This window comes from Lactuca virosa, chromosome 3 (genome assembly GCF_052849685.1).
Source record: "Lactuca virosa cultivar CGN04683 chromosome 3, Lactuca_virosa_CGN04683_v6, whole genome shotgun sequence".
Taxonomy (NCBI): domain Eukaryota; kingdom Viridiplantae; phylum Streptophyta; class Magnoliopsida; order Asterales; family Asteraceae; genus Lactuca; species Lactuca virosa.
In genome coordinates, this window is record NC_136428.1 from 220,764,696 (window position 1) to 220,908,874 (window position 144,179).

The 144,179-nt window shown below is 37.1% G+C and overlaps 1 protein-coding gene across 1 annotated transcript; it reads left to right on the forward strand.

Annotated features, from left to right (window-relative positions):
* The first annotated feature begins 66,336 nt into the window (after positions 1-66,336).
* Positions 66,337-67,126, forward strand: LOC145162842 (uncharacterized). The gene has a single exon (XM_079081852.1). The coding sequence runs from the start codon at positions 66,368-66,370 to the stop codon at positions 66,854-66,856; it is 489 nt and encodes a 162-aa protein (XP_078937978.1). The 5' UTR covers positions 66,337-66,367; the 3' UTR covers positions 66,857-67,126.
* The last annotated feature ends 77,053 nt before the right edge of the window (positions 67,127-144,179 follow it).

Here is a 144,179-nt window from a genome sequence, read left to right on the forward strand (position 1 = left end):
AGAATCAATATACAACACATTATTTCCTAGATTGTCTACAACATTCACAACTTCATATACACCATCACAAGGTAATGCTTTAAAGTAAAATACATCATTGTAGTAAACATTAATAGCACCATTATTATTATCAAATGAAAATGTAAACCCTTGTTTGTACAAGCCATGAAAGGAAATAATATTTCTCGCCATTTCAAGCGAGTAACAACATTTATTCAAATCTAACATTAACCCATTATTAAGCAATAAAGAATAAACTCCTATCTTGGTGACAGGTGATACTTTCCTGTTGCCCATGACTAAGTTTATCTTACCGTGCTCCACTTGCTCACTTCTTCTTAGGCCCTGCAAATCGATACAAATGTGAATACCACAACCTGTATCAAGCACCCAAGAATTAGCATTAGATGAGTTATTAGAAAATATTGTATAAATACCTGCATGGGTGGGTTTAACTTTCCCATCCTTTACATCTTGCAAGTATTTGGGGCAGCTTCGCTTCCAGTGCCCCTTTTCCTGGCAATAGAAGCATTGTGCTTCCTTTGGGTTTGAGGAAGGAGTAATGGGACCTTTCTTTGTTCCACTTGAAGAGGAACCATCAAGGGGCTTACCCTTGGTACCCTTCGAAGGGGTTTTCCTCTTCTTACTCTTTCCCTGCCCAATTGCAAGAACAGGGGTTGCTGAAGGAGTAGAAGTAGAAGTAACAACCAGTTTACCCTTAAGGCCATTTTCAGCTGTCCTTAAGAGTCCCTGAAGTTTACTTAGTGTGACTTCCTCCTTGTTCATATGATAAGTCATACGAAACTGATCATAACTTGGAGGTAAGGAATGGAGAATGATGTCAATCGCCATTTCTTCAGGAAAGTCCACATTAAGCTTCAATAATCGGTAAACGAACCTTTGCATTTTCTGCATGTGAGCAGTGATGGGTTCACCATCTTTCATCCTGGTTGTTATCATGGAGGAGATGATTTCGTACCTCTCCTGAAGCGTGCTCTGATGGTACCTTTCCATCAGATCTTGGTGCATCTCATAGGGGTAGAAATCTTCATAGGATTTTTGAAGTTCAGGAGTCATGGTGGCCATCATGATGCATGCTACTTTAGTAGCATCCTTTTCATGTGCAACAAACTCCGCAAACTCTTCAGGAGTAGCAGTGGCTTCATTCACAACCTTAAGCTCCCTATCGAGGACATAATCCTTGTCCTCATAGTGGGTAATCATCTTGATGTTTCTGATCCATTCATTGAAGTTGGATCCATCAAAAGTGACTTTCCCACACAAGTTCATAAGGGAAAAGGAGCCTGTTGGGTTTGAGCCAGAAGCATTGTTGGAAGACATCTGAAAGAAAAGAAAAACAAGTTTCATTAGATTAAGAGTCCTTAATAAGTTACCCAAATGAGATATTAAGGCTAGGATCCAACAAACTATTTATAGTTGGAAGAGGGATGCTGTAATCCAAGCTGTAAAATATTTGAAGGTAGGTAAATGACGATTTACCAATTTCCACCATAATAACGAAATATTTTATTATTAGGTTTTATTGGATTTGAAACTCCTAGATCTTTTGAGATACATTGAACTTTTCAATGGCATGTTTGAATCTCGATTGTGCCCTCTCAAGTTTGTGACTGGGATGTCGAGGATCACAAACAAGGTGTGAATAACCATACAAATTGACTTGTTACCCTTAACTATATTACCTAATCGATGTGTCGGTTAACCACACACGCTCCACCGATATATAATAAGGCCAAGTTACCCTTTGCCACACTTACTAGTCCTTGTTAGTGTGTCGGTTAACCACACACGCTCCACGAACGACTTGGTAAGGTACAAAGTGTAATTTTATGGGCTAGCACCTATTTCACATTTTTCTAAAGTAACTAAGATTGGGAATTAATAATGTATAGTTACTTTATAATTCATTATACTTTTAATGAGAGTTGAAGTCTTATCCAACCCGTTCGGCTAACGACCCTCCACCAGTCAAGGAAGCGGTGGGTGAGAGTTGACACCCATTAAGCTGCCATTTTATAGGCAACAACCTTATACCCCCATTATAGACCGGCTTCGTGAATGAGGCCGACTTGCGGTAAGATTGACTTATTCTTATACATATCTATATAAATAAGATTATAATAATAGTATAAGTGTTGATTTTTAAACTTTTAAAAATCAAAGGTTTAATTTGGAATTAAAGTATTAAAGTGTAAGACTTTACAAATTCCAAAACTTGAGGGCAAGTTTTGAAACTATTTCAAGACTCTTCAATTTGTAACTTATGAGTTTTAATGGTTCATAAAGTTGAAGACTCTTCATTATGAAACCTCCTATTCTTTAATGACAACTTTTAAAGAAGTGACTTTTGGTTATCCATAACTTGAGGACAAGTTATGGACACCATCATTAGCATTAAGATCATGAATTAAAGAAGCATGTAGGTTACACACAATTCCTATGTTCTTCTAAAACTCATAAGAACAAATATTCATATCAAACAATTTCAAGAAATCATATTAACACATATAAAACTTGAAAATTGATAATAATCATTTGAAATGGGTTAACATAATTATTACCACTATGAAAAACAGATTTTACAAGTCCAAAACAGTTTGGAATAATGATTCTAGCCCATTTCCAGCAACAAAACTCGGAAAACTGCCCAGCACGCACCTACTCGTCGAGTGCATGATCCTACTCGGCGAGTAGGATGAATTTTGCCTTGGACTCGTCGAGTTCTCCCCTTGCACTCGGCGAGTCTAGTCGAACAGTGAGCAGTTTTTCGATTTTTTCAAGCAGTTTGCATCAAATATACAGAAAACAAACCTGGCTCTGATACCACTGATGGGTTTTGAGCATTCTAACACTCCTATGGTGTACATCCAACCCTATAAACGTTGAATCTATGTTTTCTCTAATATACATGCAAATTTGATTTTTCAAGGTTTACTTCCTAACTAGCATGGCATGGGGAATATGTAATATAAAACTAGTAGAAGTACATACCTTTCTTGTTGCTTGGATTCCTTGAAGACATTGTGAGCCTAGCACCCCAAATGTTGTGCCTCAAATGCTTCACACAAAACTACAAGACTTGGAATAACTTGAGAGAATACACTTTCACTCAAAATCGGTTATGCCCTCTTAAAACTTAATAGTAGTCCGATTTTGCTAGTTATAGGGCTCCTTTTATAGTGTTGTCACAATTAGGGTTTACACATGAATGCCCTTAATTGTCATGACTCTTGATTTCTAATGATCCATGGGTTTGTAACTCCCATGAACTATCCATGGAGCTCCAAATGGTTATAACCCAACTCCATAAACCATGGATCATAAATCCACCATAAAAGATTAGATGATTGTCATAATCAACCCTACATATTTAATTAGTCTCATTTTGATCACCAAATTAATTATAAATTAATACTTGATCAACACTAATTAAATAATACTATTATTAATATATTAGAACTTATAATATATTAATAATCACAAGTGTCCTTTCTCTCATTTAGTCTATCCAAGTATTGCAATGCCATGCAACCCAAATGGACCATGCCGGGTCGGGTCAAGTACATACCAAATAAAGTTATGGACTTAGACATTATATCCAACAGTCTCCCACTTGGATAAGTCTAATAACTATATTTGCAGATATGACTTTAGGATGCGAGTAGCAATCGAAGCTCTTAAACTTCAAGACTTCAAGCTTCATTAAAAGGTATGTATTCTAACTTGTTATATTACCCAAGTATCAAGGATTGTATGCTAGATAGGGTAATACCTTGGAATGTTCATATTTGCATGTATAATAGAGAAAACATAGATCCAAGGTATTTAGGGTTGCATGTACACTTAGGAGTGTTAGAATGCTCAAAACCCAACAGTGGTATCAGAGCCTAGGCTTGTTTTCTTGTTATACTTGCTTAAATTGCTGAAAAATCGAAGATTTGTGCTGTCTGGGCAGGGGACTCGACGAGTCCATGAAGGGACTCAACGAGTCCAAGTGCAAACTCATCCAACTCGCCAAGTTGGTTCATGCACTTGACGAGTTGGACCCCCTGACAGCATATCTTCGAGTTTTAAAGCTGGAATTGGTCTAGAATCATTACCTTAAGCTGTTTTGGACTTATAAAACCTGTTTTTAAAGTGGTAATGATTATAGCAAACCAATTTCAAGGTTAAAATAAAAAAAATTCAAGTTTTATTTATGTTGATGTAATTCTTGAAATTGTTGATATGGATTGTTCATGCTTATGAGTTTTGGTAGATCATAAGAATTATTTACAAAAGCGTTTGTTAGTTAATTCTTCATCTAAATGTTTTTTAATGGAGTCCATAATTTGTCCTCAAGTTATGGATTACCAAAAGTTTTTTGTGTTACCTTGTTTTATGAGTTATTTTAGATTAATGAAAAATTTGTGTTAGTTGTTTTCAATCCAAATTAATCTAAAAGTTGTCCTCAAGTTATATGAAAAGTCATATTTATGAATCTTAAAACTCATAAAAATGCCTTAGGTTACAAAAAATGAAGAGTCTTTTCTTATAAATTGTTTTTATGGCTCCATAACTTGTCCTCAAGTTATGGATGTCCAAAAGGCTCTTCATTAAAAGTTTTAAAGCTTTAATTAAAACTCATAAGTTATGAAAATCCAAGAGTGTTGAATAGTTTCAAAACTTGCCCTCAAGTTTTGGAATTTGAAAAGTTTTCTCTAATGAATACTTTAATTGCAAGTTAAGCCCTTATAATTTTAAAAGATAAAATTCAACCCTTATACTGTATAATATTATAAGTTGATAATATATATATATATATATATATATATATATATATATATATATATATATATATATATATATATATATATATATATATATATATATATATATATATATATATATATGTATAAGAGCAAGTCGTCTTTCCATTAGTAGGCCTCATTCACGAAGCCGGTCTATAAGGGGGGTATAAGGTTACTGCCTATAAAATGGCAGTTTAATGGGTTTCCACTCTCACCCACCGCTTCCTTGACCGGTGGAAGGTCGTTAGCTGAACCGGTGGAGCGTGTGTGGTTAACCGGCATACTAACCTGGACTTAACAAGGTAGGAAAAGGGTAACTTAATGTTTATCATAGTATCGGTGGAGCGTGTGTGGTTAACCGGCACATCGATTGAGGGGTAAATATTAAGGGTACCAAGTATATTTGTATGGTTATTCACACCTTGTTTTGTGATCCTCGGCATCCCAGTCACAAAACGTGAAGGGCACACTCGAGATTGAAACATGCCTTTGAAAAGTTCAATGAATCTCAAACGAATCTAGGAGTTTCAAAACCAATTAAAACCTAATAATACATTTCGTTTATCTTGGTCGAAATTGGTGAATCGTCATTCACCAGCTTCAAATATTTTATAGCTTGGATTACGACATCCCTCTTCCAAGTTATAAAACAGTTTGCTGGGTCCTAGCCTTAATATTTCATATTGGGTGTTATATTAAGGACTTTAAATCAACTATCTTGAATATCTCCCAAAAGATGTCTAGCTCAGACATCTATGATCTTTCCAAATCTCTTAGAACTTTACTTCCTCCACCTCCTCCAATTATTCTCCCTAACCCACAAGTTCAAGGTCACTCAAGCCCTAATGGAAAGCAAGGTCTATGTGTGATCACATCTTGGAGATGAAGTCACATATTGACAAGCCGGGAGAGTTGGGTGTCAAAGTCTTGAGAAAGTTGGTGGTTCAATCACTTTCTAAGTCACATAGTGAGTTCCTTTGGGACTCCTATGATACAGACTATGACATGAACCCTAATGATCATATCTATTTGCTTGGTGCTACTGAATCAACAATGATTTGGAGGACTAGTAAAGCGAATTTGATTAGAAGATCGACTTCCCAAAACTTTTTGGACATTGACAATGAAGGGGCACTGTTTGCGAAGCTGCCAAAATTACCTAAGGATGTTAAAGTCAATAAGTTTGACTCTACTTCAGGTAAAGTACACTATCTAACTCTGTTAAGTTTCTATTCTGAGATTCTTGTTACATGATGTGACTGGGTCATATGTTGATGTTTTAAGAATCAAAGAAATGTGAAGAAACTTAAAGGAAGTATATGCTGATTCTGATCGCGAAGATAGATTTCGATCGCATGGTTAGGTGATCAGAATTTTTGAGCTACTGCTTAAGAGTTGTGATAGATTGCTTAGGAATAGATAACAACATAGTTTTCATATGCATTTGCATTGTAAGGATAAGTTTTTCCGCAAGTTTTAAATAAAAGAAAATTTTGTTTTATTTATTTTTATATATATCCTTACAGTGGCATTTGTGGAAAATTGTTGTTTATATGATTCCATTGATAGCAATATCGAAATATGAAATTGATTCTTTCATTTGTGGTAGTGTCTAAATTTACCAAATAAGGAAAGATTCTCATCACCCAAGTTCTCAATTGGACCGAAACTTGGAATCATGCAAGTTGTATAGTATGATGAATGAGAACTATCATCTTTGGAAAATTAAGACTAATTCCTTGTTCACATGTATATGTGAGTCAAGTAAAGTACTAAAGGGATCGAGTACACATTCTTGTGCACTGGTCAAGTGCACCACAAAGATCGATAAGACTATTCGTCATGATTTACTAAAGTTTAGTAAATATGGTTATACTTATAAGTTTAAGTATAATTCTGAAGCATTGGAAAAGTCTCGATGTATGGCAGAACGAATGAGAAGAATCAAATTAGGCAGAAAGATAAAAGTTTCTCAAATCTGAAAAGATGGGAGAGCACTTTAGTATCATGTTTTGTGATCATCTTAATGATTAAAGAAACATATCACAATTAGTCTTCTAAGGACATCTTAGTGCATTTTTTATGTCTAAGAAGAGGAGTCATGAATTGTTGAAATAGTTAAATCAAGAAGATGAGTCATACCTCGCTCCAAAAACAAATCTTAGAGTCATACTCCAAGATTGTAACTTGAGTGATACGTCTTAAAGAAGGTTTAAAACACTTGTCAAATGTAAGAGTAAAAGTTTTCTACTCTTGTACATTTGAAATTGGTAAGTTGTGATGATTTGGATAAAATAAATACCAACTATGGCCAATTGTGTGAAGTGTTTGTCTTGATTAAGAATCCACACTACTTCTTGAATATTTGGCAAGAAAGTCTTATTGGTCAAGAAGACAGTGGGAGTCTAAAAGATCTTGAAATGGTTTCAATAACTAATCAAGAATAAAACCTGTCTTACATCACTAGCACACAACTAGAGGTTTATAACCTATCGTGTTAACATTTCTGTGCCCATTCTAGTTAAGTTGGCTATAACATTTGAGTTCTACAAGTTCTCAATTGTTTGCATAACTACTTGGAAGCAATGGCAGGCCCTTGTGCTGCCAGGTGGCAAGAGGTTAAGATTGCACAAGTTCAATCCATATGAGTTAGGATTTGTCACTAACCTAGTCTTGTGATTATGGTTTTGACAAATTCACGTGGATAAGAACACATACACCATAAAATCTAAGGGTCATAAGGTTTCTCTCCGATTCATGAAAATGAGGGTGAGGAAACACTTCCACCAAGTAGATTTTATGTAAGATAGCAATTGTAATCTTTGCATTCTCAAAGTCGTTAGTGGAGCGTGCGTGGTTAACCGGCACACAAAAAGAGACTTATGAGAAATAGCAAAGATCTAAACAATTGAGACTATGATTACGACATCCCTTTTCATCGTTCTGAAATTGTTTAGACACACCTGTAAGCTATCTAAGAGAAGGTGTATGATTTTGATAAAGTCTTATCAAAGCAATCTAGTATCAGAATTCTGAACTTTGGTAAGGGAGTCAATACAGTGTTGCCTTCTAGAAGTCCAGCTGATTTCTGACTACGTGTCAAAGCTAGTGGGAGCATAAGTGTTATGCTAATAATCATCATGTTAGTGGGAGCATGATAATTATGATAAGTATTGCAAGTTAGCAATGTTAATTATAGAAAACAAAAGTTTCAATTCGTGAGGTTGCAGGGATTGAAAAAGTTGTTTTGCTATAATTAAGGGAGAGGAAATTATACTTCATTTCAATTCTAAAAGGCTTAGATTGAGATTTTAATCATCTTAGTCAAGAATATATATATATATATATATATATATATATATATATATATATATATATGAATTTATGTTGGTTTGGTTTAACTTAAGAAAATTCTATATATTGCGTTCTCAAAATTCGATTATGATTACGGCATCCCTCTTCATAGTCAAATTTTGAGAACATGGAAAATAAAAATATTGTAGCAAAAGACTGGTCTAGAATCATGTCTTTATGTGAAACATCATGAATCATGTCCCATTTGCTTTGGGTACAGGATCGATTGCATGTGCTATAATATTTATCCTTTCTAAAATTTTCCAAATGCCTGGGGCATTAAGGAGGGAAAAGGTCTAGAATTGGATATGACTAAAGTGATTAAGCAATTGTCGAGGACAATCTAAGGTTTACCAAAGATTGGTTGCTCAGGGACGGTTGGAAGTATACTGTTAATATTGGAAGGACCATATTGACATAGTCTGAAAAGAGGCAACTCTTGTTCAGAAGTGGTAGTCAAAATGGGAATATAGAGTTGTCTTCATAGGTGGAAGCAATCTGTGTAAGGTTAAAGAAACTTAATGCAAGAAGCATGTTCAAAGCAATGCGCTTTGAATTTGAGACATCGTTTCCATGGAATTTCTCTCCATTGTAATACTCTGTAATGATTGTTGCCAAGTCTTTGTGGCTTTGTGCATAATCATTACAAGAGGAACAGTGCATATAAATTTAAAATCTAAACAGATTTCGATAAATAATAGGAATTTGGAATTCTTACATTTAAGACAAGGATTTGGGAGTGTGAAAAGAGAATCATTGAAATTATGTTCAATTGATCTAGTTCACAAAGAAAAGGATCATAGACAAACATAGAGTGCATAGTTGGTGTATGGCAAAGCTATTGTTTAGAAAACATAGTGTACATGCTTGGAGCATGGGACACGTAGTGTTTTAATTCAAGTATAAAGTTGATAAAACCGAAACAATGAATAATGAGTAATCAGTATGGTGATAAATAAAAGTGGTCTATTTATATTCATAGGGTTTGATACCATATTTGATTCATTTATTCTTGTGTTTCACTTTGCATGTTTTGACTTCCATAATAACTAGGTTATTCTTCCGGAATGACTGAGTTATTCAACCCATCCACAGTCGGTCATATGTTGGAAGTAGATATGAATCAGGACTGTCATGGGTTGGCTTGTAGAGGTCCAAGTTGGTGGAAAAAGTTTTGCTACAACACTCATGAGTGCTCATAAGTTCTGAGTATTGGATTCAACCCGCGCTCATTTGAATCACTTCATGGATTTTATCACGAGTGATCATGAGATGATAATATCGTATATTCTTCAAACCTAGAGATATGAGTTGTTACTATGAGTTGGTTATACATTGATTGCACGAAACCGCATTCGGTAACTCGATGTTATAAAACGTTCCTTTGTGTATGATTCAACAAGTAGTAGGACAAGCCATATGAGTCGAAGTTTATCCATTCCTTTTACCTTCAGGATAAAAAGCGATATATGTGGGCCCCTCGATGATTTAGTGATGACACATGTGAGTGCTTGGCCAACTGATTTGATTTGTTTAATTAGTCAGTCGTCATAAATCAGAAATCGGGAAACAACAAATGGACTGCGAGAATGATTATAATCCATGTCTCAGTCTATATGATATCTAGAATGGAGGAATATATGATCCCTTATCTAATGGACAAGTCGTTGACAAGGTCAGAGTTAGATAGCGGATTTAAGAGCTATGATTGCCAGTTGGTTTTTGAAGTCATACTCAATAATAGTTTTGGACTTATCCAAGTGGGAGACTGTTGGATTAATGTCTAAGTCCATAACTATATTTGGTATGTACTTGACCCGACCCGGCATGGTCCATTTGGGTTGCACTTCACCGGCACAATTTATATGGATAGTCTTTTGAGAATAGTATATTTATGATTTATATTAATATATTATAAGTTCTAATATATTAATATATATAATCATATTATTTAATTAGTATTGATCAAGAATTAATTTATAATTAATTAAGTGATCAAAAGGAACTAATTAAATATGGACTCTTAGATATATATGTGTAGTGGGCCAAGTTCATTTAGGTTGGGCTAAGTCTTCATGGATAGTCCATGGAGCTTTAACCTATGGATCCTAGGAAATGAAAGGCCATGGGTATTAGGGTTTAACCCTAATCATCCACACTATATAAAGGGTCTTATGGTTCATGAAATGAGGAAGTGGCTAGTGTGGATACACTAAAGAGGGCAATAACCGATTTCATAAGTGTGAGCCAAGTATCCATATTCTCTAAAGTCTTCCAAGGTGTTTTGGTGATTTTTGATTCCATTTGAGGCTTCCACACTATTGGGTCTAAGCTCTTAAAGTTCAAGACTTCAAGCTTCATTAAAAGGTATGTATTCTAACTTGTTATATTACCCAAGTATCAAGGATTGTATGCCAGATAGGGTAATACCTTGGAATATTCATATTTGCATGTATAATAGAGAAAACATAGATCCAAGGTATTTAGGGTTGCATGTACACTTAGGAGTGTTAGAATGCTCAAAACCCAATAGTAGAATGGTTAATTGATGGATTAGAATGTCGTTTTCCAGGGAAAGGATTGTGCCCTTTCATTTTACGAGCTCGAACGATTGAGCACGCTTGTGACCCAGGATCAGGTTGTATTCCAGCTTGGGGTTAGTTGGTCACCGGGATTGGCGAAGGAAGTTTAGCTCTAGCAAGCGCTGGTGGGTCGATGTGGCATAATTATTTTGGACGGCCATTTCTCCTTGGATCTCTCATATCGGATGGTAAGGATTGATTGTGCGATCTATTACACTTTCGAGATTGTAGACTATGTCTTGGGAGTGGTTGTAGCCTGGTTCAGGGAAAAGGTTTTTTTAGCTACTACAGTTCAGCTGTGGATGATTGAGCTAGTGAGTGAGTCAGGGTTCGAGTTCCTGAATGATATGATTTTTTTAGAGACGAGAGCAGGAGGATTGTTGGAACACTTTGGGAAAAGGGGTATCAGGTAGTATGGAAAGTGTTGTAAGACTACGGGGGTAGCTGTAGCATTCACTAGCAGCAGATAGTGCTAGGAGAGATGTAAGTCTGTGGGTGTAGCCGCAACATTCGCTAGGTTGGTAGGTAATATGAGCGCATTGTTAGGACGCAGAAGGGACAGTAGTACCCACCAGTTCGGGTGTAGCAGTGAGGATATGGAAATCCACGGATGGATTTATGAGTTTCCCCAGAGGGATTAGACCTGGTTAAGCCAGTGATAAGACTGTAGGAACGTCACTACAGTTATGAGGTTAAGGAAGCAATGGATTGCTTAAGGTTTCTTGTGATGCAAGGCTACCATTGGTTAGGTAGCAGTCGCTTTTAGCCGTGGATTCGTTAACCTTGGGGATAATCATGGAAGTCTTCTCAGACTAGTTTTGTATTAGTAGAATCGGATCGGTCTCGATCGAGTATGGGCTTTGTGTTGGGTGAATATGGAGTCATGCATTCCCAAGTATGTGTGTGGTAGTGATTCTTCGCGTGCATCTGTGGGTATTCAAGGTGGCAATAAGGTTTGTTCGGCTTTCGTGCTTGATTCGATATGAGTTATTGTTGCAGTCGGATCTAGATTTCGACCATCATTCTATTCTATGGTCATGTGCGACCAAGGGTTGTAGGATTTTCCTTGGATAGCAACGTGTTCTATAGGTGAATCATTCATGGTGGGGGTTTAGCATCATGGCGCTGGTGGATGTTGTGAAAGATGTTGGTTAGGCATTTTCTGTTGGACAAGGTTGATAGTTTATCAGGAGCATTCCAGTTATAGGCTATGGGCCTAGTGATCTTAGTAGTTCATTCTTCTGTTGGAGCGCTTTCATAATGGACACATTGTTGAGGTTCAGATGAGTGTTACTCGGTTGTGGTGAATCAGAGGATTTTCGATGAGATGAAAGGATAGGTCCTTGTATTTCAAGTTATAGGTTACCCCCGAGTTATGTATATAGTGGTATTCCAATCTAGGGTATTCCATCGTGAGGATGACCGGACCCTACGATTGAGTGGACCTGACGTGTTTGGTATTCCAACCCGATGGTTGATTGGGCCAAACATGTGCGTGATACGAAGGTATTCCATCCTAGGGATGACTGGACCCGTTGTAGGCATGCTTGGCATTCTAGCCCGAGGCTGATTGGGCCAGGTATGAGTGTTCGTGCTTGTGAGATGATTGTTATCTGTGTGATGGTTCGGGAGTTAAAGGAAGCACTGTCTTATCGGCACTTAAGGGTTCACCTCTCAGTTTGTCTCCCATTGTTCATCATATCCTTGGAAATTTTTGTTGGATTAGTGTCTAAGTCCATAACTATTTTGGTATGTACTTGACCCGATTGTGAGCATGGTCCTTTTGGGTTGCCTTCACAAGGGTGACTAGACAGGATGACAGTTGAGGAGAGAGGTTGATTAGGGCATAAATATGATTTATTTATTATATTATATGAATAATATATTAATTTGGAATCATATTATTAATTAGTATTTAATCAGAAATTAATTAGGAATTAATTTTGGGATTAAAGGAACTAATTAAAAGTACAGGGGCTGTTTTGTAATTATTTGATAGTTGAGACTTTGGGCTATTGGATCACCTTTATTAAGGCTTGAATGAAAATCCTAGAAGGATCTAGGAGTTTTCGTCCAAGGGCTTAAGGAAAGGAGTCCATGGACTTGCTTAGGCCCTAAGCTAAGGGATTAGGGTTTCCACCTTGAAACCCTAGCTAGCCTCCAGTATAAATAGCACCCTAAGGCACTAGAATTCGTCCAAGCCTTGGGAAACCCTAAAAGGGACGAATTTTAGGGCAAGATACCCTTCTCTCATCTCTCCCATATTCATCCTTTCACCTAGTGTGTTTGTGAGCCATTTGAGGTACTACACTTGTGGTACTTGCTTTCAAGAGCTAAGGAAATTCAAGGAACTAGTTGTTATTACTATATAACAACAAAAGGTATGTATTCTATTCTTCTATGTGGTTTTCGAAAATAGTACTAGCATGCCAGGTTTCTTTTTGTGTTCATAAAGTTGTATAACTAATAGTGAAAACATAGATCCAACTCTAGGGTTGCATGCACACATAGGATTGTTTGTATAAAACCCATCAGTGGTATCAGAGCCATTCGTTTTTGTTTTCAATTAGCTTTATTCAAATGTATGAACTTGACATACTAGGGTTTATAGCCAATAAACCCTAGGAGGCTAGAGATTTCGAGATTAGGGTTTCTATACCCTAATTTGCGAAATTTTGAAAGGGTTTTCAAATCCTTTCCTTAAGCCTCAAGATTTCGAAATCTAGGGTTTGTAAAACCCCATGATTTTCGAAATTAGCCTCCTCCCCAAGATAAGATCCTAAATTTTAGGTATTTGGATTACCCCATATCTTGTAATTATCCTTTAATGGTTATATATGGTAATTAAAGATTTTGAATTATCCTATCCCATGATTTTCGAAATTTAGAGGGATTAAAAGGATTAGGATAAATTAATTGTTTAATTGGTAATTATCCTTTATGATCTAGATAATCCCTTATGATTTAATAATTTAAATTAATAGTTTAATTCAAGATAATTATTAAATCAAGAGTTTTAATATTTAAAATTTTAATTTAAATAGTCTTAAATTTCGAAAATTTTAAAGTGAGATTAAAACCTAATTGTTTTGAAAAGTTTCAAAACTTGCCCTCAAGTTTTGGAATTTAAAAGTTGATTAAAAGTTTAATTTTGAAATGTTAAATTCTAAAACCCTCGTATTTTGAATAAGTTCAAATTACACCCTTATGGTTTTGGAAAGTTAATAAAACCACCTAGTATTTTAAAAGTGTAAAATACACCCTATACTATATATATATGACATTAAAAGTCTAATATTATATATGTATAAGTAAACAGTCAGTCTTACTGTTAATAGGCCTCATTCACGAAGCTGGTCTATAAGGGGTGTTTAAGGAAATTACCTATAAAATGGCGATTGAATGGGTATCCACTCTTACCCACCGCACTCTTGACTAGTGGAGGGTCGTTAGCCGAACGGGTAGGATAGGACGAAACCTTCCATTATAAGTATAATGAAGTACAAAGTAACTACATGCTTTTACAAATTCCCAAATTCTAGTTACTTTAGGGCAAAATGTGAATTTGTATGCTAATCCATGGAATTACACTTCGTACCCTTGTCAAACGTTAGTGGAGCGTGTGTGGCTAACCGGCACACTAATTTGGGATTGACATTGGTGGCGAAGGGTGGCTCGATGTTTATCATAGATCAATGGAGCGTGTGTGGCTAACCGGCACATTGATTAGGTGATAGTAGCAATTGGGTGCACCACGTCATTCGTATGGTTATTCACACCTTGTTTGTGATCCTCGGCATCCCAGTCACAAATAGAAGGGCATAATCGAGATTAAACATGCCATTGAAAAGTTCAATGAATCTCAAAAGATCTAGGAGTTTCAATTCATTTAAAACTTAAATTTCTTTTTCGTTTTTCATGGTGGGAATTGGTAAATCGTCATTTACCTACCTTCAAATATTCTGCAACTAGATTACGGCATCCCTCTTCTAGGTTGTAGAATGTTGTGTTGGATCCTAGCCTTGATGTTTCATTTGGGTGTTACATCAAGGATTCTTATCAACTAACTTGAATTTTCTCCCGTTTTGTAGATGTCTAAATCTTACAATGGTCTTCCCAAGTCCCTTGGAACAAGCTTTCCAAATGAAGATGACGTTCCACGATACGATCAAGGAAATGAGAGTCATGCTTCACTTCCTCCACCTCCTCCAATTATTCTCCCTAACCCACAAGTTCAAAGGCTTGAAAAGTTCAAGCTCACTCAAGCCCTATTGGCAAGTAAACACGAAGATGGGAAACCTGTGTGTGCACACATCTTAGAGATGAAGTCACACATTGATAGGTTAAGGATGATGGGTGTCGATATCTCAGAAATGTTGGCTGTTGACTGGGTTCTTCAGTCACTTCCTGAATCATATAGTGAGTTCGTTAGAGAGTACTATATGATGGACCATGACGTGACCCTCATTGATTTGACCTATTTGCTTATAGCTGCTGAATCAGAAATGATTTGGCGTGCTAATCGAGCAAATTTGTCTGGCAAATCAAACTCCCAAACTTCAATGGACATTGAAAATAGTGACATATGAAATCCAGAAAAGATAAATTCTGAGATAGTTCCTTGTGCCATTCCAAAAGAGTCCATCTGCTTCTACTGCCAAGAGAAGGGGCATTGGAGACGAAGCTGCCCTGTTTACCTGAGAGATCTAAGAGATGGGAGAGTCAAGACGTATGGCTCTACTTCAGGTAAAATCCAATAACTAACTCTATAAGTTCCTATTCTTTGATTTTCAATACATGATGTGATAAGATTACATTTTGATGTTTTGTAGGATCGAAGAAAAGAGAGGAAGCTTAAAGGAAGAAGTAAGTTGAATCTGATCGTGAATAAATGGATTTCGATCGCATTGCTTGAAGATCGGATTTTTGAGCTACTACTTTAGAGTTAGAATAAATTGCTTAGAAATTGAAATAGCATAGTTTTCATTTGAATTGCATTGTAAGGATAAGTTTTTCCGCAATAAAATGAATTTTGATTTCGTCCTATTTATTTATCCTTGCAATGGCATATTCGAAAATGGATGTTTATGTATTTCTAATTTTAGCAATGTTGAATTGGATGTGATTCTTGATTATGTTATTTGTGAAATGTCGAGGATTTGCCAAATAAAGGAAGATTCTCATCACCCAAGTTTCAATTGGACATAAACTTGGAATCATACAACTTGGTTGCGTGATGAATGAGAAACTTCATATTTTGGAAATTAGACTAATTTTTTGGCAAAGTGTCAAGAGAAGGACCAGGAGATCGAGTACACTAGGTTGTGCGTTGATTAAGTCCACCACAAGAGTGATAAAGATATTCGTCATGATTTACTAAAGGTTAGTAAATATGATTATACTTATAAGATTAAGTATAATTCTGAGTTGATTGAAAGAGTTTCAATCAATAGCAGAACGAATAAGAAGAATCAAGTAGGCAGAAAGATAAAAGTTTCTCTATTCTAAGAAGAAGGGAGAGTACCTTTTATTGTGTTTTATGATAAGTCTTAATGATTAAGAACCATATCCCAATTGATCCTCTAAGTGAGTCTTAGTGCAATTGCATGTCTAAGAAGAGGAATCAAGAACTGTAGAAATGGTTAAATCAAGAAGTCAATCATACTTCGTTCCAATATCAAGTCTTAGAGTCAAGATTCTGACATGAGTGACAAGTCTTAAGTAGGTTTATAACACTCGACAAATGTGGAATTTGGAAAAGTTTTCTTATTTTTGCACATTTGAAATTGGTAAGTTGTGATGTCTTGGATAAGACAAAGACCAATCAGGACCAATTGTGTGAAGTGTTAAACTTGACAAAAGGCTACACTAATTCTTGAATATTTGTTTGTCAAGAAATGGTTCTTGACAAGAGAATCTTATATGTCAAGGAGTCAGTGGGAGTCTTAATGGTCTTGAAAAGTTTCAAGAACAAATCAAGAGTAAACCTAGTTGATCATCACTAGCACACGAATTGAGGTTTAAAGCCTATCGTGGATGACATACTCTTTTTCTGTGCCATTCCAATTGAGTTAATTATGTGTGTGAGTTCTATGAGTTCTCATTTGAATGCATAAAGACAAAGCACCTTGATCAATGGAAAGTACATTGATATGAAAGGGTGAGTTGCTTGGAAGACATGGTGGGCATTCATGTTACCATGAGGCAATAAATCAAGATTAAACAAGCTCAGTCCATATGGTTTTGGATTTGTCGCAAACTTTCATTTTGACAAATTCACATGGATAGGAACACATACATCATAAAATCTAAGTGTCATAAGGTTTTCCTCCTTCATGAAAATGATTGTGAGGAAATGCTTTCACTAAGAGAGATTTTAAGAAGATAGCAATTGTGAAAATTGTATTCTCAAATTCGATTATGATTACGACATCCCTTTTCGTAGTTCGAATTGTGAGATTTGGAAATTGATCTGAATATTTGGGACTTAGTAACATAAATTTTGAATTGTTTAGACACACATGTGAGCTATCTATGGCAAAGGTGTATGAGCTTAAAAAGCTTAGATAAAGGCTTATCAAAGCATTAGGTATTAGAAATATGAACTTAAGGAATTCAATAAGCATTGTTTTCTAGAAGTTCAATTGTTTTCTAAATACATGTCAAAGCTAGTGGGAGCATAAGTGTTATGCTGGTAAGAAAATAATCGTCATGTTAGTGGGAGCATGATTATTATGGTAAATATTGCAAGTTAGCAATATTAATTATAGAAAACAAAGATTCATTTTGCAAAGTTGCAAGGGTTGAAAAATTGTTTTGCTATAATTAAGGGAGAGAATATTATACTTCGTTTCAAAATTCTAAAGCTTAGATCGAGAAATATTAATAAATTTAGTCAAGGATACATAGTGCATTCTCAAAATTCGATTATGATTACGGCATCCCTCTTCATAGTTCGAATTGTGGGAACAGGGCACATAAAATATTATGGCAGAAGGATGATGAAGTATCATGTCTTTATGTGAGACATTATGCATCGTGTCCAATACGCTTCGGGTATAGGATCGATTGCATATGCTATAATATTTGACCATTCTAAAATTTTCCAAATGCCTAGGGCATTAAGAGGGAAAAGGGACTAGAACTGGTTTTGACTAAAATAATTAAACAACTATCAAAGGACGATCTGAGGTTCACTGAGGATTTGTCGCTTGTGAGTAGTTGGAAGTATAGTACTGGATGGACTATATTGACATTATTATGAATAGATAAGATTCTATTAAGAATGAGTTGTCATATGGAAAATATGGAAATGTTTCCATTAATGGGAGTTGGACATTAAGAAATATGTCTAGATTAGAAACTTTTATGCGAGAAGCATGTTCAAAGGAATGTACTTTGAATGTGAGACTTCACGTCTATGGAATTGTCTTGTAACAATTTCCGATAGAATACCTTGTAATTTCATTAGCATGGTCTTGATGACTTTTGTGCTATGACATTACGAAAGAATCATTGCATAAAATGTTAGAATCTGACATATTCTAAAAGTAGCAAGAATTTGGTATTCTTATACTAATAATAAGGATTGGGGATTGTGAAATGAGTTTCATTGGAAAAGTTTTCAATTGATCTATTTCACAAAGTATGGACCATAGGAAACCAAAGTGTGTATGCTTGGAGCATGGGACAATTGTGGTTATAATTCGAGTAATAAGTTGATTTTCTGAAACAGTAAGCAATGAATAATGAGTAATCAATATGGTGTTTAAATAAAAGTGTTTTTATTTACGCTCAAAAAGTTTTGGGACCATATAGGATTAATATTATTATTGCGTTTCATTTTTCATGTTTTGACTTCCAGAATAACTAGGTTATTCGAAGCTCCACAGTCGGTCATACGTTGGAAGTAGGTATGAAGGAAGACTGTCATGAATCTGTCTGTAGATTGTCTAAAGTGTTTAGACATAGCACAAGTTTGCTGCAGAGTTCATGAGTGCTTTGATAAGATTAAAGTATTGGATTAAACCCACGCTCACTTGAATCACTTCATGGTTTTATCACGAGTGATTGGTGAGACGATAACATTGTATATTCTTGAAACCGAGACATGTGAGTTGTTATTTGCTGGTCGGTTTCACATTGATGATAAGTAAACACACCAGTAACTTCGTGTTATAAAACTTATTGTTGTGTGTGATTCGATTAGTAGGTGCAAGCAAGCATTTGAGTCAAAGTTTATCCATTCCTTTTACCCAAGGTGGGATAAAAGCGATATCTGTGGGCCCCTCGATGATTTAGTGATGACAAAGGAAAGTGCTCGGCCGGGCCAGGACTGATTTGATTTGTTCAATTAGTCAGTCGTCATAAATCAGAAATCGGGAAACGACACATAGACTGAGAGAATGATTTCAATCCATGTCTCATGTCTATATGATATCTTGTAGAATGGAGGAATATATGATCCCTTATCTAAAGGACACGCGTATCTGATAAGATCAGAGTTGACAGCGGCTTTTGGAAGCTACGATTGCTGATCAGGTTCTGAAGTCATACGCAGAATAGTTATTAGACTTATCCAAGTGGGAGACTGTTGGATTAGTGTCTAAGTCCATAACTATTTTGGTATGTACTTGACCCGATTGTGAGCATGGTCCTTTTGGGTTGCCTTCACAAGGGTGACTAGACAGGATGACAGTTGAGGAGAGAGGTTGATTAGGGCATAAATATGATTTATTTATTAGATTATATGAATAATATATTAATTTGGAATCATATTATTAATTAGTATTTAATCAGAAATTAATTAGGAATTAATTTTGGGATTAAAGGAACTAATTAAAAGTACAGGGGCTGTTTTGTAATTATTTGATAGTTGAGACTTTGGGCTATTGGATCACCTTTATTAAGGCTTGAACGAAAATCCTAGAAGGATCTAGGAGTTTTCGTCCAAGGGCTTAAGGAAAGGAGTCCATGGACTTGCTTAGGCCCTAAGCTAAGGGATTAGGGTTTCCACCTTGAAACCCTAGCTAGCCTCCAGTATAAATAGCACCCTAAGGCACTAGAATTCGTCCAAGCCTTGGGAAACCCTAAAAGGGACGAATTTTAGGGCAAGATACCCTTCTCTCATCTCTCCCATATTCATCCTTTCACCTAGTGTGTTTGTGAGCCATTAGAGGTACTACACTTGTGGTACTTGCTTTCAAGAGCTAAGGAAATTCAAGGAACTAGTTGTTATTACTATATAACAACAAAAGGTATGTATTCTATTCTTCTATGTGGTTTTCGGAAATAGTACTAGCATGCCAGGTTTCTTTTTGTGTTCATAAAGTTGTATAACTAATAGTGAAAACATAGATCCAACTCTAGGGTTGCATGCACACATAGGATTGTTTGTATAAAACCCATTAATTTTGTCATCAGAATTAGTTTTCGCCAGAAGGATTATCGAGTCTCTTTTGTCCAGTAAAGAGTTCTTGGCAATAGAGTACGATCCGTGGTTCTGCACTCTGGTAGGGACCTCAGGTTATCAATGGTTGAGTAGCCAGTTGGGAGTTAAGTGTAATGAATTCTGGAATGATCCAGTGGGGGCGGTATGTCAGGGAGCCAGACCCTCTCGAGACTTCAGATTTCGGATTGAGTAAATGTGATCATATTGCAAGCGATTCGTTTATCTTCAGGTTTAGAACCCTGCGAGGATTGGTTACGGTTGGGTTGGAAAGGCTGGGGTTGGAATTTTCTACGGAGTTAGCCTCCGTAGAAGATTGTCATACGTCATGGTTGTGAATGTGCCCCTCGGGATTTCGGGTTGCCAGGATTGGTAAGAAACGATTTCGAGGATGAAATCAATTTAAGTGGGGGAGAATTGTAATGCCCTATTTCGAATAAAGTCCTAAGTCGAGGCTGTGGCCCAAAGAGCAATCATCATAAGGACTACGGCCTTTATAAAGGTAAGATTTAGGCCCATTTGCATGTGGGTAATCTAGGTATGTGACCCAATAGCTCGGTTTGCACTTTGGGATCAAGGGTAAAACAGGAATGTAATATTTCAGACCTCTTTTATGAATTTTGGATTTTAGTTCGGTTGGGTTTCAGGATAAGTAAAGTTTATAGAAGTGTATGGCTTCTCGTTACCTTTCCGTGGATATAAGGATCGTCGAAATTAGATTTATAACGAAGAAGTTATGGCCTTCAGAAGTTTCCTGGTTTTCAGGCTTAGCCGACTACGCGACGCGTACACAAAGCGTACGTGGGGCGTACTAGTGAATAAGGCAGTACGCTGGGCGTACCTTGGAGTACGTTGGGCGTACTGACCAGGATGGTTGCGAATGTTCTTCGGAGTACGCTGGGCATACCAAATGTACGTTGGGCGTACGAGAATCAGATCAGAACCCTATTTTAGGGTCTCAGACCCTATTTAAACACCTTATCTCATAACCTAACCCTAATATCTTCAACCTCCACCCCTCTAAACCCTAGAAATCGCCGTTAGCCCTCATTTGAGTGATTTTGGAGCTTGGAGGGCCATTAGAGGAGTATTTTGGGTGATTTGAAGAAGAAGGTGTCTAGAGAAGAAGCAAGGGACAGAAGAGAGCTTGTAGATCCAGAGGTTTTACATCATTTCCATCCTATTGAAGGTACAAAGTTCTCATCTTGGTGCTTCTACAACATAGATATAGGTTCTCATGGATATTATCCCTTTTTGGTTTCAAGAATGGATTTTTATGGTGCAAATCCGTTTCTGGACTTTGGGTTGCCACCCATAAAGCTATTTGAGTCCCTTAGGCAAAAAAGTTTCCATCTTGGAGGTCTTAATGGGTTCATGCAAGAGTTATGGTCATTTTCATGGTAGTACATTGCTATACTTTGACTTTGGATTCATGTGGGTCATATAAGTCACCAAGTTAGTGACTTTATGGATTAAGATGTTAAGTAGAGCTCAGATCTGTAATTTGGCCCCTTGGTTTAAAGCATTAAGCACTTAATGGATTTTGTGCATAATCTGTTTCTACGTTGGGCGTATAATGTAGTACGCCGCACGTACATCCCTTTTACCCAGTACGCTAAGCGTACAGAAGAGGTACGTTGGGCATACGCTCTGAGGAGGGCTTGGGCCTTTGTGGACTTTGGACCTTTAGGCCCTAACAGTTTTGGGCCTGTATTTATTGGTTGATGGGCCTAAATATATCAATGGGCCAATATTGGAATAGTTGGGTCTATTGGGCATTGTGGCCCAATATAGAAATGGACTTCGCATTTGTAGGCCTCGGTATGGGCCAATTCTTGGACTAGGTTGTTGTGGGCCTTCATGGGCTAATTGGAAAGAGGGTTATGGACTAAGGAAAAATTATTGGGCTTGAGGATAAGGCCCATTAGAGAGGATTGGGCCCAATTTGGAAAACTGGGCCATATGTTGGGCTTTGGCCCATTACTTGACTTTTGGGCTTTAGAGTGTGAGTTGGACTTTGGGCTTGGGACCCAATTATTAATTGGGTATTGTTTGATGTTGACAGTTCAGGAATCTGTCAACCAGCAGTTCGAGTTTTATTCGCGGGACGTCAGCAGTGCCAGGTGAGTTTTCTTCACTATACTCAAGGGTCTAAGGCACCAAGGCCGGCCCTTTGGATTGGTATCTGGTTATGTTATGCTAGTATGATCTGTTAGATTGGTATCCTAGAGGGTAGGATAATATTATATGATATGTGGTATGATCTTTTAGATCGGCATCCTGGTAGATAGGATGGTGTTATGTGCTACGTAGTATGATCCGTTAGATCAAGTATTGTCTATAGACTGTTATGTGATTATATGTTATATGTGCACATGTTTGTTTGGCGGTTGAGGCTTATCTGCTTTTTGCAAAAGCCAATAGACTTGGGCATTCCAACTTGTTGGTTGTGGGCGGTGAGTATTCCATCCCGAGGATGACTGGACTCATAGTATGTGGGCATTCCAACCTGTTGGTTGTGGGCCTGGGGTATTCCATCCCGAGGATGATTGGACCCATAGTATGTTGGCATTCCAACAGGATGGTTGAGGGCCTAGGGTATTCCAACCCGATGGTTGACTGGACCCATAGTATGATGTTTATGATTATATGTGTATTATTTTGGGTATGGGTATTTTGGGGGAACTCACTAACCTTTCGGGTTTATAGTTTTAGTTTATTGTTTCAGGTACATCAGGGGATCGCGGTAAGGCAAAGGCATGATAGTACAGCTCCTCATATTTATGTTTATGTTTCTTGGATATTCTGATATTATACCTTTTGAAAACATGTTTTATAATAACTAATGGTGTTTGGATTGTTTAAAAAGTTTTAAATTGGGCATGATTTTTATGGGTGTTACACTTTCGGAAGGTGAAAAACTAGTGAGGAAAAAAACAGCCTATAAACTTGAGAACTTGTTGTTTCTTCGCAAAGAGTAACAACTGTCACACGCCCGAACCAGACGGCGGAAACGTCCGGGGGCTTGTGAGTGACTTCATCTTGAAATATCATTACAGTGAATATAAATGAAACATAACATCATCATTACCATCCATAATATAATACAACCTCCATTGTTTACATCAGGTACAATCTTTTAAATAACATGACCAAAACATTCAATGTATGATGTTTAACAGTACACAAAACAAAATCCCCTATTCTTGTTGATTCTTCTGCTTAACGAGTCCCTGAGAATACAAGTTATTTTGAAAACGTCAACATATATAATGTTGGAGAGTTCATAAGTATATTTGAGAAAATGATTTGTATAACTTTGTAATCACAAGAAAATCCTGTATTTTCTTAAAATAGTTTGATATGTTTATGTCTGATCTTGTATTAATGCATGTGTGTTATTGTTTAATAGAATGTCAAAAGTGATTGAAGAGAATGTATATAGAATGTCCCCGGACAACCCGATGTTGCCCAAAAAAAGAATAGTTAATGCTGTCGTACCAACACCGAGGTGGGGTACCAGTGTGAGTAAGTTACCGAGTAATCCAATCATAAAAGAAAATAGATAATGCTGTCGTACCAACACCGAGGTGGGGCACCAGTGTGGGTAAGTTTCCAAGTAATCCAACATAAAAGAAATTAGTCTTCCGCAAACTTCCTAACATTAATTCCTCTAAGTAAGCCGTTATAACCATACTAAATAATGACAATTTCACCTGTCTTGGCGTTTGTGAACGCCGACTAAAAAATAGAATAAGGTTATAGTCACCCTAGACCGATGTAGTCTAACTGTAGCGAACAACTCAGGTGTGGGGTGTCATCCCCGTATAGATCCATACACAAAACCCCGCTCTCCCTCCAAGAGACTCTGATTATAACTACAGGCTACGATCGAACACTTAATAGGTGTCAACCGACAAAAACTCACTAGATCCTTAATCGAATTTACGCGAAGATAAACGTATAAAACTCATTCTAGGCCCAACGAACCATGTAAGTGAGCCACTAGGGCATCACTAAACATGTGACTAATTTCAAAACCTAATATGAATGAGATTATATAACATGGGCCCAAAATATATGCAAAAGGACAACTAAGACCCATTTCACATGTAAGATATTTATAGGCCCAAATAGCACGCAAATAGTATACAAAACCTATCAAACATATAAATGGGCCACTAAGCCCCAATAACCTAGAAATGATCAAAATTAATCTGTTTGTTAGTTTATTGTTGGTTTTGGTTCAAGTATTCAGTAAAATAGCATAAAAGCTCACTTTTTGTAAAAATGACGTTCTTGGCCCAATAAGCCAAAAATTTACAATTAAGGCCCAATTTTTGTAAGAATAACACTTTAGTCTCCATTTTGCTCAAAACTTGTGTTGATGACTAGTTTGTGGTAAAAATAACATTTTAAACCCATTTTTGTCAAAAATATCATTTTTGGCTTGATTTTTGTGAAAATACACAATTTTCTGGTTTTGGGCTTTTCCGACCTAGTTGTTGGAAAATTTGTAGAAAAATCATCATAAGTCAAAATTTGGATCCGTAAATTCTGGAAGTTTGGAAATGTTGTCTACTTTGTTCACAATTTTTATCATAATTTTTAATGGCTTCTAAGAAGTGTGAAATTTCTCACCTTCACAGGCTGGTCCGAAATTATTTCAAATCTGATAGACAGTTTTGTAAAATTCGCCAAAAATAGTAAAAAAATTCTATGAAAACGTGAGAGTAGTCATTTTAAAGGTAGAAACCTGAAAGTTTTGCATGTAAAACAGTTTTGAAAAATATTATCATTTAGGAGGTCAAAAAAGTTCGAGATTAGACCAAAACGTTTCTGTCAAGGGCTGATTTTTGAGTTTAGTTTATAGATCTTGGAACACAACACTCATTTTTACTATTTTAAGTGTATAAATCCCAGATCTACTAGTTTACATGTATTATATGTGATAACACATACTTTTCTCAAGTGATAAACTTAATATTCTTAACATATTTTTAGATTTATGAAGTAAATAGCACATAATCACCAAATAAGTCATGAAAAATACACATATTCATGCATATACACATAGATCTACATAAAGCAACTTGTATTCTCCCCCAAAACCAAGTAAAAATCGAAAATAGGGGGTATGAACTCACCTTGAGGGTTTTTGAGATGTAGATGAAGAAGAAGAAGAAGCTTAAGCCTTGCTTGTGTTCTTGGTGAAACTTTTGAAATGATGGCTATTCGAAGGTCCATAATCACGAAATTGGAGAGTAAGGGAAGGATTCTTAGCATAAACTTGAATCAAATAATATATTTTGTCATAAACTTACCAAGGGATGATGATCTAGATGAAAACCTCTTTGAAGATGCACATAAAATCTCGAAATTTGGAGAGAATGAGGAGAGTTCTTGAGAGATGTTTGGAAGTAGTTTGAAATGAGAAAATGGAGATGGTATGGTGGTGGATTGTGGCCGAGGTTAATAAGAGAAGAGAGAGAGAGAGTTTTATGAGGTGATGTTGCATGGAAATCCACCATGCAACAATGATGTGTCAACTACACAAATTTCCTCATTTTTCCTTTTTTTGTCTAATAAGCATAGTGGGCCGAGAATTGGGCCTAAGAGAGATTAGGATGAAGTAATTTGGCCCATTTTTGATCTTGATCGAATTTATGAAGTCCAAAAATTATTTTTCGGCCCATTGGGCTCTTAACGAGGCTCACGGCCCAAAATGGTAAAAGAAATGGGTTTAGGGCCCATTAGGGGTAATTAAATCCTTTATAGCCCATCATGGCCCAAAATGTTATAGATTTATGAATTGGGTCCAATTAAAACCTAATTAGGGTTTTTAGGGCCAAAGTAGTCAAGTTTAAGATTTATTGGTCCATCAGGCCCAATAAGAGAATCCTAGTCCATAATGAACTTGAACCGAGATTTCTAGGGTTTCCAATCCTTATTTGAACATATGATATGTATTTGAACGAGAATAGAATATAGTATTCGCTTAGAGTACAAGTTATCACACTAGGTGAATGATTGCATGAGAGTGGAATTTCCTAGCAAAAATGCTAGTTGTGACATCATCCCCCCGTTAGAGGGAATTTCGTCCCGAAATTCTTTCGAAAGATAGGTTCATGAATGAGAGACTAGGTGAGGGTACTTCTGCTTAATCTAGTATTTGCGTTCACATGTGAATTCTGATCCACGCTTGGCGTTCCAAAAACCTTCACAATCGGAATGCGGCTTTGTTTTGTACGCTTTACTTCCCTGTCCAATACCTCGACTGGTTCTTCGACGAACAGGAGATTCTCGTTTATTTCGATCCCTTCTAAAGGAATGATAAGAGTTTTCCCTGATAGGCACTTTTTCAGATTCGAGACGCTGAACACGGGGTGTACGTTGCTGAGCTCTACAAGTAGCTGCAACCTATAAGCCATTGGACCAATCCGGGCAAAAATCTCGAACGGTCAGATGTATTGCGGGTTTAGTATGCTCAGGAGTCATATTAAAGTGATATTGCTAATTAACATATGATATTAATGGGTCACACTAACGACAACTAGATATAATTGATTATTTATTAGAAATCGATTTTAATAAATATTCAATAAAACTCTTATAATTAAATTGGAAATTATTTATTTGATGGAAATAATAATTTTCATTAGCAAGTAATATTACATAATTCATATGATATGAATTAATAGGTCATGTACAACATTTTGGAACATAAGGCTTTTTGTCTTTTACCTAAATGTTAAGGTTTATATTTTATAAACTTGGGTTTTATAAAATATACATTTTTCTTCTCCTTTTGTATATAAAATCATAAATATGCTTTAAGGACAAGTGCATGGTGCTTTGAATTATTTAATAAAAAGTAATAAGAGGCATGGGGGAAAATCTAGCTAGTAGATGCACGGGTACTTAATGGTTAAAGACCCATGAGTATTGTGTATGCTTTAAAAAGGTGGAAAAGGCTTTCAATTCTAGTTGGTTCTTCTCTTATAAAAACCGTAACATCTAATAGAGGGTAGAGACTCTCTCATCTTTTGTTCTTTTCTTGAAGTTATTTGCATCTTCATGCCCTCTATAAGTTTATATTGGTTATGAACTTAAAGCTTAAGGTTTTAAGAGTTTATGGACTAACATATACATCAAGTTGAGTCATTGTTGGTGTCTCAAAGGTTTGGAATTCTTCATCAACTTTCAAGCCTCCCAAGAGGATCAAAAGAACAACAAAGGTTTTTATTTCTTCATCGTTTCTATGGTTGGTATTTTAATATTTTTATAACTTGCAAGAAGATCCTTGGTGGATATAAAATTTTATGTTATGTTCGGAATTTTAAGTCTTCTGTTTGCAATATTTTCTAGTTTATTAAACTATTTTTGACCTAAAACCCAACAATTGGTATCAAGAGCCACCTTGCAAGTTTGGTTAGATTTTTTTCATTTTTGGAAATCTTAGCTTTTGGAGAATATGGATAACTTGTTTTTATATAACAATAAGTTCATACATATTTTCTATGACAACTTTATTTTTGTTATTTTATGTGACAAAAGTTTCATGCATCTTTTGTCATTTAAAGTTGTCTTAGAAAAACAAAGGTTGTTTTATGTGTATGTTGATGTATATAATGTGCATAAACTAGCCAATGACCATTATGATTGTTGTGTTGTTGTGTTTGTTGTTTTTGTTATAAAAATGGTTGTAATAATTTATTTATTTATATGGTATGTAATAATTAAATAGATTAGTTTTCTTTGTTATTTTAGTAAAGTAATAGATTAGTTTTTAGAAATAATTTATTTGTACAAAGATGTAACAACAAATGAAGTTGGAGCCATTTTTTAAAGACAAAAAGGCAATTTTTGAAGTCTACATAAGTGTTGAGCAGAAAGATGACCCATTTCTGAAAAGTGTTGCATTTGGCTGAATTTTTTCTTTAACAAAGATTTTCCAATCTTTTGCAAGCAATGGGTGTTTACTCAAGTGAGAGCTTCTACAACAACATTATAAGAATATTTTTGATCCCCTTAAATGTCCCTTTAGGAATGGACTTGGCATTTTTTGTGTTGGCTCACAAAAATGTCATTAGTTGGTTATGTTTACGCACATATCTTTTTATACATGTCTATGTTGTTTATTTTATGCAATTATTATGTGTGGTTGATAAATTAGTTTTTCACAAGCTAAAATAATTTTGGAAAAAATAAACATCACATTGAGTTTGGTTTTCAAAATTGGACATAAGATGTAACAAGTTGTTATTTTAAAATAAAACTCGGTTTTATAAAATCGTTAATAACGGCAAATTTTGAATTACTCCATTATAAGTTTTAAAATGGTGATTTTTGTAACTTATACAAACTCCAAATATATAAGTAAGAAAATGAAGTTTTATTAAAGATATAAAAGGTTCAAATGCACTCAAACTTAATACCGGTTATTAAAATTGAATTGCATCAAATTATATAAAAACTAGCTTTTTATATAGATCCTTTAAAAGTTACTTTCTTTTGAAAATAGATACTATGGTTTATTATATGCATGTAATAATCATGATATCATATGTTTGTTAAACTAGAATTATAAAACATATAAACACCCTTTTTACAAACCTCAAATCTATGCAATCCTTTTGAAGAACACCCGCACATCTCTTATATGCAGTAGTAGGATAAAGGATACCTAAACGCTTAGTGTTATCTTTTGATGGTCGGGGTGTGTTCGCGATTTCTATAACCAAGTTATAGGCCGATTACACAAGTTTTTCAAATTGGACGATTTTATCGGAAATCTTTTGTGATAAATGATACCTGAGAAAGAGAAATCTGAGGCATAGATGGGATCAAACATGTCTAATTAAATTTGTTATTAGCAATTCCATAAATCTAGGAATTATATAGTGAGGTATAATTGATAATCAATATCTACCGGGTTATATTCAAATGTATGGGATAAAGGATACCTAACCATTTATTTTTTTTTGCAACTTGGATCCTAGACTTTGATAATTAATGTTTTTGGAAACTAAAAGGGTATTAATTATTGAAGATTAAATATTGAAAATACTAAATGCATTTTGTTATAATTTTGTAGTTAAATAATCCATTATCATATCATGAATTGTCATTTTCTTTAATGACTTAATGAAACAATAACATTCAATAGATATGACTTCAAAGAATGGGTTCATGTCTTTGGAGACAATCTCTCGTGAGAGATATAAAATTGTATACACTTCAAGGTCCTAGTCCTAAACTATTTGTTTTGAGCAACAAACCTGAACATGATACCTGGTAAAGGAATCACTGTGATGCTAAAGATGCTTCTAACATCCAGCTAAGAAAAGTTATTCATGACTTCTTGGAAGTCTTGGATAATTTAAACATATAAATGATGATATAACAGGTCAAATAATATTCCAATAAATACAATGATATTTTATTTAAAGCTAGTTTAAACATTGGAACAATACAAGGCTAAAAGAATCACCTTGTGTGATCCAGGAGGCCCATATTTTATGGACTGGACACCATTAAGCGCAACAAATATACTAAAGCCCACATAGATGGATCTTGTTTCTTTTGTGAAGAAATTGGACACTGGAAGAGGATTTACTCCTCTTATTTGGAAAGAAAGTCTAGGAGAGACTAGTACTTCTAGTATCTACTAGATAGAACTCATACTTTTCATATAACACATAGGTACTTGGTACTTAAATGTTAATCTAATATTTGTAAATGTCTTGCGGATATTTGCTGAAGAGTAGCCAAGCTGAGCACAACCAAGTTGGAACTACACTCTCGGAGTTTAGTTTATTATTTATGCTAAGAACATAAAGTATTTGTAATGTAAAATAATATTATTTTTTTGGAACAATGTATGTTTTGGAACATAAAGTACTTGTGTCTCAGTTATTTTATTCAAATGTTGATAATTTACTCAATCGTTTTTCATAATGATAATATTCATATTCTGAAATTATTAACTTCCATTTATGAGACTAGATCTCTTAATAGAATTGTGAAGTAAATAGCAACATTTTATAAATAAAATTAAGTTCTATATGGAAACACTTTTGACTTAAACGTGTTTTAAATCAAACCTATCTTTGACATTGTTATCTTTATTATATAAATGGCATTCACATATTCCAACTTCAAGAAAATGACCTTTAAAGGAAAATAATGTAGTTTATTTGACATATGTGAAACTTATTTATATGAAAAGGATTCCTAATATATTTTCACTGAAGTGTAGAGAAAATAATTAAGGAACTATACACTTTGGTGTATGACTTCCTTTCTAATGAATGTCTTAGATTAAGCACAAGATACCAAATCAACTTTATTAACTACTATAGTAGTTTTAATTATATTTTACGTGGTAAAGCATAATTGTGAAATCTTGGTTGAAGGTTTCAAAAGTTGAGATACAAACCGGTAAGAGCCATCTAAGGCCTTAATGATAATAAAGGATGAATTAAATCTTACTTGGAATGATTTACTTTCTGCTCGGTAGGAATATCCTCATTTAATCTTTTTGGGATAATACTTCAATCACTATTAATTGTATGTTAAATACAATTACCAACTAATAAGTAGATTAAACACTTTATAAGATTTAGTTTGGAAAGGCTCCATCCTCATCTTAGATAATGTTTTGTGAATTTGAAGTCGACGATGGACTAAAGCTTCTAAACCCAAAATCTGCTAAATCAATATTTGTATATATAATTCTCTAAATGGGCTTAGATTGTTATATGCAAACCCACAAAGAATAGGTTCTTTTATTCTTGTGAAAGCTAAGTTAATAAAAAGCAAGCTTGTAATAACAAAGCAAGTGGAAGGTACGTTGAACTTGAAGCAGCTCAAGAACCAGAACCTTATGTAGTAATATGTCACACCCCTAAACCAGAACGGAGGAAACGTTTGGGGGTGGATGACTTTCATGTGCAGTATCATAACAATTGAATAGTAGCGATCAAATCATTACAACCATTGTATTGAATATTTAATACGTTTACATTGTACTCAAAAACATTGTCAACTTGACATCAAATGCATATGAAAAAAATAAATAATGTGATACGAAGACGTCCCATCCACCAAAAACTCTTGTGATTACCTGTTTACTGGTTTCCTGAGAATACAAGTGATATTGAAAAGTGTCAACAATTAAGATGGTGAGTTCATAAGCGTTTTGTATGAGAAGGATTTGTAACTGCTTCATGTAAAATGATAGTGTGTACTTCCAGAAAATCCAATATTTTCTTTAATATCGATTTGTAAGTCTTAAATCATGAATAAGAATGTAAGTAATGTTGTGCTGGAAAATAGTGTTATGAAGTTTTATCTTTATATAAAACTACTTGAATGTATGTTAATGTCGTAAACCAAATGTTTTTTAATACCCTATGTGATTTATCATAACCATGCTAGTGACTAGTCTCCTGCTACGATGTTCTTCAGGCATCGGAACTGTTAGAGATTTGTCACCCCAGACCTGCCGGTCTAACTGTAGCTAACAGTTTCAGTGTGGGGTTGTCAATCCCGTATAGATCTATACACAAGTGTCATGCTCTCCCTACAAGAGACTCTGGTTATAATGCAGGACTTAGTGTGTACTCTGGTAGGTACGGTGAAGCCAAATGTCTTACAAAATTGTATCAACCGATTTAAATGAACTGAAAACCCCTTTTTCTTGTGAATGAAATAATTATACATTTAAATAATTATATATTTTTTCCGAAATGATAATGTAGTGTTTGTGGACAGTTCCTGCATTTCAGTCGGTGCTAAACGGTATGGAGATTTGGCTATGGGGGTGGCTCCAAGAATCAAGTCGATTCTAAACTCGACTTGGCGTATGGGTGGTATTCCCAGAAGGTCTTCTGGAAATACATCGGGAAAGTTATAGACCTCGGGAATATCCTTGATGTCTTTCACTTCTTGTTTCTCATCCACCACGTGGGCTAAGAAGGCATGGTATTCCTTGCGTAGATACTTTCGAGCCTTCATGTAAGATATGATTTGTAGATTCATGTCGGGTTTGTCGCCATAAATGACGAGGGTTTAGCTATTTGGTAGGTTAAGGCGAACAGCCTTTTCGTAACACATGATATTGGCATGGTGAGGACTTAACAAATCCATGCCAATGATAACGTCAAAGCTACTTATTGTGACCGGCATTACGTCGATTCGGAAAGAATGATTGTTTAGAGTTGGTGTGTATCCTACGTATATATATTTAGTGCTTTCTATTTTTCAATTGGCCATTTCTATGCTGAACATTTCATTTAGCGATTGGGGCTTCTGTTTGAGTTAGTGTTTAAACTGGTCGCTCACGAAAGTTTTCTACGCACAACTATCGAAAAGTATGCATGTGTATGAGTTATTTAGGAGAAACGTACCAGTAACCACGGTGGGATCCCTCATGGCCTCCTCATGCCACAATGTTAGAATCCTTCCCACACCTCCGCTATTTCTATTATGTTGCTTTGGGCACTCCTTCTTGAAATGCACCGTCTCATCGCAACGGTAGCATGCGCGACTCACCCTAGCATTAGCGGCTTGGGGCGGTTTCTTGGGCCGGTGCTTTACAGAAACGGGTGGTATTCCCTTTCCTGTTGCAATTTTTTCAATTTAATTTCTTGACATGGTCCATGGTGATGGTAGGTGCACTTGACACATTTCAAAAGGGTTCCAGCATATTGCTTGGGTGGCGCAGTGGCGATAGGGGCGGTGATGGCATGGACGGCCACAGTTTGTTGTTTCTTGAGCGAGTGTTGAGCGGGTTGTCCCTTTTTCTTATTCTCGAACTTCCGTTTGTTGTCTCCCCATTATAGTTGTTCAGGCGTGGGTGTTATGATGCCCTGACGAACTCCCTGGTCGACAAGACTTTGTGCAAAATGATTGGCACTGTCGAGGGTTCTCGGGTTGGTAGCTATGAGCATTCCCTGGATCTGAGGGGATAGCCCCCAAATGTAACGTTCCACTTTCTTCGCCTCTAGGGTGACCATTCCCGGGCACATAGTTGCCAATTCGTTAAAGCGGGCAGTGTAGGTGGCAATATCAGAGACCTTCATGGCATGTTCACACTGCTCTTGTTCCAGTTTCTGCATCTCGCTCCTTGGACAATATTCCTCAAGCATCATAGCTTTCAGGTCCTCCCAACTCATAGTGTTGGCTACAACAAGAGTCAAAGTTTTAACGTGCTCGTTCCACCACAACAAGGTTGAGTCCGCAAATGTACATGCAGCATATTTGACTTTGAACTCATCCGGGCATGCACAAATTTCGAATGTCGACTCGGTCTTTTGAAACCATCTTGTCAAAGTAACCACTCTGCCATCGCCATGATAGGTCGTGGGTTTGCAGTTCATGAATTCTTTGTAGGAGCATGTGCTGGTGCCCTTGGTTTTTTCCCTAATTGGAACTGTTAGTCTTATTTCCGCTTTCGTTGTTGTTACTGTTGATTTGGGCCACGGTGGCAGCCACAACGGTTGTTACAGTAGCCTGGAACACGGCAGAGTCCATCTGTGGTGGCGGTGATGGTGGCGGTGGCGCTGGTGTATTGTTGAAACACCTGTTAGATTTTCGTGGTGGCATTTTTCTGCCATAAAGTTTAAAGGTAGAATGACGGTAAGTCTTTTGATAAGAGTTTATGAATCGGACATTACCGTAATGGAATGCCTTATTTATGTATGTATCAAGTCTCGTTGTTATTGAAATTTTCAAGCAATTCACAAATGAAATTTACTATAATAAGTAAACAATTGCATAATAAATAGCAACATCCAATGAAATAAAATACATACCCCTTTCATTGATAATATGGTACTAGTACATAGTTTTTTTGAAAATTGACCTTTAAGAAGGTCTACATGAAGGAGTAGCACTAACGCTTACTCATAAATAAAATCAAGATATGATTAGTATAAGCTCTACTCACGGCGGGTACTTTCCTGTGAGCCATAGGAAGAAGTCATGAAGGCCTGCATCTCCGCTATTCGGCGCTCAGCTTCAATCACCCTCTCATCGAGAATCGTGAGGCCTCTCCTGATACTCCCTTGTTTCCGATCGAGTAGGGGTCTCCAGGCATGTGAAATCCAGCCATGACGTCTGTGCGAGAATAGAGATATGAGAAATACATGAAAGGATTAAGTGTATGATTCTGCAGTATCCTAAAATACTGCTATAATATTTTAATCTTTATGTTTGATTCTAGAGTTTCTTGGTATATATGGTTGGTAAGTTTTCGATTCGTTACCCACCACGACCATTCCTAAACACATGTTGGTCATATCTCGTATAAATATAGTTGATCAGGCTATATTTATCCCAGATATGATTACATAACTGTCCAGGCTTAATCGTAGTGTTTAACTCATCTAAACACTTTTATATGGTTCTTATTATGATGTTGTTTCTAGTATGTATGCATGTACGTATATTTTTTATAAAAATACTATTATATTTTAAACGTATACTTCTTAGTCGGAGGGTTTTAGCCCCATTCTATTTATAGTTGTATATCTGACATGGTTTGATATACTTAGTTCACTATAAACAATGCTCTGATACCAATCTGTCACACCCCCAAACAAGAACGACGGAAACATCTGGGGGTGGATGACTTTCATGTACAGTATCATAACAAATGAATAGTAGTGATCAAAGAATTACAACCATTGTATTGAATATTTAATAAGTTTACATTGTACTCACAAACATTGTCTACTTGACATCAAATGCATATGATAAAAATAAATAACGTGAAGGGACGACGCCCTATCCACCAAAAACTCTTGTGATTACCTGTTTAATGGTTTCCTGAGAATACAAGTGATTTTGAAATGTGTCAACAATTAAGTTGGTGAGTTCATAAGCGTTTTGTATTAGAAGGATTTGTAACTATTTCATGTAAAATGATAGTGTATACTTCCAGAAAATCCAATATTTTCTTTAAAATCGAGTTATAAGTCTTAAACTCAAGACTTAAATTGTAAGTAATGTTGTACTGGACAATAGTGTTATGAAGTTTTATCTTTATATAGAACTACTTGGATGTATGTTAGCCCTGTAAACCAAATGTTTTTTTAATACCCCATGTGAATTATCATAACCATGCTAGCGATTAGTGGCCTGCTACGACGTTCTTCAGGTGTCATAACTGTTAGACATTTTTCACCCCAGACCTGCCGGTCTAACTGTAGCTAACAGTTTAGGTGCGGGGTTGTCAATCCCGTATAGATCTATACACAAGTGTCACTCTCTCCCTACAAGAGACTCTGGTTATAATCCAGGACATAGTGTGTACTCTGGTAGGTATGGTGAAGCCAAATGTCTCACAAAATTGTATCAACCGGTTTACGTGAACTGAAAACCCCTTTTTCTTGTAAATGAAATAATTATACCTTTAAATAATTATATATTTCTTCCGAAATGATAATGTAGTGTTTGTGACTCCCAAACTATACCAATTATAGTTTATTATGTTTGTTTGTTACGACTATTTATATATTCATTTATGTAAATACGTAGTAGTGATGTTGTCTAGTTTCAAAATGTATGGTTAAAACATCATATTTCTGTGTTGCATCCCTCAAAACGGTGAAATAATTAGAATGTAACCCTTTTTCTTAGAAAAGCTCAATTTTGGTAATAATAATAATAATAATCATAATAATAATAATAAGAAAAAAAACTCCAAAAACCTTGTAGTTTTGTAATCACAAGTTTCCTTGTGATTATATAACATAGTTTATATCTTGTTTTTGTTAGTTTTGCATCTCAAAACTATTATATCACAAATAATTGTCCAAAAGCTTGTGATAGTTATATTTCATTTAAATAATGTTTTATATTTAACATAGAGATGAAAATGCAATTATTTTTATGATAAACCAATTTTTACTTGTATTCCCCCCCCCCCCCCCTAAAACATGAAAATCTCGAAAATCTGGGGGTATGAACTCACCTTGAGTGTGATTGTGGGTTGTTTGAAGAGATGATGTGAAGATTTCCAAGCCTAAAACACTTGAATGTGGTTGAATGAACTCCTTGGAAATGATATTACCCTAAGAGTTTTAACACACGATAATGTGTGTAAATAAGATGAAACTAGTGTAAAAGTGTGTAGAAACACTAGATAAACAAGAAAAATTTAGCAAAAGTCTTAGAACAAACTTGGAGGATCTGAACTTGGAAGATTTTTAGGCTTGCTTCTTGATAGAGTTTGGAGTAACAGAAGGACAATATGGAAATGGTGGGGAAGTTTGGGGATAATCTCGGCCAAGATAAGGGGGTGAGTGAAATGATGTTTACTTTGATATTTGGGGGATAGTATAATTGTTATATGATGGGTAATAAGTCTTATGGGGAACCGATGTATCTATCAAGTCACAAAGTCAACTCCTTTCCAATCGAAATCTTCTAATTCTCACCAAAATGACAAGTGATTTCGGCCTAGCACCAACCGAAATCACCTTGATATATGTCCAAGTGAAACCGAGAACACTAAGGTCTTTGGACTATATGGATTTCGGTCTAGTGAGTTTTCGGTCAAGGCATGATTACGGTCTTAAGCATGTGATTTCGGTTCTTTGCAACCGAAATCTCAAGGTTCTTGGGTCCCAAAACCGAGAACCCTAAAAGTAAGTTGTAAAGTGTTTTTTTTACTATTTGACTTTTGTTTACTTGCTTGGCTTTTGTTGACCCGAAATAGCCGGTTGTCACATCATAGTTGGCACTAGTTTTAACAAGGATTGTTAAACTTGAATAATAGTTATTCACAAACACAAATTGTTCGCATTAATGGTAGAAATCATATATGACTTGAGAAATGTGGAATCTCTCATTGATGTGCTTTTATTGATGGTTTCTAAAAAAATCCATCAAATACCAAGATGATATGTCAGATCTCGAATCTGATAAATGACTTAGAGTCAAGAACATGAGATGTAATCCATGTATGAGAATCAAGTATCAGCTTGATTAAAATTTATCCCTATACAAAGGCTATAAGGAGTAAATAATTCTTCTAGAAATAATAAATTACATGGCTGATCATACACATTTAAAGCAAGACTTGTTGTAAAAGGATTTTCTCATACTCATGTCATTGACCATGGTCCTCGTCATACTCATGACATTGAATATGATCAAACCTTTTTCACAAGTAACTATGATTAGATCAACAAGGATATTATTTGTTATAAATTCATATTCTTAATATGAGATATAGTAAATAGATTTCAAGAAAGAGGCTTTTCTTAATAGACATCTACTGGAAGATATCTATATAGCTTAGCCTGTAGGTTTTCTTAATCCATGTTATGATAAACAAACGTTGCAACCATCATTTTACATAAAACCACAAGGTATGATTTTTATATCAAAATGAACAAAACATGTGTGTTTACTAGGAACTAGTGGGAGCATAGTGAAATTCCAAATCTTGTATGAATGAGAATTACTTAATCATTTGAAATCGCATTCTGACTAAGCAAGTTCGTTTTCACCTTGACTCGGAAAGTCTTTCTAAAATGAAAGACTTAGGAAGAAGAAGATACATTCTTGGAATGTGAAATATATAAGCGATAGATAAAATGAATGTTAAAAGTTTCATGTCCTTATACATATATTGGCAATATCTTGAAAGGGACCAAGACACAAGATTCTTTTGGAGAATTCTTGGCATTGTCATATGGCACCATTTTGAGCCACCCTCAATAGTACATAGCTCATAGGCTTGAACTAGATGAAACGATTTATATTCTATTTGCTTGGCAAATGAATTCATCATTTACGCCATATTATACATAGGACATGGTATTTGATCATGTTGTAAGCATGTCATAGGATACTAATTGAATACATGGTTAAGTGACTAGATGACAGAGAGAGCATTCTAAGAGTACTTTAGAAGAACTAAGAGAATGTATATGAGACAATTAGTTTATAAAGCATCTTTATGGAAAGAGCTACACAAGATGTTAATTTCTAAACAAATATAAATAATTATGAATTATAATTGGATTTTGACTTCACTATGGAATGAAGGGTATGTCTTATTGGAATGAGGTCCAAGAAAAACATAATGATACAATCTACTACAAAATAAGAATACACTACTTTAGAAGTTGAATTCAAATATTATTGGATGAATGGCATCATTGAAAAACTATGTTGATTTATGCCATTCAAGGATCATATAGAAATCTTTGTGACTTCGAGAGTATACTTAATCAAGATAAGGGACTCTATGTCACAAATGAACACCGATCATATACTCCAATATATTTAACTATAGTTAGAGTAAAGTTCAGTATGGAGATGATAGTATTCACAAAATTCATACAAATTAAATTTTGTCAGATCCATTGATAAAGTCATTCTTTTGAGTTAAGTATGAATGGTCAGACTTCAGCTGTAAGGCTTTATTATTCTAGAAATGGGTTTTTGATTTGGATTTAGTATTTGGATATTAGAACATTATAACAACTATTAGATAATGTTATGATATATTGGGATATAGTTATCACATTAATTCTTGTTGTGTTCTATATTAGAATGTTTAGTCCATGAATAATGTTATTATTATAAAAGTTCATAATCAGTTATAATTGTGGGAGCAATTATAAAGTAAGACTAATATGAATTGGGTCGGTTGACTCTCACTAGATGAAAGTAGGCAAGTGGTTGTAACCATATTTCATAGGTAGTTGTTATGAACTAGTATTGAGCTGACCCTCATCAAGATCATCTCATGGATCGCTATCATGAATGGTACTTGATTAAAAGGTACTATCTTTATATCCTTAACACCTGAGATACATAGTGGGACTTAAGTGTAGGAAGTACTATGCTTTGATATGATCAAATGTTGTTCCTTAATCGGGTAGTTATAAAAGCCATTTTCAAGTATGGTGTGAACTATGCAAGAGGCTTATGTAGTCAAGATATGATTTTTTCCTCTTATGTGTTGAGAGTTAGACATCTAAGGTGCCATACCAAAAGTTGAACAACTAATGAGATTGATCGCAATCCGTATCTCATATTCAACATGATGTCTATAGCAAAGGGATAATTGATAAACTTACCTTATACACCAATTATAGCTTTGAGCCTTTTTGGTAATTGGGCATTGATAGAAAGAAACAAAGTCATATGTTGATGGGGGCAGTGAAATTTTGCTAGACGTTCACCACTGTCTATATCAGTCTAATATGAGTCTTGTGCAAGTGGGAGATTAAAAGCTCTAGTATGCTCAAGAGTCATATTAAAGGGATATTGCCAATTAACATATGATACTAATGGGTCACACTAACAACAACTTGATATAATTGTTTATTTATTAGAAGTTGATTTTAATAAATATTCAATAAAACTCTTATAATTAAATTGTAAATTATTTATTTCATGCAAATAATAATTTTCATTAGCAAGTAATATTACATATTTCATATGGTATGGATTAATAAGTCATGTACAACATTTTGGACCATAAGGCTTTTTGTCTTTTACCTAAATGTTACGGTTTATATTTTATAAGCTTGGGTTTTATAAAATATACAATTTGCTTCTCCTTTTGTATATAAAATCCGAAATATGCTTTAAGGAAAAGGGCATGGTGCTTTAACTTATTTAATCAAAATTAATAAGAAGCATGGGGGACAATCTAGCTAGTAGATGCATGGGTACTTAATGGTTAAAGAGCAATGAGTATTATGTACGCTTCAAATAGGTGGAAAAGGCTTTCACTTCTAGTTGGTTCTTCTCTTCTAAAAATCATAACATCTAACAGAGGGTAGAGACTCTCTCATCTTTTGTTCTTTTCTTGAAGTTACTTGCATCTTCACGCCCTCTTTAAGTTCATATTGGTTATGAACATAAAGATTATGGATTTAAGAGTTTATGGACTAGTATCTACAACAAGTTGAGTCATTGTTGGTGTCTCAAAGGTTTCAAATGTTGGGTTTTAGTTCAAAAATAGTTTCATAAACTAGAAAATATGGAAAACAGAAGACTTTAAAGTTAGAACATAAGATAAACATTTTATACCCACCAAGGATCATCTTGCAAGTTATAGAAAGATTAAAACACCAACCAAAGAAAGGATGAAGTAATAACAAACTTTGTTGGTCTTTGGGTCCCCTTGGGAGGCTTGCAAGTTGATGAAGAATTTGAAACCTTTGAGACACCAACAATGACTCAACTTGATGTAGATGTTAGTCCATAAACTCTTAAACCCTTAAGCTTTAAGTTCATAAACAATATGAACTCAAAGAGGGCATATAAAAACAAGTAATTTTCAAAGCAAGAACAAAATATGAGAGAGTTTCTACCCTCTCTAGATGTTACGGTTTTTTTTGAAGAGAAGAAGCAACAACAAAAGTGAAAGACACTAGCTATTTAAAGCATGAACTTAATCTAAATGTCTTTATCCATTAAGCACTTTTTACAATCTTGTCCCCATCCATGCACCATTCTTTATTTCTTTTGATTAAACTAAGAAGAAAGCCATCCCACTTTATGTCTCTCTCATTTTCGGCCATCATGGAGAAAAAGAGAAAAGAAGTTTATATTTTATAAACTCAAAGTTTATAAGATATATACTTTTTCTTTTGCTAAAATACAAAAGGCTTACCTAGTCCAAATGTTGTACATGACTTATTAATTCATACATTATGAAATAGTATGTTACTTGCTAATGAAAATTATTATTTTCAAGAAATAAATAATTTCCAATTTAATTATAAGATTTAATTGAATATTTATTAAAATTAATTTCCAATAAATAATCAATTCTATCATGTTGTAGTTAGTGTGACTATCACACCCCCAAACCAGAACGGCGGAAACGTTCGGGGGCGGAGGACTTCATGTAAGTATCACAACACATGCAATATAGTAATCAAAGTACAAACAACCATTGCATTAATAAGTATAAGTTTTACATAAGTGTTTAAACATTACATATTCAAACACCAAAGTAGATACAGTAGAAGACAAGAGTCGTAGTACGGTACTAGGTAGTCTTCTCAAAAGCTTCGGGAGTGTACCTGTCTACCGGATTCCTCAGAGTACAAGTTATTTTGAAAGAGTGGATCAGCATTTAAGCTGATGAGTTCATAAGTATTTTAGTTCTATAAAGTATACTCTAAGTTCTTTGGAAAAGTTCGCTGGTTCCTCCATAAAATCCTATATTTCCTGATGTGATAAAATGATAACCTCAATAGTTCCCTCTGCAATTACTTAGTTGATACTAGTTATATATAACCTAATATCGAATGGACAGTTAAATGGGTGAATCTGCCCTAAACCCACAACCAAACAAGGAACAGGAAGTAAGGCTGAAGTCACTCATTTCACTGTCAATCGGATATTACTTATATATAACTCTGATGTATAAACTAAGGAATTATGGAATTAGCCACTAAAGGTCCTTTATGTTACACTAGTTTAAAGAGAGTGAATGACTAAGTTCCATCTGATAAGTAGTTTTAAATCCCCATAAAACCATTTCTGAATAGTAGTTTTAAATCCCCATAAAACCGTTTCTCAATAGTAGTTTCAAATCCCCATAAACATTCCATTTGTAAAAGTAGTTTAATCCCATAAACCGTTCCATTTGTAAAAGTATTCTTAGTTATATCCGTTCTACAGTAAAACATTGATATTAATCCTGGAAAATATTATATTATCCATAATACTGATTTGTGGTTTTAAACGTTCCAAAACCAAAAGTACAAGTATATTTATCATACTTGATTTCATGATACGTAGTTTTTACTATAAGTAAAAACTAACAGAAGGTATATTTGGTCAGTAAAATAGATAGGATGTAATTATCTTTTCTTAATGTTTTAAGAGAAGTATATTACTAAGTAATTTACTCGTTTTTTTATCCATGTGAGTTCTATTAACCATACTAATATGACTGATGTGCCTGATGTGACGTTCTTCAGGCGTCGGAACGATATGACATTTGTCACCCTAGGCCTGCCAGCCAAACTGTAGCGAACAGTGAAGGTGCGGGATTGTCAGTCCCGTATAGATCTATATACAAATTCACGCTCTCCCTCCAGGAGATTCTGGTTAATAAGTCAGGACTTCAGGTCGTACTTAGATAAGTACACCATGAAGTGTCTCACAAATTTATTGTTTCAACGAGATTACGATGTATTATTACCCCGTGATTGCTAATCCTAGTACGTTGTATTTGTAGCCTTTTTAATGCAAACCCGGTATGATGTATTATTACCCCGTGATTGCTAACCCTGTACGTTATATTTGTACCCATGTTAATGCAAACCCGATATGATGTATTATTACCCCGTGATTGCTAACCCTGGTACGTTGTATTCGTACCCTTGTTAATGAAAACCCGGTAGGATGTATTATTACTTCTTTAATATATTTAGTTTTGAATCATAAATTATACCTATCATAATTTATACGTTCTATGTGATTAGCATGATCTCTCCTGAACGTACCCTTTTGCTCAGCATGATACAAAGGTAATCATACCGACTGAAGTAACCTTTGATTAAAAATCTGGCTTTACGCGGGCAGCACTTCGACGGGAAAGAGGTTAGATTCTCGAGAATTCCAGGGCTTCGGGGCTTGCTTCGGGTTTTAGATATGATACCGGGGCTTTGGGGGGTTATAAGGAAGTTTACGGGGGTGAAAAATGTGAAAAAGGGTGAAATTTGGGGTAAAAATGGTGAAGGAACCGGGAGGGTTCGCACCCTATATATAGTCCCCAGCCTAGGATCCAAAGCAAGGAGGGTGTGACGCGTGTTCGGACAGGTGGCGAGGGAGAAGGCAGGTGGCAGCTTTGCATGCGAAGGGGAGGCTTCGCCTCGAACAACTGGCGAGACACGCGTCAGAAGGAGAAGCGAAGCAAGCGGCAGCCTCGGATGCGCGTCGGAACCGAGTTGGACCGCGCCTTCGGTCGAATCAGAAGCGAACATGTGGCGGACACAAAGAAGCCTCGTATGCGAGGTGACGTGGTCGAATGGTGACCATACAAAATTTCCCGGTTTTCAATATTTTTCGATTTTTGTGCCCGAAACTTGCAAAATTCATAACTTTCGCATACGAGCTCCGTTTTCGACGTTCTTTATATGCACGCGTAGGTAAAATTATACTCTACGACTTTCATTTAGACTTTGTTGGCTAATTTTGACTTTCTTTTTAATATTATTATTTTTAACAGACCGGGACAGGAAATCCGTTAAAAATTCATAACTTCCTTATTCGAAGTCTGTTTTTGTCTGTCTTTTTACCGTTGTACTACTTTTGACGAGACCTTTGATTCTCGTTTAGGTTTTGTCGGCTAAATATCGATCGATTTTTATTTCGAATTTTTAGCTGTCTACTGCTAAACTGAAACTTAGAAAAATCATAACTTCCTCATACGAAGTCAAATTTTGACGTTCTTTTTAAGAAAGTTCTCGGTGTAACATATTCTACAACTTTCATTTAGATTGTTAAGGCTAAAAAGCCTTTTATTGAGAATTCACTTTTTACACTGAACAGTGTTTTGTCGGTTTTGTCGCGGATCTTCAATTGGTCATAACTTCTTCGTTATAACTCGGATTTCAGTGTTCTTTATATTTTTGGAAACCTTGTTACAATCTCTACCACTTTGTTCATCCCAATTATGATTATTGATCAATTTATTTTTGACCTAAATTTGACTGGTGTTACAGTGACCCATTAGTATCATATGTTAATTAGCAATATCACTTTAATATGATTCTTGAGCATACTAGATCTTTCAATCTCCCACATACGCAAGATTCATATTAGACTGATATAGAAAGTGGTGAACATCTAGCAACATGTCACTACCCCTAACAACATACTACTTTGTGTCATTCTATCAATGCCCAATTCCCAGAAGCCCAAGGCTACAATTAGTGTATAAGGTAAGTTTATCAATTATCCATTTGCTACAGACAACATCTTGAACATGAGGTACGAATCGCGATCAATCTCATTAGTTGTTTAACTTTTGGTAAGGCGCCTTAGATGAGTAACTCTCAACACATAAGAGGAAAAAAATCCCATTTTGACTACATAAGCCTCTTACATAGTTCACACTATAACTGAAAATGGCTTTTATAACTGCCCGGTTAAGGACCAGCATTTTACCAAATCAAAGCATAATAGTACCTACACATAAGTCCTACTATGTATCTCATGTGTTAAGGATACAAAGATAGTACCTGTTACAACCACTTGCCTACTTTCATTCATGATAGCGATCCATGAGACGATCTTGATGCGGGTCAGCTCAATACTAGTTCTCTGACAAGTACCTATGAAACTTGGTTACAACCACTTGCCTACTTTCATCTAGTGAGAGTCAACCAATCCAATTCATATTAGTATTACTTTATAATTGCTCTGACAATTATAACCGCCTATGAACCTTTAGAATAATAGCATTATTCATGGATTAAACATGTTAATATAGAACACAACAAGTATTAATGTGATGACTATATCCCAATATACCATAACTTTATCTAATAGTTGTTGTTATAATTTTCCAATATCCAAATAGCAAATCCTAATCAAAATCCCATTTATAGAATAATAAAGTCTTATAGATGAAGTGTGACCATTCATACTTAGCTCAAAAGAATGACTTTATTAATGGGTATGAGAAAATTTTATTTTTGTAAATTCTGTGAATACTATCAAACATTTAAGAAGATGAATATTATTGTTATGAAAAATGATTAAGAAAATTATCAAACATTTAAATAAAATAACTAAGACATAAATTTATACATGCTAAATTAAAACATACATCGTTCCAAAACAAATATTGTTTTACATTACAAGTACTTTATGTTCTAACCATAAATAATAAACTAAACTCCGAGACTATAGTTCCAACTTGGTTGTGCTCAGCTTGGTTACTCTTCAGTAAATATCTGCAAGCCATTTACAAATATTAGATTAACATTTAAGTAACAAGTACTAAGTGTTTTATGAAAAATACGAGTTCTATCTAGCAGATATTAGAAATACTAGTCTCTTCCAGACTTTCATTCCAAATAAGAGGAGCAAATCCTCTTCCAATGTCTATTTTCGTCACAAAAGAAACAAGATCCATCTGTGAGGGCTTTAGTAAATTTCTTGGGCTTAAAGGTGTTCAGTCCACAAAACATGGGCCTCCTGGATCACACAATGTGATTCTTTTAGCCTTGCATTATTCCAATGTTTAAACTAGCTTTAAATAAAATATCACTGTATTTATTGGAATATTGCTTGACCTGTTATATCATCAGATATATGTTTAAATTATCCAAGACTTCCTATAAGTCATAAATAACTATTCCTAGGTTTATGTTTGAAGCATCTTTAGCATCATAGTGATGCCTTAGTAGGTATCATGTTCAGGTTTATTGTTCAAAGCAAATAGCTTAGGACTAGGACCTTTAAGTGTATACAATTTCATATCTCTCACGAGATTGTCTCTTATAACATTAACTCATTCATTGAAGTTGTATGTAGTGAATGTTATTGTTTCATTAAGTCATTAGAGAAAATGACACTTCATTATAATGAGAATGAATTATTTAACTACAAAATTCTAACAAAATTCCTTTAGTATTTCCAATATTTAATCTTTAATAATTCATACTCTTTTAGCTTCCAAAAATATTAATTATCGAAGTCTAGGATCCAAGTTGCAAAACAAATTAATGGTTAGGTATCCTTTATCCCATCCATTTGAATCTAACCCGGTAGATATCGATTATCGATTATATCCTGCTATATAATTCCTAGATTTATGTGATCTCTAAATTTAATTAGACATGTTTGATCTCATCCATGCCTCAGAACTCTCTTGCTTAGGTATCCTTTATCACAAAAGATTTCTGATCAAATCATCCAAATTGAAAAACATGTGTAATCGGCCTATAACTTGGTTATAGAAATCGCGAAGACACCCCTACCGTCAGAAGATAACACTAAGCAGTTAGGTATCCTTTATCCCACTAGTGCATACAAGAGATGTGCGAGTGTTCTTCAAAAGGATTGCTTAGATTTGATATTTGTAAAAAAAAGGTCTTTATATGTTTTATAATTCTAGTTTGAAAATATACTATATCATGTTTATTGCATGCATATAATAAACCACGGTATCAATTTTCAAAAGAAAAACACTTATAAAGTTTCAATATAAAAAGCTAGTTTTTATATAATTTGACGCAATTCAATCTTAATAGCCGGTATTAAGTTTTAGTGCATTTGAACCTTTTATATCTTTAATAAAACTTCATTTTATTACTTATATATATGGATTTGGTATAAGTTACAAAAATCATCATTTTAAAACTTATAATGGAGTATTTCAAAATTTGCCATTATTATTGATTTTATAAAACTGAGTTTTATTTTAAAATAATAACTTGTTATATCATATATCCAATTTTGAAAACCAAACTCCATGTGATGTTTATTTTGTCCAAAATCATTTTAGCATGTAAAAAACTAATTTATCAACTACACATAATAATTGCATAAAATAAACAACACAAACATGCATAAAGAGATATGTGCATAAACATAACCAACTAATGACATTTTTGTGAGTCAACACAAAAGATGCCAAGTCCATTCCTAAATGGACATTTAAGGGGACCAAAAAATCTTCTTGTAATGTTGTTGTAGAAGCTCCTACTTGAGTAAACACCCATTGCTTGCAAAAGATTGGAAAATATTCTTTAAAGGAAAAATCCAACCACATGCAACACATTTCAGAAAAAAGTTGTAAAAAGTGTTGCATTAGGTCAACAACCTTTTAAAAAAAAGGCAACTATTGACAGCATTCATGACACTTTTCAGAAAGTGTCATCTTTCTGCCTAGCACTTATGTAGTCACAAAATTTGCCCTGCTGTCTTCAAAAAATGATTCCAACTTCATTTCTTGTTACATCTTTGTACAAATAAATTATTTCTAAAAAATAATCTATTACTTTACCAAAATAACCAATAAAACTAATCTATTTAATTGTTAAATACCATATGAATAAATAAATTATTACAACCATTTTTATAACAAACACAACAACACAATAATTAAAATGGTCATTGGCTAGTTTATACACATCATACATATCAACATACACATAAAACAACCTTTTTAATTCTAAGACAACTTTAAATGACAAAAGATGCATGAAACTTTTGTCACATAAAAGAAAATAACAATTATAAAGTTGTCGAAGAAAATATGTATGAACTTATTTTTATACAAAAACAAGTTATCCATATTCTCCAAAAACTAAGATTTCCAAAAATATAAAAATGTAACAAAACATGTAAGGTGGCTCTTGAATTATTAATTCATACATTATGAAATAATATGTTAAACTAAGAAGAAGTTTATATTTTATAAACTCAAAGCTTATAAGATATAAACTTTTTCGTTTTCTAAAAGACAAAAGGATTACCTAGTCGAAAATGTTGTACATGAATTATTAATTCATACATTATGAAATAATATGTTAATTGCTAATGAAAATTATTATTTCCAAGAAATAAATAATTTCCAATTTAATTATAAGAGTTTATTGAATATTTATTAAAATCAATTTCTAATAAATAATCAATTATATCAAGTTGTTGTTAGTGTCACCCATTACTATCATATGTTAATTAGCAATATCACTTTATTATGATTCTTGAGCATACTAGATCTTTCATCAAATTCTTCATCAACTTCCAAGCCTCCCAAGAGGGTCCAAAGAACAACAAAGGTTGTTATTTCTTCATCCTTTCTATGGTTGGTATTTTAATCTTTCTATAACTTGCAAGATGATCCTTGGTGGGTATAAAATGTTATGTTAAGTTCGAAATTTTAAGTCTTCTGTTTGCCATATTTTCTAGTTTATGAAACTATTTTTGAACTAAAACTCAACAGTCTGTTCATTTATTATATACATGAACATAAACCAACTTCCCGTCGAGCGATTCAAGAACGGTTAAAAAATGTCCTACATTTTCCTTGGATTGTACTAAAATCAGCTTTAGGGTTTTGTCTCTCCCTCTTGATTGATTCCAAGCACCAATGGACAACAATTGTGGTTTATTTTCCTTTTTATACCGATATCCAATTAATTATCTTTCTAATAAGAGTAAATTACTTAATAGGCTAATATAGTTTTCATAGTCACTGATTTTTTTGTCCATATTTGACCATTTGACTTTTTTTTGTACACATTCAATCCTTATAACCGAGTACTCAATTTTAATCCGGAAAAATGACTTATTAGGGTAATATATTTATTAGTTCGTATACATTTAGTCCTTAATGTTTCTTCTATCGCAGAATAAGTTCTTGTTATTGTAGACATTCAATCCTTACGATCGGTTTCTTTAGATTTTGCTCACAACATCTTGCATGGTATAATCATTAACGAGGTGTTCCCATACGTGGCTTATCGCTCATCTATATAAGTACCATAATTCACAAATCGATCAAATGATGTTGGTTCCCTAGTTTTCTCCAAGTAGAAGATGTCTTCAGCTTCATCTTCATAGCAGTCAACGCGATTCTTTGTGATTGCTTCCTACAAACTCGAATTTTGACTGCCAATACAAAAGATGATGGGTTTTCTAGATTACTTCTATGTACTTGTGGAATTCTACATAACAATTATTGGGACATGCAACCTAACAATTCTATGGATTTCTCATCATAGCAACATACTTTTAAAAACTAAATAACCCTAGCAAAATTGAAAAAGGCAAAGCTAGATTATATACCTTATTGCTATTTTCATAAATAGCAATGTAATTTGAAGAACCCTTCTTAGAGTACTAACCCCAATTGTGTGGAATACTCTAATGAATCACATCCAAACCTTAGGATAACCCTTGGATCGAAAATAGAGAGAGGGAGAGGGATTTTGAAATTTCATTATGCTTGTGCATGGTTCTTGAGCCTTATGTAGGTCCCTATGTATAATTGTAGTAAACCTTAATTTGAATTCAAGATAATAATATTATATTGAAATTCAAATTCACTTTCCTTATCAACCAAGGAGTCTTCTAGAAGCCCTACATAAGGCCTCCAGAACCGTCCTATCCTAAGGAGTTCTAGAATGCTTCCTTGTTTAACTTTTGAACAATTTCATTCTAACCCTTAAACCCATTAATTAATCCTAATTAATATCTACAAATATATTAACTTAACTTTTATTAATTCTTAATTAATTATTTCCATTTCTATTTAATATATTAATCTTATAATATACTTACTAATAATATATCTCTCTCAATATCAATCTAGGCCATTTTCCATTTATGAGGACAACCCAAAAAGGACCTTTACTATTATTCACTCAATATGCCAATGTAGTTAATACCTTAGACAACCTAATCCAATAGTCGCCCACTTCGATTAGTCGTCAACTACAATTGCCAGTATAGCTCTCTGAATAAGTAGTAAAGAGTGCATTCCAATCTACTGCCAAACTCTAATTACATCAAACGTCAGCCCTAAGATAAGTGATTAGCTATTCCTCCATTCTTCTTGATATCATATGGACACGAGACAAGGATTATAATCAATCTCATAGTCTAAGTTTCTGTTTCTCGATTTCCCGATTTGTGATGAAGTCATTAGACTACTAATTGAAAACATCAAATTAGTCTCGGCTGGGCCTAGCACTATAATGTCAACATCAAATCAACAAGGGTCCCTTGGAATACTCTAATGAATCACATCCAAACCTTAGGATAACCCTTGGATCGAAAATAGAGAGAGGGAGAGGGATTTTGAAATTTCATTATGCTTGTGCATGGTTCTTGAGCCTTATGTAGGTCCCTATGTATAATTGTAGTAAACCTTAATTTGAATTCAAGATAATAATATTATATTGAAATTCAAATTCACTTTCCTTATCAACCAAGGAGTCTTCTAGAAGCCCTACATAAGGCCTCCAGAACCGTCCTATCCTAGGGAGTTCTAGAATGCTTCCTTGTTTAACTTTTGAACAATTTCATTCTAACCCTTAAACCCATTAATTAATCCTAATTAATATCTACAAATATATTAACTTAACTTTTATTAATTCTTAATTAATTATTTCCATTTCTATTTAATATATTAATCTTATAATATACTTACTAATAATATATCTCTCAATATCAATCTAGGCCATTTTCCATTTACGAGGACAACCCAAAAAGGACCTTTACTATTATTCACTCAATATGCCAATGTAGTTAATACCTTAGACAACCTAATCCAATAGTCGCCCACTTCGATTAGTCGTCAACTACAATTGCCAGTATAGCTCTCTGAATAAGTAGTAAAGAGTGCATTCCAATCTACTGCCAAACTCTGATTACATCAAACGTCAGCCCTAAGATAAGTGATTAGCTATTCCTCCATTCTTCTTGATATCATATGGACACGAGACATGGATTATAATCAATCTCATAGTCTAAGTTTCTGTTTCTCGATTTCCCGATTTGTGATGAAGTCATTAGACTACTAATTGAAAACATCAAATTAGTCTCGGCTGGGCCTAGCACTATAATGTCAACATCAAATCACCAAGGGTCCCAAATATACCGCTTTTCATAAATAGGGAAAATGAAGCAATAAAATTTGACTATATAGTCATACATTTTACTTTTCATGTCATACATGGAAATACACTTTATGACATCCAATTAAGGATGTGTTGATGCAAACCAACATATATAACAGATTCGTAAACTATGACTTATATATCTCCTTTTTAAGAATAGAAGATATTATCATCTTAGAATTATAGGTGATTGAATCCACGAAGTAATCTCTTAATGTGAGTTTAACCAATACTCAAAATCCCAATTTTCTAAGTACTCATGAATATTGCAGCAATCCTTATGCAATGTCGAATCCTTATGGACATTCTACAAATAATTCATGACAATTTTAAATCAATACCAACTCCCCAAAAGTATGACTAGCTGTCGTATTTATAATAAATAAAGATTCAAGAAATAAAACATGCAAAGTGAAACACAAGAATAAATTATTTGAATAATGGCATAACGCACTATGAACATAAATAAGTCCCCATTACTTAATCACCATTAAATTACAATTTATTATTGTTACATTGTTTCAAAACTATTAGCTACCCACTAAAATCTAGAATGTAATATCAACTTTTAGCTCAATGTTCCTACTATGCTCGAAGTGCATGATCTTGCTTAATCCCTTTGTGAGGGGATCAACAGGATTATCCTCTAATGATACTCAACTAACCATGGTTTTTCCTTCTTCTACTCGATGTCGGATGTAATGGTATTTTGTATTGATATGCCTTGGTCTACTATGATCCTTTGGTTATTTGGTCAAAGAAATGACACCTTTGTTGTCGTAGAAAATTTCCATTGGTTCTTAAATTTAAGGAACAACTCCAAGATCTCTAACAAACTTTGTCAACCATGTCGCTTCCTTTGTTATCTCGCTTGCTGCGATGTACTCTGATTCACAAGGAGAATCAGCCACCGTTTCTTGCTTGGAACTCTCCCAAGTTACTGCTCCACCATACAATATATATACCTATCCGTATTGTAAATAACTATTATCTCGGTTCGTTTGAAAGATGGAATCACTACAACCACTGACTTTAAGTTCTTCCTTGCCATCAAAGACTTATATCATATCTTTCGTCTTTCGCAAATACTAAAGTATATTTTTCACTACTGTCTAATGAGCCATGACATGATTTGCTTGATATTTGCTAACCATGCTCAAAGCAAAGGCTATATCAGGTTGAGCACATGTCATAACATACATGATCGATCATATTGCCGAAGCATATGGGACGCGACTCATTTCAGCTTTTTTCTTATGACTACTTGGACATTCAGTCTTACTCAATTTTACAGTATGATGTATGTAAATATCCCTTTCTTGGAACTCTCCATATTGAACCATTTCAAAATTTTATCCAAGTATGTACTCTGGCTAAACCTAATTAAATTTATTTGTATGTCTCTACAAATCCTTATTCCAAGTATATATGTAGGATGTCCTACATCCTTCACAGCTAAACACTTTCCAATCCAAGACTTCACATCTTGCAAAGTTCGAATGTCGTTTTCAATAAGGAGTATGTCATCACCATAAAAAACTACAAGGCCACTACACTCCCACTAGAATTTACATACACACATGACTCGTCCTCATTTCTAGAATATCCAAACTCCTTGACCTTTTCATGGAAGCAAATATTTCATCTCGAGATGCTTGTTTTAGTCCATAGATTGACTTCTCAAGCTTTCACACCTTATTAGGGAATTTGGCATGTTCCAAACCTTCTAGTTGAGCCATGTAAACATCCTTAGCCAACTTCCCATTAAGGAAAGTAGGTTTAACATCCATTTGTCATACTTCATAGTCGTTATAAGCATCTATTACAAGCATCACCCTAATCGACTTAATCTTGGCAGCTGGTGAAAAGGTATCATCATATAAAATCCCTTGGGTTTGAATAAAGTCTTTTGCAACAAAACTTGCCTTGAAGGTCTGTACATTACTTTTCGTTTCGGCCTTCTTCTTGAAGATCCGTTTGCACCCTACTATCTTTTGTCCAGGTGTCTGATCAACCAAAGTCCACACTTGGTTATCATAAATGGATTGGATCTTGCTATCCATTTTCTCTTTCCATTTTGTATCCTCAATGCCTGCGATCACTTCCTTATAGGTAGCTAGCTCATCCAAATTTACCTGTGTACTATCACTAACAAATGTATCCCTATCTGTCATTATATGGAAACTGTAAAACGAAGGTGGCATGCTAACGTTACTGGATTAACGAAGAGGTAATGAATCTTTAATGGGCTTAACAGGTTCAGCCTTAGTTTGATAGCTAATTTCATCAAAGGTTCCTTCATTAGGTGACTCCTAATGCACTTCAAGATCAATTGTACTCCCACGATCCTCTTTGGATATGAACAGTCTCTCATGAAAGACTCCTATTCGAGTTATGAAGACAATGTTCTCACTAGGTCCATAGAGCAAGTATCCAACGGACTTTTTTGTCTAACCAATGAAAATAAACTTCCTGGATTTGGGTTCCAGTTTGTCTTTTGTTGCATGCCTAACAAAAACTTCACAACCCAAGACCTTGATATGTGTGAGCAAAGGGGGTTCCATATCCACCTCTCATGATGTGTTTTGGCAACCATCTTGGTAGGCACAAGATTGAGGATATGGGCGGCTATCTCTATGGCATACCCCTAGAATGATATAGGAAGCAAATCTTGACTCATAACGGAACGAACCATGTCCAAGGAAAATCTTTGAGAAAAAATGAACCATTTTTATAAACTAAAATTTCACCATTTTCATCTTCAATACCATAGTGATAACCTTGTCTAAATAAATCAGGAAATGAAATTATGTATCTTGTTATTTCTGACGAATAACAAAAATTATTTAAATGAAAAAAAAAATCATAACTATACTCTAAAGCGTCAACTTAATCTCTCCAACTAATGTAACATATCACCTTTCTACAGTTGCATAAGTGGTTCGGTCTATTCAAGCTCAATATTCTATTCTTTAGTTCCTATAAGACCAAACACATGTGATCATCACATCCAGTTCAAGAAATGGTGAATCTAGTAGTATGAAATGTTTTAGTAACTAGTTGAATGGGATTTGGTTGCTTGAACCATCTCATCTTCAAAGTCATTCAGATATTCTGGGCAACTTATTTTCTAGTAACCTTTCTCTTGACAACAAGGACAATAAGCTTCAATTGAATTGTGGTTTGGAGCAATCTCTGGATCGACTTTTATGTTAAGTCCTTGATTGAACATTTTAGTCACGACTTTCTCATTTTACTTGAGAAGAGAAATAATATTTTGCTCATAGTCATTTCCACTTTCAATAGCCTTGGAACGAGATAGAGTTTCCTTTTCAAAGAAGTTGGCTACTTTTGCCTTTAACATATTTGAAAGATCCATAAGGGTAAACTTGGTGTTCTTTATGTGGAAATTTGTTTCAAACTGTTTGTAAGAATCTGAGAGTGAAATCAAAATCAAATCTATAGCATACTCCACACGAAATTCACCACCCATGTTGCAGAGATTGTCAATGTACGTTTTTACTTTGTTGAAAAATGCACATACAAGAGTTCCTTCATTTTAATTTCCTGAAAATAAGGTCTTTTGATATGAAACCTTTTAAGCCTCATATGGATAGAAAGGATTGAGGGTTCTCAACAAGAAGATGAGGTAAGAGAGCGTGTAGAAGACGTAAGCATGAAGCAGAAGGAAGATCACCATTTTTAGACATCTTAAATAAGAGATAAGATTTTAGTTAATTGATTATCCCTAAATATTTTAACCAAAATCAATATTCAAGGATAGGATCAAAAAATACAATCTAAAATTAAGAAGAGGGATGTCGTAATATAATTGTGAATTTATTTATGGTGAGTAAGGCACTTTACCAATTTCAAGCTATTATGAAATTCCTAGATCTTTCGAGATTCATTGAAGTTTTCAATGGCATGTTTAATATCATATTATGCTTTCAATTTGTGATTGGGATGCTGAGGATCACAAATAAGATGTGATTAAACATGCAAACTCACGTAACAACCTCGTTCCCATTTATAATCTCACATTGACGTGTCGATTAACCACACACGTTTCATCAAAAACCATAAACTCGAGTTGTGCCAACATTGTAGTTCCCAATTAGTGTTTTAGTTAACCACGCACGCTCCACTAACAACTCACAAAGAACCAATGTACGTCTTCATGAATTAGCATATAATTTCACATTTTAACCAAAGTAACTAGAGTAGGATTTTGGAAAGTTCCAATACTTATATATTATACTTTTAATATGATTATGTCCTATTAAACCCATTCGGCTAACGACCCTCCACCACACAAACAAGCGATGGGTGAAAAGGACACCCATTCAACAGTCATTTTATAGGTAGTTTCCTTATACCTCTCTTATAGTGCAGCTTCGTGAATGAGGCCTACTAACAATTTGACTAGCCTATACTTATACATATACTATTAATAATCTTATATATATATATATATATATATATATATATATATATGTGTGTGTGTGTGTGTGTGTGTGTGTGTATGTATGTATGTATGTATGTATGTATATATGTATAAGATGTATTTTAAAGCCTTTTGAAAATACAAGGTTTAAATCTACTTATGTTGATTAACAATTAATTAATTGATGTTTTAAACCATCTTTGATTTAATATTTATCTTTTAATTAAAGAATTAATTGAATTAATTAAATTAATTAAATCATGTAAGATTTAAATAATTATCTTTAATTATACCATTAATTAATTAATCTTTTTAATCCTAATCCTTTTTTATTTTCAAAAATTAGAGTTTAGGTTATTTGGTTTTAGCTGTTCAAATTTTAAGGAAATTAAAATAACAAATAAGGAAACTAGTAAACCCTAGCAATTTTAGAAAAAAGGCAAGGAGGGAGGGCAATTTTCGAAAACCCTAGAGGGCTAGGTATTTTCCATTTTGAGGTTTCTTTTAGGGTTTGACAAATGTGTAAATTATAGAACAAGCTTAAGGCTCTGATACTACCGATAGGTTTTCTAGATTACTTTCATATACTTGTAGAATTTCACATAAAAATTATAGGTGAATGCAACCTAGAAATTCTATGGATTTTCTCATAATTGAAACATACTTTGAAAAACTAAATGACCCTAACAAAATCAAAAAAGTCAAAGCTAGATTACATACCTATTGCTATTTTTATAAATAACAATGTACTTTGAAGAACCCTTGTTGGGATAGCATAGAAGCCTCTAATGAATCACATCCAAACCCTAGGAAAATTCTAAGATCGAAAATAAAGAGAGGGAGCAGGGTTCTTGAGCGTTATGGAGGCCCTTATTTATAATTGTAGGAACCCCTAATTTGAATTAAAGAAAAAAATATTATATTTCAATTCAAATTCACTTTCCTTATCAACCAAGGAGGCTTCTAGAAGCCTTAGAGAAGGCCTCATGAACTGTCCCCTCCTACGGAGGTTCTAGAATGCTTCCTTATTCAATTCTTGAACACTTGCATTCTAACCCTTAGGCTCATTAATTAATTCTACTTAATCCAGGCCAATTAATTAAATTAACTATAATTAATTCTTAAGTAATTATTTCCATTTATAACTAATATAGGATAAATAGCACAAAAGACACTAAGTATTCACCAAAATTCTAACTTGACACTATATTTATTTTTGTCTCAAATTTTACACTATACTTTCTAATTTTTTACAATTCGGACCACTTGACCAGTCATGATGGGGTCGTGCACACTGAATTTGAGCGCTTTCCGCACCGAGATGGCGGCCAAGATAGGGTCGCGCACACTGAATTTCATGGAGTTCAGGGCTTGTAGAGCTCCCGACTATCATGGGGCTTGGGACCCCATTGCTAGCAGCTGATGGTTGGCTGATGTCGCCAACGCGTTCCGTACGAGCAGATCTCTTGAGGGGGACAAGGTCCTACTTGCATCCTGTCTTCTAAAGGACAGGGCATGTGATTTGTGGAAGAAGGTCATACGAGCCATTAGGGATGATACAGTTCTAGATGCTATGACATGGAGTGATCTATTGGCCATGTTCAGGGCCGAGTTTGCACCTGTGATTGAGGTGCAACAGCTTGCAAGGGAGTTCCAGGACCTTGAGCAGACGACAGAGACAGTGGCGGAGATTACCGCCAAGTTTAAGGAGAGGGCCCTTCTCGTTCCGCAGTATGTGGCAGACGAGGAGATGAAAAAGGACCGATATCATGAGATGTTGTGGAGTGATAGCTGCCAGTTTGTGAGCCGCTCCTGCTGCAAGAAGCTGGAGGGTATGATTGCAAGGGCTCGAGAGAGGGTGTTGGATTTGGATATGGAGAGGAAGAGGAAACCATATAGGGTTCAAAAAGGAAGTTCGTGCAAGAAGCCTAAGTTATCAGACCACAGACCGAGGAGCCAGTAGGGCCGCATCCGGTGTGGCAAGTGCGGCAAGATGCACGAGGGGGCGTGCAGGGCGGGGATTCGGACTGCTTCAAGTGCGGCCGAACTGCTCACATGAGCAGGGATTGTACAGCTACCACCACCACCACAGCAGTTTCGGATCTGAGTTGATTTTAGTGAAATCAGAGGGGCCACAACAAAGCCCAATGTCTGAGTCTAGCAGCAACAGGACAGGTGGCAGCACCCGCTCCTACCACGTTGAGGATTACAGATGGTCGTCAGGGTCGGGCAGAGGCGCCTACAGCTAGGAGAACGTATTTACAGCTTACTACAGAGGGGGCACGTGCGGCTCCCGATGTTGTGACGGGTATGCATTATCTCCTTACCTCTTTATTTGTTTTGATTATTGCTTATGTTTATGTGATTGTTATAGGATCGTTCTTAGTGAACGGTATATCAGCCTTGGTACTGTTTGATTCGGGTGCAACCCGATCTTTTGTGTCGCTCGCACTTAGCAAGAAATTTGTAGGAGCTCTCACGTGCAGCTCCCGATGTTGTGAGGGGTATGTATTCTCTCCTTACCTCTTTATTTGTTTTGATTATTGCTTATGTTTATGTGTTAGTTATAGGATCGTTCTTAGTGAACGGTATATCAGCCTTGGTACTGTTTGAAACGAGTGCAACCTGATCTTTTGTGTCGCTCGCACTCAGCAAGCGATTCGTAGGAGCTCTGGGGGAGCTATATTGCCCACTGGATATGGAGATAGCAGATGACAGGACCGTTAGGGTTGCGAGGGTTCACAGAGGTTGTACACTACAGTTATTCGATGAGCAGTTTTCATTGGATCTGGTTCATATTCCCCTGCGAGGGAATAAGGTTATACTGGGTATGGATTGGTTGAGCCCCAATGGGGCAACGATCGACTGCGAGCAACATCTAGTGAGGGTTCGGACTCCTCAGACAGACGGATAGAGCGAGAGGACGATACATACTATTGAGGACATGCTACGCGCATGTGTTTTGGATTTCGGTGGCAGTTGGGATATGTATCTTCCGTTAGCGAAATTTTCATATAATAACAGTTACCACACCAGCATAGACCGGCCCCCCCTTCGAGATGCTCTACGGGAGGAAGTGTAGGACCCAAAACTATTGGGGCGAGGTTGGTGAGAGAGTATTGGGAGTACTGAGGTATTACTCAAGACTACAGAGCGGATCCAGCAAGTCCGAAGCAGGGTTCAAACTGCTCAGAGTCGGCAGAAGAGCTATGCCGACAAGCGACGTTTAGACTTGGAGTTTCAGGTGGACGATATGGTCCTCCTGAAGGTGTCACCTTGGAAAGGTGTCATCCGGTTCCGGAAGTGGGGCAAGCTGGGCCCGAGGTACATTGGTCCTTTCAGGGTTATAGCCCGGGTGGGCAAGGTGGCATATCGGTTGGACCTTCCAGCAGAGCTCAGACAGATCCAAAGCACTTTCCATGTTTCCCAGTTGCGGAAGTGCTTAGTGGACGATTCAACAATTTTGCCCTTCGAGGTTATTCAGGTTGACGACAGCCTAAACTACATTGAGAGGCCGATGACGATTCTGGATCGCAAGACGAAAACCTTGAGGAACAAGGTTGCTCAGTTAGTGAAAGTGTAGTGGCAGCACCGCAAGGGTTCTGAGTGGACTTGGGAGCCCGAGGAGGAGATGAGGGACCACTACCCGGAGTTGTTTTCAGACACAGTAGACTTCGAGGACGAAGTCTAAGACAAGTGGGTGAGAATTGTAATGCCTGGTTCCTGGTACTCAGTTAACACATTAATTTATTTATTTTGAAAGGGTAACTCGACGAGTTGGTGGCCCTAACTCATCGAGTAGAGTGCATATTATATGCGGGGTTTAAGCTACCTACTCGACGAGTCAAGAGCCCTCGACTTGGCAAGTTGATCGACCAGAGTGAAACCCTAATTTCGAGGTTTTGCACCCTATTTAAGCTCCTTAACCCCCACCCCTTGGCCTCATTTCCAGCCTCCCTGTCCCAAACTCTAATCTACGAAACGCTAGAGCTTTATTTGAGAGTGTGATCCATTTTAAGTGATCTTTGTGTACTTTTGAAGCTTGTGGAAGAAGGAGAATATAGAGGGATCAAGAGGGCAAGAGTAGATCCAGAAACTACACACCATTTGCTACTTTTCTGGTAATCAAGTTTTTATCTTGGCTATTAGTTCATTAGATCTCTTTATGTCAATCTTTATGAGGGTTTTTGGTCCAAGAGAGATAGCTTTTGGAGAATGAGCGACCCAAGTGGGTATTCTTCCAGATCTAGGACCTAGAGGGGCTGAGATGACATAAAGGTGCAAACTTTATGCCATTAGAGCCCCCATACAATCCATAGTGTGTCATATTGGCCTTCTTAGTCCCGAAAGGCCATGCATGTGGAAAAAGGTGGGAACTTTACGTGTCCAAGTAGAGTTAGGGGTTTAGATCTTAGGTTGTAAGCTTTAGTTGGGTGTATGGATGACATAAGGACCAAGTTCTAGGTCCCAAGGAATTAGGGTTTGAGATAAACCCTTTAAGAAGAGGTATTAATGGGTAAAGTTAGAAACTTTACCATTAAAATGACATTTTAAGGGTTCTTGTGAAGTATGAAGCTTGGATCTGAAGTGTAGGGGCTTAATCCATTAAGATAACCCAAACAGACAGAGGAACTCGGCGAGTCCAGAAAGGAACTCGACGAGTTAAGTCGGGTTGTCTCGATCTTATGCCCGGTAGAACTCGACGAGCCTGTGAAGGGACTCGACGAGTTGACTCGGTTGATCACGAGTCTGAGTAGTGTAGGAACTCGTCGATTTAGGAGGTAACTCGACGAGTTGAGTCGACTGGGAGTGGACCTTGACTTTGACTTTGACCAGGATGCTGACTTTGACTAGGGGTAAAATGGTCATTTTACCCTAAGAAGGATTATCAGATTTTAATTAAGTGCTATTGTGAAATTGATAGTCAAGGAGTCGTTGGAGCAGCCATCAGAGATTCCTCACAAGAGATTTCACAGCTAGCATACGAGGTGAGTTTCCTCCAGTAGGAACGGGTCTAAGGGACCAAGGCCGACCCGTTTAGTTAGTAGTAGTTTCGGACTACGGTTCGATGCCGAGCGGGGCCCGATGTAGATTTATATGCTTTTCCGGATTTCCATCCGATGTCGGGGCGGTCTCGAGGAATGCTTGTATGCTTGATGTCTTTGTGATTCTTGGATGTGTTTGTACTTGTATGTTTCCGAACTTCGGTCCGATGCCGGGGCGGTCCCGAGGAATGTTAGTATGTTTCCAGACTACGGTCTGATGCGGGGCGGGGCCCGAGGAATGTTTAAATGTTAATGATATATGCTTAGGTTTATGTGTATTATTTTATTATGTTTATATGTATTCCAGGATGTGCTCGAGGTCGGTCGGGGCCCGATGCCGAATAGGGTTCGATGCCGGGCAGGGCCCGATACTGGGAAAGCCGATGTCGAGCCTGACTCGATGTAGCAGGGGCGAGGCCTAAGATATGCATATGTGATATGTATATGGTATGTGGTAGTTAGGGAGACTCGCTAAGCTTCGTGCTTACAGTTTTCAGTTTTGGTTTCAGGTACTTCCACTAGCAATGGGAAGAGCTCGGGATGACTGCATGGCACACACCATAGTTTTTGAGCCTGGGAGAGATTACTCTACTTTTTGACATATGATTTTGATACATTGATAGATATTATGATGATTTGAGATACATGTTTTATGACTTTTATGTGATGGATGATATTGATGGTTTTTACTAATGAATTAAAACGAAATTTTTGGGCTATATTTTTGGAATGTTTCATTCTCGTACTCGTCTGAACCATCACTTGATGTCTTTGATCGAAGAGGAGCCAGTTCCAATATCTGATACTGATGGGGGTGACATTTTCTATGATGAATTCAAAGTAGTTGAACTTGATCATGTAGAATCGTTGGTGATCTAACGAGTTATAAATATTGATATTTCCAAGTTTATTGATGATGATTCGTGGTTGAGGAACAATATCTTTCACACCAAGTGCATTGCCAAAGGGCAAGGTGTGTAGCATAATCATTGATTATGGGACTTATGAGAATGTGGTTTCAACCCACATTATGTAGAAAATGGGGCTAAAGGAGGAAGATCACCTGGAACCCTATGAACTTACTTGACTGAAAAAGGGCAATGTTGTTAAGGTAAGTAAAGTGTTCTTTAATGCAGTTTTCCATGGGTAAAAGTTATCCAGATAAGGTGTGATGTGAAGTTATTCCTAAGGATGCTTGCCACATTCTACTACGGAGACTAAAGAAGTTTGATAGGCATACATAGCATGATGAGTTTCGAAATACCTACATTTTTCAAAAGGATAGGGTGAACATCACGTTGGTCCCTCTGGATACAAGTTGAGTTAAAGAAAAAAAAGGCTATGTTGTTTCTGAACATGCTGATTTTGAGCTGGTAGCGAAGAGTAGTCCCTTTATGTTTTCTTTGGTAGTAGCGGAAAAGAACGAATTAGGTGGGAAAATTCCAGTTGCAGTCCACCCTTTGGTCGGGGAATTTATGGATATTTTTCCTGAATAGATCCCACCTAGATTACCATTGATGAGAGATATCCAACATTGTATTGACTTCATTCTGGGGTCTTCTATTACGAACATGGCAACTTATCGGATGAATCCAAAAGCATATGAAGAACTTCAACAAGTTTTAGAACTGCTAGAGAAGGGTTTGATTCGAGAAATCTTGATTCTATGTGGTTCCAAAGCATGATTGACGTGTTTCGTATGTATATCAATTTTCAAGTTGTTAACAAGATCACAATCAAATATTGTTTTTCTATTCCTCAGTTGGATGATCTATTAGACCAATTTCATGGCACGATGGTTTTCTCAAAGATCGATCTGAGAAGTGGATACCACCAAATTAGAATGACACCAGGAAATAAGTGGAAGACAACCTTCAAGACTCGTGATGGGTTATACGAGTGGATGACTATGCTATTTGGATTATCTAATGCTCCAAGTACATATACGCGCCTCGTGAACCAGGTTTTTAAGTCTTTTATTAGGAGACTTTTAGTAGTTCACTTTGATACTATTTTGATTTTTAGTAAAACTATTGAAGAGCATCTCTCTCATCTCCATCAAGTTTTCTCAGTTTTACGTGAGCAGAAGTTGTATATGAATGGTAAGAAATGTCATTTTCAAGTTCATGAAGTTACTTTCATGGGTTATGTCATCTCGGGGGACGACATCAGGATGGAGAAGTCCAATACTGAGGCTATCCTTAATTGGCCGGCTCCAAAGACTTAGCATGACATTCGACGCATTCATGTCTTAGCATCATTCTCTCGTCGTTTTATTCGCAACTTTAGTAACATTACTTCCCTATCACTGAGTGTCTCAATGGTGGTCATTTTTTGTGGACTCTTGAAGCTGAAAAGACGTTTTCTGTTTTGAAGACCATGGTAACCCAATCTCTCATTTTAGCATTACCAAATTTTACTGACATTTTTTAGGTTGAATGTAATGTATCCGATGTTTAGACTGGGGGAGTTCTTAGTTAAAATCAATGACTGATATCTTTCTTTAGTTAGAAGTTGAACGATGCAAGGAGAAAGTATTCCACATATGACAAAATGTTTTATGCTATTGTTCGAAGTTTGGATACTTGACGTCATTATCTATTGCCAAACAATTTTGTATTGTTTTCTGATTATGTCGTGTTGAAGTACATTAACGGGAAACATAAATTAAGTGCAAGACATGCTAAGTGGGTCGAGTATTTGCAAGCTTTTTCCTTTGTGGTCAAACATAAGGCCGGGTCACAAAATTAGGTTGTTGGTGCCTTAAGTCGACATCATTTACTAGTTATGACCATGCAAATGCACGTACAAGGATTCAAGGCCATTCGTAGTTTTGTATCATGATGATCCTGTTTTTCATGAAATATGGAGAAATTGTGGTTCAAGAACCTATAAGGAGTTTTGTACTAGCGATGGGTATATTTTTAAAGGGATTCACCTTTTTATTACCTTGAAATCGTTACAGGATGCCATTATACTTGAGAATCATACTGATGGACTTGGTGGACATTTTGGTGGTGATAAAACCTTGGCTTTAACCTATGCCCAATTTTATGCGCCTCAAATGGAGAAAAATGTTAATGGGATAATCGCAAGGTGTCAGATTTGTAGTTTGGCCAAAGCTCGTGGAAGCAACATTGGGTTATATACCCCTCTTCTTGTCCCTACTACTCCATCGGAAGATGTGAGTTTTGGTTTTTTGTCCTCGGTTTGCCTAGTACTCAGCGACAGGGGGATTCAGTCATGGTGGTAGTTGGCCGATTTTCAAAAATTGATCATTTTGTGCCTAGCTCCAAGGCATTTGATGCGAGTCAGGCGGCTCGTGTATAGTTTTATGAGAGTATGATGTTGCATGGCATTCTAAAGATGCTTACTTCTGATCGGGATGTCAAATTTGTGAGCCACTTTTGGCGTACTTTGTGGACACGCTTGGGGTCGAAGTTGCAGTTCAGTAGTTCTCACCATCCACAAACTGATGGTCAGACTGATGTTGCAAATCAAAGCTTGGGAAATTTATTGGGAAGTTTGATCGGTGACAGTCCCAAAGAATGGGATCTTACTCTTCCACATGCATAACTTGCGTATAATAAATCAATTAAACATACTACCGGTAAAGTCCATTTGAGATTGTGTATGGCAGAAATCCAATCGTCTCACTTGACTTAGCTCCTCTAGCTATTTTTGATCAGTTTAGTGTTGAAGGTGACGAGCAGTCGAGTCAGATTAGAGCGCTTCACCAATAGATTCGTATGCAGATTGAGAAACATAATAAACAGTACATTGATCGTTCCAATAAACATCGCAAGCGAGTTATGTATCGTGAATGTCATTTGTGTGGATAAAATTGAGGAAAGAGAGGTTTTCGAACAAGCGTTTTAGCAAACTTCAGCACAGAGCTGATGTGTTGAATTTATATGACCAATAATCATTATTGAGTGATATTGTTACTAATATATGATTTTAGGAAATAATTATTGTTTTGTAAAAGTAATAATTAAAAGATAGTATAACTAGTTATTATTTCATATGATATGATTTAATAAGTCATACACAACCTTTTCGACTAGTTGAATTTATTTCATATGACAAAGTTTATATTTTATAAACTTGGATTTTATAAAATGTAAACAACTCTTCTTCTTTCTTAGTCATGGCCGAAAGTTGATGAAGGAATGAGAGGTTGCTTGCCAACCTCCCTCCTTTGTTCCTCATGCCTCTAAAGTAAGGTTATTACTTTACATTATAATATGAGGTTCTTTTTGCTTTTGCATTGACTATATAAAGAAGTGGTTGCTTGCAATTTTCATCATCTTTTCTCTTAGAAAGAAGGCATGACCGAAACTCTTCTACTTCCCACCTCTCTCTCTCTCTCTCTCTCTCTCTCTCTCTTAAAGCTAGTTTGGTGATTAGAAGCCCTCTTGAGTTGTGTCCTTTAGTGCTTGACTTAAGTACTTAAAGGCTTAAGACACTGAAGAATACAAGAAGAACTAGCATTCCAAGCGACTTAATCTTGATGGTGGATACTTCTAGAGAAAATCATACACCTTGATTTTTCTATCTTCATCAACACCACAAAACAAAGTCGGTTCAAAGGCTTCAAAGGATTTCATTCTAAAACACTATTTGGTTGTTTTTAAGATCATTCTAACCTCTACAAATGGATCCTAGATGGTTTGGTTTTGTTATAAACTCAAAAATAAACTTGTTATTTTTAACGCTTCCATTAACCGGTTTTTATGAAAACTAACTTATATTTTGTATCGATACCCCATCATGATGGTAATTTTCTTGTTTTGAAGAAAATCATTGATAAGGCATACAAGATCAAATCACTAGGTGATTACAATGTGTCCGTTACGTTCAATGTTGTAGATTTGTCACCTTTCGTTGGGTATTATGATGATGAAGCGGACTCGAGGTCGAGTCCTTTTCAAGAGGGGGAATATGATGCAGGTGGTACAAGTATTGATGTATGGATTGATGATGTCAACACTAGTAGGAATGAAATCATGATGTCATTAACACTGAATCAGCCGAAATGATCCAACAGTTCAGAATTGGACGAAATTCGTACACGACATGTAAAATGGAGCTATTAAAGAAACTCATTACTTTGTCATGACATGTAGTGTTTTCGGCCATTTCAGATTGTTTAGAGCCTCAAAAACACGTTTTTTCTAGTTTTTAATTTCCGACAAGTTTTTATTTTGAGTTTTAATTTAGAAACGTGATTGCGGATCTTTTCTTAACCAATTATAATCTCCTAAGGTTATGAAATTAGGCTTATCTTATCCTCCTTATAAAATGTGAGACAATTTTTTCGATAATTAATAAAGAATCTAGTTTTAAAATTATCTTTGTTCATTATATTATTTAATGTTGTGAAAATCGTTCGACGGTAGTTCGACGGTGAATAGACGTTAAGCGACTAATCAGACTAGATGAAGATTAATTAGGGACACTAAATTATTAATAAAATTATTTAAAGAATTAATATATATTAAAAAATATATTTGAAAACTTTAAATTTTGAAAAAATTTTAGTATAATATTTTAAAATTTGAAAACTTAAAATTTTGATGTAATATTTGAAAATTAAAAATTTTAATTTTTTTTTAAATATTTTCGCCTATGACCTTCGACGACCGTCAAGGACTGTCAAAGTCGAGTTTGAATAATTAACGCTAAGCACCCTAATCGTTATCGGTTCGACGTTATCAAACGATTAATTGCCGATTAATCAGCCGTCGCGACCGATTTCTACGATACTGATGTTATTATTAGTAGTACTTTACTATTCAACGGGCATGAATGAATCTGCATGTTTAATTAGTTATCGACCATTCCTATTAAATTATAGGTTTTGTATGCTATAAATAAGTTTATCTAATTTACCTATAACTTATATGGAACTAATAGAAGTATTATGTTTTATTATTTAAGATTTGCCAACATGAGGCGGTCCAATTCACGATGCTATCTTCCCTTTCTCCCTATATATACCCCGACCCAACCCACCATAACGCTAACCCACATGCAACAATGGGTCTTTGCTGTTCATGCCACTCAACATCTGTGGCCAAGTCTATGTTGATTTTACCTGACGGAAGCTTAAAGGAATTCTCCTATGCCGTCAAGGTTTCCGATGTTCTTCATAAGAACCCCGACACCTTCATCTGTAACTCCGACGACATGGAGTTCGACGATATTGTTTCCGCCATTAAAGATGACGATGAACTTCAACCTGGTCAGCTCTACTTTGCCCTACCCTTGAAACGATTGAAGTACCCACTTCAACCGGAGGAGATGGCCGCATTGGCGGTGAAAGCGGCTGCTGCATTGGCCAAAGGTGGTTGTCGTCGTCGTCGTCAGAAAAATATCCGTTTCACGTTTTCTGGGGAGAAGGGGCGGGCGAGGAGCTCCAGTAAGGTGGCGGATGCGGAGACTCTTGGGTTGAGCTACCGGAGCTACGGCGGTGGTGGTGGAAAGGGGCAGAACTTTAAAGCTATGTTGAGTGCCATACCGGAATAGAGTGTGGCGGCGAACTGGCGATGGATGGACGTTTTTTTTACTTTTTTTAGATATGGAAATATGATACGAGGGCGAACATGACTGCAACGTGTCGTTTTTTCCCCTCTAATTCAAACATTTTTCCATATCAAAATATTTAATTACGTTTTTACCCTTAACATGGGTTACTATAAAAAACAATGTCTATTTCTTTTTTATGTATCCCTTTTAAGGCAACTTTACTTTTAACAAAAGTTTATAATAAAATGATTGTATTATAAACCTTCTAAATTATGAGTCACAACTTATTATTAATGTTAATTACGAGTTTGAACTCAATTAAAAACTATCGAGTCAATTATAGTGACCACCTCAAACTTGACCAATTACACTCTTACACATCTTTTGGGTTTTATTCTAAACATGTTGGTATGTTACAATAGTTGAAGAATAAACTAAAATACATCTAATCAAGATATGTATGGTTTAAACATTTTAAAATGATTCAAGATCTAATAAAGTGAAGTTTTATTAAATGAGTTGATTAATAAAATCAGTAAATAGAGAATAAAAAATTATTAATACATGCACCTATTATCATATTTGTAGATTTAAATATATTTTGTCTTCAATGAGACTCGAACTCTCAATCTTTGTTCAAAAAGACACATTTCTAACGGTTTCTAATATCGCTAGCCAATAAGCCTTTTGGGTTTTTTTTTTTATTTGTTAGATTGATCTTCTGAAACATTTTAATTTTAGAAGCATATAGTGCTAGCTTATGATTTAAAACATATATTATATATGACATCATATGTCCTAAAAAAAATACTTAACTGAGTTTCTTTGCAATACAGCAAAAACCATGTGAATTTAAATCATTTTCATATAATATGTGAAATTGAATTCATATGATAATTGCAACTGTGTACTATAATGGTTGTGTTTCAAAAGAAATAATATATTTTACAGCTTTCGATATTATTTAAATTAATATGCCTAGTTATCCCTTTCCTCGATTACTAAAAAGGAGCAAATTTCGATTTATTAAATACAAAAGAAGAAATATCAGCATATTCAAATTATGTGTTCAATAATTTTATACTATTATTGTCACTTTATATCCTTTTTTTTATTTCTTTTTCTGTAATAATAATTATCCTCATTCGTTTGTTTGTGACCCATATAGCAAGAAAAAGACGTAAGCTCTGTCGTCTTTTTTTTCTCAATTAAATAAACATTTATTTTATTTAATGTCATCATATAAATAAATCAACTGTCACTATACGTTCTAGGTCCGGCAAGTTTTGTAATGAATCAAAACTAAAATATATAGGTGTTATATGGCAGTCTCTGTATATATTAGAATCACCCTTTTCAAAGGACACTCGAAGGTTTTTTTTTAACTTTTTTAATTTTTTTTTAAATTAATATGGAACTCCATATATGTCTTAAAAAACATTTAAACTTTTACTGTTCATGGCCATTTAAATCAGATTTAGATTGACTATGATCAACAGCTTTTCGTTCATTTTATCAGTTTTATAAAATAAGTACAATAAAGGTAACCCTTTTTTCTGTTGGTTCTTTAGTCCATTTTCATAACAGCTGTATTCATGCTATGTGTGACACACAGTGTGTGGGTTCTCTTAAGAGTGATGTTGTATTGTTGGGTGTGTTGGTACAATACCATGATACACAGCTGGTTTTCATGTTTTTGTAGATACCGATCGATATCTCGAATACAGTTCAGTTTGGTTTGAACTGATCTAATAAAAGAGGGCTCGAATTGCGTAATTAGGGGGGACCGTCCACCAACTCTCACTTTGGATATCCATTTGTATCGATACATTACATCGTGCTACCAAATTAACATCGAATAATTCATTTATTATTGGTATAAGAATGTTGGAGTCACAAAAATAACTGGTCGATATTGTTTCTAAAATCAATTTCGTTTTTTTTTTTGAGGTTTAGTAGATTGTTTAAGGATATAGTGTGAGACAATTTAATGGCAACAAAACAAAAAGATATGGGCATGTTCGGTTTGCTGATCCGGGAGGGATTTGGATGAATTGGAATGTGAGACTACGGTATGTGAGGCATTTGGTTGTCAAAATGAATGTAATTGCATTCGGTTGTAATTAAGGGCGAGCAAAAATACCGACGGTAAGGAACCAAACCGGTACAATGTCCTACATTTTGGTTCGTTATTCAGTAATTACTTTTGTGCAATTTATGTATCGGTACGGTTCTCACTTCTAAGTTCAAACTAAACCCTACTTTCCTGAATTGAACTGGTACAATACCCTATACATTGGTTCGATATTTGGTTCTTACTTTTGTGTCGTTTCGATTTTACTACTTTCGATTTGGTCCGGTTCCGGTATTTTTCCAACTTCTAAGTCCACAATACTTTGGTTCATTATTATGTTCTTACATTTGTGTTATTTCGGTTTGGGTACTTTCGATTCCGTTCGGTTTGGGTATCAAGCTCGCGTACTAACTGGAATACACACAAATAGTTGTTTAAGTATGTCATCATTCTAGAGGTTGAGTAAAGGATCGAATTGAATTTGATTATTTATTCGTGTTAAATGTGGCTTGAGAATTCAAGACCAACAGTTGGCACACCATTAGTTGGTTGACAAGTAGTTGTTGAACCATTAGTTTGCTAACCAGTAGCCAAACAGTTTCTAGACCAGCAACTAACTATTGATTAGTCGGTGGAATGAAGGTCCGACCCGGTTCTTGCTAGGGTTTATATGTGTACTTTGCACACACACACACACACACACACACACACACACACACACACACACACACATATATATATATATATATATATATATATATATATATATATATATATATATATATATATATATATATATAACGTTGATAGCTAGGGTTTTAAATGGTACCAGAATATATTGTATCATCATTTTCAAATTTGTGGATGAGAATACTCCAATTTGCCCGTAGATGTAACATTGACTCAACCACGTAAATATTATATCTTTATATGTGTGTGGTTTTTCTTTTTTTATTCCTAACAAGTGGTATCAGAGCTATAGTTTGCTTTGTCGATTGATGATATATCATCCCGCAAGTTCTAGTTAGAGAAATTCAATGGCTCGAACAACTTCACTATGTGGAAGGTGGAGATGATGGTTCTTCTGGTTCAGTAGGGTTATGTAGCGGTTGTGGAAGGAGAAGTAAGATTATCAAAAGACATGGTTGAGATGATAAGGAAGGATATTTTAACAAAAGCGTGTAACACTATGTTGTTAAGCTTGACTGATAAGGTGTTACAGGAGATTTTCGATCAAACGACTGTTAGTGGCTTTCGGAGAAACTTGGTGATAAGTATCAGAACAGTTCTCTCACAAATTTGTTGTATTAGAAGGAACGTTTGTATACCCTCTCGATGATAGGAAGTTCCCAAGTAAAGGATCAACTGGATAATTTTAATCATATTTTACTTGATGTACAATGTGTTGACGTTAAAATTGAAAATGATGATCAAACTCTTATTTTCTTGTATCCTCTGTCGAATTCTTATGAGAATTTCGTTGATAGTATGTTCTATAGTCGAACAACAAATATTGTCAATGACATGAAGGATTTTTTGTTGTCTAAGGAACTAAAACGTATAGCGTTTCTTGTAATAAAGAAGCTTCTAGTTTAAGCTAATTTGTTTGTAGGTATAGAACACAAGAGATGGTAAAAACATGGGAAAGTCATGTTCCAACTCTAAATATTCCTATAAGATTAATTGTTATAATTGCAAGGAAATAAACTACGGAAGAGATTGTCCACAACAAAAGAATGGGAATCCCATAGTTATATCAAGCAGTAATGACACTACATTTATTGTTTGTTATAATTCTGATGAAGGGAACAAATGTGAAGCTTTGACTGTATACACAACTAGTTCTACAAATATTTGGATCTTATACTCGAGTGCATCTCACCATATTATTGGATACCCTGATTGGTTTCAAATATTTTAAAGAATTGAATGGAATAATAAATATGGGTGAGGATAGGATGGTTATATCAAGGGCAACGGAACGGTACATATAAAATTGCATGATGGTATGGTTAGAAAACTCGACTATTGGTATGTTCATGGTCTTTGGAAGAAATTGATTTCTATTGGAACTTTGGCCAATAATAGTTTGAAGTATTCTAGTGAAGATGATTGGATAAAAGTATGCAAAGGAGCTCTTGTATTTATGAAAGGAAAGCTGCAACAAGATATTTACTCTCTAAAAGCTAGCATAAGTACATAAACGGTGATTGTATGCCAATCATTGGAACAATATGATGACAAGAAATATTTATGGCATTATAGATTAAGGAACATGAGTGATAAGGGTATGTCGATCTTGAGTGAATAGGGGTTGTTTGGTGGAGAAATAATTAGAACAGTCAAAATATGTGAAGCTTGTGTCAAAGGAAAACAGCATGGAGTTAAGTTCATTTTTGGTCAAGATACAATCAATGAAAGTCTCGGATATGTTCATTTAGATTTATAGGGTCCTTATTCGGTGAAATCTCATGGTGGATGCTCATACTTTGTCACTTTCATTGATGACAATTCAAAGAAGGCATCATTGTATTTTTTTTTAAGATAAAATATGAAGTTTTTGGAAAGTTCAAGGAGTGGAAGACTATGGTTGAAAATGGACAGTGAAACAATTTAAGTCACTCAAAACGGATAATGAGTTAGAGTTTGGAATGCACTGTTTGACAAGTTTTACAAAATAGAAGGTATAGTAGGGCACTACCATGTACGACACACACAACATCAAAATGCAGCGGCAGAATGGACGAAGCAAACACTTATGCAACTGCAAGATGAGTGCGTTTATTTGATGATTTATCGAAGCAATTTTAGGCAAAATTAGTGAACATTTCTTCCTATCTAGTAAATAGATCCCCGTCAACCGAAATTGATTTAAAGAATCCTTAAGAGAGATATTCCATAAAACTCTCTAGCTATTTTGGTTTAAGCATATTTGGTTGCCCTACTTATGATCATGTTAATGATATAAATAGGAGCTTAATGGCATTGAAGTGTATTTTTCTAGGTTATGCAACTGGAGTAAAAGGTTATCGACTATGTTTTATAGAAGAAGGAAAGACTCTAAATTTTATCATTAGCAGAGATGTTACCTTTGGTGAATCTTATATGTGTAACCAGAAAGGAGAAACTACAAGTTTTACAGTGAAACATGATTAGTGTGCTAACTAAAAAGAGGAGTTTGTAACACAAACCCCAAATAGAGTTGTGATAAATGACACACATAGAAAAAAGATGGTAGAAAATAAACATTTAAAAGCCTATTATATATTTTGGATGTGTCAATTATTGTGACATCAATTCTATAACATATGCATTGGAAATTGCAAAAAGAAATTGATATTGACGAGCCTCGATCTTACAAAGAGGTTGTAGTCAGTAGAGAAGCAACAAGTTGGTTGGTGGCAATGAATGAAGAAATGCAATCTTTAGAGAAAAATGAAATATGGAATCATATTTCATTACCAAAAGAAGCAAAACGAATTGGACACAAAACAGTCTTTAAGACAAAACAAGGAATTCCTATAGTGGAATCTCTAAGGTTAAGATCATGGTTGGTGGAAAAGGGTTCTAAAAGAAAGAATGAATTGATTATCATGAGATATTCTCACCTGTTGTAAAGCACCAAAACAATTTAGGCAGTACTAGTCATGGTGAGTGCACTTGATCTAGAGCTTGAGCAGTTTGATGTAAAAAATGCATTTCTTCATAGTAGTCTAGATTAGAGTATTTAGATGTCCAAGCAAACAGATTCCTTGATATAAATAAATATCATGTATCTTTTTTGAAAAAATCTAGTTATGGTTTGAAGTAGTCTCCATGAAAATAATACAAGAGAATTGATTTTTTTAAGACTTTGCACGACTTACATTCAAAATTAGTTTAACAATTATGTTTACTAAAAGGAATTGTCTAATGGTTACTCTATATATATATATATATATATATATATATATATATATATATATATATATATATATATATATATATATATATATATATATATATATATATATATATGTGTGTGTGTGTGTGTGTGTGTGTGTGTGTGTTTGTGTGTGTGTGTGTGTCTGTGTATCTATGTGTATGTATGTGTGTGTGTTTGGTGTTATACATGGATGCTATACTCATTGCAACAAATAATATGGCTGAAATTAATGACTTGACACGCTATTTGAAAGTGAGTTTGAAATGAATGATTTGGGAGTTGCAATGAAGATATTGGGGATGCAGATTCAATGGAAAAGAAAAGATGGGCTATTATACCCTTCTCAAGAAAGCTACATTGAGAAAGTATTGCATTTATTTCATATTAGTTAGTCCAAACTTGTCGGAACTCCTTTTGCAAAACACTTTAAACTTAATCGAAGCACTAAAATGACTATGGATAAGGAAAGAAATTACATGAACAAGGTTCCATATTCTAGTGTTGTTGGAAGTCTCATTTATATTATAGCATGTACTAGACTTGATACGGCTCATGTAGTTAGTGTGGTAATCAGGTTTATGACTAATCTTGGACAAGCTCACTAGGAAGTAGCCAAGTGAATTATGCAATACTCGAAGAGAAAGGATAACACTTTTCAGGTTCATGGTGCTAATATATTAAATAACGGCAGCATTATTTATGTAGATTCAAACCATGGTGGTAATCTGCTAAAAAGAATATCACTTACATGATATATCCTTAGTTTATTCATATGTAATATAATTTGGAAGTCAGCATTGCATCCCATTGTTACCTTGTCTACAACTGAAGCAGAGTACATATCAATGACCGAATAAATAAAGGAGTGTATATGGTTACACGTTCTCGTTAAGAGTCTTGGTTTGAAGATGGAGAAATGTATACTATTTAATTATACTTTGAATGTTTTGTCTCTTGCAAAGAATACAGTCTACCATGAGATGACAAAATATATTGATGTTAGGCTATATTCCATCATAGACATTTAAGAAGAAGAAAAGTTGTATGTTTCAAAGATAGATACTAGGTAAAAACCAAACCAATATGTTGACAAAAAAATTTCCCATAGAGAAGTTCAAGATTTGCTTTGACTTAGTAGATGTTCACATGAGTTAATTCCCCACGAGGCAAGTGGTAGGAGGGAGCTAGAGTTCTTGGTTTATGAAGCTTGGAGTATTACTCAAGTAAAGGTGGAGATTGTTAAATATGACATGATAATTGAAGACCAGGAGCTGGTGAATCATAAGTTGGTCGGCTAGTAGATGCCACACCATCAGCTTGTTGACGGGTTGTTGGCGGACCAGCAGTTGAAAACCATTATCTAGCTTTCGATCCATCAGTGTGGTGGGATGTCAAGTCCACCAAGCAAATTACTGTTGGATTAGATGTCTAAGCCCATAACTATTATTGGTATGTACTTGACCCGAGAGTAGCATGGTCCATTTGAGTTGCATATCATCAGGACAATTTGTTAGGATGGACTTTTGAGAGAAGGTTATTTATGGTTTATTAATATATTATAAGTTATAATATATTAATATGAAATCATATGTTTTAATTAGTATCGATCAAGAATTAATTTGGAATTAATTTAGTGATCAAAAGAGACTAATTAAATCTATGGGGACTAATTATGATAATTAGTTATATTTATATGTGTTGGGCTTATGATTCATGTTGGACCAAGTTTATGTATGGATACATAAAGAGTTGGGCCACATAAACCATGGATCATAAAACCCATGGGTATGGATTATGGGTTATACCCATGACCCTTGGAATCCTACATATAAATAGGTTACTCCATAGCCAAAATCACCACTTCTTTTCTTAGAGAAATATGGAGGTGTTTTGGTGCATGGAATTCTCTCTCAAGAGCCACCTTTGTCCTAGGTGTATTGTGATTCCATTTGAGGCATTTCATACTATTGGTGCTAAGCTCTTAAGGCCAAATACATCAAGACTTCAAGCCACATAAAAGGTATGTTTCCCTAACTAGTATATTATATGGTTTATGTCAAATGCATGCTAGTTATAGGTTTAATGCCTTGGAAACCATTTGCATGTATAATAGAGAAAACATAGATCCAAGGTATTTAGGGTTGTATGTGCACCATAGGATGTTGTAGTATACTAAAACCCAACAGTGGTATCAGAGCCATGGGTTGTTTTCTATTATATTTGATGCAAATGTATTTTTTTTTCAAGTTGAAGGAAAAAAAAGAAAAAAAAAACATGAAGTTTGTCAAATTTTATGATAATTACTTGATTTTATGAAAAACTAATTATTTATAAAATTTGAGTCACTTTACTACAAGAGTTGAATTAGGTCAATTTATTAAAAGATAGAATGATATGATTATTTTATTTGTTTTAAAAGTTTGATCTAAATGGTTTTAAGGAGTTACAAATTTTGTCATAAAATTTTGGAACTCAAAAGTTTTTTTTAAAGTTATGATCTTAAGAGTTTTGAAACTTCCATAAGTTATGGATGTGAAATGTCTCATTTATTAACTCTTTAGGTTATGAATTCCAAGAGTCTTCAAAGGATAATTGTCAAAGTTTCAAGATTTGTATTAGTTTATATGATTATCTAATTTCTTGAAAATTGTTGATGTGAATTATCTTTACTTATGAGTTTAATCTAGATCATAGAAAAATTATTTGATTATTGTGTTAATTGGAATATTTGATCTTAATGGTTTTTATGAACTCCATAACTTGTCCTCAAGTTATGGAAAGTGAATAGTTTTTCTTTTTAAAGTGTCATTAAGTCTCATAGGTTATGAAAATAGAAGAGTCACTATTTTTAATGTCATCATTAAATGATTTAATGTCTTCCATAACTTGTCCTCAAGTTATGGAACTTGAATTTTTTTTTCATTAAACCTTAATTAAACTCATAAGTTATGAAAAATCCAAGAGTTTTGAAAGGTTTCAAAACTTGTCCTCAAGTTTTGGAATTTGTAAAGTTACCCCCATGTATACTTTAATTCCAAACTAGACCTTAGAATTTTAAAAGTTTAAAATTCAACCCTTATACTATTATTATAATTTTAATTATATAGATATGTATAAGATAAAGTCGTCTTACCATTAGTAGGCCTCATTCACGAAGCCGGTCTATAAGGGGGGTATAAGGTTACTGCCTATAAAATGGCAGTTTAATGGGTGTCCACTCTCACTCACTGCTTCCTTGATCGGTGGAGGGTCGTTAGCCGAACAGGTAGGACAAGGACTATAATTCTCCCTTCATTATAAGTATAATGATAAATACTAAGTAACTAAACACTTATAAATTCCCAATCTTAGTTACTTAGGAAAATGTGAATAAGGTGTTAATCCATGAAATTACACTTTGCACTTTGTTTAAGCTGTTAGTGGAGCGTGTGTGGTTAACCGGCACACTAACCTGGACTTAACAAGGTAGGCAAAGGGTAACTTAATGTTTATCATAGTATCGTTGGAGCGTGTGTGGTTAACCGGCACATCGATGGAGGGGTAAATATTAAGGGTACCAAGTATATTTGCATGGTTACTTCACACCTTGTTTTGTGATCCTCGGCATCCCAGTCACAAAACCTGAAGGGCACACTCGAGATTGAAACATGCCATTGAAAAGTTCAATGAATCTCAAAAGAATCTAGGAGTTTCAAAACCAATTAAAACCTAATAATACATTTCGTTTATCTTGGTGGAAATTGGTGAATCGTCATTCACCTACCTTCAAATATTTTATAGCTTGGATTACGGCATCCCTCTTCCAAGTTATAAAATAGTTTGTTGGGTCCTAGCCTTAATATATCATATTGGGTGTTATATTAAGGACTTAAATCAACTTTACGTGAATTTCTCCCATTGTTGATGTCTGGTTTAGACAACAATGATCTTCCCAAACCAAGCTTTCCTAATGAATATGACTTCCCGAGTTTGGCTCATGGAAGTCATACTTCTCTTCCTCTACCTCCTCCAATTATTCTCCCTAACCCACAAGTTCAAGGTCACTCAAGCCCTAATGGCAAGCAAGGTCTATGTGTGATCACATCTTAGAGATGAAGTCACATATTGACAAGCCGGGAGAGTTGGGTGTCAAAGTCTTGAGAAAGTTGGATGTTCAATCACTTTCCAAGTCACATAGTGCGTTCCTTTGGGACTACTATGAAACAGACTATGACATGAACCTTAATGATCATATCTATTTGCTTGGTGCTGCTGAATCAGCAATGATTTGGAACGATAGTAAAGCAAATTTGATTAGAAGATCAACTTCCAAAAAAATTTATGGACAGTGACAATGGTGACACTGGAAATCCAGAAAAAGCATTCTCTTCCCAATGGAAAGGGATTGGCCATAGTCAACCCGGTTGACCAAATGGTAAAGAGAAAGGCTAAGTCTGAGATAGTCCCATTACCAAAGGGTCCATATGTTTATTTTGCCAAAGGAAGGGGCGTTGATTGCAAAGATGCCAAATTTACCTAAGGATGTTAAAGTCAATAAGTTTGACTCTACATCAGGTAGAGCCCATTATCTAACTCTGTTAAGTTCTATTCTGAGATCCTCATTACATGATGTGACTGGGTCACATGTTGATGTTTTAAGAATCAAAGAATAGAGAGAAATCTTAAAGGAAGTATATGCTGATTCTGATCGCGAAGGTGGATTTCGATCGCATCAGAATTTTGAGCAGTTGCTTAAGAAGTTATGATATATTGCTAAGGAATAGATAACAACAATTTTCCTTGTGGATTGTAAGGATAAGTTTTTCCGCAAAGTTTTAAAATAAAAGAAAATTGTTTAATTTTATTTATTTGAAGTATCCTTACAATGGCATTTGTGGAAAATTGTTGCTTATATGATTCCACTGACAGCAATATTGGAAAATGGATTTGATTCTTTCATTTGTGGTAGTGTCTAAATTTACCAAATCAGGAAAGTTCCTCATCGCCCAAGTTTCAATTGGACCGAAACTTGGAATCATGCAAGTTGAATAGTATGATGAATGAGAACTTTCAAGCATTGGAAAATCAAGACTAATTACTTGTTCACATGGATGTGTGAGTCAAGTGAAGGACTAAAGGGATCGAGTACACATTCTTGTGCACTGGTCATGTCCACCACAAATCTCGTTAAGACTATTTGATTTACTAAAGTTTAGTAAATATGGTTATACTTACAAGTTTAAGTATAATTCTGAAACATTGGAAAAGTCTCAATGTATGGCAGAACGAATGGGAAGAATCAAATTAGGCAGAAAGATAAAAGTTTCTCAAATCTGAAAAGATGGGAGAGTACTTTAGTATCATGTTTGTGATCATTTTAATGATTTAGAAATCATATCACAATTAGTCCTCTAAAGGTCATCTTAGTGCATTCTTATGACTAAGAAGAGGAGTCATGAATTGTTGAAATGGTTAGATCAGGAAGATGAGTCATACTTTGTTCCAAAACAATTCTTAGAGTCATACTCCAAGATTGTAACTTGAGTGACATATCTTAAAGAAAGGTTTAAAACACTTGTCAAATGTAAGAGTAAAAGTGTCCTACTCTTGTACATTTGAAATTGGTAAGTTGTGATGTTTTGGATAAAACAAAGACCAACTAAGGCCAATTGTGTGAAGTGTTTGTCTTGATAAAGAATCCGCACTATCTCTTGAATATTTGGAAAGATAGTCTTATATGTCAAGAGGATAGTGGGAGTCTTAAAGATCCTAAAAAGAATTTCAAGAACTAATCAAGAATAAAACCTGAGGTTCTTCACTAGCACACGACTTGAGGTTTATAACCTATCGTGTTGACATATTCTGTGCCCATTCCAGTTAAAGTTGGCTTTGCATAGGAGTTCTGAAAGTTCTCAATTGGTTGCATAACAACTTGGAAGCAATGGCAGGCCCTATACTGCCAGGTGGCAAGAAGTTAAGATTGCGTAAGTTCAGTCCATATGAGTTTGGATTTGTCATTATCCTTGTCTTGTGACTATGGTTTTGACGATTCACATGGATAAGAACACATACACCATAAAATCTAAGGGTCATAAGGTTTCTCTCCGATTCATGAAAATGATGGTGAGGAAACACTTCCACCAAGTAGATTTGAAGTAGATGGCAAAAGGTCTAAACAATTGAGACTATGATTACGACATCCCTTTTCATAGTTCTGAAATTGTTTAGACACACATGCATGCTATCTAAGGAAAGGTGTATGATTTTGATAAAGTTTTATCAAAGCATCTCGTATCAGAAATTTGAACTTTGGTAAGAAAGTCAATAAAGTATTGATTTCTAGAAGTCCAGCTGATTTCTGAGTACATGTCAAATCTAGTGGGAGCATAACTGTTATGCTAATAATCATCATGTTAGTGGGAGCATGATAATTATTGTTAGTGTTGCAAGTTAGCAATGTTAATTATAGAAAACAAAAGTTTCAATTCGTGAGGCTGCAGGGATTGAAAAAGTTGTTTTGCTATAATTAAGGGAGAGGATATACTTCATTTCAGTTCTAAAGGCTTAGATTGAGACCTTAATCATCTTTAGTCAAGAATATATATATGAATTTCATGTTGGATTGGTTCAACTTAAGGAAATTCTATATATTGTGTTCTCAAAATTCGATTATGATTACGGCATCCCTCTTCATAGTCAAATTTTGAAAACATGGCAAATAAAAATATTGTAGCAAAAGACTGGTCTAGAATCATGTCTTTATGTGAGACATCATGAATCGTATACCATTTGCTTTGGGTACAGGATCGATTGCATGTGCTATAATATTTGTCATTTCTAAATTTTTCCAAATGCCCAGAGGCATTAAGAAAGGAAAAGGTCTAGAATTGGATATGACTAAAATGATTAAGCAATTGTCGAGGACAATCCGAGGTTTACCAAAGATTGGTTGCTCATGGACAGTTGGAAGTATAGTGCTAATTTTGGAAGGACCATATTGACATATTCTAAAAAGAGGCATCTCTTATTCAGAAGTGATAGTCAAAATGAGAATATGGAGTTGTCTCCATAGGTGGAAGTTATCTGTGTAAGATTAGAAAACTTAATGCAAGAAGCATGTCCAAAGCAATGTACTTTGAATATGAGACTTAGTTTCCATGGAGTTGATCTCCATTGGAATACCTTATAATGACTCTTGACAAGTCTTTGTGACTTTGTACATATTCATTATAGGAGGGTCAGTGCATATAAGTTTAAAATCTAAACAGATTTCGATAAATGATAGGAATTTGAAATTCTCACATTTTTCGATAAGGATTTGGGAGTGTGAAATTAGAATCATTGAAATTATGTTCAATTGGTTTATTTCACAAAGTAAGGATCATAGACAAACATAGAGTGCATACTTTGTGTATGGCAAAGCTATTGTTTAAGAAAAAGATAGTGTACATGCTTGGAGCATGGGACAACTAGTGTTTTTAATTCAAGTATAAAGTTGATAAAACCGAAACAATGAATAATGAGTAATCAGTATGGTGATAAATAAAAGTGTTTATTTATATTCATAGGGTTTGATACCATATTTGATTCATTTATTCTTGTGTTTCACTTTGCATGTTTTGCTTCCAGAATAACTAAGTCGCTCTTCCTGAATGATTAAGTTATTCAAACCATCCACAGTCGGTCATATGTTGGAAGTAGATATGAATCAAGACTGTCATGGGTTGGTTTGTAGAGGTCCAAGTTGGTGGACAAAGTGGTGCTACAACACTCATGAGTGCTCATAAGTTCTGAGTATTGGATTCAACCCACGCTCATTTGAATCACTTCATGGATTTTATCACCAGTGATCATGAGACGATAATATCTTATATTCTTCAAACCTAGAGATATGAGTTGTTACTATGATTTGGTTATACATTGATTGCACGAAAACGCATTTGGTAACTCGATGTTATAAAACGTGCCTTTGTGTATGATTCAACAAGTAGTAGAACAAGCCATATGATTCGAAGTTTATCCATTCCTTTTACCTTCGGGATAAAAGAGATATCTGTGGGCCCCTCGATGATTTAGCGATGACACATGTGAGTGCTTGGCCAAGCCAGGACTGATTTGATTTGTTCAATCAGTCAGTCATCATAAATCGAAAATCGGGAAACAACAAATGGACAGAGAGAATGATTATAATCCATGTCTCAGTCCATATGATATCTAGAATGGAGGAATATATGATCCGTTATCTAATGGACGCGTCATTGATTTGTTCAGAGTTCGACAGCGGCTTTAAGAGCTACGATTGCTAGTTGGGTTATGAAGTTGTACTTGCAATAATAGTTTTAGACTTATCCAAGTGGGAGACTGTTGGATTAGATGTCTAAGCCCATAACTATTATTGGTATGTACTTGACCCGAGAGTAGCATAGGTCCATTTGGGTTGCATATCATCAGGACAATTTGTTAGGATGGACTTTTGAGAGAAGGTTATTTATGGTTTATTAATATATTATAAGTTATAATATATTAATATGAAATCATATGTTTTAATTAGTATCGATCAAGAATTAATTTGGAATTAATTTAGTGATCAAAAGAGACTAATTAAATCTATGGGGACTAATTATGATAATTAGTTATATTTATATGTGTTGGGCTTATGATCCATGTTGGACCAAGTTTATGTATGGATACATAAAGAGTTGGGCCACATGAACCATGGATCATAAAACCCATGGGTATGGATTATGGGTTATACCCATGACCCTTGGAATCCTACATATAAATAGGTTACTCCATAGCCAAAATCACCACTTCTTTTCTTAGAGAAATATGGAGGTGTTTAGGTGCATGGAATTCTCTCTCAAGAGCCACCTTTGTCCTAGGTGTGTTGTGATTCCATTTGAGGCATTTCATACTATTGGTGCTAAGCTCTTAAGGCCAAATACATCAAGACTTCAAGCCACATAAAAGGTATGTTTCCCTAACTAGTATATTATATGGTTTATGTCAAATGCATGCTAGTTATAGGTTTAATGCCTTGGAAACCATTTGCATGTATAATAGAGAAAACATAGATCCAAGGTATTTAGGGTTGTATGTGCACCATAGGATGTTGTAGTATACTAAAACCCAACAATTACACCCTTTGTTTGCAAATAAAACATAATATAATGGTAAAAAGGGGTATCGATCCTCGGGGAAATGGTTATATTCAATCACCAATACAATCTAATAGAACTAGTGTAAATAAACTAACTAACTACAATTAAACTAAAAGGGGGGTGTTGTGATTGCTTGAAAACTAAAAGCCTTGAATAACTAAAAAGCTTGAAATTAAGCAAGATGGTGAGATGATCAAATGTTGGGAACAATTGGTTAACTAAGGCAATTCAACGCAATGAACATTTGTGTGTTTATCATTAGGATTCAATACAAAACTTATCATTCATCCTAAAATGGTTATAGGAATCATGAAGCATGATATTCCAAGATTCCTCATAGGTAGTATGGAGGTTGGGGAAGCCTACAACACACCTTCTTAATCAAAATCAAAGATCCAATTGAAGCAATTGAACCCAAGAAGTTAATTAGCCTTTAGAATGAAGGAATCCCCAATTCCTAGAGGATGTCAACGCTTACACATCCATAAAGGAGCTATGATTCATAAGCTAGAGATGATTTCTACCATTATAAAGCTCTTGTTCTAAGTAAATTCAATGATTCAATGCAAAACCAAAGAAATAAACCAACAATTGCTCATTCAAATACCAAGCTCATGATCAAAGTATCAACCAAGCACAAGAAATATGAACTAGAATCATAAACATGAGATAATTGATAATCAAACATGAATCCTTCAAAAACCCACAAACATTCAAGGGTTTTTAACCAAAGTTAACCAAATTAGAGAGTTTAGCCACTCATGGCACTAGAATAACAATCACAAAAGTCTAATTGCATAAAGAAACTACCAATAACTTGGAAAGATGAAAAGAAATGACTCTTGAGCTTCAAAATCGCCTTCTTTAGCTCTCCAATGGTGTAAAATCGAGAGTACAGCTGCTAGATCTGATCCCCCAAGGTTATGGTGTGCCAAATGACCAAAATACCCAAATTGGGCAGTTGCGCGGGTACCCGCGCGACGAAAATTTTACCCGCGCAAATGTTGCTGTAATGCTATTCGTCCTTCATTCCTCCACTCCACCCTTCCACTACCAAAGATTCCTTTGGTCCCCTCCATATCCATGTGATTTAAACCAACCAATCATCATTTAGCAACAAAAATGGATGCTCTAAGCCCAAAAATAGAAGTTTATGACCCATCTTCACAAGTCCAAAATATCCAAGTCTTCAACTCTTTAAGGCCCAAGTCTTCTTTTATGGATCCGCCAAGCCCAACAATGCCTCGAGAGCCCAAAAGTCCGTGTTCACTCTAATCCACAATCGCGATAAGCTCCAAAACCCTGCAAAATACCTCATGCAACATGAAAAGCACCCGATACGTGTGACAACCGTCAAATTCAAGTCAAAGTCAAATTCAAAGTCAACAAGTCAAACCGGTCAAACTTTACTAGTACTTGTATGTTTAAAAGTTACTCTATAAAAATGTGTATTTGTATGTCAAAAAAATTCAAGTGTCTTGAAGAATCTAAGTGTTAACAATGTAAAAACCCTAAAAAGGGAGTTAAACGCATCAAAACACGACTAAGGACCCTTTCGGGAACTTAAAGCAATCATAAACGAAGCATGACGAGGTTCACGAACCTTGCATTACGAGATTATACGATAATAATTGCTAAGATAAAATCTCTCCCAAATCTCTCTAAGTATGTGAAATCTCTCTAAGTATGTGAAATCTCTCCCAAATCTCTCAAAGTATGTGAAATCTCTCCCAAATCTCTCTAAGTATGTGAAATCTCTCCCAAATCTCTCCAAGTATGTGAAATCTCTCCCAAATCTCTCCAAGTATGTGAAATCTCTCCCAAATCTCTCTAAATATGTGAAATCTCTCCAAGTATGTGAAATCTCTCCCAAATCTCTCTAAGTATGTGAAATCTCTCCAAGTATGTGAAATCTCTCCTAAATCTCTCCAAGTATATGAAATCACTCCCAAATCTCTCTAAGTATGTGAAATCTCTCCAAGTATGTGAAATCTCTCCCAAACATTATACATTTCCTAAAACATCAAGAGGGCCTCTTTTCTCTCAACTTTCAGCCACACTTTTGATGTATTCTTGAGTCATTTATTCACTTATTGGTAAGTATTTCCTTATAAATCAAGTGTTATTACATGTTTTCATAACACTCTTGGATCATCGACTCATATCTTAACACGAAATCGTTCTTAGGATCATCCAAAAACTTCGTGTGTTCATCAAGTGTTCTAGACTTGAAACTCATCATCTTCAACCTTCCACTCTTCGAGAAATCACTCGAGGTGAGTTCATACCCCTACATTTTCTAGTTTTCTTCAGTTTTCAGGGGGGATACAAGTTAAAACACCAAAACATATTCAAAACTCAACTTGACAGCTTACAACAGAAAAGTTGTGACCTGTTCACGAACTGTTTTACCCAACTTAAGCTTAATATCTTTCACAGCTGTATAATATGAAAATAGTTCAGGTTTATACCTTTAAAATGACTACTTGCACATCTCCATATGATGTTTCTACGATTTATGGTGATTTTTACAAAACTGCCTATCATTTCATAAACGAATTCGGACCAGTCTGTGATTATGAACACTTTCACATAAGTTAGAGACTTCTAAAAATCATAATAAAAATTATGAGTAAACTAGACACATTTTCTAAACTCTCAGAGTTTACGGAGTTAGTTTTCGACTTCTTATGATTTTTCTATGATGATTTTAAAACAGTGCAGAAAGGATAAAAACTAGTTACATAGTTTACCATATTAACAACACTTTGTAGTATGTTGAGCAAAGTGCATAACGATAAGTTTCTCAATGTTTTGATGCATTCTTGTTAGTTTATCATCATGAACAGAAATTAGTCACTCATGTTAAGGTTTTTCCTCAATTCATTTCGAACATATATAATAAACTAGATTAAGTATAGTTTATGAATTTTCGATAAAAGCATACTACATGGAAAAGGTTTTACTCTCAAAACAAATGGGTTTTTCATATACTACTTGATAAACTATAATAGTAACAATTTATGGATTTATATCACAAATGTATTTTCATAAAAGGTGATTTCACTTCCTCCACGGAAGAGGTTTTATACTCAAAACTATATGTAAACTAGTTAACGTAAGTTGTGAGACATTCTCCTTCGGGGTACTCTTAAGTCCCACAGAAAATCCTGAATTAGTTATAACCAGAGTCTCTTGTAGGGAGAGCGTGATAATTGTGTATAGATCTATATTGGGATTGACAACCCACACCCATGCTGCTTGCATAAGTCCGATCGGCCGATCGGGGGTGACAAGTGTCATTTCGATTCCGACGCCTGAAGAACGTCGCAGCAGGTTATTCTGCCGTAGTATGGTTATAGCGACTCACATAGGGAGTTAACAATCTTTCAAGTTTACAGGAAAAATTCTAAAGTGAAAAGGAATTTACTTCTAAATTAAACGAGTTTATGCCGATTTAAACTTGCATGTACTACTTTAAGTATGGAAAAATACTTGTATATTCTCGGTCTTGACGTTTAAGACTATATGACTTTTTATAAGGAAAATATTGGATTTTCTTTGGAAACACATTACCATTATGAACATTATAAGTACAAAGCACACACATATTCTCTGTCTTGACATTTAAGACTACATGACTTTTTATAAGGAAAAATATTGGATTTTCTTTGGAAACACATTACCATTATGAACATTATAAGTACAAAACACACACATATTCTCTGTCTTGACATTTAAGACTACATGAATTTTTATAAGGAAAAATATTGGATTTTCTTTGGAAACACATTACCATTATGAACATTATAAGTACAAAACACACACATATTCTCTGTCTTGACATTTAAGACTACATGACTTTTATAAGGAAAATATGGGATTTTCTTTGGAAACATATTTCTATCAAAACTACATTTCATCTAGAATTGTTAGACTTCGGCTATAATTGCTAAGTGTATATGCTAGAGTTATATAAGAATCTAGTCGCAATCAACTTAGAATTTGTGGGCCCGCCTTACTTCCTGTTCCTTGTTTGGTTGTGGACCTAGGGTAGACCCATTATATTCGACAGTTTATTTAACTTAAATTTTATATAACTTATATACACTGGGTGATTGTAGAAGGAATCTACAAGTCTTTCTAGGGTACATTATTGCATAACATAGGAGAGTTCATTTAGCGTTTAATAAAGAAAATATTGAATTTTCTGAAAGCATACTCTATCGTTTTTTTACAAAGAAAACGGCTTCTTTCTCAAATAAAACTCTTATGAACTCACCAACTTAATTGTTGACGTTTTTTTTCAAACTACTTGTATTCTCTGGAATTCAGTGAAACAGGAAATCAACCGCTTTTGAGGATGAGACGTTAAATCGTCAAACATTTCATTTTTGTCATCATAAGTGTAACTGATTTGAAACATGTAAACACATACTATTGTATAACTTTTTCAATTATATTTATGATGGTTGTATTTACTTTAGGCACTATTATACTCGTTGTTGTGATACTATACATGAAGTCCTCCACCCCCGGACGTTTCCGCCATCCTTGGTTTGGGGGTGTGACAGATTGGTATCAGAGCATTGTTTATAGTGAACTAAGTATATCGAACCACATAAGATATACAAACTATAAATGCGTTGGGACTTTAGTCTCTGATTTAAACATTTTCAAATAACTATACTTTTAGAAATAAATAGTTTCTTGTTAAAAGTATAAGTACATACATGCATACCGGTTTAGTGCCACGTCTAAGGAAAACACAAAAGTTAAAAATAGAGGAGTTGTGCAATGTGAATATGCTCTGGGATATACAATCAAGTTTGGGAGGAATATAGCCTGATCAACTATATTCGTCCGAGAAGTGACTAGTATGTGCCGGGGGATAGTCATAGTGGACAACAAGTCTATCAACTTACCAACACCCATATCAGAAAATCGTTAACAACCAAACATAACATTTAAAATACTATAGGAGTATTTTGTGGTAGTATAACTTATGTGAAAACTAAACTGATTCTTGCTAGTAGGTCTACAATCACTAAATGGATACACTGAAGTTATATATAACCTAGATATGTAACTGGTATGCACCAGGTCATCATAAAAGTAACTAAAGAGGATCAAACCCCTATAAGTATTTCTAGGAAAATGATTATTATATGCCTCTTACCTCACCCCTATTCTCGCACGGACACCATGACAAGATCTTACTTACCGGGAGACCCCTACTTTCCGAACCTGGAGAGTTAGTGGGTGATGAGGAAAAGAGTCGAAGATGGAGCCAGAGGTCGACAACTCTCCTTTCATAGCCAGGGCTCTCACAAACCGCCTCGACTACATCGAACCCGTGCCCCGTTGGGCAGCATTGATCAAGGGACGGAGTCGCCATCAGCAACAACAATCGCCATTTGGGGATGAATTGTCGTGAGCAGAGTTCATTTTACTCACAAGACCTGGTAGATTAGGCCTATGAGTATGCGTTGGTGTTACTCCCCTCCATGTGTAGGCCTGACCCCGCGAGTTAGTGATTACACTAGTCGAGAGATTTATTTACGGTCCAAACTTTTCCTTGCAATAATATGGTGTAGACCTGCATCAGGCTCTAAACCTTTCTCTAAAAACTAAATATACTAGAATCATACAAATGAAAGGGGCATGCGTATTATTTCATTGGGAGCAACACTACTAAGAATTCATAAGTTTATTATATATAGACTCTCATTATGAATTGTTTTCAAAGGACACCAAAAACATTGGAATGCGATACACTCAGAACTAAGATAAACTGAGTGAGATGACTCCTGACGTATAAACCCTTATTCAATACTCATTATCATCTCTTCTTTTTTAAACCTCATGGTTGAAAGGTGCCTTTCCATAGACCTATAGGGTGTGATCATACCAGCACTAATGCATCGGATCCCATCAGAACTCCTCAACTAAGTGTGTTTGGATAACCATAATCCTAGGATGAACTTAACGCCCGTACAAAACCTACTTCTACCCACTACCATAAACTCCGTCTCCGGAACGTTAGCATAAACATCAAGAATAGCTCAGTAAAGTGTGAAATTTATATATGTGTATATAAATGATAAGGGTATAATTAGAATCATCCCCACTCACGAAATCGTTTCTCCCCATGCAACAGAGTTATGTCTTCACAAGGAGATAACCATCCAACAAACGATGCAGCAATCCTGCAGATAGACTCTGCTACTTTCCAAGCTGCGGTCACGGCAGCCATGACAGCCGTCATGGCGCAACTCAATGCTAACAACGCCAACAGAGGTGAAGGCGGTGTTGGCAATTCTAACCGCAGTAACAGTCAAGAACACCAGCGGGTGTCTACCCATGAAGACTCCTCAGACCACAAACCTAAGAACAAGAAACGAAAATTTTGGGACAAAAAGAAATGCAACCTATCTCAAAAACGCACTAAAAGATAACAACTCGTGGCTGCCCCAGTAATTACAACATCAATCCCGACTCATGCCTTGACACTAGCCACAACGTCTATCACTCAAACACCGGTCAGACAATATATGGGAACACTTCCAAAGTGTATCAAGTGTAGCTACCATCACAATGGGGTTTGCCGGGTGATGCACTGTAAAAACTGCAACAAGGAAGGACATACTGCCCGCTTCTGCAGGAAACAAACCCAGCACATCGCTTCAATCCCCCGTACCCGTGTCCAGTATGCTACCTATGTGGTGAAACGGGACACTTCAAAAGGGACTGTCCAACTGAGAGGAAGGACGGAGGAATAGGAGGAGCGTGACAAACAAACCAGCAAGAGCAATAAGGAACCTTATTAGGACTTTTGTAATGTTTCCAACAACAAAAACATTTAAGTACCATATGTTTGTAATGAATTTGGTATGTTTGCTAAAATTGCCGTATACCAAAAGGTAGTTAAAATACTCTCTCATTCAATCAAATCAAAGACACTTACATGTGATCTTAGGATCATTACCAGTGAGCTGGGATAACTTGGTATATACATCAGGGTTAATCATAATCAAAAATACAACAAGCTTAAAGAAAATAATTTCGTCTTAACCTCTACTCCATGTCTAGTAGTAGGATTAGGGTAAAGCCACTCACTCGACGGTTTCATCAATACCAATTTACATTCGACTTGCATGTACCGATCGACCATATAATGATCGGTCGGGGATCATGATATAAAGTATCATTACTAGCTATCAGAACACACTTACTACCAGTGCTAGCTGTTGTGGTATGAATCATTTGCAGTAACAATAACACCGATCAGAACAGAGCACAATAACAAGAATCACATGATACTCTATCTCCCTAACGAATGATTCGTACAAATATAACTTAACACATGTGTTACTAAAAGGATCTGTTGTCATCATTCGATGTCGATTGGTATAGTCCTCACTTTCCCGATTAAACGGCTACGAAAAGACCCTTTGCTTAACCCACTGAATATCGAAAACCTTCGTCTCTCAAAAGCGTAAATACGACACGGACCTCCGGGTCATCTCTCGCTACGAAACCCCAAAACACTCACCAGAGGAGTATTATACCTTCCGCACCTTTTTATTCCTAGTACACCCTTCGAGAATGTCACACGTATAACAGGACAAGAGCAAGCATAGAAGCTTGAGACGGATACAGTTAGTCTATCACTACGAAGTGTATACGCGAGGATAATATATAATTAAGATTCTATGGACATTGGATGTATGTTTCCGCCCTATTTCCTGTTCCTTGTCTGGTTGTGGACTTGGGGCGGAGTCACCCATCCAACTGTCTTACCAACCCTAATTACATACGACCTATATGTGCAAGTTAATGATAGATGGACCAGGTATAAGTCCTACCATGAACTTCAGGACAAGGCTATCCAGGAGTGTGAATGAACGTTCTACCATCCAAATAAGTATAGTCTCGTAAACCGAACCCGTATGCTCCCTACCGACCTAATCAAACGAGAAACACTAAAGCAGACCCTATGCGGCGCTCCGAGGGGAAGTTATTACTTACGACGAGAAAGGCTGAAAGCATCTCGAAACCGACAAAGGAACTACGCAGATAAGCGACGCAAACCCTCGGAATTGCGGGTTGGTGACCGAGTGCTACTAAAGGCCTCAACATTGAGAGGAATGATATGTTTCGGTAAACATGGGAAACTAAACCCAAGGTACAGCAGACCATTCGAAATCCTTGCTAGGATTAGACCCGGTAGTATACAAACTTCGACTGCCCCAGAACCTAATAATGTACATCCAACCATTCGCGCGTCAAATTTAAAGAAATGTATGTCCGACGAGACTCTTGTGATACCTCCCGACGAAACCAAAGACGCATCCTTGTTGTGAAGGTTTGTTGGATCATGAAACAAGGACCCGAGTTCACCTAGGAACGCGAAGACCAAATAAAGCAAAAATACCCACATCTATTCCCCAACCCTTGATGTCCCACTCAAATGCAAATATCGGGACGAAATTCCTTCTAACGGGGGGATAATGTGACAACCGTCAAATTCAAGTCAAAGTCAAAGTCAAAGTCAACAAGTCAAACCGGTCAAACTTTACTAGTACTTGTATGTTTAAAAGTTACTCTATAAAAATTGTGTATTTGTATGTCAAAAAAATTCAAGTGTCTTGAAGAATCTAAGTGTTAACAATGTAAAAACCCTAAAAAGGGAGTTAAACGCATCAAAACACGACTAAGGACCCTTCCGGGAACTTAAAGCAATCATAAACGAAGCATGACGAGGTTCACGAACCTTGCATGACGAGATTATACGATAATAATGGCTAAGATAAAATCTCTCCCAAATCTCTCTAAGTATGTGAAATCTCTCCAAGTATGTGAAATCTCTCCCAAATCTCTCCAAGTATGTGAAATCTCTCCCAAATCTCTCTAAGTATGTGAAATCTCTCCCAAATCTCTCCAAGTATGTGAAATCTCTCCCAAATCTCTCCAAGTATGTGAAATCTCTCCCAAATCTCTCCAAGTATGTGAAATCTCTCCAAGTATGTGAAATCTCTCCCAAATCTCTCTAAGTATGTGAAATCTCTCCAAGTATGTGAAATCTCTCCTAAATCTCTCCAAGTATGTGAAATCTCTCCCAAATCTTTAAAAGTATGTGAAATCTCTCCAAGTATGTGAAATCTCTCCCAAATCTCTCCCAAAATCTCTCTCAAACTTTTTATAGTCATCCGGGTCATCCCGACCCTTAACTTAATCAAAAATCACGCAAAACGGAAAGATTTCTCGAAAAACAGCCATATAGAACCGAAACTCCTCTTAGGAACCGAAAGTATCAGAACCGAAAGTGTCAGAAGCCTCTCGGACCGAAGCCAGCAGCGAGGACCGAACCTCGCCCCCCCCCCCCTGCGAGACCTCGGACCTTCGGCTTCCCCCTTCGGACCTTCGGACCCTCGGCCAACTCTCGGTTCCTTTTTTTCCCCACTCTCGGTTCTTAGCTCCTTAGAGCCGAACCTCGCAGGTTCGGTTCCTAATGCCGGTTTTTGACTACTTTCACCTCCTAAGCCCGTTTTTGACGGGATTTTTTCACCAAATTCATATTTTTATCATTATTAACCCCCAAAACTGTTATTTTAATTATTTTTCAAGGATTTATTAATTATAAATCATTATTTTACAATAAGAAGAGTATTCTACACCACAAGTGGGTCAAGTGTGCCCACTTGCCTCCTATGTGTCACTTTCTCATTGGTCCAACCTTATCCACATCACACAAACCAAGGCAAATATCCCTTCACCCTAGCCACTTGCTCCAGCAACCCTCCATATAAGGAAATGCCTGGGATTTCCTTGATCATTTGCTTCACCATCAAACATTATACACTTCTTAAACCATCAAGAGGGCCTCTTTTCTCTCAACTTTCAGCCACACTTTTGATGTATTCTTGAGTCATTTATTCACTTATTGGTAAGTATTTCCTTATAACTCAAGTGTTATTACATGTTTTCATAACACTCTTGGATCATCGACTCATATCTTAACACGAAATCGTTCTTAGGATCATCCAAAAACTTCGTGTGTTCATCAAGTGTTCTAGACTTGAAACTCATCATCTTCAACCTTCCACTCTTCGAGAAATCACTCGAGGTGAGTTCATACCCCTACATTTTCTAGTTTTCTTCAGTTTTCAGGGGGGGATACAAGTTAAAACACCAAAACATATTCAAATCTCAACTTGACAGCTTACAACAGAAAAGTTGTGACCTGTTCATGAACTGTTTTACGCAACTTAAACATAATATCTTTCAAAACTTTATAATATGCAAATAGTTCATGTTTATACCTTTAAAATGACTACTTGCACATCTCCATATGATTTTTCTACGATTTATGGTGATTTCTACAAAACTGTCTATCATTTCAGAAACGAATTCGGACCAGTTTGTGATTATGTACACTTTCACATAAGTTAGAGACTTCTAAAAATCATAATAAAAATCATCATCATGAACAGAAATTAGTCACTCATGTTAAGGTTTTTCCTCCATTCATTTCGAACATATATAATAAACTAAATTAAGTATAGTTTATGAATTTTCGATAAAAGCATACTACATGGAAAAGGTTTTACTCTCAAAACAAATGAGTTTTTCATATACTACTTGATAAACTATAATAGTAACAGTTTATGGATGTATATCACAAATGTATTTTCATAAAAGGTGATTTCACTTCCTCCACGGAAGAGGTTTTATACTCAAAACTATATGTAAACTAGTTAACGTAAGTTGTGAGACATTCTCCTTCAGGGTACTCTTAAGTACCACAGAAAATCCTGAATTAGTTATAACCAGAGTCTCTTGTAGGGAGAGCGTGATAATTGTGTATAGATCTATATTGGGATTGACAACCCACACCCATGCTGCTTGCATAAGTCCGATCGGCCGATCGGGGGTGACAAGTGTCATTTCGATTCCGACGCCTGAAGAACGTCGCAGCAGGTTATTCTGTCGTAGTATGGTTATAGCGACTCACATAGGGAGTTAACAATCTTTCAAGTTTACAGGAAAAATTCTAAAGTGAAAAGGAATTTACTTCTAAATTAAACGAGTTTATGCCGATTTAAACTTGCATGTACTACTTTAAGTATGGAAAAATACTTGTATATTCTCGGTCTTGACGTTTAAGACTATATGACTTTTTATAAGGAAAATATTGGATTTTCTTTGGAAACACATTACCATTATGAACATTATAAGTACAAAGCACACACATATTCTCTGTCTTGACATTTAAGACTACATGACTTTTTATAAGGAAAAATATTGGATTTTCTTTGGAAACACATTACCATTATGAACATTATAAGTACAAAACACACACATATTCTCTGTCTTGACATTTAAGACTACATGACTTTTTATAAGGAAAAATATTGGATTTTCTTTGGAAACACATTACCATTATGAACATTATAAGTACAAAACACACACATATTCTCTGTCTTGACATTTAAGACTACATGACTTTTATAAGGAAAATATGGGATTTTCTTTGGAAACATATTTCTATCAAAACCACATTTCATCTAGAATTGTTAGACTTCGGCTATAATTGCTAAGTGTATATGCTAGAGTTATATAAGAATCTAGTCGCAATCAACTTAGAATTTGTGGGCCCGCCTTACTTCCTGTTCCTTGTTTGGTTGTGGACCTAGGGCAGACCCATTATATTCGACAGTTTATTTAACTTAAATTTTATATAACTTATATACACTTGGTGATTGTAGAAGGAGTCTACAGGTCTTTCTAGGGTACATTATTGCATAACATAGGAGAGTTCATTTAGCGTTTAATAAAGAAAATATTGAATTTTCTGAAAGCATACTCTATCGTTTTTTTACAAAGAAAACGACTTCTTTCTCAAATAAAACTTTTATGAACTCACCAACTTAATTGTTGACGTTTTTTTTTCAAACTACTTGTATTCTCAGGAATTCAGTGAAACAGGAAATCAACCGCTTTTGAGGATGGGACGTTAAATCGTCAAACATTTCATTTTTGTCATCATAAGTGTAATTGATTGGAAACATGTAAACACATACTATTGTATAACTTTTTCAATTATATTTATGATGGTTGTATTTACTTTGGGCACTATTATACTCGTTGTTGTGATACAATACATGAAGTCCTCCACCCCCGGACGTTTCCGCCATCCTTGGTTTGGGGGTGTGACAGTACGATCCATACTAAAGAAAATAAATAAAATACAATGCAATAATGATAAAAAAATCTAAAAATCTAAAATAAACTAATAAAAATAAGGAAATAAAATAAGCTATCAAATCACCCCAAGCTTAAACCTAACTTGTCCTCAAGTTAGAACAAGACTAAAATGAGCTCGGGATGAGATCAACTAAAAATGAAAAAGAAAGATACCATAGAACTTGGTCAACATTAGTCAACATGGTCAGAATTAGTCCTTCATGGACCTTACGCATCTTCAAAATGTTCCCCGATCTAGAGCCATAAACCACATTCTCAACCACTTGATGGGCGAATAGATCACGGCTGGATGTGGCCGCGGTGTGCAAGACAAAGGAAACAGAGATGCGCCCAGTGGGGGCACTTTAAATCACCAATGCAGATCATAATGCACGAAGGAAAGGCGCCTCTTCACACACTATGATTCCTACATTTGTCTGGCTAAAGTGTATAGTACGAAATTGGGTTTTGCAGCCCGGCCTCCGGGAAAACATCCGGTTTCAGAGGCTTCTCCCTTTAACTGTCCTTTACAATTTACCGTCTCATCGTCAAGGCCTTTTCTCACCAAAAATAAAAAATAAAATAAAATAATAAAAATTCTACTTAACCTAAATTTAAACCTAACAACTTAAATCTTCAATCTTGAACTTCTGTTATTTGGTCTTCAGCCTCCTTGTTGTTTGATCTTTTGGCTTCTTTTTTTTTTGAAAGAAAGTCTTGAACTTGGATTCTTGTTCTTCTTTTTGTGTTGCTCTTTTTCTTCATTTTTCTTCTTTGTTTTTGTTGCTTTTCTTTAATCTTCTTCATTGTTTCTTTTTGTCTTCACTTTTCCAATTTCTTCATTTTTTTGTGTTTTCTTCTTTGAAGGTCTAAGGAATTTCACCATGTATCATAGGATGGAGGCTAACATGAACACCTAATGATAATCGACAATGTGCCAAGATCAACTAAAAAGGGGTGGGAAATGACTCAAAAATGGGTGTTACCGAAAAAACATGGTCCCAAAAGATGTGAATTGGGGGACCCACTTCAAAGTTCATCAAGCACCTCAATGCAAGGTGTGATAAACAAAATCTATCTAACTATCTACTCTAGACTCCTAAAAAAATAACCTATCTTAAAAAGGTGGTGAGAATCTAACTAAGTAAGGCTCGGACGAGACTCGGGAGTACTAAGGGGTACTCCCCCCAAAACCAAGATGCGAGTCTTCAATATCTTCAATGTCTTCATAATACCTTACCGGGCTAATCTTTGCTCGCACACATTGGCATGACCAACCACATCCCTCCGCACCTAGACCCAATCAAGCTGCCTGCATCTGACCCCCACACAAGCGGTCTTAAAATGGTCTGTGATGCTCAAAACGTGTCCCATTTATCAAATACAAGGAATTCCATATCAAGACCCGGGACCAATCTATGATTCAATACTTATGACTCGACGCTCTGGTACCTGTAGGGATGAGAAGACAAGAGAGAACAAAAATACATGAACTTAAACTAGGATGCATCTAAAAAGCATGAAAATTAGAAAAGAAAGAAACAAAATATGCAATATTTTGGAATTTTTATGCAATTTTTATGAATGACCTAAATGAGTTACTCTAAATGCAACTATATACAATCTAAATGCAATAAAAATAAAAATATATGAATACCTCACTCAAGCTTATAATGAAGCATTGTCCTCAATGCTTAGGATGAGAGTAAGGAAGGATCATACTGGGATCAAGGTGGAGGAGGCCCACGAGGGGGGTAACCGCCTTCGGGCCGAAAATGATACCAAATATCCTCCATGTAGTTGTTGGCGCGAGCTTGATGCTCCTCGATGCGGCGAATGGATGTTGTATTCTGGTTGCCCTGGAGACGCAATGAAGCAAGCTGACTATAGATATCAAGAGGGAGTTCGTGCTCGAGATCGGGCTCATTGTGTTGCTGATAAGAGTGGTACTCATGTTGTGGCTGAAAGTGTGATCCCGAGGGCTGATCATAATAACATGGTGGCAATTGTCGGATCGGGAGGTCATAATGGTCTCCGGCCTCAAATGGACTACCAGCATTGGAATTGTCGATATGCATTTCATCATCATCTCCTACATCATCATCGTGTAACTCTTCAGGCAAGAATCAAGTTTCGGGGTCGATGGTGGAAAAGGCGGAGATGCTAGGATTAGGCAAGATGTAAACGGGTGTCTATTGTGATGGTAGCTGTGGAAGAAGGGTATCCTTGTGAAACCAAGACAATAGTAAATGGCGAGCAATGGTGCATTAACCTAATACATATGACTGGTGAGTGAAGTCATTACGAAGAAACATGTGTAGTGTGAAATACCTAAGGGTATTTCTTGAGCCTGAAAGAATTCAAACAATATGAAGATCATCTTGAATTATACAAACAATGGGAACTAAAAAGTGATGATGAAAATTCCATGATAGTACCTTACCTAAGGGTACTAGATTACCATGATGAACATTTTAACAGAAGGAACATTATAAGATCTACTTACAAGTTCTGTGATTGGTGATGGAAAGTTAAGATTATGTGGAGAACGTGATGAAGGTGTCAGAGGAAATAAGACTTCAAGATGTATTAACGTGATGATGAGGCAACAGTATTTTGAAGATGTTCTATGATCGATCAATGAGGAAGATGACTTCCCATGATGGAATATTAAACAACGCAAATTGAACATCAAAGATCTTATAGTGCTAAAAAGGTGCGAGAAAGAATGAACACCTAAAGTTTGTTCAAAAGGGTTGTCAAGAAGGGTATGATGAGTAAAGGAAAATTTGGAACTTTCCATGGATGATTAAGAGAGACGAACTGCTACATTTTGAGAATCATAGGGCGAATTAAACCTTAAAAGAAATGCCCTGATTTCTTTTAAGGGGAGATGGTAAGAAGGATAAGGAAGTATGATGATGTAATTTATAAGAGCTCAAAACACTCTGGGGGGGGGGGGGGGCTAAGTAAGAACAACATGTGGTACTTGGAATTGTGTGTGACACGAATGAACCAAGGATGTTGGTGATTTGTTATCATCAATATTATTTAAGTGTAATGGGATTACTTTGTTGACCAAAAGTGATCTTGATAAATATTAAACAACTAAGTAAGGTATGGAGTACACACTTGTTTAAGTTTGATCAAGTTTCAAAGTACACTGTCATTTAGGGGTGAAGCCCCTAAACGAACGGGGGTCCAGGGGCAGCGCTCCTGGGAGCGGGGTCCAAGGGGTAGAGCCCCTGGCTGGGGTCGACCCTTGTTTGACCATTGTTTGACCCTTATCCAAACTTCCATTTTTATGTCAGTTTTTATGGTTTTATGACAGTTTGAAACTGTTATATAAAAATTTTTAGACAAAGATCATAAAGTCGGTTTTAGTCTCATTTCTGGTACATACAAAACTATCATAAAAGCATTATAGGGAGACTTATGTTTCCAGCATGGCCAAGGAGAGCGCCTTCCGATCTCCTATCTATCAGTTGACCCATTGATTGGTCGCTTCTACTATCTGTCACCACCAGGAGTGTGACAAGGTTCCTTATGGCGACCTATTTTATATATGGTGCCTCACTCAGACGGAGGTTTGCCTTCATCTTCCTTTTACCCTTGCCTTTATTTATCTGGCATGGCTCTAGGTTCCACACCTTCGACCAGGATCTGTGGGGGTCACTGGGTTACTAGGTTGGCATTATCTTATGATGTTGACACTATTGGGATGGTTCTTATGCCTATCCGAGAGATGGGTACTACCTCTCTTGGGAAGATGCGGGTGTTGGTTCTAAGAGTGGGGCAGTAGTGCAGGATTCTGGATGACAATATCATGGAGCCACTTCGATAGGTGGAGTCGGATAACATCCTTGAGCCTACCTTTGTAGGGCATCAAAGACCTAGACATGCGGAGTCTGGTTAGCCAGAGCCAACTTTATGTGGCATGATGCAGTGTCTGGTTGTTGTATATGAGGAGCATTGTTGGATCATGGCTTCGATCGTTGGGGTGATGCAGCATCTAGGGATGGACCATCCACCAATTCCTAGGGAGAGTCCTTTTGTTCCACCCCCTTATTAGCCATGGGGCCCTGGTCACGATGGTGCTGGCATTTCAAGCACACATCCTAGAGATACTAATGATAGTGACGAAGGCACGGAGGACGAGGAGGCTAAGTATGAGAGCAGCGATGAGTAGGTTGAGGTTTATGGGTTGTTACTTTGTATTTTGATACTTACGATGTATTTTGATACACCTTATGTATGCTTTAGATTATGTTTGTATATTTATGTTTTCTATTTTATTGTTTATCCACCCCTAATCCAGTCAATGTATTAGTTCAGTCAAGACTAAACATACTTGATCAGGCTATGTTTAGGAGTGACTCAACCTTTAAGTATTGAACCATCTTGGATAAATGTATTATATATTTTGTTTTAGATTTGTATACTTTATTCTAGATTGGCGATTATTATTGTTTTGTATTTCTAGACTATCAAGTAAGGATCGGCCAAGGAGGAAGAGTGGGAGGGCAAGACCATTTTTGTCACACCCCCAAACCAGAACGGCGGAAACGTTCGGGGGCGGAGGACGTCATGTACAGTATCATAACAATGCATAATAGTAAAACAAGCAACAACATCATCCATTGCATTAATAATATAATTTAATACAAGTGTGTTCTGTGTATAGTTTGAAAGACACCAAAATATGAATCAAAATAAAAGACGAGTCTTGAACATGCTCCGTCTTCTCAAAATGTCACACCCCCGGACCAGACGGCGGAAACGTCCGAAGGCGGGTGACTTCATTGTGCAGTATCATAACAATTGAATATAAATGAAACAGAGCAATCCAAACATCATACATTGAGATAACAAACTTACATTGTTTACATATTGTATTTGCCCTTCGAGTTACACAAAAGAGACATAAACAGAAAAATTCTAAACTACAGCTAAATAGTCCTACATCCGCGCCCCTTTTCACCTACTTACTAGATCCCTGAGAATACAAGTCGTTTTGAAAAGCGTCAACTAAAAAGTTGGTGAGTTCAAAAGCATTTTTGTATAAAGTCGTTTTACACTTGTTTATAATCGTTCTCATTGTACTTTCAGAAAATCCGATATTTTCTATGCAATCGTTTGAAGTCTAGCTTTGAAAATTATAGATATATGCGTGCATGTCGTTACTTTTGTTCATCCTTATAAGGAGTGACTTTGAAAAGTAGTGTAATTTGTAAAGGCGAGCTGTGTTCAAACATAGTTCGATTGAGTAGTAATAATCGACAGTTTCCAGAAAATTCTCTATTTTCAAAAAGGATATAATTGTAAATCTTATTCTTCCTTTTCGGGTATACTTGAGTGTGCGTTCTAGTTTATCGTTATCAAAAATCGTATAAAATCGTTTCTCCAGAAAATCCTATATTTTCTGCTATAAAAATATTCGTAAGTTCTATTTCCAATGGTGTATACTTGCCTAGGTGTGTGTTAGTTTATCGTTTTCAAAATCGTTTACAAACGTTTCTCCCGTAAATCCTGTGTTTCTGATTTGTAAAATCGCAGCATTAAGGCTCTATTACTTGTTAGGTGAAAGAATTTAACATGGCGATTATGGACATTCCACGCAATGAAAAAGGACAGTCAACACAACAAATGTGGACCATCACTACCATGCGTAGGGCAGTCAACACAACGTGCCAAAGTTTATTTATGAGGTTTTCCTTGCATAAATTTCTAGATAACATAACGTATTCTAGTGAGTTGTTATAACCATACTAATATGACCGAGACCTGTTTTGGCGTTTCTCAGGCGCCGTCGTTTTGATAAAGACATTTGTCACCCTAGACTGGCCGGTCTAGTTGTAGCGAACAACGAAGGTGCGGGGTGTCAACCCCGTATAGATCTATACACAAATTCCCGCTCTCCCTTACAGGACTTTAGACGTACACTAATATTTTTATATTTAGGTACTTTTGAGATTTGTCTGACTAGAATACTAACAACCTTTTGAGCAATCGTTGAGATCCATTATTTGTTAGATAAATAATGATACCCGTACTCATTGAATAGAAATATCGTTTTCGTTTCATATCGTTAATTGTGCTTGTTGACTAGGTGCTTCGTGTTCGTTTCGTTTTGTTTATTGAAAAATAATCCATTTTGAATTTGTCAAAATGACCCAATATTATCGGAGTTGGAAAAAATGGTCCTTCTCTTTTATAAATTATCGGCTCGGACCCATATTAGTCGAAAGAAAGAGTGTCAAGTTATCATTTGTGTAAATTTATGACTGCAGGTTATGACACGCATTTTCTGCTTTATGACATACAGATCATCGCTTATGTTTCTGAAAGTTTTACGACAGCAATTTATGACATGCAAATATTTTCGTCATGAAAACTCTGTTTTCGTATATTTTTCTTGATAAAACTATTTATATTAAATATTTATAAATAATCACTAATAGTTTGTTAATCTTGTAAAAAGTCATGAATATGACATAATGTTCCAAGATAACCCTTATAGTTACGTTTAGCCAAAAATGATCCAAAATATTATTATTTCCATAATTTAATCACTTTCAAAGAATTTTGTCCCACAACTTGCTTAAGTTAATCTTGAAGCAAATCCTTATAGTTGTGGTTATAGTAATTCGTGACTTATACTTGGTGACATACTAGTTCTTGTTTCCAAACATGATTTGTGGAATATAATCCAAACTCTTGGGACTTAACCAAAATCTCGAGTTTTTGTACTATTTATAAGGGGTTTTATACTTAAGCACATGTAATAAGACATGCATACACAATAAGCAAATAGATTTTGATTTACACAAGACTTTGACTTGTATTCTTCCCCAAAAAAAATAAAACTTCGAAAAAGGTAGGGGTATGAAGCTCACCTTGAGTTAGTTTTGTTGGTGTTTTGAAATGTAGTGAAGAGATCTTGATTCTAAGCACTAGAATGTCCTTGCTGAACTCCTTGAAGCCTAGATTATTCTAAGGAGGTTAAATTAGGACCTTGTGTGTAAATGATATGTTTTTAACAAAATAATATATATGAATACTAGGAGATTTCGAAATAGCTCACCTAATTTCCAAGAACCACCTTGATGATAAAGATTTTTAGAAGAATCCACTTGTTCATGAGAGGAGTTTGTTTAGTGGGTGAAGGAGAAGATCTTGAAGAAAGCTGAAATCTCCAGGGGGAAATGGAGTAAAAGTGAGGATCAGTAGGAAGGAGTTCTTCCTTTTAATAAAGGAAGGGGAGTTGATTTGATGTGTGCTTGGAGATCTGGAGTATATTGCTTGTTTATTCGTGAACCCCTTGGAACATGTTGAGATGTCGCATCATAGAGTCAAGGGCTTTTGTCCTATTCACATCATATGGTTTAAAATAATATCTTTTGAAATCTTTAAATATTATCTTATATGATCAAGTTTGGCTTAAAATAGAGGTTTAAAAGGTCTAAGATATAAAAAATACGAGTTTGGAGAAATTCCCGACGTTAAAATGCGTCAAAAAGATGAAAAAGTCTGAAATAGGCAAAAATCCGGAGTGTAGTCTGAAATCTGCGAGGGTCCGAAGGGCTTAGGGAAGTTCTGGAGTCATGTGGCAAAATTCCGGAGTCATTCACTTAGTTCCGTAGTGTTTTTTCTCGGATCCAAACTCACATGCAAAGTCCGGAGGTCCGGACCGGAGGTGCGAAGCCGGCTGGGAATTCTGAAGTGAGGCCTTCCGGAGTGAAGGTGTTCCGAAGCAAACTAGGGCATTCTGGAAATCCATTAGAAGCTCCGAAGTGGAGAGGGTTTCCGGCCCAAGAGGGTTCCGGACCAAGAGGGTTCCTTTGGGTTTTCTCCTTAGGTTTTGAGCTGTTTTCGACTGAGGAAGGTACATAGAGAGATTTGAGAGAGATTTGAGATACATGGAGAGATTCGGGAGAGATTTCATATACTTGGAGAGATTTGGGAGAGATTTGACATACTTGGAGAGATTTCATATACTTGGAGAGATTTGGGAGAGATTTCATATACTTGGAGAGATTTGGGAGAGATTGAGAGATACATAAATACTTTGCATTATAATAATACATGGTTCATTAGGGCCTATAGTATAACCCTAAATGCAATGATACAAGCCTTACAATAATTAGTGCTTACATGAGAGTAGAATTTCCTAGCTAAAAAGGCTAGTTGTGACACAAAACATGGTCAACAGTACCTGTCTACTGGTGACCTGAGAATACAAGTTATTTTGAAAGCGTAGATCAACATTTAAGCTGGTGAGTTCATAAGTATTTTAGTGTCAATTGTTTGTATAAGTTTGATGAAAATGTTTGTAAGAGTTGATGTAAAGTTTGTATGTGTTTGATGTAAATGTTTGAATACTCCCTAGAAAATCCTATATTTTCAACTAAAGTAGTCTTCTACCAAGGCCCGACTGTTTCGTATGTTTATCCTTTTGTAAAAGTGAGTGTTTTTCCCAAGTATGACTGTCATTACCAGAAAATAGTTTACATTACCATTTATGTGAGAAGATTACTATATAAATGTAATGGGAAAATGAAGATGTACAGTAGTATTGTATATAAGTAACTACAGATGTACTAACTACCTTAAACCAGTTTGTTTAATTAAGGTAAAATGTGATGAGATTATAACCATACTTGATTGACTAGTAAACACGACGATCAAAGACGTCAAAATGGTATGACATTCGTCACCCGTAGACCTGCATGTCCTACTGTAGCTAGCACCAAGGTGTAGGATGGTCAATCTCGTATAGATCTATACACAAACTCACGCTCTCCCTCCAGGAGACTCTGGTTACAAAACGTGACACAACAGTATATTGTCGTGCCATGAAGTAGTGGCTCACATTAATGTTATCTTTGTTATTGTATTAGTGTAGTATGTTCCTTCTGTTCTAGTGTTTAGTATGTTCCTTCTGTTCTAATGTATAATATGTTCCTTTTGTCTAGTGTTTAGTATGTTCCTTCTGTCTAGTGTTTAGTATGTTCTTCCTGTTCTAGTTATAGTATGTTCGAACTGACTCATGTATGAACTGACTCTTGTAAGTTTCATTGTTCTAGAAATAGTAAGTAGTATTCTCCTAAACTATACCTATTATAGTTTACTAGTATGATTGTTTGACTGTTACTGATGTATAGAAAAGACTCAATTACTTACCAAGCAACTAAGTTAAGTATAATCCTTAAAAAATGAGTTTAATATCAACATATGTATTAATAAGTATAACTACGATTTAACAGACATTCAGACTAGTGATCCTACCCCGAGCCTACAACCAAACAAGGAACAGGATTCAAGGTATTTGTAAGGTCCTCAATACAAGGATCTTAACCAGTTATCAATAAAACAATCAAATAAAGTAAGAAATGAGTAGAAGAAGAATAAGGATCAAGATTTCACACGTTAACAACTGAAAAACATCAGGTACAACTTGATAACCGTAAACTCGACTGACTGACAACAACTCTGACAGATTCTGACAAGCTATATATATAGGAGGACAGACCGTAAACCTGATTACGGTCAGGCAGACCGTAAACAGGTTTATGGTCACAACAAACCGTAAACACAGTCCTGACCATAAACACTCCAATCAACATAAACAAAAGCCCTATAACATCTATACATTCAATTGCCTAGCCCAAACCACAAAATAAGACCTTTCAGTATCTATCAATAGTCCTAAGTTTTTTAAAGCATACTTATACGTAAATAGATAGACGAATATGATTTCATATATAAAAGAAGTTTATAAAATGATTTGAAACAGTTTGTTTGATAATACAGTTTTGAAGTATAACAAATCCTCTTGTTTGATACTTATAAATCACATGTGATTGATACTATAACTATATTGTTTTCTACTTGTACTCCCCCCATAAAAGCACTTAAAATCATTAAAAGATAAGTTTAGGGGTATGAACTCACCTGTAGTAAGTGATTCGAATGTAAGATCGACATAGGATTGAAGAATCAAAGAATCGAGTATAAAATGAATCAGAGTATAGAATCAAGTAAGAATGTGAAATTGAACATTGGATGTAAATATGATCTTGTTTCAGCTCTATTACGCTTTCGAATGTTTACAGAGTACAAAGACAGGTCTGTAAAAACTCTTATCTAACTCTAGTAAATATCCCTATTTATAGGGAACAGAAAGTGTACAAAAAATATACTAAGGCATAGACACTAAAGTTTCGAATAAAAGCGCCTTAGTAAAATACATTACAAAACATTCGAAGAGGCAAAATATATTTCGACTAATTACAACATTTTAACCCTTACAATCTCCCCCTTTGTAATCATAGTCGAACATCTTAATTCGTAAGAAGCTGGATGAAATACAACATCACTCTTCGAATTTTCGTGTACCAGGAAATAATCTTCTTAAGCTCTTTCTTATCTCCTTCATTGTTCTTCTTACAATGATTCATACGAACAATTAAGTTCATATATTGAGACGTTGAATACCTTTCCACTTCGCATGCCTGGAACAAGAAACGTTTTGCTTTTCCAGCTTTGTCCTTTCCTGCGAAGACCATTCCAAAAGGCTTTAAGCAGATTTCACCATCAGCATAATTCTTCAATTCTGCCTGAGTCTTCGTAGGAGCCATTGGAGCTTTAATTTCCATACCTTTAGCTGTAGCTAATTCCACATCAGTTAGAGCCAAGCACTCATAATAATTTTCGATGAAAATCTTGATATGAGCAAGCCCAAGCTTAAATTCATCAGGTTCCGTGTTTTGAAGATATGAAAATGATTTGTCTTTCAGAATCAAAGCAACTTGTATAAGATCATACAAGTTTATTAATGGAAAATCTGCAATAGTAAATTCGCAAATATTTCCATTTTCCCTGACAACCACATACTTGATATTTTGGACTGTGTTTTCAAAAACCACATCCTTTTTCATACTGATCACTTTCTTGATCTTTATCAATGACCAAACTTCCTCACGGGCTTTAGCAAGAACAACATGAAATCGAATTTTCATGTGTGTACCATCATCATTTTCTTTGAAATTACCTTATGCTTTAAATTGAGGCATGATGAACATCATTTCGTTTATCGGAAATTCCAGCTGACTTGAATCAGTATTCGTAACCATATAACTTTGTTTTGGTTTCTTCTCAAAAGAAAACATATGATTAAAAGCTACTTTGGCCTCAATTGTTTCATGATTGTAGTGTTTGGCCGGATCACCTTTGTCCATTCCCTTCGGATCACTTGCACGCTGAGTCATTATGCTTTGAATCAATCTTAGCTTTTCGATTTCAGCTTCTGCTTCGGCTTTCCTTTCTTCTTTCAATTTTTCTACCACAATTGTTTTCCCTTTATCTTTCATGACTGAATCATCTTTCACCTCCATTGTTTTCGAATTACTCCCAACATTATCAGTAGTTTTACCAATCACAATTCCTTTCGAAATTGGTCCTGTAATTGGCATGGTTGTTACGACGGTTGAAGTAATCGGCCCAACAGATGCTTTAACTGGCTTTGTTGTTGGGATCTTTGAAGAAAACATCTTTCCTACAACCTTCGCATCATCACCACTGACCTTCGAATCACCAGTTTTTCTTTCTCCCCCTTGCACCCCTGTGATAACAGGTGGGGCATTTGTTGTTGGAAGAAGGCTGGATATGCGAGATAGAGGAGCAAGTTGCTTGTTGAGAATTGCTTCGAAGTGTAGGAACTTTTGAGATAAAATTCAGGAGCAATCAGGGAAGAAGAAACTGGCTGGACAGATAGGTCTTTTAATTCCTTTAGCAAAGTAGTCACTTCCAAAAAGTTGGCACTCTCTGTTGTTAAAAGATGAGTAAGTTGAGGACTCAAATTTTCATATAATTTGACAAATCTTGTGACAGCGTCACAAATAATATCAACCTTCTGAGTCAGAGATGCATAATATTTTTGAACAGTTGCAATCTCTTTTTGCATATCTTCATGAAGTTCATGAATCTACAGATTGACATCCTCCCTGACTTTCTTTACTTCTTGAACAAATAGAACACGCCTTTCCTTTGTTACATGCTTGAATTCTTTCATATCTCCAGCAAACTTCGAATTTTGAGAATTGATGCGTAGTTCATTATTTTGATCACTGTGATCAACCTTCTCCAAAAGTCGAGATTTAGAGTCTGTAATCATCCCAGATACTTTACTTACAACTCTGGCTTCGAACATTTTCAACAATGAATCAACCTCTAAACTTGAAACAGACGAACCACCCCCCAGATCAGCTTGAGATTGAATTATAGAATTCAACTTCTAATTCAAAATTTTAAATTGTTTCATTGTCATCAGCAAATGATCTGGAAACTCCTCTTCGTCTTCATGAAACTCTAATTCTTCAAACGTACCTCCAAAACCCTCATTATCAGCTTCTGTTTCCATAAAAATGGTTTCGTGAACGGTGGAATTAGGTTTGGGTGTGTCAGTGGATTGAGAAGAAAAAATAGAAGTGAAGGGTTGATTGATTATGTTTTTGAATGTAGGGGAATCAGTATTGGAAGAAATTGGAATAATTGGTAGAGGTAAAGAAACAGTATGTTCGAAAGATAAAGAAGTTGGATGACCTTGATCTTCTTTATTCGAATCTCCTTCACCCAGATTGACATTTGCATCCGTATCAGATACGTTTGCAGGGATGCCTGAAGTTCGTACCTCCTCAGAAACTGATTTGGCAACCGAATCTTCGGGTGGTATGACTATTGTCTGCTCAGGAGTTGAACTTTCTACATGAAGATTTATTTTTGGTGTTTCTGGAATTCTTTCATCATCATTTTCTGTAGACTCAGTAGAAAGCATAAGCTTTCGTGTCTTCTTCTTCTTCTTCTTCGACAAATGTTTGGCCATATCATCAGCACTTCGTTTCTTGGATAATGGAGAAACAGGTGCTGGCACTTCTCGAATTAAAACACCTTGATGAGTGATGTGAGGTTTTCGAACCACTTTTTGTGTTGGAGACTTGCTTTTATGTGTTGACTTCATTTTGATTCTTCGAAACATACCAGTCTTCGAAGGAATGATCACTTGTTCTTGAGTGTCTTCAGCAACAGGCTCAATCACTTGTGTCTCAGCAACAGACACTTCAACTATTAGAGGCTTCTTCTTTGGAGATTTCGAAGAAGTTAACTCTGTGATTTTGTGTTCATGAGAAGTAGTTTCAGTCTTCTTTGACCGCTTGGATTTCTTACCTTCCTTGTCCAATAGTTTCCCAGTTTCGATAGAAGAATCAATAGTCTTCAAATATGCCACTAAAACAGAATTCGAAGGATCAACTCTTTTGAGCATTGCATCTGGAATATGAGCAACAGATGGAAAAACCTCAGCACTATCTGTGACATCTTTCGGATACTGGTATGGTTGAAAAACAACTTTTTCTTCATCAGTGGGTACCAAAATCCCTTCCTTGTTGTAAAAATGTTGTAAAATCAAGCTTCAGTATCTTGAACACGAAATACCATGAATAGCATTCGTGTGTTCTACACTCTTTTGGAATTCCTTCCATAATTGTGTAGAATAATCCACTTGAAGATCATAGTATAGCCCAACAACCATGACATATACTTCCATTCTTCCTTTGTCAAGACCAACTGTTCTCCCAGTTAAACATCTTAGAAAAATACCAAATAAGAAATTCCAGATACTTGGAAGACCAGATTTCTTAAAATCACTGATCTTGGATAACTGAGGCTGATATCCCATCTCATTAAACATATGAACAATTTGAGGAAATGTAAAAGCAACATACGGAGGTGAATTCGGAATTTCAAGAATTTGGCAAAAGAGTTTCTTTGATAATCTGACCTTTTTGTCATTCACCAGATGGAAAGTAATTGTATCAGAAGCTTTATTGTAAGTAGCGGTTGATCCGGCTTGAGAAAGCCATGACATTGGAACAGAGAATGAACTGAACATCGCCTTAGACAAAACAGAGCTCTTCAAGGCAACGATTAACATCTTCAATTCTTCCGGGTATTTAGAAACATCACCCTCCAAGTAATAGTTAGTTGCTTGAATCTTCATAATTGGCAATGAAGAAACATCTTCAGTGGTATGAGAAGGATCAGCATCAACATGAACATAAGTCGCCATTGTTAGGGTTTGAAAACTTTGAAGATAAGAGAATTTGGGAATTTGTTCTTTTTGATTGCGTAAACTGATAATGAACCCTTGAATCCCCTTTTATATGTAACCATGAGGTTTGAATTTGAAGCGGGATGTATATTTAATGATATCTGACGTGGCACCTTGAAAATCGCACCATTACTGCGTAAAAGTAGCCATGCGTCAAAAAGAATCTGTCACATCACCTTGAAATCCGGACAGAATACCATACGTCATTAAAAACCAGCCTGTATTGTTATCCCCAAGAAGTTTGTAACCGTCAGAACCCTTCGTATAGAAGCAAGTCTCTTTCGCTTTTGGGATGAAAAGTGAAGTCATATGCCAGATGTTTGAAATCATCAGCCTGAGTTGGTATTACTAGGAACCTCAAGGATTTCGTGAGTGCATTCTTCCAAAGAATTTAGACGAGAAACAAAGATAAGAAAAATTTGGGATATTGTGATGTCAAAATATAAATTTGACACAAAGGCAGATAAAATCCCAGGCAAAGATTGCTTCATTAATCATTAAAAGAAATGATCAACAGCTTGTGTAGGTTCCCGTGAAGTACAATCGAATACTTGTAAATAAGTATCAAAGGGCTTCTTTTATAATGCTTCATGGGTAGTTTAAAAATTCCGTTACATGTCAACCTAAGCATAAGGTGATAAATTGTAACATAAATTTCTTGTTTGACCAGTGTAGTCAGGGACAAGTTTGTTTTGATAAATTTGAAGTGACATTGAAGTTCGAATGAAACTCACACGGAAATCATTTTCAAGAAAAAAAATTGTGCTGGATCTTGTTGGGTAACAAACATCATGGGTTTCGAATGTTTGATCAAGACCACTCATACGAATTGAATATGATTTGGAGTTTCGATTGTTGGTATTAAACCAAATGTTTCGTGAACATCTGGAACATAGTTCCCCGTCAATTCCTTAAGAGTTTAGAAAATTGGGCTTCTCTTTCATCACGGTTTCATGATGTCAGATCATAAACACAGATTTTTGACATATCTAAGTCTCGATGGGTTTGGTCAGAGACCTCTCGGAAATATGTCTTCGTGTGTGATCGTGTAAGAACTTTATGGGTGAAAAAGATTGGTGTAAGACACGAAAGGTACCTCTGTTATTTTTGGACAAAACAGTAAACTCTTAACTCATTTTGAGAAGAGTCAGGTAGCTCAGAGACTAATGTGAATATAAGCCTTATTGGGAAGAAATTTTCGTATGAATAATTTCATTAAGGCTTTCGTACACACACATTGAGTCAGCAGAGGCTTTGGACAACATGCAGCAGCATGCTTCTAGGGACAGCTTAACTAGTTCAAAATATTGATAATTTATCGATTCGTACGAAAAATGTACCTGACCCTAGAACTGCAAGCATAATCCACTGTGTATCATTATACATATCTGCAACAAAAAACTAAAAATAAATAGGACACAAAATATTTTTGTTGTTGTGATTTGTCGAAAATAGAGACAAAACAAAAGCAAAACAAAATCTTTTTGGATTTTTAATTTTTCGAAAACTAAATGACAAAAACAAACGAAAATCTTTTTGGATTTTTAATTTTTCGAAAATTAAATGACAAAAACAAACGAAAATCTTTTTGGATTTTTAATTTTTCGAAAATTAAAAGACAAAAAGAAACGAAAATGTTTTTGGATTTTTAATTTTTCGAAAATTAAAAGCTAACTGTACTTGTTGCAAATACACGAAATCTTATCATCCCCTGATAAGTGACAAATTTACGAATTCGAAGGGATTCGAAGCGTTGACTATGAATAGTAACCTCTGAATCAACGCTTAAAATATATGATAAATTTATGAATTCGAAGGGATTCGAAGCGTTGACTATGAACAGTAACCTCTGAATGTTAACTGTTATTGCTTTGTTTTTCATTCAGCACCTCTGAATCATTCCTGGTCAATCATCATTCTCCTTTTTCACATGGAACAGAATTTCCATCTATCATTCCAAGTCCTTCTAAAATTTTCACAAAGGATTTTTCAGCTAAAGGTTTTGTGAAAATATCAGCTAACTGATCAGTTGTTTTCACGAAATGTACTTCAATATTTCCATCCTCCATGTGATCCTTGATGAAATGATAACGAAGAGCTATATGTTTAGTCTTCGAATGCTGCACAGGATTATGACAAATTCTTATTGCACTTTGAGAATCACAATATAATGGAATCTTTTTCATATTGATTGCATAATCACGCAATTGACTTTGAATCCATATAATTTGTGATGTGCAAGCAGCAGCAGCCATATATTCTGCTTCAGCTGTTAAAATTGATACACTTGTTTGCTTTTTCGACTGCCAGCTCACCAATTTGCCATCGAGAAATTGACATCCGCCACTTGTGCTTTTTCTATCAAGATTACAACCATCCAAGTCTGCATCCGAATAAGCTTGTACAAAGAACCCTGTTTTCGAAGGATACCACAATCCTAACGAAATTGTTCCTTTAAGATAACGAAATATATTCTTCACAGCAGTGAGATGTGGTTCTCGTGGATTTGACTGATACCTAGCACAATTACACACAGAAAACATGATATCAGGTCTACTCGCTGTAAGATAAAGTAATGAACCAATCATGTTCCTGTAAAGAGTTATGTCAACTGCATGTTTATCTAACGAAGGTGTCAACTTTATGCCAGTTGCCATAGGGACTCGTAACTTTGTGCTATTTGTCAACCCAAACTTCTCTAGTAGATTCTTCGTATATTTTTCTTCATTAATAAAAATTCCTTCTCTGTTTTGACGAATATTCAGTCCAAGAAAATTATTGATTTTTCCCATCATGCTCATTTCGAACTTACTTTTCATCAAATCTTCGAATTCTCTAGATAAAGCAGGGTCAGTTGAGCCAAAAATAATATCATCAACATAAATTTGAACAAGCATTAGATTATTCCCAACTTTCTTTCGAAATAATGTGGGGTCAACAGATCCTTGTTTAAATTTAGATTTTTTCAAAAATGAAGTAAGAGTTGCATACCATGCTCGTGGTGCTTATTTTAAACCATAAACCGCCTTATCTAAAATATAAACATGATCTGGATATTCTTCGTTAATAAAACCTGGGGGTTGTTCCACGTAAACTGTTTCTTCAAGCTCTCCATTTAAAAATGCACACTTCACGTCCATTTGATAAACATTAAAGTCTTTGTGAGCTGTATAAGCCAGAAATATACGAACTGCCTCGAGTCTTGCGACAGGGGAAAAAGTTTCTTCATAGTCGATTCCTTCTTGTTGTGAATATCCTTTAACAACAAGTCTGGCTTTCTTTCGAACGATACTTCCATCTTTGTCAGTTTTGTTTTTGAAAATCCATTTTAAACCGACAATCGAAACATTTTCAGGCTTAGGAATTAATCTCCAAACCTTGTTTCGTTCAAATTCAGATAATTCAGATTGCATTGCAACAACCCAATCTGAGTGTTCCATTGCAACCTTAACTGTCTTTGGTTCAATTTTAGAGATGAAAACATTGAACATGCAAAATTCTTGATAGTATTCAATACCTCATTCTTTGCACAAATTTGAGCTCTTGTTAAAACACCCTCTTGCGGATTCCCAATTACTTGATCCTTCAGATGATCTCTTGTCCACTTTTCCATTGGTGGATAAGCTGGATCAAAGTCCAAAGGTGCATCTTCGTATAAATCATCATTCTCTAAACCTGCAATCGAACAAACATCATTAAAATCATTATTATTTTCATTATATTCTAAATGCTCCCCCTCAACATCAACATCCAATCTCTCATTCTCCCCCTCGAAAGAATGCTCCCCCTCAACAAGAGTGTTTGAATCCAATTGCTCCCCCGCCACTGGATTATTTTGCATATTTTCGCCTATTTCTTGAGAAGTTGAAGTTGAATCATCAGTAAGCTTTGTTAATTCAGGGAGATGATTATCATTGGCATTAATTTCAGCATCAACAGCATGATCTGAAATACCAAAAATTAAATCATAATCATTATCCAACATTTGTGAAGGTTCAGATTCTTGTATTTCTTTTAGAATAGGATGATTTTCAAAATGCGTTACAGTTTGTTTAATATAGTAATCATCAAATGTAAGATTAAAAGTTTCTTCCACTTTTCATGTTCTTTTGTTCAACACACGATATACGACTGAATTATGCGAATATCCCAAGAAAATCCCTTCATCTGCTTTAGCTTGAAATTTCGTAAGATTATCCTTGAGATTCATAATAAAGCACCTGCATCCAAAAACATGAAAAAATTTCACATTAGGTTTTCGATTGTTGAGAATTTCGTATGGAGTGATGTTAAAACGACGATGAATGAAAGATCTGTTTTGAGTAAAACATGCGGTAGATACTGCTTCAGCCCAAAGGTATTGTGGAAGATTCGCATATGCCAACATAGTCCTTGCCGCTTCGCATAGAGACCTATTTCTTCGTTCAACAACACCATTTTGTTGTGGTGTGTATGGAGATGAAAAATTATGCGAAATCCCTTTGTCCACCAAAAACGAATCAAGAACATTATTCTTAAACTCAGTTCCATGATCACTCTTAATTTTTCGAACAATCTTCTTCAATGTTGTTTCCATCTTTTTGATAAAGTCAATCATGATTTGTGCAACTTCGGATTTAAGCCTGAAAAAATAAACCCACGTAAATCTGAAAAAATCATCAACAATGACTAATATGTACCGTTTCTTGTTGATTGTTGAAACTATTGATGGACCACACAAATCAATATGTAACAGTTCCAGAGGTGTGACTATTTTCGAATCTATCGTAATTGGATGACCTTGTTTATGTTGCTTTCCAACTTCACAAGCTGCACATAAAGAATCATTATCAAATTTAAGTACAGGTAAACCTCTTACCAGATCTTGTACCACAAGTTTATTAATGTTTCGAAAGTTGAGATGAGAAAGTCTTCGATGCCAAAGCCAACTTAAGTCTGATGTTGCTTTTGAAAGAAGACATATAGCAGGTTTCCCTACTATTGGATTGATGTCCAAAGTAAACATGTCACCTTTCCTTTTGGATTTAAGTAAAACTTCTTTAGTGTTGACATTAGAAATAACACTTCCTTCTTCATTAAAAAGAACTTGATTGCCAGTGCCCACAACAAGTTGGGAAACACTTATCAAGTTATGTTGAAGACCTTCAACATACGCAACACGATTCACTGTGAATTGTCTGTTTGTTATCTTCCCATATCCTTTGACTTGACATTTTTGATTGTTCCCAAACTTCGCAACTCCAACATTCTTTAGACTTCGAAAATCATGTAAATTCTCCTTATTCCCAGTCATGTGACGAGAGCAACCACTATCAATGTACCATTTATTATCATATTGCTCGTCACATAGTACCTACAATTAGTGGAAAATTTTAGGTACCCAAGGCTTTTTGGGTCCATGAAAATTAGATTTCAATTTCGAATGTAATGAATAACTTTTAACCCAATCACAAACTTTGGTTTTGAGACTATCAATTAAGTTTACATCTTCATTTAAAGAAACCGAAACATAAGATTTTGATGGTTTCGAATGTTCACTAACATCACCCTTCGTATTCTGAGTTTATGAATGTACATTCTTTGTTTTGATTACTAGTTTCCATGCTTTGACAGATATGTTCGAATCCTTAGAAGATAAACTTCCATTTGATGAAGTATTTACATACTTTTCATAGGCTTCGTGAATTTGCTCCTTTGAAAATGTATTCGACTGATACATTTTTCCTTTGCCTTCAAGCCAATGATCAATGTTCTTCCTTGAAGTTATTCCCTTTTCATGTGAAATTTTCATAGTTTCTTTCTTTGTATGATTAGGAAAATTTGGCTTTTTAGGAACAAAATCAACTTTTGGATTGGTTAGAAAAGATTCACCATAAGATGTATCAACAGTGGATTCAAAATCTTGACGTTGAAAGAATTTTTGATTTGGATTTGATGTATTTGAAATTTTAGTTTTTGAGACTTTCGAAAACTTTGGTTGTTTATTCACTTCAGACCTTAAATGATTTGATTTTGATGAATGTTGATTATTTGTTGAAAAAGAGGAATTTTTAGATTTAAAAACATTTTTGGGTGATTGTAATTCAGACATCTTTTGAGACTCAATCATCTGCCAAAATATTTTTTTCCTGGCTTGTCTTTTTGAAATGTTATTTTCCTTCGAAAATTTGTCAATTTGATCTTTGAATTCCGTGGAGTTTAGTTTGACAACTTTTTCATTTTCATTTACAACTTGTTTTGAATTCTCTTTTTCAACTTTTGATTTTTCAACCCATTTTCTTTGCGGTTTTTGACGGTGAAAAACATACGAATTCTTTGTTAGGTTGTTTTCAACTGTGCTTTGATTTGCAAAGAAACCTTCATGAGTTGTTTTCAAATTATCTTCTTCAACTAACTTCTTTAATTCTGGTTTGATATTCTCAACATTTCCAGTAGTTACGAATACTTGATTTGGAAAAATGACATCATCTGTACACTTGAAATTTGGATAAACCACAGTATTCGTTTCAAGATAGTGATCACCTTTTCCATTCATCACTTTTTCAAACTTTTGTGTATCACCATACACTTGATCAACCACTATTCGAGGAATTTCTTCTTCCTTTGAAGATTTCTTTTCCTTTGAAATTTCTTCTTCTTTTTCATCATCGCTATCATCAGTTTGACTGTCTCTGAGATCCACGAAGTCCATATCACAAACTTTCGAAGTTGAGGGTATATCAGTTTCTTTCTTAACCATCAAGTCCTTAACTTTTTCTTTCCCTTTAAATGTTAATGCAACATTAACAACAGACAACTGGGAACAGTCAACATCCTCAAGATCACTAATTTCACTAATATTGTCAGAATTATCTTCAATATCAGCAAAATTAGATTGAGAATCAGATGTTGAATTCTCAGTCTTTTTCAAAATTTGAATTTGTTCAGATTTAGTCAAAGTATCATTCACTATGTTAACTAACTCATTCGCATCAAGACATTCATCAATTTTGACAATTCCATATTTATATCTATCATCAGGAACTTTGTCAAAATCAGCTATTATTTTCTCACACTCATACGAAATATTATCTACCTTAGCTCTTTCGAATGCTAGAAAAGGTAATAATTTTCTATGTTGCTCTTTACTTATTTCACATGAATGATGTAAATCAGTTAATTTGCCATAAAGTCTCTTAGCAGAATTACAGTATATGTTTCTTTGTGCTAGCAAAAGTTTGACTTCATTTGACAAAGTATCTCTATCACACATAATATTCGTTATTTGTAATTCTAAACAATCAACTTTACTTATTTTCATGTCTAATCGCTTTTTGGTCTCTAATAACTCCATGGACAACTTGTTGGCCTCATTGCTAGCAGACACAACAATTGAATCAAAATAAGTAACAGTCTCATCAAAAGATATTAGTTCAGAGTCATAAGCATGTGTAGGAATATTAAAAGATTCGAGAATATTACGTACCTTTGTTGTCATTGGAGATTTGTCTGCTGTCTTGGATACGAAGCATCTTCCTTTCACTTCGAATTCCTCTTCATCTGATTCCTCCTCCATCTTCGCATACATTGCTCCATGTGTTGGATTCCTCATTTCTTCATCGTCTGATCCGGATGACCAGATTTGATATGTTCCATCCTCCTCCTGTTCACCCCTTGCGACCAGTGATAAATTCTTGGCTTTCGCACGAACCTCCTCAAGCTTTTTTGCATAATAAGACTCATCTTTTACTTTATTCTTTCTCTCATCCTTCTTCCGAAGCATACAATCATTCGCAAGATGATTGGCTCCATTGCAATAATGACAATCAACACCAGCATCACCTTTCAGCTTTTTCTCACTCTTTCCTTCAGACATTTTCGAATCTTTCTTCTCCATCTTCTTTTTCTCCTCAACAACAGTTTTACTCACAGTACTTCCTTTTACCTCAGCAAGCTTAGCCTTCGGATTGAACGGCTTTTTGAAAAACTTCTTGACACAATTATTCGAGTAAAATGCTATTGGCTCATCATCCGAAATCATGATGAATCCCTCTTCTTCCTCAGAATCACCATTTTCAGCTTCTTTCTCAGATATCTTTGACACAAGTGCTAATGGACCTCCCAAATTCAGCTTCGTCTCCTCAACAATTTCATTTACCTCAGTTTCGTGTGTCTTCAACTGATTGTATAAATCATTGAGAGTTGATGTATCAAAACTTTGCTGATTCTTCACCATCATACTCACGCTTCTCCATTCTTTTCGAAGACCCATCACAAAGATGAGATTGAATTCCATTGAAGTCCTGGTAATTCCATAGCGATTACAACGATAGATTAACTCGTTCAGTCGATCATAGTAGACTTCAATTGATTCACCTTCTTTTTGTCTGAAATCTTTCAGCTCGACCAAACACTGTTTGACTGAATTGATTTTCGTCTTCTCACTTCCTTGAAACTTATCTTTCAGATTGTTCCAAATCTCTTTGCAGTTGTACAACTCCTTACATAATTGTACACAACTGGAGGTAAAGCTCCTCGCAATTCCCTAATACACCTCTTCTCCAGTTTCTTCATACGATCAGTTTGATTATCAACACCAGAACTTGTAGAAGATGATCCACTTGCTTGAACATTCACAGGAACATTGACATTTCCAGTGATACATGACCATAATTCTTCATCAAGACCATTCAGATAATCCTGCATACGATCAGCCCACTGATCATAATATTCAGGGATTAGCATTGGAATTTTGGTTGATGATCATGTTGGATAAGGTGTCTAAGTCCATAACTATTTCTAGTATGTACTTGACCCGACCTAGCATGGTCCATTTGGGTTGCATGGCATCATGCATTTGGATAGACTAAATGAGAGAAATAACACTTGCGGTTTATTAATATATTATAAGTTCTAATATATTAATAGTATTATTTAATTAGTATTGATCAAGAATTAATCTAGGATTAATTAAGTGATCAAAAGATGACTAATTAAATATATGGGTTGATCATGTAAATCTTCCATATCTTATATAGTGGGCTAAGAGGCTCCATGGATTATCAAGTTGGGTTCCACCCATAGGATGCTCCATGGATGCTCCATGGGAGTTACAAACCCATGGGTCATGGAAATGAAGAGTCATGACACATTAGGGTTTACATGGTGTAACCCTAGATGTGTCAACACTATATAAGAAACCCATTCTCCACCAAAATAGGTTTCACTAAGAAACAAGAGGGCTAGAGCCGATTTTGCAAGTGTAAGATTCTCTCAAAGTTTACTCCTTTGCATTTGGTGTTGTGTGAAGCATTTGAGGCATCACACTTGGGGTGCTAGGCTCACAAGGTTTCAAGGATCATAATCAACAAGAAGGTAAGTTATTCTATCTTTCATTCAAGTTAAAAATGTTCCCCATGTATGCTAGATAGGAATATAACCTTGGAATTCAACTTTGCATGATTATTAGACAAACATAGATCCAAGGTTATTAGGGTTGCATGTACACTTAGGAAGTGTTAGAATGCTCAAAACCCATCAGTGGTATCAGAGCCTAGGTTTGTTTGTTGTTTTTTTTTGTGTGCAAACAGCTTGAAAAAAAAAATTATTTTTCTGTTTTCTGCTCGTATGAAAGTTTGCACATTTGTTGCTGGAAATGGACTAGAAACATTACCCTAAACTGTTTTGATGTTTTAAAGCTTGTTTTAGATGGTGTAATGTTTATGCTAATCCATTTACAATGGCAATTATTAAAATTACAAGTTTTTTTTAAGTGTAATTTTTGATTCTTGAAAGTGTTCATATTCATGTTCTTGAACTTATGAAGATTAGATGATCATAGGAACTGTTTGTAACCTTCATGGTAGTTTAATTCATGATCATAATGTGTTTTAATGGAGTCCATAACTTGTCCTCAAGTTATGGAAAACCAAAAGTCTCACTTTTATTAAAGCCATTAAAAGAACACAAGAGTTATAAAAATGAAGAGTCTTCATTTTTATTACTCAATTAATTCATAAGTTATAAGAAATGAAAAGTTTTGGAAGTTTACAAAACTTGCCCTCAAGTTTTGAAACATGTAAAGTCTTGATTAAAACTTTAGTTCCAACCCTTAGAATTTTAAAAAGTTAAAATTCAACCCTTATACTTTATAATATTATAAGTTACTAATATATATATGTATAACGTCAAGTCGTCTTACCGCTAGTACGCCTCATTCACGAAGCCGGTCTATAAGGGGGGTATAAGGTTGTTGCCTATAAAATGGCAACTTAATGGGTGTCCACTCTCACCCACCGCTTCCTTGATCGGTGGAGGGTCGTTAGCCGAACGGGTAGGACAAGGACTTATAAATTCTCATTAAAAGTATGATGAATATTATAAAGTAACTAAATGCTTTTATTAAATTCCCAATCTTAGTTACTTTAGGAAAATGTGAATAAGGTGCTAATCCATGAAATTACACTTTACACTTTGTTTAAGTCGTTAGTGGAGCTCGTGTGGTTAACCGGCACACTAACTTGGACTTAACAAGGTAGGTAAAGGGTGACTTAAAGTTTATTATAGGTCGGTGGAGCTCGTGTGGTTAACCGGCACATCGATTGAGTAATAAACATTGAGTGTACCAAGTGATTTGTATGGTTACTTCACACCTCGTTTTGTGATCCTCGGTATCCCAGTCACAAAACTTGGAGGGCACACTCGAGATTGAAACATGCCTTTGAAAAGTTCATTGAATCTCAAAAGAATCTAGGAATTTCTAAGAACCAATTAAAAACCTAATATCTATATTTCATTTTTCATGGTGGAAATTGGTGAATCGTCATTCACCTACCTTTCAAATATGTTATAGCTTGGATTACGGCATACCTCTTCTAAGTTATAATATATTGTGATTGGATTCTAGCCTTAATATTACATTTGGGTGTTTTATTAAGGACTCTCTTAATATCTAAACTAATCTTGTTCTCTTATTTCAGATGTCTTCAAACAATGCTGCTTTTGGCTCTAATCCTAATGGCTCCTTTACCCTTATGAACTTGTGTGGGAAAGTCACTTTTGATGGATCCAACTTCAATGAATGGATCAGAAACATCAGGATGATTACCCGCTACGAGGACAAAGAATATGTCCTTGACAAGGAGCTTAAGGAGATTGATGAGACCACTGCAACTCCCCAGGAGATCGCTGACTTCCGGGCACATGAAAGGGATGGTACAAAAGTGGCATGCATCATGTTGGCCACCATGACAGCGGAACTCCAAAAGTCCTATGAGGACTTCTACCCTTTTGAAATGCACCAAGATCTGATGGAAAGATACCATCAAAGTGCACGACAAGAGAGGTATGAAATCATATGCTCTATCATAACAACCATGATGAAGGACGGGGAATCCGTCACGAGCCACATGCAGAAAATGCAAAGGTATGTGGATCGGTTGTTGAAGCTTAATGTGAACTTCCCTGAGGAGCTTGCAATAGATCAATTCCGCATGACATATCACATGAATAAGGAAGAGGTCACACTCAGCAAACTTCAGTGACTCCTCAAGACCGCAGAAACAGGTCTTAAGGGTAAGTCGGTTGTTAACACTCCTACTCCAAACTCCGCCCCGGTTTTGGCAATCGGGAAAGGTAGAGGGAAGAAGAGGAAGAGCTCTTCGAAGGGTACCAAGGCTAGAACCCTTGATGGCTCTTCTTCAAGTGGAACCAAGAAAGGTTTTGTCACTCTTTCTTCTGACCCTAAAGAGGCTGAATGCTTCTATTGCCATGAAAAGTCACATTGGAAGCGGAACTGCCCAAAGTACCAGCAAGATGTGAAGGATGGGAAAGTTAAACCCAACCATGCAGGTATTTACACTATCTTATCTAATAACTCACCCTATTCTAACTCTTGGGTCCTTGATACCGGTTGTGGTATTCATATCTGTTCTGATTTGCAGGGACTAAGAAGAAGTGAGAATGTGGAGCATGGAAGAATAAACTTAATCATGAGGAATAGGAAAGCTTTACCTGTCACCAAGATTGGAGTTTATACTTTATCGCTAAGTAGTGGGTTTAGTTTAGATTTGAATAAATGTTTTTATTCGCCAGAAATGGAAAGAAATATTATTTCCTTTCATGCATTGTATAAACAAGGTTTCACCTTTTCATTTGATCATGAAGTTGGTTCGATTAATGCTTTCTTTAATAATGTTCTTTATTTTAAAGCATTACCTTGTGATGGTGTGTATGAAACTGTATCTATGGTTGATAACTTAGGAAATAATGTATTGTGTATTGATTCTGTTAATGATAATAACCTGGATAAAGCATCATTATGGCATTGTCGTCTTGGACATATAAGCAACAAACGCATAGGCCAACTCCAAAAGGATGGAGTATTGGAGTCATTTGACCTAAAGTCAGATGATAGTTGCGAATCATGCTTACTTGGAAAAATGACAAAGTCACCCTTCACAGGTTCTTATGAGAGGGGTGAAGGTTTGTTGGATCTTATAAATACGGATGTGTGTGGGCCCTTCAAACATGCCACAAGGGATGCTAATCGTTATTATTTGACTTTTACTGATGATTACAGTAGATATGGATATGTCTACTTAATCAAGCATAAGTCAGAGACTTTTGAGAGGTTTAAAGAGTTTAAACAAGAAGTTGAGAATCAATTGGGCAGGAACATTAAGATGCTTCGATCTAATCGAGGTGGTGAGTATCTTAGTTCAGAGTTCCTCGACTATCTTAGGGAATGTGGGATTGTCTCACAATTGACACCTCCCAGGACACCGCAGTTGAATGGTATAGCTGAGAGGCGTAATCGAACCTTGTTGGATATGGTTCATTCCATGATGAGTCGAGCTTCGCTACCAATCTCATTTTGGGGGTATGCCTTAGAGACTGCCGCCCATATCCTTAATCTAGTTCCCACAAAGAAAGTTGCCAAAACTCCTCATGAGATGTGGACTGGTAAAGTACCCAAACTATACCACATTAAGATTTGGGGTTGCGAGGCTTTCGTGAGACGCGAGACTCATGATAAGCTCGAACCTCGAAGTGAGAGGTGTATTTTCATCGGCTACCCACATAAATCCTTTGGTTACCTCTTCTACAGACCTAGTGAGAATGTGGTCTTTGTAGCTAGGAGGGCTTTCTTTCGAGAGAGAGTTAATAAGCCAAGGAGACAGTGGGAGGCAAGTTGACCTTGAAGAAATTCAAGAGTCAAGTGGTGAAGGAACTTCAAACCCTAGCACTCAACTTGAGGAGGAAACTCCTGTTGAGCCAATTGACAAGTCTGTACCTCTGAGGCGTTCCACAAGGGTTAGGAATGCACCTGAGCATTACTATGGATTCCATATTACTGCGGAAGGTGATACACTTATCAGTGATGAGACACTGATAGGTCTGGATGAACCTAACAGTTACGCGGAAGCCATGGCAGGCCCTGAGTCAGCCAAGTGGAAAGAGGCAATGGACAACGAGATACAGTCCATGTATGACAATCAAGTTTGGAACTTGGTTGAGAATGTACCAGGTCGTAAGACTATAGGGTGCAAATGGATCTTCAAGAAGAAGACCGACATGGATAGTAATGTACACACTTATAAGGCACGACTGGTTGCAAAGGGTTTCTCACAAACTCCGGGAGTTGATTATGATGAAACCTTTTCTCCAGTGGCCAAGATTAAGTCTATTAGGGTTCTGTTAGCCATAGCTGCATTTCATGACTATGAAATATCGCAAATGGATGTCAAAACCGCTTTCCTTAATGGAAAGTTGGCTGAGGATGTTTACATGAGTTAGCCAGAGGGTTTTGTCAATACAGAGTACCCTAATAAAGTGTGTAAGCTTGAGAAATCCATTTATGGGTTAAAGCAAGCACCTCGCAGATGGAATCTTTGCTTTGATGAGAAAGTCAAAGAATTTGGCTTTTCTAGGAGTGAAGATGAATCTTGTGTATATGTCAAGGCTAGTGGGAGTATAGTTAGCTTTTTGGTATTGTATGTGGATGACATACTACTCATAGGAAATGACATCCCAACTCTGCAGGAAGTTAAGTCCTGGCTTGGGAAGTGTTTCTCTATGAAGGACCTAGGAGAAGCTGCCTATATTCTAGGGATAAGGATCTTGAGAGACCGGAGTAAAAGACTAATTGGACTTAGTCAGAGTACCTACTTGGATAAGGTGCTGAAGAGATTCGGCATGCAGGACTCCAAGAAAGGAGAGTTACCCATCCAGAGTAACGCCAGATTGAGTAAGACAAAAAGCCCTAGTACTGAGGTTGAGATAGCAGAAATGAGTCGAATACCTTATGCTTCGGCTGTAGGATCGATCATGTATGCTATGACGTGTACTCGACCTGATGTAGCCTTTTCTTTGAGCATGGTTAGCAGGTAGCAGGGGAACCCTGGCAAGGCACACTGGACTGCGGTAAAGAGTATCCTCAAGTACCTACGGAGGACTAAGGACTGGGTCCTTACCCTCGGTGGGAGTGAAGACTTGAGAGTTGTAGGGTATAGTGATGGTAGCTTTCAGACTGATAGGGATAATTTCCGCTCTCAGTCAGGCTGGGTCTTTACGTTAAACGGATGAGCAATTTCTTGGAAGAGTTCCAAGCAAGAGACAGTGGCTGATTCAACTTGCGAATCAGAGTATATAGCAGCTAGCGAGGCAGCAAAGGAGGCGATATGGCTGAAGAACTTCATTGGAGACCTTGGAGTTGTACCAGCTATTAAAGAGCCAATGGAAATTTTCTGTGATAGTGAAAGTGCAGTTGCCTTAGCCAAGGAACCAAGAGATCATGGGAGATCCAGACACATCGACAGAAAATACCATTTCATCAGACATCGAATACAAGAAGGACTCCTCGTGGCAAAGAGGGTATCATCGGATGAGAATCCAGCAGATCCCCTCACGAAAGGACTGACTCGGGTTAAGCATCTCCAGCATGCTCGGAGCATAGGGCTGAAGGATGATATTAGATTTAGTAGTTAGATAACCTTGAAATTTGTAAAGTGTAATTGACATTAGATGATGAATAAAAGGTGTTTTATTTATGAGTAAAGTGTTGATATCTCTTGTCGATCGTTTACTATATTTCTTTTGCATGTTTTGACTTCCAGAATAATTATGTTTGGTATATCATATTATTCGAACCTCCACAGTCGGTCATATGTCGGAAGTAGGTATGAATCAAGACTGTCATGATTGGTTGCAGAGGTCTTAGTTGTTGGACATGGCTACAACACTCATGAGTGCTCATAAGTTCTGAGCATTGGACTCAACCCACGCTCACTGGAATCACTTCATGGAATTTATCTTTAGTGATCGTGAGACGGTAATATCATAGAAGTCTTCAAACCTAGATATATGATTTGTTACTTATGAGTTGGTTATGCATTGATTGTACGAAAACGCATTGGCAACTCGATCTTATAAAACGTGCTCTTGTGTATAATTCAATGAGTAGTAGAACAAACATATGAGTCGAAGTTTATCTGTTCCTTCTTGGATTAGAAGCTGATATCTGGGCCCCTCGATGATTTTGTTTTGACCTATGTACCGGGCCCGGTCAGAACTAAGTTGATGTGTTCAATTGAGTTCTATGTCAAACAAATCGGAAATCGGGAAACAAACTGCTGGACACAAAGTAAGACACTGTTCCATGTATTTGTCCGGCTGATATCTAGAACAGAGGATTATATGATCACTTATCTGAAATGGCGTATCATCATCTTCTCAGTTCCGAGAAACCTTGAAAAGAGCTACGATTGCTGATCGGTTCCTGAAGTCATACTTGCAGTTATAGTTATTAGACTTATCCAAATGGGAGACTGTTGGATAAGGTGTCTAAGTCCATAACTATTTCTGGTATGTACTTGACCCGACCCGGCATGGTCCATTTGGGTTGCATGGCATCATGCATTTGGATAGACTAAATGAGAGAAATAACACTTGTGGTTTATTAATATATTATAAATTCTAATATATTAATAGTATTATTTAATTAGTATTGATCAAGAATTAATCTAGGATTAATTAAGTGATCAAAAGATGACTAATTAAATACATGGGTTGGTCATGTAAATCTTCCATATCTTATATAGTGGGCTAAGAGGCTCCATGGATTATCAAGTTGGGTTCCACCCATAGGATGCTCCATGGATGCCCCATGGGAGTTACAAACCCATGGGTCATGGAAATGAAGAGTGATGACACATTAGGGTTTACATGGTGTAACCCTAGATGTGTCAACACTATATAAGAAACCCATTCTCCACCAAAATAGGCTACACTAAGAAACAAGAGGGCTAGAGCCGATTTTGCAAGTGTAAGATTCTCTCAAAGTTTACTCCTTTGCATTTGGTGTTGTGTGAAGCATTTGAGGCATCACACTTGGGGTGCTAGACTCACAAGGTTTCAAGGATCATAATCAAAAACAAGGTAAGTTATTATATCTTTCATTCAAGTTAAAAATGTTCCCCATGTATGCTAGATAGGAATATAACCTTGAAATTCAACTTTGCATGATTATTAGACAAACATAGATCCAAGGTTATTAGGGTTGCATGTACACTTAGGAAGTGTTAGAATGCTCAAAACCCATCAGATCCTAACAAATGAGAAAACGAGGTCATCGAATTGAGATTGAAGCTCGCCATTGTTGTACGGAAGATGACTTTGAAAATTTTTAAGAAGATTTGGAAATTTGAAAACAAACTAGTTGAATCAAATCGGAATTACAAGAAGAACACTCGATTCAACAATAGAAATGCAGAATCAAATCACAAACTAAAATCTAGACAAATTTTTCACGATCAAAAAGTGCGGAAACTTTTGAACCAAAAATTTGATTCAAAAACTTTTTGAATGGATGAAAATCAGATCACAGATGTGATTCCTTCTCTGATACCAATTGAAGAATCGAAGAATCGAGTATAAAATGAATCAGAGTATATAATCAAGTAAGAATGCGAAATTGAACACTGGATGTAAATATGATCTTGTTTCAGCTCTATTACGCTTTCGAATGTTTACAGAGTACAAAGACAGGTCTGTAAAAACTCTTATCTAACTCTAGTAAATATCCCTATTTATAGGGAACAGAAAGCGTACAAAAAATATAGTAAGGCATACACATTAAAGTTTCGAATAAAAGCGCCTTAGTAAAATACATTACAAAACATTCGAAGAGGCAAAATATATTTCGACTAATTACAACATTTTAATCCTTACAAGGATGCTAAGTGTCAAGTGAAGTCTCGAGCACAAAACGGGTCCTATTAAGCATATAATGACACATATATGTATATAATTAGTGTATATAACAACTAATTATGTTAGGGAACAACCTTAGGGACTAGGAAACACTTGGAATGAAGTGTTACAATCACATATGATTGTATAAAAGGTGTTCACGGCCACACAAGGGTGTGTTTACGACCAAAGGGGTGTTCACGGCCATGACATGAAGGGTTTACGGCGATATGAAGAGTTTACGGCCGTAAACTCTTGATGTTTATGCTAAAATGGTTGATTCTTGGATGCTAATCATGTGCTTCTAATGGATAACAAGTATATGGAAAGGATACTTACGATTTGGAAGCTTGAAGAGGTGTTTACGACCCAAAGAACTAGTGTGTGTTCTTGGTGTTCTTGATGATTTGAAGATCTAACCCCAAAAAGAGATGAATTCACGGATGAAATCATAGGGTTTTACTAGATCAAGAAGGATATCAACTAATAAATGAAAGAATCACTTACAAATGTGAAGAGAAATGGAAGTGTTCTTGATGATACTTGAGAGAAAAATGAGTGTTCTTGACTTGAAGATGTGAGAAGTGAAGAAAAATGAAGGAAAATCATACTTAAGGAGAAAGTTCACGGCTAGACAAGAGTTTACGGCCGTAAACTCTAGTTTGCGGTCGTAAAGTCCTTGTGATGGAGTTTTCCAGCTTGAATGCTACACAATGAACTCTAGTAGATACTTCCTAACACCCAATCCTTGAATGTACTAGGCTTAGAACACTCAAACAGACCCTTAACAAAGCTAAAAGATAGCAGAAACAAGTCTGACTGATGATTGAATTGAATGGCTTTACAAGATAGAAATTTCGGGTTGTCACATCATCCCCCCGTTAGAGAGAATTACGTCCCGAAATTAGAGTTTAAGAAAATACAAATAACTAAGTAAAAAGATCAGGATATTTCAGTTTCATTTGATCCTCGCGCTCCCAAGTAAATTTTAGTCCCCGCTTGGCATTCCAGCGAACCTTCACTATCGGGATACGGATTTGCTTCGTTTTGCTTGACCTCTCGGTCCATGATCTCTACGGGTTCTTCCACGAAGTTGCGGCTCTCATTGATCTCTATTTCGTCGAGTGGGATAACAAGATTCTCGTCAGATAGACACTTTTTGAGGTTCGAAATGTGCAAAGTAGGGTGTATGTTACTAAGTTCGTGAGGTAGTTTGAGTTTGTAAGCTACAGGGCCGATTCTAGCAAGAATCTCGAAAGGCCCTACATATCATGGATTTAGCTTTCCACACTTTCCTAAGCGTATCAAGCCCTTCCAGGGTGAGACCTTCAATAGAACACGGTCGCCAACCTGGAATTCCAAAGGTTTCCTTCTCTTATCTGCATAGCTTTTTTGTCGGTCTCTAGAGGCTTTCAATCGTTCACGAATCTGAACGATCTTCTCTGTCATTTCCCGAATGATCTTTGGACCTGTGAGTGCTGTCAGAAACTCGTCCTTTATCTAACTGCGTATCACCCACTTCAGCCCAGCATAGAGGGGATCTGCACTTTCGGCCATAGAGGGCTTCAAATGGAGCAGCCTTTATGCTCGTGTGATAACTGTTATTGTAGTAGAACTCGACAAGGGGTAAATGAGCATCCCATGCCTTTCCAACGTCTATCACATAGGATCACAACATATCTTCCAAAGTTTGAATAGTCCTCTCACTTTGTCCGTCGGTTTGCGGATGGTAGGATGTACTCATGTCCAGCCTAGTTCCTAGGGAACCTTGTAGCGACTGCCAGAACCTTGAAGTGAATCTACTATCTCTATCAGAGATAATGGATATGGTAACACCATGTAGTCGTACGATCTCCCTAATGTAGGTTATCATTAGTTTCTCCATCTTGTCAGTTTCTTTGATAGGCAGGAAGTGTGCGGACTTTGTTATCCTGTCTACGATCACCCAAATGGTATCGAGACCACCTGTTTTCTTGGGCAACTTGGTTATGAAGTCTATTGTGATCCGCTCGCACTTCCATTCAGGTATCTCCGGTTGCTGCAGTAAACCTGAGGGTTTCTGGTATTCGACCTTAACCTTGGCGCAAGTAAGATACTTGCTCACGAAGGTAGAAATCTATGCTATCATGTTAGGCCACTAGTATAACTTTTTGAGATCCAGATACATCTTATCTGAACCTGGGTGGACTGAATATCGAGTATTGTACGCTTCGGTCATGACCAAGTCTCTGATACCACTGTGCTTCGGTGTCAAGATCCGATCCATGAGGTACAAGGCTCAGCCACCCTTGACTTCCAATTTCTTATCCATCCCTCTAAGGAACTCACCCGCCACATTTTCAGGCTTCAAGGCTTCTATCTGAGCCTCCATAATCTGTGTGGATAGATGTGAATGGATAGTCATTGTCAATGATTTGACTCTACAACCAGAGTATTCTTTCTGACTTAGGGCGTTAGGTACTATCTTGGCTTTACCGGGATGATAACGAATTTCGCATTCGTAGTCACTGAGTAGCTCGACCCACTGTCGTTGTCTCATGTTGAGCTCCTTCTGGTCGAATATATGTCGTAGGCTTTTGTGGTTTGTAAAGATAGTGCTTTTGGTACCATACATGTAGCGTCTCCAGATCTTCAGAGCAAATACCACTGCTCCTAACTCAAGATCATGTGTGGTGTAGTTGACTTCATGTGTCTTTTGCTATCTTGAGGCATAGGCGATGACCTTTCCTCGTTGCATAAGAACACGGCCAAGCCCTTGGTTGGATGCATCGCAATAAACCACGAAGTCTTCTATCCCTTCTGGGAGGGATAGTATCGTTGCGCTGCACAAGGCTCGCTTCAGTGTTTGGAACGCCTTCTCTTGTTTCTCTTCCCAGTCAAAGGCCACACCTTTCTGGGTCAATGTAGTAAGCGGTTTCACGATCCGAGAGAAGTTCTGAATGAACCTGCGATAGTAGCCATCGAGTCCTAGAAATTGACGAATTTTTGTAGGTGTCTTCGGAGCTGACCAGTTCTCAATGGCCTTTATTTTGGAAGGATCCACGTGAATTCCTTCCTCGCTAATCACGTGACCCAAAAATTCGACTCTTCGCATCCAAAATTCGCACTTAGAGAAGTTCGCATACAGCTTCTCTGCTCGTAGGGTTTCTAGAATCTGACGTAAGTGTTGACTATTTTCCTCCTTACTACGAGAATAGATAAGAATTTCGTCGATGAATACAATAACGAATTGATCTAAGTAAGGACGGCACACCCTATTCATTAAGTCCATGAATACTGCGGGCGCATTGGTCAATCCGAATGGCATCACTACAAACTCGTAGTGTCCATAACGAGTTCGGAAGGTTATCTTCGGAATATCCTCCTCTAACACTCGTAATTGGTGATACCCGGATCTCAGGTCGATCTTGGAAAAGTAATTTGCCCCTTGCAGTTGGTCGAACAAATCGTCTATGTGAGGAAGAGGGTAACGATTCTTGACGGTAAGCTTGTTCAGTTCTCTGTAGTCGATGCACATACGGAACGATCCGTCTTTCTTCTTCACGAACAGGATCGGTGCTCCCCAGGGTCAGAAGCTTGGTCTAATAAAGCCCTTGCTGAGCAGTTTGTTAAGTTGACCGGATAGCTCCTGCATCTCAGCTGGTGCTAGACGATAGGGCGATTTGGCTACTGGGGTAGCCCCTGGGACTAAGTCGATTCTGAACTCGACTTGACGCTATGGAGGTAATCCTGGTAGTTCTTCTGGAAAGATGTCGGGAAAGTCGCGTACTTATGGGATGTTCTTTATGTCTTTCATCTCTTGGCTCATATCGACAACATGAGCAAGGAACGCATGACATTCCTTTCGTAAGTACTTTTGGGCTTGTATGCTCGAGATGATACGAAGTTTCGTGCCTGGTTTGTCGCCGTAGATAAATAGGGTTTCGTTAGACGGTAGATTAAGATGAACGACCTTCTCATAACACATGATGTCAGCACGATGAGAACTCAACCAATCCATGCCGATAATGACGTCGAAACTTTTAATTGAGACCGGAATGAGGTCGATTGGAAATGAATGGCTATCTAGAGTTAGGTTACATCCTATGTATATGCAGCTAGTGCTCTCAGTCTTTCCGTTAGCCATTTCTACAGTGAACAGTTCTTTAAGTGCGCGTGACTGTTGTTTAAGTAAGTGTGCAAATTTCTGGTTCACGTAACTCCTCTTCGCTCCACTATCAAAAAGTATGCACGCATAAGAGTTATCGAGGAGAAACGTACGAGTGACCACTGTAGGGTCCGCTACTGCTTCCTCATGGCCTATAGCCGAAACCCTTCCCACTCTGTCGGCATTTCCTGCCTTCGGACAGTTCCTCTTGAAGTGTCCCACTTCACCACACCCTTTCCTGTTGCATTTAGAGCACCGCATTTCCCGGAAGGGGCCGTTGTGGTGGAAGCTGCACTTGTTGCACTTGGGAAAGCTTCCCGCATACTGCTTCCCTGGCGCAGTGGCAGTAGGTGCTATCGCGGCATGAACAGCCACGACATGCTGCTTTTTGGCAGAGTTCTGCGTCGCATTCTTCTTCTTGTTGTCCCAAAACTTCCGCTTGTTGTCAGCGGCTTTGGATGGTTCTGGGATGGAAAGGGTTGTTATTGTAACGTCCATAAATTTTACGCCAAATTCAAACTTTTTCAACCATAAATAAAAGTCAAATAGTATTGTTTACAAAATGTTTTCAAATCAATATCCATCAGAGTGTCCCAAAATCATATCATAAGGATGAGGAGCGGTACGGTCCCGCGTTCGCCTTGCCACGATCTCCTGAAGTACCTGAAACAATAAAATGAAACTGTAAGCCCGAGGGCTTAGTGAGCTACCCCCAAAATACCAATACCACACTGACAATACCATATCAGTAACAACCAATCAATCAATCATGCATACTGGGCCATCGGCCTGACTGGTCCGCCCTACCGGGCCTACAGTCTAACTGAATCTATTCATGCATACTGGGCCATCGGCCTGACTGGACCGCCCTAACGGGCCTACAGTCTATCAGAGTCTATCCTGAGCCTTCGGCATGACTGGTCCGCCTCGTGGGCCTGCAGTCTCCCCGGACCGCTCATAGGGTATGTTGGCCTTCAGCACAAAGCAGGACCGCCTCAACCCAACCAATAAGCAAATAACCAAGTTCACATAACTATCATATACTGGCATATACAACATCAAACATATCTATCATACTGATCATCAACCATAGAATCCTCTCGTAACGAGAGTACCGACCAAGCAGGTCACTAACATACCAATCCTTACGGATCATAAAGCATAACATACTGTCTACCCTGATTCCGATCTAGCAGACCAAACCATATGTAGCATACCATAACAATAACAACAAAAGGGCCGGCCTTGGTGCCGTAGACCCTATCGATATAGTGAGGATGACTCACCTCGCAGATGCCGACTCGAAAGGTAAACTCCAATTCTCGGATCACTTGTCACGGCTCCACCACCTATGATCATAGTACAATATACTCATAAGTCCTTAACTCTATAAGGTACTCCATAACCCACCAGTCAACCGCTGGTCAAAGTCAAAGTCCTCAGTCAATGTCAATAGTCGATGTTGACCCCCAACTCGCCGAGTACCCTTGGCTAGTCGCCGAGTTCCTCGAAGCACATTCCACTCGCCGAGTCATTGGGGTGATTCTTCGAGTTCCTTCGATTCCCGATCAAACTCTAAGGCCACCCGTCGAGTTCCCTCCTTTCCACTCGACGGGCACATACGCATGCATATCCTAGGGAAAACTCATCCGACTCGCCGAGTTGTTCTTCAACTCGTCGAGTCTTATGGTGATCTTCATCGGACTCGCCGAGTTGTTCATCCAACTCGTTGAGTTCACGGCCATCTTCATGTGACTCGCTGAGTCAACCTTGCGACTTGCCGAGTCCATTCAGTCCTTTTTCCATACAGACTTGTTTTGAGCCATGCAGCGGCTCCAAATCACAGATCCAAGCTTCTAGGGCATGCTTTTCACGTAAAGTTGCAAACTTTACGTGCATGCATGACTAATAAGGCTCTTAATGCCAAAACTAAGTTATTAATGGGGCTTTATGCACAAGGAGGGCCTCATTCTCGACCAAAATCAGAGCTTTATGACTCTAGAACCCAACAAGGTTACAGATCTGAAGTTACAACTTCAGATCTAGCTCATATCCCACATTACCATCTCAACCAAACCATAAAAACCCTAGATCTCAACCAAAAGAGGTCTAGAAAGAAAAAGGAGAAAAGGTGACGACTTGATACCTCCAAATGATGCTATTTGAGGTAGATTTATGATCTCCCACACTTCCTTGCTCCTAGCCTTTTGTTTCCCTAAGCTTCTCTCCTTAAAAGATCTCCTCTCCCAAGCTTTACACACACAAGAATGAACATCACACGAATTATGATTTTTCTGAGCTCTCAAGGACTGCAAAGAGGCCAAAGGAGGCTTATGCTTCCTTAAATAGGGTGCAAAACCCCGGAATTTAGGGTTTCATCTGCCAGCTCCTACTCGCCGAGTCCCAATATGGACTCGTCGAGTAGGTCACTTAACATGCGATCCCACCCCGCTGCTACTCGACGAGTAGGTCAACCAACTCGTCGAGTAGAGCTTCACCCAATAAATCTTATTTAAACAATACGTGAGAATCGGGGCGTTATAACTCTCCCCCACTTGAACTAGAATTCGCCCTCGAAGTCCGTCGGAATAAACAATGTCGGGTAATGCTCGCGCATCTCCGCTTCCGGCTCCCATGTCCACTCGGATCCCCTCCGATGTTCCCACTGTACCTTTACCAAAGGTATTTCCTTGTTCCGCAGAATCTTCTTCTTCCTTTCCAAAATAGCCACTGGCCTCTCCACATAGTTCAGGCGTTCATCGACCTGAATGTCATCCAACGATACCACTGCCTCCTGGTCCAAAATGCACTTTTGCAATTGCGAAACATGAAATGTGTTGTGGATCCGGCTAAGCTCCTCCGGAAGCTCTAGCCTATAGGCCACCTTGCCAACCCTGGCAACAATCCTGAACGGCCCGATATAGCGGGGATCCAATTTTCCCCTCTTCCTGAAGCGGATCACTCCCTTCCAGGGTGAAACCTTCAGGAGAACCATGTCACCCACCTGAAACTCCAGCTCAGATCGGCGTCGGTCGGCATAACTTTTCTGCCGACTCTGAGCGGTCTGCAGTCGCTGAATAATCTGTTGTATCATCTCGGTAGTTTGTAGAACTACCTCTGTCCGACCCATCACTCTGTACCCAACCTTGCCCCAGCAGACTGGGGTCCTACACTTCCGCCCATACAACAGCTCGAAAGGCGGGGCGCCAATACTGGAATGATAGCTGTTGTTGTAGGCGAACTCCACAAGCGGTAGGTGGGAATCCCAAATCCCACCGAAATCAATGACGCACGCCCTCAACATATCCTCGAGGGTCTGTATGGTCCGCTCACTCTGCCCATCAGTCTGCGGATGGAATGTTGTACTAAAATGCAACCTCGTACCTAGTTCCTCGTGGAACTTCTGCCAAAAACGGGAAGTAAATCGGACATCCCGGTCGGAAACTATGGAAACTGGAACCCCATGGCGAGAGACAATCTCGCGGACGTACAGGTCGGCCAACTTCTCCGCCGACGAACTCTCCCGTATAGCTAGGAAATGGGAACTCTTGGTCAATCGATCCATGATGACCCATATAGCATCGAAACCTTTTGTCGTCTTTAGCAACTTCGTGATGAAATCCATCGTGATCCGTTCCCATTTCCACATGGGAATCTCCAGGGGCTACAGCTTACCATGCGGCCTCTGGTGCTCGACCTTGACCATCCTATAGGTCAAGCACCTCTCAACAAACCAAGCGATATCTCGCTTCATGCCCGGCCACCAATAACTCGAACTCAGATCATGGTACATCTTGGTGGCTCCCAGATGAATAGAGAAGCGAGAGTTATGAGCCTCCTCCATCACTGTCTGTCGGACCCCTCCGGTCATTGGAACCCAATCCCGACCGTAACGGGTCAACAATCCGCGGCTATCCTGAACAAACCGGGCGCTTTCGCCCTTAATCTTCTCCAACTTCCAGTTCTCTGGTCTCATACCCTCAATTTAAGCATCCCTGACCAGACCCACCAGCGGGGAATCCACCGCTATCCTCATACACCTGGCTGGGGTCGAGGACCCAGCTGACTTGCGGCTCAGAGCATCCGCAACCACGTTCGCTTTACCAGGATGGTAAAGGATCTCACAATCATAGTCCTTAACTACATCCAGCCACCTGCGATGCCTCATATTCAGGTTTGGCTGATCCATAATGTGCCTCAAACTCTTGTGATCCGTGTATATGGTACAACGGACACCGTACAGATAGTGCCTCCAAATCTTGAGAGCGAAGACCACCTCTCCCAACTCAAGATCGTGCGTGGGGTATCTCGTCTCATGCGGCTTTAACTGCCGCGATGCATAAGCTATCACTCGTCCCCTCTGCATGAGGACTGCCCCTAAGCCTGTGGTGGATGCATCACAAAATACCATGAAATCCTCCACTCCCTCGGGGAGTGTCAACCCTGGCGCCTCGCATAACCGCTGTCGGAGTGTCTCAAACGCCCTCTGCTGCTCAGGGCCCCACCGGAAATCCACTCCCTTCCTCGTTAGACGAGTGAGGGGTACGGCAACCTTGGAGAAATCACGAATGAATCTCCGATAATACCCTGCTAAACCCAAGAAACTTCTGATGTCTGAGGGAGATCTCGGAGTCTCCTACTGCATAACCGCCTCCACCTTGACCGGATCGACCAAAATCCCATCCTGGTTAACGAGATGTCCGAGGAACTGAACCTCTCGTAACCAAAACTCACACTTCGAGAACTTGGCATACAGCCGTTCTCGTCGCAGTACCTCCAGCAGCTCCCTGAGATGCTCCTCATGCTGCTCTCGGGTCTTGGAATATACCAAGATGTCATCTATGAACACAATGACCGAGCGATCGAGCATCGATCTGCAGACTCGGTTCAGCAGATCCATGAACACTGCTGGCGCGTTGGTGAGCCTAAACGGCATCACCACGAACTCGTAATGACCATAACGAGTCTGAAACGCGGTCTTCTCCACGCCCTCCTCCCTCACCCTGACCTGGTGGTATCCTGATCTCAAATCAATCTTGGAAAACCAAGATGCACCCTGCAGCTGATTAAAAAGATCGTCTATCCTCGGAAGCGGATAACGGTTCTTCATCGTTAACTTGTTCAGCTCCCTATAGTCAATGCACATCCTGTGCGAACCGCCCTTCTTCCTGACGAACAGGATCGGTGCTCCCCAGGGTGAACTACTCGGACGAATAAACTGCTTACCCAACAGCTCTTGCAACTAAGACGACAGCTCCTGCATCTCTGGCGGTGCCAGTCGGTACGGCGCCTCAGCGATAGGGGCCGCACCCGACACTAGATCAATCCTAAACTCAACCTGCCTCTCCGGAGGCACTCCGGGTAACTCCTCCGGAAACACATCAGCAAACTCTCTAACCTCCGGAACCTCTGAAACTGAGAGCTGCTCCCTAACCCGCGTATCTACTACATACGCCAAATAACCGGCACACCCGTGCTGTATATACTGTCGAGGGCTGCCGAACAAAACCCTGATCCCAACCTGGTGCCCTCGCCATATACTACTAGTTCTCCCCCACTTGGGGTTCGAACCACCACCCGCTGCCTCTCACAGTCGATCATGGCGCCGAAACGGCTAAGTCAATACATCCCTACAATCACGCATACATCCCCCATGGGGATAGGAATGAAATCTATCGGGAGGGACACCCCGAAAATCTCCAACTCGCATCCCCGGTAAACCGAAGAAGCAGAAACCCCGTGCTCGTTGGCGATCGAAACTCGCAACGGACACTCAAGATCACCTATCGGCACACTGAACCCTCTAGAGAAAGTCTGAGATACAAACGACCGACTCGCCCCCGAGTCAAATAATACCAAAGCGGGCAAAGAATTCACTAAAAACGTACCTAACCACAGGTACAATCAATAAGCATAACACCAATACAATAACTGAGACAGAGAATAGAAATGTACCAGCAACCACATCCGGCACTGCCTTGGCCTCCTCGGCCGTGAGCTGGAAGGCGCGACCCTGAGCCATCGGAGGCTCCACCCTGCCTGGCCTCCCATCTCCAATCCTCACAGTGGCTGGCGCGGGACCCTGCGTCGACTTGGCTGCGAGCTGCGGACAGTTGGTCTTCACATGACCAACCTGATGACAATGGTAACAAATCCTCATATCTGCTGGAGGAGCGGACTGACGGCAGTCCCTGGCATAGTGCCCCTCCTTGCCACATTTGTGGCACCCCGCTCCTGCTCTACACACTCCTGAATGAACCCTGCCACACTTTCCACAAGTGCGGCTCTGCTGACCCCCAGACCGTGCATCAGCGGTCTTAGACCGCTTAGGCGTCGGCTGAGACTGTGCTGGTGCCTGATGCTGCTCCTTCAGCTGCAGCTCTATCTCCAGCTCACGCCGCCTCGCGGCTTCCTGTAGATCTAGGAAGGTCTCACAACGCTGTGTAGCCACAAACTGTCGTATATCCGTCTTGAGCATACTCAGATAATGAGTCATCTGAGACTGCTCCGACGCAAACTCCGGGCAAAACATAGCCCTCTCCGTGAACATCCGGGTAATCTCCATCACAGACTCCCCATCCTGTCTCAATGTCAAAAACTCCTGAGCAAGCCGCTCCCGTTCCACGCGCGGAACGTAGCGGGTGCGAAACATATCTCAGAACTACTCCCAAGTAACAGCAGCCCGCTGATCATCAGAATATGAACCTGTCATCAATCTCCACCAGTCCTTTGCCCCGAGCCTAAGCAGGTTCAGAGCACACCTGACCTTCTGGTTAGCAGGACATGAGCACGTGAAGAAACAGCCCTCCACGTCAGACAACCACCGCATAGCCCTGATCGCATCCTGAGTACCATCAAATGTCGGGGGCTTGGTATTATCGCAGTCCCGGTACTGGAAAGCCCTGCCGGCTCCTCCTCCAACCCCTGCCGCAGTTACAGCCGAAGTGGCTGCAGCGGCTGCTGTCTCTGCCAGAGCTGCATATCGCTCATCAAAATACTCGACCATCGCGGTCTTGATCGATCCAAACATCTCTGGTAGCTGCGCTCGGAAAGCCGCAGCGACCTCATCGTGCAGAATCTCCCGGATCCTGGCATCCAGCTCCTCAGTCCCCATCTGAACCACGGGCTCAAGTGCTATCGGCACCTCTGGCCCTCTGTCCCCCTATCCCGACCCTGATCCGGATCCCGATCCTGATCCGGACCCAGCAGCAAAACGTCTCGTCACCACCATACTGAAAGATACGTTCAAGACATCAGATACACAACATAATATCGGGAGACCAAAACTCACAAATCCTAGGGGTTGTGACTTCCTTGCTACGCGTATGGGTCCTGTGCTTCCAGTAGTACGGGCCCATACTACCTTCCACACCTACCCATATTTGTCTCAAGTATCACCACAACTCCCTAATACTATACTCAACATAATGTGCGCTCAACCCTCACTACTAGGGGACATCACCTATCTCACTACTGATCCCACAGCTCTGCACAACTCACACCTCCATGGAACTTCCATCAGCCCCTGCAGCGCTAGTGTATGCTAGCCGCACATAACGTTGGACCCGATAGACTTTCGAATATCCAACCCTACCCTAAGGTCGAGTCAGACATTCTCAGGCTATAAGATCTTAACTATACACGGCCGTGATGCATACACTAAACATCTACGATGTCAATCCCATATACAAGAAACCCTAGGCTAATAGGTATCATATAATCAGGCAAATCTATCATGCGATTCCTGAAGATCCCTAGCCTAGCACCAGCATGCTGTTCTAACATATCAGAATATCAAATAACTATATGGTATTTTGGGGTTTACTTACAGGCTCCGACTGATCGTACCCTCTGCATCCTCCATCCTTTCTTTTGAAAACCATTTTTAAAACTTACTTCCCAAAAATCTCCTTGGTTTGAGACTGGATTCACACGAGTGTTCCTCCAATTCACTCAAACCAAGGCTCTGATACCAACTTGTAACGTCCATAAATTTTACGCCAAATTCAAACTTTTTCAACCATAAATAAAAGTCAAATAGTATTGTTTACAAAATGTTTTCAAATCAATATCCATCAGAGTGTCCCAAAATCATATCATAAGGATGAGGAGCGATACGGTCACGCATTCGCCTTGCCACGATCTCCTGAAGTACCTGAAACAATAAACTAAAACTGTAAGCCCGAGGGCTTAGTGAGCTACCCCCAAAATACCAATACCACACTGACAATACCATATCAGTAACAACCAATCAATCAATCATGCATACTGGGCCATCGGCCTGACTGGTCCGCCCTACCGGGCCAACAGTCTAACTAAATCTATTCATGCATACTGGGCCATCGGCCTGACTGGACCGCCCTACCGGGCCTACAGTCTATAAGAGTCTATCCCGAGCCTTCGGCATGACTGGTCCGCCTCGTGGGCCTGCAGTCTCCCCGGACCGCTCATAGGGTATGTTGGCCTTCAGCACAAAGCAGGACCGCCTCAACCCAACCAATAAGCAAATAACCAAGTTCACATAACTATCATATACTGGCATATACAACATCAAACATATCTATCATACTGATCATCAACCATACTGATCACTAACATACCAATCCTTACGGATCATAAAGCATAACATACTGTCTACCCTGATTCCGATCTAGCAGACCAAACCATATGTAGCATACCATAACAATTACAACAAAAGGACCGGCCTTGGTGCCGTAGACCCTATCGATATAGTGAGGATGACTCACCTCGCAGATGCCGACTCGAAAGGTAAACTCCAATTCTCTGATCACTTGTCACGGCTCCACCACCTATGACCATAGTACAATATACTCATAAGTCCTTAACTATATAAGGTACTCCATAACCCACCAGTCAATCCCTGGTCAAAGTCAAAGTCCTCAGTCAAGGTCAACAGTCCATGTTGACCCCCAACTCGCCGAGTACCCTTGGCTACTCGTCGAGTTCCTCGAAGCACATTCCACTCGCTGAGTCATCGGGGTGACTCGTCGAGTTCCTTCGATTCCCGATCAAACTCTAAGGCCACCCGTCGAGTTCCCTCCTTTCCACTCGACGGGCACATACACATGCATATCCTAGGGAAAACTCATCCGACTTGCCGAGTTGTTCTTCAACTCGTCGAGTCTTATGGTGATCTTTATCGGACACGCCGAGTTGTTCAACCAACTCGTCGAGTTCACGGCCATCTTCATGTGACTCGCCGAGTCAACCTTGCGACTCGCCGAGTCCATTCAGCCCTTTTTCCATACAGACTTGTTTTGAGCCATGCAGCGGCTCTGTGACACCCAAATTTTTTTTGCAAAAATTTTAAACTTTTAAAACGCATCTTAAATTAAATTAAAACAACTGAAATAGTCATAACATAATCCATCAACTTAATAATCATATAAAATAAGTGCGGAAGTAATAATAATAATAAGGTCCCAACAAAAATAACTAGTAGCGATGTCCTGGTGCTCCATGTCAAGCCTTAGCCTCTTTAATCTTAACACCTGAAAAGTTATAAGGGAAACCGTAAGCACAAAGCTTAGTGAATTCAAACACAGACATTGTACTAACATTCATATTTACTAACCCTAATCCTTTTTCCATTTATAATTATATGATAAGGGCAAAGAACGAATCAATGCCTATAATACAAGAAGAACTTGTAGGTTTGAACCGCACCGGGAAGATCCCGTATCATTTGGCCCTAATCACCGCACCTCATGATGAGTATTATGTTGGTGATATTACCTACCCACCGCACCGGTAAATCTGTATCCTTTGGTGGTGTCCCCATATCCATATTTAGTTACATACAGTGCACATGTACGAATTAAAACAATGGTTATATAGCATGCCTTTATAATAAATTCAAATAATCACACACGAGCTAACTAGCAAACGCAAACATCAATACAACGGTGTGAGAGAACTCACCTTGAGTGAGTAGTAAGGATAGCTAACAATCAAATAATGCTACCAAGCTTGATCAAACTTCAAAACCTCACCTAAGAAGGACTAAAGGTTAGAAAGGAGAAGTAACGAAGCTATGAGTTGAGAAAAGAGTAATCACAGCAAGGTCTCCAAAACAGACCTGCTGTTCAAAACGGATTTACTCCAAAATCTAAAACAGAAACATAGCTTTAACTAAATTTTATAGGAAACTATGATTGCTCAGGATTCCAGAACTATAAAGAAATCCTTTTAACTCCAAAAGATGAATTAAATATGAATTTTACAAAATGGTGTATCACTTCTGTCTCCAACAATACAGTCAAGTGATGTTGGCCAATTCTACCCAACTTGTGAGTAGAATTTGTCCAAACCAAAATTCAAAGAAGTAAAGGACATACAAATGAAAGTCTCAGAGTTCGAATTGAATGAAAAGCATCTCCCAAACTCCAGATATAAAATTCACATTGTGGACAATCACAGCACTAACAAAATCGGGTGACTGCCCACTGATCTGGAGTGTGGATCCATTCTAACCAATTTATAGTTGGAAATAACACCCCATCTGCCCCAGATCTTAAATTCATAATATAAGGAACATATAGAAACTTGGAATCACTCTGGATCCTTTTCCAAGCCTTAGAAATGATGAAAACAAAATGACATATTAGAACAGACCCGGATCAGACCTAACAGCAAAGATGCCATTCTTTCCCATAGATAAGGTCCTTATCAGTGAGGTTGGCCTGCTTAAGAAAGTTAGCCAACTTAATTTGTGAACTTTTGGAACTGGTTTGGGGTCCGTTTGAGTTCTAGAGCTCAAGATATGAATTTTACAAAATGACTACAGATCTGATGGAAAACAGAATCGTAGCCACCCGTGATTCCTTTTTGGCTTATCCATCCTTCTCCCTTTGAAACACATTTTAAGATGTGTTCATCATCCCAGTTTAGTCCCCATGATCATGGTGGTACTAAAAAGGGTTAGGTATCATTAGGATTTCATTTTGCCACAAGATTGTAATAATAATCAACATGAAAATGAACATAAAGCACATAAAATCACCATTCTCCCTTTTAGGGTTTCCATGATCTTTTGCCACATGTAATCCCCTAGATCCATCATCCACCATATATGGGGTGAAGATAGGATCTTGAGATTATGTATAACATACAATTACAAATCAAATAGGAAGGAGAAGAAGTGAAGATGAAATCATAAAACTAGAACAAGGTTATGAATCAAGTTGTAAGAAATGATAAGGAGGTTCATACCAATACGAATCAAGGGTGGAAATGAACAAGAATTAAGCTCCAAACAACAGCCCCTTGGCTGCTCTTGATCCCAAAGAGAGAGAGGACGATTTGAGAGAGAGATGGAGGGTTTAGAGTGTTTTTCTTGTGTGTGTTCCAAATGACTCAATTAACACATTAAGTACTATTTACTAGATGGACTTGCAAATAGGCCCATAGCCCATGGACTTCAATAAAAGGAGTTTACAAGATGATCAAAAGAGTCCAATAACATAAGAAATCAGACATTGGTTAAATAAATTAACCCAAGGTTACAAGGATAATTAAATTAAAATAACTAAACGTACCGAGAAAAACCGGGGCGTTACAACTCTCCCCCACTAAGAACGAACTTTGTCCTCGAAGTCAACACCTAAAAACAGATCCAGATAGTGAGCCCTCATCTCGCCTTCCGGTTCCCAAGTCCATTCCGAACCCTTCCTATGTTGCCACTGCACCTTAACCAGGTTTATAGTCTTGTTGCGGAGAGCTTTCGTCTTTCGTTCTAAAATAGCGATTGGTTTCTCAACATAATTGAGATGCTCGTCAACCTGTATGTCCTCCAGTGGTATCACAGTGGTCTCATCAACAAGGCATTTTCGTAACTGATACACGTGAAACGTATTATGAATTAGACTAAGCTCTTCAGGCAGCTCTAAACGGTAAGCCACATTTCCCACACGGGCTATGACCTTGTAGGGTCCAATGAATCGGGGTCCGAGCTTTCCCCGTTTTCGAAATCGAATCACACCTTTCCAGGGGGAGACTTTGAGCAACACATAATCTCCCACCTGGAACTCAAGATCGGAGCATCTTTTGTCGGCATAACTTTTCTGACGACTCCTCGCTGTAACCAAATGATCCCGAATCACGTGGATTTTCTCTGTAGTCCGAAGCACGATATCGGTACTCCCAAGTACCCTCTACCAAACCTCACCCCAACAAACGGGCGCCACGAATCATATCTAACAAAGACGACACCATCGTCATCCGGAGACACTTAGATCGAATCGGTTCGGCAGATTGTTTACGACTGAGAGCATCAGCTACAACATTAGATTTACCGGGGTGGTAGTCAATTTCACAATCATAATCTTTTACTACATCCAACCATCTGATCTGCCTCATGTTCAAATCCCGCTACTCGAACAAGTATTTCAGACTCTTATGGTCAGTGTATATGATACACTTCACTCCATAGAGATAGTGTCTCCAAATCTTAAGAGCGAAAACAATAGCCCCAAGCTCCATATCAAGAGTGGGGTAGTTTCGTTTGTGGGGTTTCAGCTGTCGGGAGGCATAGGCTATCACCCTGTCCCGTTGCATTAACACGGCACCAAGACCCTGAAGCGATGCATCATAGTAAACCACCATATCCTCAACCCTATCAGGTAAGGCCAAAATCGGAGCATCACACAATCGCTTCCTCAGCTCATCAAACGCAAACTGTTGCTCCGGGCCCCAAACGAATTTCACTGATTTCTTGGTCAATCGGGTGAGTGGCAAGGCGATTTAGAGAAATTTTCAATGAACCTACGGTAATAACCGGCTAAACCCAAGAAACTGCGAATTTCAGAAGGTGTTTTTGGAATCTCCCATTGTTTAACCGCATCAACCTTGGCTTGATCGACCTTAATACCGTGTTTGTTTACCACATGCCCCAAGAACTGAACTTCTTCTAACCAAAATTCACATTTTGAGAATTTAGCATAAAGCCTTTCTCTTTCCAGAGTTTCCAGAATCTCGCGAAGGTGTTGCTCATGCTCCTCTTTGGTCTTAGAATAGACCAAGATGTCATCAATGAACACTATGACCGAACGGTTAAGCATCGGGCTACACACCCGGTTCATGAGATCCATAAACGCTGCGGGTGCATTGGTGAGCCCAAAAGGCATCACCACGAACTCAAAATACCCATAACGAGTACGGAATGCTTTTTTTTCTCAATGTCTTCTTCACGAACCCGCATCTGATGGTAACCGCAACGTAAATCAATCTTGGAGAACCAAGACGCTCCCTGAAGCTGATCGAAAAGATCGTCAATACGTGGAAACAGGTACTTATTCTTTATCGTGCGCTTGTTTAGCTCCCTATAATCAATACACATTCGCTGGGATCCATATTTCTTCTTCACAAAGAAAATAGGAGCACCCCATGGCGAGCAGCTTGGCCGTATAAACCCTTTATCACTTAGTTCCTGAAGTTGATCTTGGAGCTCTTTCATCTCAGGTGGTGCCAAGCGGTAAGGAGATTTAGCTACTGGAGTCGCACCCAACACCAAATCAATGCGAAACTCCACTTGCCGAATAGGTGGCAAACCAGGGAGTTCCTCCGGAAAGACATCACTAAAGTCGGAAATGATAGGAACGTCGTCTAGTGCTATAGTAGAAGAGCAAGAAGCGATGGCCACGCGGGGAATATCCCCCTGAATGATAAGTTCTCCACCTCTAGGGTTTTGAACACGAACTTGCTTCTTACGACAGTGGATTTCCACATCACACGCATCAAGCCAATCCATGCCTACGATAACGCAGAGCTCTCGCATCGCAATAGGGATAAGATCAATGGGGAATTCAACTCCAGAAAACTCGAGAGCGCAACCCCGATAAACATCGGTGACATAAATAGTGCGGTTGTCGGAAACTTCGACAACCATTGGGTGAGCCAATTTTCCGATACTACGCCCCAAACAATTAATAAACATGCGAGATACAAAAGAATGGGTAGCACTGCTATCAAACATAACAACATCGGGCTCGGAATCTAGCAAATAAGTGCCTGCCACTGTCGCTGTAATCACCTACTCCTCCGCAGTCATCTGGTGAGCACGACCTCGTGTCACCATAGTGGGTCCCTTAGAGGACGATGCAATTGCAGGATTTGTACCCCCGTCTCCTTTACCAGTCTTCAACTTCGAGCATTCGGGCTTCTTGTGTCCCGTCTCGTTGTAGTGATAGCAGACGGTAACTGCAGAAGTAATATGAGGTGCTGCACTCGCAGGGGGATCCCTACAATTCTTCCAATGATGCCCTGGCTTTTTGCAGTTGTAGCATATCAACGGATTTTTCTCGCCCTGAAGACGTCCTATACTCATACCATGACTTACTACCCTTCTTTCGCTTTTTCTGGGCATCTCTGGATG

Coding starts and splice junctions, on each gene's coding strand:
- LOC145162842 (XM_079081852.1), top strand. CDS start 66,368: ATGGGTCTTTGCTGTTCATGCCACTCAACATCTGTGGCCAAGTCTATG.